Source organism: Nicotiana tabacum, chromosome 16 (genome assembly GCF_000715075.1).
Source record: "Nicotiana tabacum cultivar K326 chromosome 16, ASM71507v2, whole genome shotgun sequence".
Classification (NCBI taxonomy): domain Eukaryota; kingdom Viridiplantae; phylum Streptophyta; class Magnoliopsida; order Solanales; family Solanaceae; genus Nicotiana; species Nicotiana tabacum.
The window spans coordinates 118903791-119047969 of NC_134095.1; the positions used below are offsets into that span (position 1 = coordinate 118903791).

The following is a 144179-nucleotide window of genomic DNA, read 5'->3' on the forward strand; positions in this document are numbered from 1 at the left end:
GCGAGTCCGGGCATTATCGGGACTCAGACATTAATTCTGGTGCATAAATTTATAGCTGGGGTGGAGGTTTTACTGCTGGGGGCGGTGGTTTTACCCTTGGGGCGGAAAATGGTCCGCGGTGAGGAAGAAATTGCAGGTTCACTGGTCTGACTTCAAAAGCCTATATCTTTTTATCTACAAGAAATTTTGAGATGATTCGAAGTCGAAATTGTAGTCCTTCGTGTCTAGTTTACAGAAAGATAAAGAAATCACAATTTGGACATTTGTAGAGAAAGTTATGGCCAAAATACTAAAGCATGTCACTGCAGTCAACATTTTCTGCTGTAGCGGTGGATTTACCGCGGTTAGCAGTGATGGACCGCGGTCAGCGGTGGTTTTACCGCAGTCAGCAGTGGTTACCGCGGTCAGCGGTGATGGGGATTTGAAAGGTGCACTATAAATATGAGATTTGGGGTTTTATTTCATATTTTGACCTAGAGAGCTCGGGCTTTGGTGATTTTTCGAGGAATTTTCAAGAAAACCATCAAGGTAAGTGATTCTAACTCAATTTTGGCTAAAATACATGATTATAACGTTGGATTCATCATTTGAGTAGAGATTTGGGATGTAAATTTGGGGAAAATTTTGAAACTTCATAAAATGAATTTTTGGGATTTGAAAGCCGATTCGAAGTTGGAATTGAATAAAACTAGTATGGATAGTCTCGTAATTGAATGGGTTGTCGGATTTTGAGATGTGGGCCCGCAGGCCGAGTTTGAGCAATTTCGGGATTCTTGAGTTAATTTGATTACTTTCGCCTAGGCTTTGTTCCTTTAGCATATAATGATGATAATATACTAATTTTGGTTAGATTTAGAGCATTGGAGGCCGATTCGAGAGGCAAAGGCATCACGGGCTAGAGTTTGGACCAGTTTGAGGTAAGTAATGATTGTAAATGTTGTCTTGAGGGTATGAAACCCCATATTTCACATCGTTATGCTACTTTGAGGTGACGCACACGTTAGATGACGAGCGTGGAGTCGTGCACCGTTGGGGATTGTGACTTAGTCCGTCCGGTATGACTGTTAAGCCGCGTATTTGATTGAAAACTATTTGCTATCACTGTGTTTTGGAAAGTATTATCATGCTTTGGGCTGAATGCCATATTTGGACCTCGTGCCAACTGTTTTGGACCCTTAGGGGATTTTTACTACTATTCCTCACTGCTTTGACTTCATATTTTTACTCAGTCATGCTGTATTTTACTGTTTTCATAACTCAATCATATTTACTCCATTTTTTGACACTTTAAATGACATTTTGGGCCGAGTATCATGTTTTACTATTGCCCGAGTGGCTTGAGAGATTTCTAACTGAGTGAGGACCGAGGGCCTGTGTTGTGAGGATATTATGGGATCGGGCTGCACGCCGCAGTAGTGTGGTACTGATTTATGATTATGAGGTCGAGGGCCTGAGTTGTTAAGCCACAAGGTGGCTTGATATGAGGCAGAGAGCCTGTTTGATTATGCCACGAGATGGCTTGTTATTGCACTTGGGCTGTAAAGGGCCCCTCCCAAAGTCTGTACACCCCCAATGAGCACGGGTACCTAGTATGAGTGATATGATGTAGCCCGATGGGCTGTTGTTGTTTCATATTATTGCCCGAGGGGTTGTTCTTGATCCATGTCTTGCCCGAGGGGCAGTTCTTAATTTATGTTATGCCCGAGGGGCTAATTATGAGTGATTGTGAGGTAGCCGAAGGGCTGGTTCTGTTGATATTATGCCCGAAGGGCGGTTTATGGTACATGTTTTGCTCGAGGGGTTGTTTACGTTTCTATCATGTTTACTCACTATTTTATCACTCGTTTGAAACTATTAAAAATTGTTTTAAAAGTTTTTACCGAAACTGAGCATGATTTTTACAAAGTAAATAATTTCTGTACTGTGTTGGAAATGTCCTGGATTTGTTGTAGCGTTTTGATGTGGTTTACCTGTTTTCTTACTGCTCAGCTTTCATTTACTTTTATTACTTACTGAGTTGGCGTACTCACATTACTCCCTGCACCTTGTGTGCAGATTCAGGTATTTCTAAACCTGGTAGCGGGTGTTGATTGCTTAGTGGCAGAGTCATTGGAGTTAGTAAGGTAGCTGCTCGACGTTCGTAGCCCTGCTCTTCTCCCTTTTGTATCCCTTAGATTATTTTTAATATATTTTTAGACCTTAGTAGATGCTCATGACTTGTGACACCCCGATGTCGGGCTTGTGTATTTATTCCGCACTATTCATTTAGACTTACATTATGAGATATTTGATTGATTAAAGGCTTAAAAATGATTATTATTGATTAAATGGTTAATTCGGGAGTTGTGTCGGCTGGCCTAGTTTCACGATAGGAGCCATCACGACCGGGTCAGCTTTAGGGTTGTGACAACATAGGTCTCACAAGTCATGAGCAGGTTTAGTAGAGTCTCGCGGATCGGTACGGAGATGTCTACACTTATCCTCGTGAGGCTGTAGAACCTTTAGGAAAAACTTCACATTCTTGAATTCTTATCGTGCATCCTTGATTCAGCTTGAAATGTAACTCTTTTAATTCCTTCCACGTGTTCGTATGCGTGCATTAGCACTCAGTATAAGATGTGTATCGATGGCTTGTGATTCCCTGATCGAGGGGCAAGATGTGATCTCTGTGTGTTGATGTAGGGCCAGTCTGGAGGACTTGAGGCCGGATTTTGCCTATAGCTTGATCTCTGAGCCATTGATTGTGTAAGCATGTGCTTTTGGATTTATATGTCCGATAGTGTCCCTATTAGTGGGAGTGATGACTGGATAGCTACGTAATGAGTGTGATGTGACTGCAAGATGTGTTCATATGAATTGAATGAGATGAGAAAGGTTTGCTTGAGGACAGAAAGAACTATTTGGTGCTTGATTTCCATCTTGATTTGATGTATAGCCCCGAGTTATGGGAGTGTGAAGAATCTTTTCACGTTTTCTAGTTGGGGAATGGAGTAGATTTCATGTTACGATATGAGTTCAAACTCAGGAAAATTAAGTGATTGCGTAATGTTTATGATGGTGGAAGGGTATGAAGAGCTATTAGTTTGAGGCGAAGAAGGTGGGTTATCTCCTTCGGAGTGTTTTGAAGTTCATATGAGCCTTACGTTGTTTGCTGGAAGATATCTTTTACAAGTGAAATATATGTATGCAATTTGAATTTCGGGTCGCTTAAGAGAGTGGGCTTGACTGTTATGAGGGTGAATGCGATATTTGCAAAAGATTTAAAGTACTAGATGGTCTGTGTTGCACGAGCTTTATGAAGGTTTGAGTTTAATCTCACTATGGTATTATGGTAGAAATAGAGCATATGCATTATGAGTTATTGTGTGTTTTGGTCTATGGATTTGCGCTAAGTAGGGAAGTCTGCTATTGATTAGTTGATTGCACGGTTATGTGCTACGTTGGTTCTTGTTTGAGGCATACTGGTGAATCAGTTATGGCTTACGGAGGTTGAGATCGAGGATGGCTCGAGTAAAGAAAATTTCAATAAAGGTTATGTTATGCTTTATAGGTGTATGAGAATCACAGAATGACTTGAGTTGTTATTGGTAAAGGATGTACGATGCGTAGAACAGGAGGTTGCTTGGTTGCATTAAGGTGAGGTAACATTCTGCGGTGTTGGAGTGCTAATCGAGCATAGGACGTCCGGTCCGTTTGATCGGTCTAATTGTGGTTTGAGTAGAGTGGATGACTCTCGAGAATGGTTCTAATGGGTTCAAGATTTTACATGTAATAATTGAAGATTTTCAAGTTGTATATTTGGCTAGAAATTGAGGTTTGCATTGGAGGGTGTCAAGACACGTGGTATTTCTATATCATTATAGATTCTAAACATCAGTATCAGGACGGTGAAGGTAATGGCTTTAGATTCGCAGTAAGTCTCTTCAGGGTAAGTATTTCGAATGTGGTGCTTTTGGGGATATTTGAGAGAGTAGTCAGCGGCTTATGAACTATAGAACGATGTGGCTTTATGCTTGGGACTTGTGTAACGAGTCTGGGTTGAGGATTATGGTGTTATAACGAGAAGAAGTATCAAGTTGAAGGTAAATCAGAAGGAACTTGGATAGATGGGATAGCTTGGTAGTAGGCCAGATCGGCATGGTAAGGATATGATTAGTTCTTTGGATGCTTACGAGGTAATGAGTTCTACAGGTGTTTTGCGGCAATGCTCTTAGGTTTTAGTGGCCTGCGTAGCTTGGTTGAGTTAGACAGATTCAGTCCTAACGGTTTAGTTTTGTGAAAATAGAATTCAGAGAGTTCTTGATGGTTTCTACCATGGTTAGAGATGTATATTTTCTACGAGCGTGAGGAGCATGGAATGTATAGTGATTTCCTTCTAGATGGAATCAATGGAAAGTTCTTGGCTAGTTGAGTACGTAGTTGTTGTGGCTCGAAGTGGATTATGAAGTTCTCATATTTATCATAGGATGGCATGGTATATGTGGTATGTTGTGTAGGGTTGAAATTTGCATGTGTAAGGTCACGGTTCAGTTCTGAAAGAAAGGGGGCATAAATTCTTAGGTAGCATGGACAGTTTTTGATGACTAGGTAAATGATATTACTAACTGGTATGGCTTGATAAGAGTATACATTTTAGAAAGGGCGATGTTTTTGAGTTGAGGATACTTCATTAGTATTGTGGCACTCTCTTGTTTGATCGACTGCTGATATTCGAGTTTGCTTGGTGGTACAGAAGAATTATAGGAGTACCTCTCATGGGATGATTGGGTACTAGAGGTGTGTTGTATATTCAGACGGTGGAGTTGGGATCGGATATGGTGATTCGTGTGCTATATGGATTTGGAGGTTGGGAGTTCTCACAGATAGATTAGGTTATTGTTGTGGGCCGCGTATATCGGTCTTATGTAGTAACTATTGGAGGTTTGGAGACCCAAGTGGATCCTTGTTGCGTAGTATGCTAGATTTTGATGTGATATTGGGCATAGACTGGTTGTTTCCGTGTCATGTTATTCTGGGATGTTGCGCTAGGACGACGACGTTGGCTATGCTGGGAATGCCACGGATTGAGTGGCGAGGTTCGACGGATTATGTTCCCAGTATGGTGGTGTCATTTTTGAAGACCCAACAGATGGTTGGGAAGGGTTGTCTTTCTTATTTGGCCTTCGTGATGGATGTCAGTGTAGAGACTCCTACCATTAATTCAGTTTCGGTGGTGAGGGATTCTTCGGATGTGTTTCCTGCTGTTGGGCATGTCGCCGAACAGGATTGTTGATTCCAGTATTGATTTGGTGCCGGGAACAGTATCGTATGGCACCGACAGAGTTAAAGGAGTTGAAGGAGCAGTTTCAGGGACTCCTTGATAAGGGGTTCATTGGTAGGCCAATATGGATGTGTGTTCTAACTCGAGTCGGCTTGGTTGACTCCGAGTTGTATTGTTGAGGGATGTGTTGATTCGATTGTTATTGAGCTTATTAGTGATTTAGGGAGATCTGTGAGTTACCTTTCCGTGTTGTGAGGCGCTGGGATTTGTTGGTTATAGGCACATGTGGTGCAGTTTTTTGGGGTCTCTCAGTGGAATTGGAGCGGGAAAAGTATTGGGTATTGCTCGGCGGATGGCGTATCGGTTGTGTCCTTTCGGGTTTGTGTAATGTTATGTCAATTGCTTCACCGTGGTTATGATGATTTGCTTTTGGTTTTAGACATCAAATTGCATGTGGTTGTCGATTTGAGCATATTGACTTGAGTTGTTTCATGTGGACCAGTGTTTGGATGAGGTCGTGCATTGGAGCGAAGCTATGTGGAGGTATGATCTTGTGGGTTAGATTCGTGTGTTCTGGTTCTACGACGTGTGTCGAGTTCTCAGCATTGTGTGTGGTGGTAATGGCGAGATTACTGTACAACTCTCTCATTTAAGTCATTTTTTCATGATTTGAGTACGTTCGGATTGTTGCTTATTGGTGCGCGGATTGAACAAGTTGTGGCTTTAGATTGTATTGATGTGTCATGTCACCAGAGTAGTTGTGTTGGATTAGATGAGATCGTTGGGATCTAGAATGAATATAAACAGATTTAGTTTCAGCGTGTTGGAAGGATAATATCGATGTTCGGCTCATAAATTTGCTATGGTTCTTGTCAAAGGAGAAGTGACTTCATGAATGGTTGATCTGAGGAATGGTCATGAGTTTCTATGTGTTTCATTTATTAGTGGCAGTATACAGAAGTGTTGGAATGGGGCTTTATTTGATAAGGGGTTTATTATCGATATTCGGTTGTTTTGAGCAACTGCTGTGATTAGAAGTTATCGCTACAAGAGTTTGATCTATGTGGTATATCATGTATTTGTATCTGAGGTTGCAAGTATGATTTGTTACAACTTGTTCAGGCTTATTCAGAGTATAGATATGAAATTCTGATCTTGTCGATTTTGTAAATCGTCGGTTTTGATTTTCAGGTGGAACAGAACAGATATGGAAGAATGGTTCTCAACTTAAGGCTTAAAATTTGAGATGTTTGACTAAGTCTTTGACATTTAGTACTTGATCTCATATTTGAATTTTTATGATTGGATTAGCTCTGTTGAGTGATTTGGGACTTAGGAGCGTGTTCAGAACGTAATTTGGAGGCCCGTGGTAGATTTAGGCTTGAATTGGCTAAATTAGAATTTTGGCGCTTTTCAGTTGGTAGTGGAAATCTTGATATCGGGATCAGAATGGAATTCCGGAAATTTGATTAGGTCCATGATGTCATATGTGGTGTGTGTGCAAAATTTCAGGTCATTCGGAGTTGAATTGTTAAGTTTCGGCATCATTTTTGGAATTTGAAAGTTCCTAAGTTCTTAAGCTTGAATCTGAAGTTGATTTGGTATTTTGGTGTTGTTTTGAGTGATTCGAAGGCTCGACTAAGTTTTAATGATGTTATGGGAGGTATTGGTATGTTTGGGTTGAGGTCCCGAGGTCCTCGGGTGTGTTTCGGGTGAGTTTTGAGCAAGTCCGAGCATTACCGGGACTTGGGCATTGGTTATGGTGCTTAAATTTACAGCTGGGGTGGAAGTTTTACCGCTGGGGGCGGTGGTTTTACCGTTGGGACAGAAAATGGTCTGCGGTGAGGAAGAATCCGCAGGTTCACTGGTCTGACTTTGGAAGCCTATATCTTTTGATCTACAAGAAATTTTGAGATGATTCAAAAACAAAAGGTGTAGCTCTTCGTGTCTAGTTTTCAGAAGATAAAGAAATCACAATTTGGACATCTGTAGAGAAAGTTATGGCCAAAATACTAAAACATATCACTGCAGTCAACATTTACCGCTGTAGCAGTGGATTTACCGCGGTTAGCGGTTATGGACCGCGGTCAACGGTGATGGGGATCCGAAAGGTGCACTATAAATACGAGATTTGGGGTTTTATTTCATATTTTGACCTAGAGAGCTTTGGCAATTTTTTGAGGGATTTTCAAGAAAACCATCGGGGTAAGTGATTCTAACTCAACTTTGGCTAAAATACATGATTATAATGTTGGATTCATCATTTGAGTAGAGATTTGGGATGTAAATTTGGGGAAAATTGTGGAACTTCATAAAATGAATTTTTGGGATTTGAAAGCTGATTCGAAGTCGGAATTGAGTGAAACTAGTATGGATAGTCTCTAATTGAATGGTTTGTCAGATCTTGAGACTTTGGTCGGATTCTGAGACGTGGGTCCAGGGGCCGGGTTTGAGCAATTTCGGGATTCTTGAGTTAATTTGATTACCTTCGCTTGGGCTTTGTTCCTTTAGTGTATATTGATGATAATATACTGATTTTGGTTAGATTTGGAGCATTTGGAGGCCGATTCGAGAGGCAAAGACATCGCGGGCTAGAGTTTGGACCGTTTGAGGTAAGTAATGATTGTAAATGTTGTCCTCAGAGTATGAAACCCCGGATTTCACATCTTTATGCTACTTTGAGGTGACATACACGTTAGATGACGAGTGTGGAGTTTTGCACCATTGGGGATTGTGACTTAGTCCGTCCTGTATGACTGTTAAGTCACGTAATTGATTAAAACTTGTTTTATATCATTGTGTTTTGGAAAACATTATCATGTTTTGGGCTGAATGCCATATTTGGGCCTCGTGCCAATTGTTTTTGACCCTTAGGGTATTTTTACTACTATTCCTCACTGTTTTGACTTCATATTTATACTCAGTCATGCTGTATTCTACTATTCTTATAGCTCAGCCATATTTACTTCGTTTTGATATTTTTAAATAATATTTTGGGCTGCGCATCATGTTTTACTATTGACCAAGTAGCTTGAGAGATTTCTAACTGAGTGAGGCTGATGGCCTGTGTTGTGAGGATATTATAGGATCGGGTTGTGCGCCGCAGTATTGTGGTACTGATTTATGATTATGAGGCTGAGGGCTTGATTTGTTACTCCACGTGGTGGCTTGATATGAGACCGAGAGCCTATTTGATTATCCCACGAGATGGTTTGTTATTGCGCTTGAGCCATAAGGGGCCCCTCCCGGAGTCTGTACACCCCCATTGAGCCCGGGTACCCACTGTGAGTGATATGATGTAGCCCGAGGGGCTGTTGTTTCATATTGTTGCTCGAGGGGCTGTTCTTGATCCATGTCTTGCCTGAGGGGCAGTTCTTGATTTATGTTATGCCCGAGGGGTTGATTACGAGTGATTGTAAGGTAGCACGAGGGGCTGGTTCTGTTGATATTATGCCCGAGGGGCGGTTTATGGTATATGTTTTGCTCAAGGGGTTGTTTACGTTTCTATAATGTTTACTCACTGTTTTATCACTCGTTTAAAACTATTAAAAATTATTTTAAAAGGTTTTACCGAAACTGAGCATGATTTTTACAAAGTAAATGATTTATGTGCTGTGTTGGAAATGTCCTGCATTTGTTGTAGTGTTTTGACGTGGTTTATGTATTTTCTTACTGCTCAGCTTTCATTTACTTTTATTACTTACTGAGTTCGCGTACTCACATTACTCCCCGCATATTGTGTGCAGATTCAAGTTTTTCTGAACCCGGTAGCCGGTGTTGATTGCTCAGGGGCAGAGTCATTGGAGTTAGCAAGGTAGCTGTCCGACGTTCGCAGCCTTGATCTTCTCCCTCTTGTATCACTTAGATTGTTTTTAGTATATTTTCTGACCTTAGTAGATGCTCGTGACTTGTGACACCCCGATGCCGGACTTGTGTATTTATTCCGCACTATTCAGACTTATATTATGAGATATCTGATTGATTAAAGGCTTAAAAATGATTATTATTGATTAAATGGTTAATTCGGGAGTTGTGTCGGCTGGCTTAGTTTCACGATAGGCGCCATCACGACCGGGTCGGTTTTAGGGTCGTGACAATAATATTATTTATTTCTTCTATTTCACGTTATGTGGCAATATTACAATTTGAGAAATTTACGAAGTTGTTCTTTGATCATATTTTTCTTAAATGTTTTATAAATATTTTGAATTATAAATTATAATACTTTTATAGTACTTTTATGTTACTATTAAATATGTAATTACTATTTCCATAAACTTGAAGAATCTATACTAGAGTTTGGCCATAGATTTTCAAATTTATTTTTAAAAATTTGATTTGGGTCATGTTTGGTTTGAAGATGAAAATCTATTTGGACATATTTTCAAAATATATTTTACTTTTAAAAAAAACATATAAAATTTGACTTACACCCATTAATTCGAAAAAAACATCAAAAATACACAATAATACCAAACAATCAAACTTGATAATCCTGTATATAGAACCTTCATCGATGTCATTCATTATTATTATTATCACAAACTATAATCCTGAACATGGATAAGTTTGGCACAAAATTATCATTTCTATAATGAAATACATAATCTACTATTCTAAAACCATAACCTGATATTTTAAATCAACTGCTAATAACACAATAATTCGTCAAATTGCAATAATATTACAGGATCCATCAACCCAAAAGAAAAATATAGTAATTATCTAGTAGATTAGTTGGGTTATAATTTTTATAAAATACAAAAGTTTGAGGTAATTTTTGAAATTATTAAAAAATCTAACAGTTATATTTTGAGCCAAAAATAGGTCTAGAGCTAGTTTTGAGATTTGGAAATTTTGTTTTCAAAATCTACCAAAACGTGGATAAAATCTATAAACAAACATATTTTGCCCAAAAAAATTAAAAAAAAAATCGACAAAATTTATGACCAAACGGGGGCTATATCTAATTTTTACGGTCCAAGTTAAGAATTTTATCCTTGTACTCCGAGTTGTATGGATCAGAGGGAGTATTTCATTGAAAGGAAGGGGAAGAGATCATACTTTCCTCGGTCCTTTCGATATTTTGTTTTAGTGTGGTGTGATATGAAAATAAATGACATGTAGCCACTCTAAATATTGGCATTTACTAATTAGCTAATGCATTTTAAATTGTAATTTTTCGGTTCAATTTTTTGAGATACAAATATTATTAATTGTCCTGAAATTAAGGTTTTTAATTCAAAATTTTCGAATAATTAAAATTCCAAAATAGTAGCCTTAAGAATGATTGTTTGTGTACTTTGCCTTGGCGAAATACATAAAGCGCCCCTTTAAGTTGTCCTCAACGATCATTTGAACACCTTAACTTGCCATATGACCAGACATACATATCTGCTTGGTAGAAGTATATTCTCTTAAACCCCTTACGCTGACATTACAAATTGTGTGTGTTACACATAAATCTAAGCGCGTGAAGATCTTTAAAATTAGGTTTATCTTTTTTTTTTCCTAAAAATTGTGTGTGTTACACATAAATCTAAGCGCGTGAAGATCTTTAAAATTAGGTTTATCTTTTTTTTTCCTAAAATCAATGTGGAACCCACCACCTCCTCCAATTTTCTCCTCCATCTTCTGCCATTGCCCCAAATTGGGGAAAGACATTAGAGTTGATTTCTCTTGGGAAAATGCAGTTGCATGTTGGGTTTGGAGCTCTGCTCTTTATTTTCTTAGAATTCCCTTTCTACCACGACCCGAAATTCCCACCCTCGGGAGTCGTGATGGTGCCTATTCGTGAAAGCTAGGCAAGCCGAGCGTTATAGATCTTATTATCCTTTTTCCTCAACCTTTTAACAATTTCAAATTAACATGCGATCAACAGCAGAATAATAATAATAATAATAATAAAAATGCGGAAGATGAAATCTGATAACTTAACCAAATACTAGTGCGAAAACTCCAAAATACGACTCTACCCAGAACTGGTGTCACAATATCACGGACCATCTACGAACACTACAAACAGTGGTCTGAAAAGAAAGATACAAGTCTGTCTTTGAAGTAAATGAAAACATAATATAAAAGATAGAAGGGGGCGCCAAGGCCTGCGGACGTCTGCAGGACTACCTCGGGTCTCCGCTGGACTGAAGGCAGCAACCTCGCTATGGTCCAAAAGCTCTGGTACCGAGATATGCACACAGTGCAGAGTGTAATATCAGTACAACCGACCCCATGTGCTGGTAAGTGTCGAGCCTAACCTCGGCAAAGTAGTGATGAGGCTAGGACAAGACTACCAAATAAATCTGTGCAGTTAAAGCATATACGACAAGTAATAAAAACGGGAACTAGAAGTTAAAGATGGGAAGGGGAACATGATGCGGAGAATATCAAGTACCAACAGAATCTCAGGAGAAAAATATAAAGAATATCTTAAATTTCACATCAGTAAGAATAAGGAAAATAGTAACGAATCAATGTCCACTTTTATTCTTTATTGTTGCGGTGCGCAACCCGATCCAAATCATATAAAACTGTTGCGGCGTGCAACCCGATCCCAATCATAGAATACTGTTGCGGCGTGCAACCCGATCCCAATCATATATTATTGTTGTGGCGTGCAACCTGACCCCTGATGTTCCCCCTTATTACTCCTTGTTGCAGCGTGCAACCCGATCCCATATAATATTATTGCGGCGTGCAACCCAATCTCAATATACAAATCAACACCAATCACAAAAGAATCCCGGCAAGGGAACAATAAGGAAACAACAATATCCCGGCAAGGGAATCAACTATAATCAAACTTGTACCAACAATTAACTTCACCAATGAAACTTCAACTGGAGCCAATGCTCAACAATAAACAAATACCACGAAGATAATCGTAATTCTTGCCCAACACGGAGAATCAATAATTTAGGCATTTGTAGTACTTATTAAGAAACACAACGATTACAATTTAAGACTCACGGGCATGCTTGACAACGACATATAGATACTCGTCACCACACTTATACGTCGTACACTACACTAGCACATAGCAAATAAAGCACAATACCTATTCCCTTAAGTTAAGGTTAGACCAAACACTTACTTCGAACTTCCACGGCCAACTCAAGCCTCAAACACCGCTTTTCCTTTAGAATTCGCCTCCAAGCTACTTGTATCTAGCCCAAATTAATTTAACAACATCAATAAATGCTAAAGAATTTATACCCAATGCTTAATTATAGGTTTTCTATCATTTTTTCCAAAAAGTCGAAAATCGACCCCGAGCTCGCTTGGTCAAAACTCGAGGTTCAGATCAAAACCCGATCACCCATTCACCCAAGAGCTCGAATATGAAATTAGTTTCAAAATCCGATCCCAAAACGAGGTCTAAATTCCAAGTATTCAAAAAGCCCTAATTCTACCCAAAACCCCTAATTCTACCATGGAAGAACAATATTTAGGCTTAGAAATCTAATTGGTGTTGATGAAAAATGAAAGAGATGAGATTAAGAACACATACCTATGATTTGGTATTGGAACGTTTCTTCAAAAATCGCCTAAGGTCTGATTTTAGAGAAGGAGATATGAAAATATGGCTTATTCACATTTTTGGTTCTGTTTTTAATTCACTGGACAGGTCTTCTTCGCGTTCGCGATAAGCCTGTCGCAATCGCGAAGGGTTAACCCCCCCTGACCTTCGCGTTCGCGAGACCTACATCGCTTTCGCGTAGGGCAAAATCCCTTCCCCCAGTTCCCTGCTAAATGGCCTTCGCATTCGGGATAGCCAGGTCGTGTTCGCGAAGGGTAACACCCCCAATTCTTTGCGTTCGCGTAGAAGAAAATCTCCCTCACACTAACTTACTCTTCGTGTTCGCCAGAGTTCCTTCGCGAACGCGAAGAACAATACACCAGCACACCAGAAGCAACAAAATATCAGAAAATCCTATGTCCAAAACACCTCGAAACCTATCCGAAACTCACCTGAGCCCTCGGGGCTCCAAACCAAACATGCATACTAATTCAAAAACATCATATGGACTTACCCGTGCGATCAAATAGCTAAATTAACATCTCGAACTACAAGTTTAGCATCAAAATAAAGAAAAACTCCATAACTCTTAAGTTCAAATTTTAACAACCGAGGGTCCGATTCATATCATATCAAGTTCGTTTCTTACCAAATTTTGCAGGCTCAACTTAAATAACATATAAGACCTGTACCGGGCTCCAGAACCAAGACACGGGACCGATACCATAAAATTCAAACACATTTAAATTTCCAAAAACTCTTATAATTTCAATCAAACAATTTTCTTCAAAAATTCATTTCTCGAGCTTAGGATCTCAGAATATTCCGGGCATACGCCCGAGTCCCATATTTTTCTATGGACCCTCCGGGACCGTCAAATCATGGTCCGGGTCCGTTTACCTAAAATTTTGACTGAAGTCAACTTAAATTTAATTTTAAAGGCCAAATTAGCATTTTTATCAAATTTTCACATGGAAGCGTTTCGGATATACACCCGGACTGCACACACAAATCGAGGTGAGAGAAAAGGAGGCTTTTAAGGCCTTGGAACACAGAATTTACTTGTAAATCAAGTGATGAACTTTTGGGTCATCACATCCTCCACCTCCAAAACAATCGTTCGTCCTCGAACGGACATAGAAAAAAAGTACCTGAGTCGGGGAAAAGATGGGGATATCGGCTCCGCATATCGCACTCGGACTCCAAGGTAGCTACATCGGCAGGCCGACCTCTCCACTGAACATGAACAGAAGGGTAACTCCTCGATCTCAACTAACGAACTTGCTGGTCCAGAATGGCCACCGGCTCCTCCTCATAGGTCAGATCCTTGTCCAACTGGACAGTGCTAAAGTCTAACACGTGGGATAGATCATCGTGACACCTCCGAAGCATGGACACATGAAACACTGGGTTCACAGCTGATAAACTTGGCGGCAACGCAAGTCTGTAAGCCACCTCTCCCACTCGATCCGGAATCTCAAAAGGACCAATGAACCTAGGGCTTAGCTTGCCCTTCTTCCCAAATCTCATCACGCCCTTCATGGGCGACACCCGCTCTCCGACCATAAATGCCACATCACGAACCTTGCGATCGGCATAACTCTTCTGCCTAGACTGAGCGGTACGAAGCCTGTCCTGAATAATCTTTACCTTATCCAAGGCATCCTGAACTAAATCGGTACCCAACAACCGAGCCTCCCCCGGCTCAAACCACCCAACTGGCGACCGACACCGCTACCATATAATGCCTCATAGGGAGCCATCTGAATGCTCGACTGGTAGTTGTTGTAGGCAAACTCTGCTAATGGCAAGAACTGATCCCAAGAACCTCCAAAGTCCATAACACAAGCTCGGAGCATATCCTCCAAAATCTGGATAGTATGCTCGGAATGTCTGTCCATCTAGGGATGAAATGTTGTGCTCAACTCGACCCGTGTGCCCAACTCACGCTGAACTTCCCTCTAGAAATGTGAGGTAAACTGCGTACCTCGGTCAGAAATGATAGACACGGGCGCACCATGAAGACGAACAATCTCCCGGATATATATCTCAGCCAGCCGCTCCAAGGAATAGGAAACTGCCACAGGAATGAAATGCACTAACTTGGTCAGCCTATCAACAATAACCGATACTGCATCGAACTTCCTTTGAGTCCGTGGGAGTCCAACAATGAAGTCCATAGTGATACGCTCCCACTTCCACCGAGGAATTTCAATCTTCTAGAACAAACCACTAGGTCTCTAATGCTCGTACTTTACCTACTAACAATTCAAACACCGTGCTACATAGGCAACAATGTCCTTTTTCATTCTCCTCCACCAATAATGCTGCCGCAAGTCTTGATACATCTTAGCGGCGCCCGAATGAATAGAGTACCGGGAACTGTGGGCCTTCTCCAGAATCAACTCACGAAGCCCATCCACATTAGGCACACAAATACGACTCTGCATCTTTAAAACTCCATCATCTCCAACTGCAACCTGCTTGGCACCTCCATGTCGCACCGTGTTTCTAAAGACAAGCAAATGAGGATCATCATACTGCCGATCTCAGATACGCTCAAATAATAAAGAACGAGCAACAGTGCAAGCTAGCACACATCTGGGCTCAGAATCATCCAACCTCACGAGCTGATTGGCCAAAGCCTGAACATCCAAAGCAAGCGGTCTCTTACTGAATGGAATATATGCAAGGCTGCCCATACTGTATGACTTCCTACTCAATGCATCGGCCACTACATTGGCCTTTCCCGGATGATACAAGATGGTGATATCATAGTCTTTCAATAGCTCCAACCACCTTCTCTGCCTCAAATTTAGCTCCTTCTGCTTGAACAAGTATTGAAAACTCTTGTGATTCATGAACACCTCACACGACATGCCATATAAATAATGCCTCCACATCTTCAACGCGTTAACAAAGGCTGCTAACTCCAAATCATAAACTGGATATTCTTCTCATGGATCTTCAACTGTCACAAAGCATATGCAATAACCTTGCTATTCTGCATCAACATCGCACCAAGTCCAATACGCGATGCATCACAATATACTGTATATGGCCCTGAACCTATGGGCAAAACCAATACTGGCACCGTAGTCAAAGCTATCTTGAGCTTCTGAAAGCTCGCCTCACACTCATCCAACCACCTGAACTGGGCACCTTTCTGGGTCAACATGGTCATCTGGACTGCAATAGATGAAAACCCCTCCACAAACCAACGGTAATAACCCGCCAAACCCAAGAAACTCCGGATCTCTGTAGCTGATGTGGGTCTAGGCTAGTCCTTGACTGCCGCAATCTTCTTAAGATCCACCTGAATACCCTCTGCTGATACAAGATGACCCAAGAATGCAACCGAACTCAACCAAAACTCATACTTTGAAAACTTGGCATACAACTGACTATCCCTTAGAGTCTGAAGAACGACTTGAAGATGTAGCTCGTGCTCCTCCCGTCTGCGGGAATAGATCAAAATATCATCAATGAAGACAATTACGAAGGAATCTAAGTAAGGCTTGAACACTTGGTTCATCAAGTCCATGAAAGCTGCAGGGGCCTTTGTCAACCCAAATGACATCACTAAGAACTCATAATGCCCGTACTGAGTGCGAAAAGCTGTCTTAGGGACATCAGATGCCCTAATCCTCAACTGATGGTAGCCAGATCTCAAATCAATCTTCGAAAACACTTTGGCACCCTGAAGCTGATCAAACAAATCATCAATCCTCGGTAATGGGTACTTATTCTTGATTGTGACCTTGTTCAACTGCCGATAATCTATACACATCCTCATTGATCTGTCCTTCTTCTTAACAAACAACATCGGTTCACCCCAAGGCGAGACACTACATCTAATGAAGCCCTTGTCAAGCAAGTCTTGCAACTATTCTTTCAATTCTTTCAACTTTAGCAGGGCCATACAATACAGCGAAATAGAAATGGGCTGAGTGCCCAGAGCCAAATCGATGCAAAAGTCAATATCCCTGTCGGGAGGCATACCTGGCAGGTCTACAGGAAATACCTCTGGAAACTCACGAACAACAGGCACAGAATCGATAGAAGGAACATCGGCACTAGAATCACGAACATACGCCAAATAGGCCAAATATCCATTCTCAACCATACGCCGAGCCTTCATATATGAGATAACCCTACGGGTGGAATAACCAGGAGTCCCCCTCCACTCTAAACGAGGTAAACCCGGCAAAGCTAAGGTCACAGTCTTAGCAAGATAGTGATAACCAGTCCATCCCCAATATGATATCAAAATCCACCATATCCAAAAGTAACAGATCTACTCGGGTCTCAAGACCCCCAATCATAACTATACATGAACGATGGACATAATCCACTACAATAGAATCACCCACCGGTGTGGATGCATATACAGGAGCACTCAAAGAATCACTAGGCATGACTAGATACAGGGCAAAATAAGATGACACATAGGAGTATGTAGACCCTGGATCAAATATAACTGAAGCATCTCTACTATAGACCAGAACAGTACATGTGATAATTGCATCGGAGGCCTCAGCCTCGGGACTGGCTGGAAGAGCATAACATCGGGGCTAGGCCCTACCACTCTGAACTACATCTCTGGGATGGCCTCCTGCTGGCTGGCCTCCACCTCTAGTTGCCTGACCTCCACCTTTAATACTTCTACCTCCACCTCTAGCACCTCTACCCCCACCCCTAGCTAGCTGAGCGGGCGGTGGAACACTTGGTGCTTGGACCATGGCACGGGAACCCTGCTACTGCGACTGACCACCCACTAATCTCGGACAAGACCTCCGTATATAACCATACTTACCGCACTCAAAGCATCCACTTGAGTGCTGCGGCTGAGGAAACTGAGACTGACCCTGGCGAGCCGACTGACCATGAGAATAGCTTTGAAGAAGAGGTGCTCTGATAGGAGCTGATAGTGCATGGTAGGACTGTTGATCAGAATACTGCACATGAGAACCACGGCCACCTGGAGCACCATGAGAAGTGTAAGTGCTGAATGAAACGGCCTGAGAGGATAGCTCCAGATGAGGCACCGCTGAACCTGCCTGAATGACGGGGCCTCTTGTCAGACCATTGACCACTCCCCTGCGATAGAACCATCTCAACTCTCCTGGACACATTGACCGCATCTTGAAAAGAAATCTCGCTCCTAGTCTCTTTAGCCATCTGCAATCGAATCGGCTGAGCGAGCCCCTCAATGAACCTCCTTACCCTATCTCTCTCTCTCTATGGGAAGTATAATAAGAGCATGACGGGCCAAAGCAATGAATCTGGTCTCGTATAGAGTGACGGCCATAGAACCTTGTTGGAGACGCTCAAACTGCCTCTAATAGTCCTTCCTCTGAGTGATAGGAAGAAACTTATCCAGAAATAGCTGAGAGAACTGATCCCAAGTCAAGGCAGGCGACCCAGCTGGCCTAGCCAAATAATAATCCCTCCACCAAGTCTTGGCGGAACCTGACAGACGAAAAGCAGCAAAGTCGACCCCATTGGTCTCTACTATCCCCATGTTCCAAAGAACCTCATGACAGCTGTCTAAATAATCCTGGGGATCCTCTGAAGATGTACCACCATAAGTAGTAGTGAACAGCTTGGTAAACCTATCCAATCTCTACAAAGCATCGGCAGACATGGCTGCTCCATCACCGATTTGAGCTACTACACCTGGCTGAATTGCTCCAACTGGCTGAGCTACTGGAGTTTGAAACTGGGAAGCCATCTGCTCCAGAGTACGGGTAGAGGGAGTCTGTGCTCCTCTCCCAAATTGAGAGACGGCTGTGCTACAAGAAGTAAGCCTACCTGGGTGACACTCTCCATAAGGCCCACTAGATGGACCAGAGCATCTCGGAGTATTAGGGTAGCAATGAACCCTTCTAGGACCTGAGCTGGCCCACCGGAACTGTCTCAGCCGGAACGTCATCATCAAACTCTACCTGAGGCTCCGCCGCTGGTGCTTCTGCTCTGGGTTGAGCTCTTTCCCTGCCTCGACCCCTAGCACGACCTCGGCCTCATCCTCTACCCCTTGTGGGAACTGCTGCTGGGGGCTCGGGCTGCTAGTGAGTAGATGAAGAAGCACGTGCTCTCGCCATCTGCGAAAGAACAAAGTAGAAATTCAATTAGCATTGAGAAACCAAACCGCACGACAAAGATGAATAGAAGTGAAATTGTTCCTAACTCTGTAGCCTCTGGGGGATAAGTATAGACGTCTCTGTACCGATCCCTCAAACTCTACCAGGCTTGTCCGTGAATTGTGAGGCCTAAGCAACCTAGATCTTTGATATCAACTTGTCACGATCTGGACTTCCCACTCTCGGGAATCGTGATGGCGCCTACTTGTGAAAGCTAGGCAAGTCGAGCGTTATAGATCTTATTACCCTTTTTCCTTAACCTTTTAACAATTTCAAATTAGCACGCGATCAACAGCGGAATAACAAATAATAATAAAAGAAATGCGGAAAAAGAAATCTGATAACTTAACCAAATACTAGTGCGAAAATTGCAAAATATAACTCTACCCAGAACTGGTGTCACAATATCACGGACTATCTACGAATACTACAAACAGTGGTCTGAAAAGAAAGATACAAGTCTGTCTCTGAAGTAAATGAAAACAGAATATAAAAGATAGAAGGGGACACCAAGGCCTGTGGACGTCTGCAGGACTACCTCGGGTCTCTGCTAGACTGAAGGCAGCAACCTCGCTATGGTCCAAAAGCTCCGGTACCGAGATATGCACACAGTGCAGAGTGAAGTATCAGCACAACCGACCCCATGTGCTGGTAAGTGTCGAGCCTAACCTCGGCGAAGTAGTGACGAGGCTAGGACAAAACTACCAAATAAACTTGTGCAGTTAAAGCATATACGGCAAGTAATAATAACGGGAACTAGCAGTTAAAGATGGGAAGGGGAATATGCTGCAGGGAATATCAAGTACCAACAAAATCTCAGGAGAAAAACATAAAGAATATCTTAAATTTCACATCAGTAAGAAAAAGGAAAACAGTAACGAATCAATGTCCACTTTTATTCTTTATTGTTGCGGTGCGCAACCCGATCCAAATCATATAACACTGTTGCGGCGTGCAACCCGATCCAAATCATATATCGTTGTTGCGGCATGCAACCCGACCCCTCGTGTCCCCCCTTATTACTCTTTGTTGCGGCATGCAACTCGGTCCCATATAATATTGTTGCGACATGAAACCCATTCTCAATATACAAATCAACACCAATCAGAAAAGAATCCCGGCAAGGGAACAATAAGGAAACAACAATATCCCGCAAGAGAATCAACAACAAGAATAAACATATCCCGGTAAGGGAACCAACAGTAAGAATTAAATACGTCTAAATTTCAATTATTCAAAAAGCCCCAATTCTACCCAGAACCCCCAATTCTACCACGGAAGAACAATATTTAGGCCTAGAAATCTAATGGGTGTTGATGAAAAATGAAGGAAATGAGTTTAAGAACACATACCTATAATTTGGTGTTGGAACTTTTCTTCAAAAATTGCCTAAGGTCTGATTTTAGGGAAGGAGGTATGAAAATATGGCTTATTCCCATTTTTGGTTCTGTTTTTAATTCACTGGATAGGTCTTCTTCGCGTTCGCGAGAAGCCTATCGCATTTCGTGAAGGGTTAACCCCCTGACCTTTGCGTTCGCGAGACCTACGTCGCTTTCGCGTAGGGTAAAATCCCTTCCCCCAGTTCCCTGGCAACTGGCCTTCGCATTCGCGATAGCCAGGTCGCGTTCGCGAAGGGTAACACCCCTAATTCTTCGCATTCGCGTAGAAGAAAATCTCCCTCAGACTAACTTACTCTTCATGTTCGAGAGAGTTCCTTCGCGAACGTGAAGAACAATACACCAGCATACCAGAAGCAACAAAACAGCATAAAATCCTAAATCCAAAACACCTCGAAACCTATGAGAAACTCACCCGAGCCGTCGGGGCTCCAAACCAAACATGCATACTAACTCAAAAACATCATATGGACTTACTTGTGCGATCAAATCGCCAAATTAACATCTCGAACTACAAGTTTAGCATCAAAATCAAAGAAAATCTCCATAACTCTTAAGTTCAAATTTTAACAACCGAGGGTCCGATTCACATCATATCAAGTCCGTTTTTTACCAAATTTTGCAGGCTCAACTTAAATAACATATAAGACCTATACCGGGCTCCAAAACCACGATACGGGCCCGATACCATCAAATTCAAACACATTTAAATTTTCAAAAACTCTTAAAATTTTAGTTAAATAATTTTCTTCAAAAATTCATTTCTCGAGCTTGGGATCTCGGAATTCAATTCCGGGCATATGCCCAAGTCCCATATTTTTCTACGGACCCTCCGGAATTGTAAAATCACGGGTCCGGGTCTGTTTACCCAAAATATTGACCGAAGTCAACTTAAATTCAATTTTAAAGGCCAAGTTAGCATTTGTATCAAATTTTCACATAAAAGCGTTCTAGATATATGCTCGGACCGCGCACATAAATCGAGGTGAGATAAAATGAGGCTTTTAATGCCTTAGAACACAGAATTTACTTGTAAATCAAGTGATAATCTTTTGGGTCATCACACTTTCCCTTTCCCTTTCTTCTTCCCATTTCCTTTGCCTTTAGATGGCGGCATCTTAGCCGGGAAGTGGCCGGAGTGTTTGACCAAAAAGTGTTGAACTTTTTGCTAAACTAATTAAATAAGAAGACTTTAGGTAAATCTTAGCCAACGATAATTTATTCTAGATCTAAGATAGAAGATGAGAATAAGCAAGCATAACACACATAAGATTAAACTGTAATATTGATTAAACCATATTATATAAAAAGAAGATAAAGATTTCTATAATGTTTAACCATCAATAAGGAATACATGGATGGAAAGGGTCACCGATCTTTAATAAGGTAGAACTCTATGTATTGGGTGTGATGAGACTAACGATCTGTGCTGACGATCTGAGCTTCCTTGGCTCTTTCTCCTTCATGGAGAGAGAGTTGATGATCCCCCCTCTTTTTGGGGAATGTCTGTGCTTTTATATCTTCCCCCTCTTTTTTCTTATCCCTTAGTTTATATAGTAGATCTTCTTCCTTTCCCAATGGTCTTTACCCATAGTATTTAAGTCATTCGTCTATCTTATGGGTTGACCTCTTGAGATGCCATGATACTCAATTCGCCTCAGATATCCTAAATATACGACCTCGGTCATGGCCGAGGTGCGTATCATTACACTAGTACTTCTTCCCACACTAATAGACCCGACGAAACTCCGGTGCCGGAAAATGATAAGCCCGTTCTCGAAGAAGGAGCAAAGGCGGCGGAAGATGAGGGGATTCCAATCGTGGTTGAAATATTGCCCCGCTCGGGGAAAATATGGAATGATTTTAACAGCCCCACCGGAGAAGAGCCGGAGCCTACGCCATCCACATGGATGAACTGGCGATTGTGGCGCTAAAGACAAAGTGGGGAATTCCGAATCATATTGAAATAATACCGGTGACGGGAACGGACATCATGCGTCTGCACTGCCCAGGGTACTGCGCATTCTACGCGTACCCTTTTGTTGTTGGTTATACACTTCTTCTCCCCCCCTAGTGGTAGGCTTCTGCCGCTACTATGAGGTGTGCCCGGTTCAGCTTTCACCGTACATGTATAAACTCTTTCTGATGCTGCTCAAGTTCGCAGAGCTCGCCAGTTGAGAGGTAACTTTGGGGCATATGCTTAACATTTTCGTTCCCCAACTTATTCGAGGCTCGATGATCCACAAGCGTCATAATGGAACAAAGAGTTTGGTGGTGAAGATGGACGACAAGGCTAATCGTCATTTCTAGGAGAGTTATTTCTTCGTGCGGACCGAGCACCTTGTAGCGGACCTAGCAAGGCTTCCCGAGACGTGGAACTTTTCCCGTAAGTTTTCTTTTATTTGATTTACGATTTCCCTTGAGGTGGTGGCCAACCGTTCCTCTTTAGGTGGCGTTGGTAATTCATTTTCCGCGTTCGCGACTGAAAGATTGCCTCCCCCGCCCATTGGTGATATCCGCGAATGGGTTACTGCTATTCTTCCCCATACGATGGGGGTCCTGGAGTGGGCGTCCTTCTATGAGAGATACGGGCGTAAGCCTCTCACCGGTAAGTCGGCCCATTGCAATTTCCTTGTTCTTTGTCTTGCAATTTGATCTTGTTGCTTACATGATCATTTTTCTCCTTTAACAGGGAGAGTGCGAAAGGTGAGGGTTCCTCCACTCGCGTTTCGTCAACCGGTGCCTTCTACCCGACCCGCACCGAGGTCTGCTACCCAGCCTACATCCAGAGCTTCTTAATCCACTCCTACGGCCAGGGTCGTGTGCATGAAAGTTATTCCTCATATTGAGACTCCGGCTCCTACTGCTCACTCAACGGGTGAATCTTCCCGTGATGATAATGGAGAGGGTCCGTCAAAGAGGCAGCGAGTGGAGCCTGAAGTGGATCCTTCAGCCGCCGTGCCTTCGGGGGGCGACCTTCCCTTGATAGTGTCTGAAATTGGCGGTGATGCTAACCCAGCCGCAGAGGCAAACCAGGTGAACGAGGACAACCCAACGACGAAGGCTTCAGCTATTGTGATTGATCAACATGATACTGCAATGGGAAGTCGGGGTCCTGAGGCTGTTGTTGCCACTTCGGATAGGCCTTCGTCTTTCGGACCGAATCAAGCTTCTTCTTCAGCTGCAGAGAGAGGAAATGGGGTCGTGGTTGACGATTATGAGTCTGACCCCAACCTCGATCCTGATGATGTCAGGATAATTGAGGAGGGTTTTACCTATAATATGGTGAGAGCGGGAGGTCCCTCTCGTATACTTGAGATTTCGTCGGAGCTTAACCTTCTGCGTGACAATTAGGGCTTGGTACCGCAGTTACACCTTTTGTGCTCTGCCATAAAGTGTGAGGCTCTTCGGGACATCAGTGACGTTGAATTGATGCATGAAGTGGATGTCATGGGCTTGAGGGTAAGTTTCTCCTCTTTGTTTCCTTTTTTTGAGTTCTTTCTATCTTTGGCGGCCTTGGCCTTTACCGACTTCTTTTTTTGGGATTTCACTCTTATATGCTAGAGATTGAAAGTTCTCACAGGGCCGACACTCGGGCCAAAATTTTTCTAATGATGTTGGAAAAGTATCGGCGCTACCGTAACAAGTGTCGTGAGATGAATGAGCGGCTCAGGGCGAGCACCGGTAATCAATCTCTCGAAAAGGAGCTGGAGAAAAGGGATCAGGAACTGATGCACTCCATTCGCAGGAACAATGAGCTCGAGAAACTACTTCGTGTGAAGGACGAGGAGCTCGATTTAGGAAAGGGGGTTGCCGCAGAGTGCGGGCATCTTCAGGCGAAGGTGCAGTCATTGCAGTCCGAGCTTGATCAAAATGCCATCAGGGTTGAGGCTTGAGTGCGGAGTGGATGGGGAAATTGGCCGAACTGGAGAGAAAAGTGTCTGAGTTGGAGAGCGCTAAGAGTCTTCGGGCATCGGCTTTAGCAAGGGCAGTGGCATTAGAGGACACTATCTGCGTCCTTCAATCTGAGCAGGAGTCCGAGAGGGCAACGACCACGCTAAGAGAGGTGAGGCTTGAAGAGCGCATTGGCAAAATTGACAGGGAAACTTCAATCTAGGGAGATCGGGTCGCTGTACTTGAGGCCGAAAAGGAACAATTGTTGGCCCAAGTTGAATCTGCCTCTGCTGCTATTCCTCGCCACTTGCACAAGCTCTGGGTTCATGTCGAGGCCCAACGGGACATATACAATAGTTTGTGGGAGGCAAGCAATATTTCTGAGGCTGCTTAAGAAGGAGCTTGGATGAAGGCACGAGAGGCTCGTGTCAACTGCGACTACGATCTTGCGACACCGGAGGCCGGCGAGGATGCTGATGCTGAGGGGGAATTTCCTGGAGATAATGATAGGGAGAATGGCAGTGATGAAGCCGAGTGAAAAGTTGATGCCTTAGTCTATTTTTTTTGCTTTGCTTTGTTGTGTTTTTTGTATTGGGCCGGTTTTGGCCGTGTATAAAGTGCGAACGTTGCGCAAGTGTATTAATAAAAGGGTTGTTTCACATTGTACGTCCTTTGTATTTCTTTTCCCTCCCCTTACTTTACATTTTTTTCTTTAGCGTAGATCTTCGGATTTTTGTATGGCGAATCCCTGATTTCTCGTTTAGGGAAACCGATTTTAATCGGACCGAATTGGGTCTCGTCGTGTGAGTTCGAATGGAGTTTCTTCGGATTTGCATATTTGGGTGAGATTGACTTTTGATTTGTCGCCTTAGGAGGAATCACCTTTGATTCAAAAGAGGTTGAATTCGTAATCATCATTTAGGACGAAGTCAGTTTTGACTTGAATCATTCGAGGGGGATTGAACTCTATTGTTGATTTAGGCGAAGTCGAACTTTTCATATGTAGTCGAACGAGGTCGAATCTGGATTTGGAGCAAAATCAATTTCTAACTTATTTGTACAAGTTCAAGAAACAAAAAACAAAAAATTTTTGTTTGATGACGACCGATGGCCGCAAAGGCGCTAGTGCGAGTAAAACCGGAATGTTAATCTATATGATTCGAGCAAGGTCGAATTCTTAATTTGTGATGGCCCTTGCCCGTAGAGGTATTATTTCGATTTAAGGTCAAAATATTAACCCGTTGTGATTCGAGCGAGGCCGAATTCTTCTTTTGGCGATGGCCCTTGGCCGTAGGGGTATTATTTCGAGTTAAGGTCGAAATATTAACCCGTTGTGATTCGAGAGAGGTCGAATTCTTTTTTGGGCGATGGCCCTTGGCCGTATGGGTGTTACTTCGAGTTGATTTCAAAATATTAACCCATTGTGATTCGAGCGAGGTTGAATTCTTCTTTTGGCGATGGCCCTTGGCCGTAGGGGTGTTATTTCGAGTTAAGGTCAAAATATTAACCCGTTGTAATTCGAGCGAGGTCGAATTATTCTTTTGGCGATGGCCCTTGGCCTTATGGGTGTTATTTCGAGTTGAGGTCGAATTATTAACTCGTTGTGATTCGAGCAAGGTCGAATTCTTCTTTTGGCGATGGCCCTTGGCCGTAGGGGTATTATTTCGAGTTAAGGTCGAAATATTAACCAATTGTGATTCAAGCGAGGCTGAATTCTTCTTTTGAAGATGGCCCTCGGCCATAGGGGTATTATTTCGAGTTAAGGTCGAAATATTAACCCGTTGTGATTCGAGCGAGGTCGAATTCTTCTTTTGGCGATGGCCCTTGGCCGTAGGAGTGTTATTTCGAGTTAAGGTCGAAATATTAACTCGTTGTGATTCGTTGTCAGATTTTGGAGAATCACGGACTACCATATTGTCTGTGTATACATCGGAGTGAATCCTAGCGTACATGATTTTGTTTTTTCTGGAGAGTTTTGGGTGTTCCCTGGGGGAGTCCCAGTTTTGCTTGGCTTATGTGTTTTCTAGGTAATTTCCAGTTTGATTAATTTTGCTTACAGTGGAGAATAAGATGCGTTTCCTGGGTGAGTCCCAGTTTGTTTACTTTTTCTTGCGTTGGAGTTTACAATACGTTTCCTGGGTGAGTCCCAGTTTGTTTAATTTTGCTTTCATTGGGGAGTACTGTTCATTGGGGTGAGTCCCTGTTTGTTTAGTCCCTTCTTTGGCGGGATGGGCGATGAATTTTGTCGCTTGTGCTTCTGGACGCCCCGGGATTTGGTTAATTTCGAAAGCAGTTCAGGCATGATTCATAATGTCTAGTCGGATGAACCGTCATAGGATTGCCATAGTGAGCAGTCGTGCAAGTTTTTTGTGTTTACGTTCTTCCTGTTGGAGAGACTGTTCCATGGACTCACCGCCTAGTCCCAGGTCATGGAAATTTCTTAATCATACCGACTCGTTCTGGGCCATTTGTCTGTTAATTATAATATGGCGTGGCGTGGAGGGTCTCTCTCAACCGTCGCCTGCGAGGTGGTATGGTATGGAGTGTTATCCTGATGTGTCTGGCGGTGTTTGTTTCTTGTTCGCGCGCCTGTGAGAGTGCCCATGTTCCTATCCCGATCCAAAAAGGAAAACGATAAGTTAGGCTCAAACAAAATTGCATGTTACCTTGACCCGATGAGTCGGAGAAGGGGGGAAAACACTGTAGGATGAATTGTTTTATCTCGTACTCGGATGGCGGTTACAGATTCTGTAGCCTCGCATTTGGCTTCGCCGTTAACTACATCTAGGCCTCTTATGGGTTGAACATACTTTGCCCGTCGGGATCTCGAGCTCAGGCCCCGGTCCTACCCCGTCGGATGCACACAAAAATAGGAAAACATTAGTTATACTCCGTACATAAATTACCCAATGTACGCGCGAATACAAAAATAAGGCAGGATGAGCCGGTTGTTTCAAAGAATCACACAGTAGGCTATCGTCCTTTTCTAAGAGGTGGAAGTATAGATCGATATGTAACGTTAGCATGGAGAATAGGATTGCGGGCGTGCTAAATGCGTAGTGGCCGTAATCTCATCTTGGGTACCCGTACGATGCACCAAACCTATCGCTACAGCGAGATACAGATTTTGGATAGATATCAGACATAATTCCGATTTCATGCAAAGATCTGACCTTGATTGGTTTGGTTATTTCAAAAGCTTGTCCGCCACTTTTTTCAAGTTGGCGTTTATACTAAGGTGGTGGGGTTATGACACCCGGGAAATGACACTTTGGCTGGCTTTAGATCCAGAGGAAACTAAAAATTTGGCTAAGAAATCCCCACAGACGGCGCCAAATTGTTTGACAAAATGTATTGGACTTTTTGCTAAACTAATTAAATAAGAAGACTTTAGGTAAATCTTAGCCAATGATAATTTATTCTAAATCTAAGATAGAAGATGAGAATAAGCAAGCATAGCACATATAAGATAAACTGTAATATTGATTAAATCACATTATATAAGAAGAAGATAACGATTTCCATAATGTTTAACAATCAATGAGGAATACATGGATGGAAGGGTCAACGATATTTAACAAGGTAGAACTCTATGCATTGGGTGTGATGAGACTAACGATCTGTGCTGAAGATTTGAGCTTCCTCTTTCTCCTTCATGGAGAGAGGGTTGATGATCCCCCCTCTTTTTGGGGAATGTCTGTGTTTTTATCTCTTCCCCCCTCTTTTTTTCTTCTCTCCTAGTTTATGTACTAGATTTTCTTCCTTACCCAATGGTCTTTACCCATAGTATTTAAGTCATTCGACTATCTTATGGGCCGACCCCTTGAAATGCCATGATACCCAATTCGCCCCAGATATCCTAAATACACGACCTCGGCTGTGGCCGAGGTACGTATCATTACGGTGGTATGGATACGACAATTCCAAGTAACCTTTCACTGTCCCTTCCCACGTCGATTCTTGTCCGGTCAAATTTTGACCCATACACGGAGGTTGAAAACGATGAAGAAACCTAGCCCAATGGTTTTGTGAATCGACGTACGACCAACAACCTAGTCTTTACAAAGAAGAGGGAAAGGTAGGGTTTTGAGAGTTTAAAAAAATCAACAACACTTGTTTGGATTATATTGGGGAAGATACTTTTTTGGGAGAAAGAAGATGATGAAAGGTGGAGAGATATGAGGGAAGAAGACGGGGGTTTAGGATCTGATTTGGGAAAGTAGGGTCTTTTTCTTATTTTTTTTAATTAAAAATTACAACTATTTCTTAATATAGACTATAATTTATTTAAGAAATACACATGTCATTTAATAATTTGTCAGATTGACATGTCATCAGCGAGTGTAATTCATTCATGAGGTTTGTTGAACTCGAGTGTTCACGAGATACACCTATGTTAAATAGAAGTGTCTGTCTGGTCAAATGGCAAGTTAAGGTGTTCAAATAATCGTTTGGAATAACTTAAAGGGGTGCTTTATGTATTTTGCGTTTTTAATTCCTTGAAAACCCTCTTTAACCGAAGAAAGTAGTTGACTTGGTTACACGGATGACACACCGAGTCGTCTACTCGTTTAAGCTTACCACGACGTGTTGACTCGCGCTACACCAAATACGAAATTACCATGATATAGCCCCTTCCTTCCCTAAATCATTAAATATCTCTAAACCACACCCATATATTTCCATTAATCTGTTCCTTCACCAATTATCCAAAAGTTCACGGCACACAATCTTTCTTCAACTTATTTCCCAAATTTTCTCATAGTCCAAACAATTTCATGGATCCAACACAATCCAAAACTACCTCCGGAGCCAGTCATTCGTCGTCCCATAAGCCCAACAGCCACCCAAAACCATCCAAATCTGAGCTGATGTCCAGTGCTAAGCTAGTTGCCGACGCGGCCAAAGCAAAACTCCATCACGAGCCAAACAGTAAGGTCGACAAGTCTGAGCTCGCCGGAGCTGCCGCTGACCTCCTTAACGCCGCCTCACAGTACGGCAAACTAGAAGAGAAAGGCATCGGAAAATTCGTCGGAAAAGCAGAGACTTATCTCCACAAATATGAAACTTCTCATTCCACCACCACAACCACCACCACTACCGGAACAACCACCACCTCCACGACTGAACACACGCAGTCCTCGGCGCATACAGAGGGAAAACATGAACAATCCGGAAGTGGATATGGCGAGTATATTAAAATGGCTGAAGGAATTTTCAAGAAACATTCCGATGGCACCCACTCATCGGAATCCGGCGGAGGTAAAAAAGGAGAGTATCTTAAAATGGCTGGAGATTTCTTGAAGAAGCATTGACTTGTACTATGTGAATTCCTTTTTATCTTGTGTTTTAGAATTTCTTTGCTGCAGTTCTACTATTGTTATTTATCAGTGGATAGGTGTGATTTGTAATGTGTGGCCTAGGCTGCATTGCCGATGCTGCTAGCCAATGAAAATAATTTTGTTTTAATATGTTAAAACTGTCATGTCATTTACATAATTGTTTTGTTTACTAGAATTTGGTCCTATTAACATTCAACATTTCCTGCCATAATATGTCTCAAGGGAATGTAGTAATGCGATAATAACAATTGTGCCTCGATCAGAAAATATAGTTTGTTTATTTATTCGTTTCCAATAAAAGAAGTCAAGTGACTCAGTTTCCCTGAATCTTTTGCCTGCATAAAAGTTAGAGATATCTTCCAAATGTTAATGTTGTACATTATTTAAGGCTTTCTTGTAATTGAACTTTCTTAATAGCATAAACATGTTGGTGGCATTTTCCCAGTTGATCTGATTTTATTTGCTTTCTCTTTCACCTTAAGCTCTTCATTTTCTTGATTTTGCTCTGCTTGTGATTTGGCTCCTCCTGCTATTTGTTCAATCCTTCCAATATCACTATAGAAACTGTCCCTTGCTTTCGCCCTTCGCTTGTCTAATTGTGCCTGTCATTACATTTAGTATATAGTTAGCAAATGAATAAGATTCAGCAGATCATATAGAACAAATTGGAGACAAAATCAACCTCAGTTTGCTCTAAATGGCACTTCGCCTTTTTCTTCTTCTTAGTCTCCCAATCATGTATTACTTTCTTGAGCTTCTCATATCTGAAACTTCTCTTATTAGATATTCTGACAGCAATTTGGTCAAGTCTAACATAAAAACCACAACATAATTGTCAATAAGCACACATACCGTTCTTTGATCTTTTTCATCTCTTCTTTCTGCCAACTATCCGCTTTAGAATTTCCAGCTCCTGGCTTTGTTCTAATTGGTCCTTTTGCCATCTCTAGTTCAGACGTAGATTGTCTAGTTGGCGGTAACACAAGCTTGAGCGCCATAATCTCAGGCGTTTTAGGAGTTGTGATGTCAATGTTCTTATCTGCAAATGTGGAGTTGTTTTTGGTATCTGCAGAGTCTGTAATTGGTTCTTTATTGACTGTTGCTGTCCGTATTACAACATTTTTGTCTTGAACTTTTAGACTTGATTTTGATGCTTTGGCATCTGTTTGTGAATATGGAGGAAATGATATAACATGTTAGTATATATTAAAAGAAGAAAATCTAGAACTATTTCAAGCCTTGTTCTAATTACCTATGGATTTTTGAGGTCTCTCATCTGCTTTACTTTGTATCTTGCTTAAAGGTTTATCAGCTCCAATACTTGTCTTTCTTTGTTCTCTATTGCTCTTGTCTTCAATTGATTTTACAATAAATGCAGCTACAGCTACTGCAGTTGGGTAGTCAACACCATTATTGGAATCGTGATCCCGATTCGTCTGTCTTGTGAACCAGCTAACGGTTCTTTTTGTCTCTGCCAAAGGAAAAATACGAAGGGATTCAAATAATTATCTTTAGTTGTTATAAAATTCAGACTCGCAAAAGCCATACTAGTAAGAGCACATCAAGGATTTGAACTCTTGTGCGGACAAAAACTTGATATTTAAGTGGAGAACGGAAAAGGGATGGACCAATTATTCAACGAGTTTTGAGTCGTGCCTCACTGACTCTCAGAAATTTATGGGTCAGTAAAAAAGAACTACATTTTGAAGAGCCTATTTACTAGGACTGTGCATAATTTGGTAAGTAACGAATTACCATACCGAAACCGAAAATTTAGGTATTTGGTATATGGTATTTTGGTATTTGGTATGGTATTTGGTTTAAATTTTTTAAAATATTGGTATTAGGTAGGGGTGTCAATGGTTCGGTTCGGCCGGTTATTTTATAAAATTTGTACCATACCAATTTTTCGGTTATTCTATTATGTATAACCAAAATTAGACTTTTCGAAACCGTCCCAATCATGTCGGTTTCTCTTCGGTATCGGTACGGTTCGGTTAATTTTCGGTATTTTTTTAATATTATATAAAATTCACTAGTAGAAGTAGAATTGCAATAACATACGTTCTTTTATAGAACTTAGCAAAACTCTCTAGACATTTTAACTGTTTAAAGGGTGATGAATTAAAAAAAAGATGGCTAGAGTATAGATCCATCAACTATTCTACAACAGCGTAAAAGAAATCAAACAAAGGCAAAGAAAATATTAATCACATGAGTTGAAAGATATACCAAGCTAGGACTCAAGAATAAAGTCAATCGAAGATTAAATATTCAAAAAGATAAATCTAAATTATATGAAAGGAAACATATTCAATACATTGTAGTTTGCTACTTATAATCGCTAGAATACTTTGTATCTTGCTAATAAAGATACTTGAAATAACTTAGTTTAAGTAGAAGTAGCATAATAGGTTTTAGGAATTAGTATTTTGAGTTTAATTACTTGTTGGCTTGTAATAGTTTTCATAATTCCAAGGTTCAAGAAAAATTTAATGCATTATTATTTTTAAACTTATTAAATAAATATAATTTCTACATGTAAAATTTATTCGGTACGGTACGGTATTTTTTCGGTTTATTTTTATAAAATAAAAAACCTACTCTAATTATCGGTGTGGTTATATATTTATATAAAAACCTACGGTTTCTTAAAAAGAAACCTAAAAAATCGGTTCGGTTCGGTACGGTTCGGTCAGTTTAGTCGGTTTTCGAATATCCATTGACACCCCTAGTATTAGGTATGGTATTTGGCATTTTAAAATAAAATATCGAAATACCGATACCGTACCGAAATATATATTATATTACACAAAACATATATTATCAATTATAACATAAATATAAAAAATCTAAAATTTTACTTTCCTTTATTCTTTAAGTTCATCAATTAACTCTAAACAAGTAACAAGACATTTCTAATGACCAACTATTCTTTTATATATAATATTCTCTATTTGGGTCGATATTTTCTAGTTTTGGACAAAATTTTGTCAACAAACATTTTTCAATTTTGTATTTTTAAGTACTTTAATTAAAAATATTAGAGTCTATAACTCTATTCACTAGTTAGTATTCAACTCGAATAAACCGAAGTTACCGAACCGAATAAACCGAAACCGAAAGGAGAAAAATCGAACCATATCGAATTTAATTAGGTACGGTATTGGTATAAGATTTTAAGAAACCGAATACTGAAAATACCGAACCGAAATGTCTAAGTACCGTACCGACCGACGAACACCCCTACTATTTACTACCTTTTGACGTTTGTGTTTTCTGGTGCGGTATTCGTCTGCCTCTATTGCTGCTGGCCCCTTCTTTCTCTTCTTCCCCTTCAGCAGAGAAACTCACCCTAAAAGAAATTGTGAATCCTTATAGGGAAAAAAGGGAACACAAAATATTCTTGAAGACTATACTTTAAAAGGGGAAAAAAAAGTTTATGATTTCCCTTACCTCGTTGGCTTAAGCATATCCATCCTTTAGAATAGTACCTTAATTTGAAACTATTTCAACAGTGAATATCTGATTGGCGCCTATTTGAAGAAATATGATTTTGTTTGGAAGAGGGGATTGAAGGACCAAAATTAAGGTATCTAAAACCTAGGTGTTCAAGTATTCTTTCCTTCTAATTAATGGCTAATGCTTTTTCATGAAGAGGTTGTGATTCCTTTCCTGTGAACACTTTTTAGGTTTCCTTTCTACTTTGTACAGACTTCTAATTTCCAGAAAAACTTGAACAGAAGATTCTAAATATTCTAATTGGTCAATCTTTTTGTGGAAGCACATTTCTTATTCTTTCCATGAGGTCCATTTTCTTTCAAGCTTGGTTTTGTTGAATCTTTCATGGAAGAGGAAAAAGAGATACACTAATAGAGAAAATTCCCCTGCCCTGAAGTAAGTATATTCGAAGAAATTTCCCTAATGTATGAGAAGACACTTTTATTCAAATTGTACAAAATGGCCCCAAGAGCTTTGGATCCTTGGTAAGAATGCAACGCATAATGTGTAGGTACTTAAGAACGCACGCTACAAGTTGGAACCTGCGGCAGACAAAAGTTTAATATCTAAGTGGAATTAGGCTATTATTCATTGAGCTTCATACCGCGCGTCAGATGATTTTTGGAATTTCTCGGTTCTCAAAAAATAAATAGAAATTGTAAAAAATGCATCGAGAAACAAATAATATAATTCAGAAAACCAACAAATATATCAATTATCAGAAACATGTATTACATCTGCACTATAATCGAATTGATTGTTAATAGTCTCCAAAAGTTCATGGATTCGAATCAATTGAGGGTGAGTTTTCTCTGCTGCAATGAACTCATGAACAACACCATTGATCTCAAGGGAGCTGCAACCTGGTACCTTGTCTATATATTGGCTTTTCATCTTCTTCCTTATCCTTCTTGCATTATCATGTTTACCTGCTGCAACATAAATATTTGAGAGTAGAACGTATGCTCCGCTATGCCTTTCTAATTGCACAATCCTCTCAGCAGCGGATTCAGCCAAATCGACTAGTCCATGATTCCCAAAGGCACTTAATAATGCTCTCCAAGCTATGGCTTCTTCAGAAGGAACACTCGAATTAGGCATGTTTTGGACTATGTTCTTTGCTTCCTTTAGCAGCCCGGCTTTGCTGAGGACGTCGATAATGCATCCATAATGTTCACCTTTGGGCTCAATATGATACACATTACACATAAGATTCAACATATTTAGACCTTCATTTGCCATGCCTGCATAACTGCAAGCAGTAAACATTGAAACAAATGTAACACAATCCGGCTTAATCCCGGTACTTTGCATCTCATTGAATAACTTTAGGGCCTTAAAACCATTTCCATTCATAGCAATTCCTGATATCATAGCATTCCAACAAATAAGGTCTCTTTGAGGCATTTCATCGAACAGTTCCTCTGCTATATCCACGCAACCACATTTCGCATACATATCAATAAGAGCAGTACCTAATTTAAGACTCATTGACATTCTTAACTTCTCCACATATTTATGAATCCAAATTCCAATATCAAGAGAACCCAAATGAGCACAAGCAGAAAGTACACTAACAAAAATGGCTTCATCAGGACCAATCCCAGCCATTTGCATTTGCCTAAACAATTTTAGCCCTTCTTTAAAATTATTATTTAGTACATAACCAGATATCATAGAGCCCCAAACTCCTCTATCTTTCACTGGACATTCCTCAAAAGTTAATCTTGCTTCATAAACATTCCCTCTTTTTGCATACCCAGAAATTAGAACAGTCCAAGACACCACACAATTGCAAGGAATCTCATAAAAAACCAATCTTGCAGCTTCCACATTGTCAAAAGCAGTGTACATAGCTATTAGAGAATTGCCCACAAAAATATCGATCAAGAAACCCAATTTCAAGATTTGCACATGAACCAACTCACCAAGATTACAATTCTTCATTCTGGCACAAGCTTTCAAGACATAAGGGAGTGTATAATTATCAGGGTACATTTCAATTTTCACCATATATTTGTATACCTCTATGGTTTTATTGAGCTCGCCCTTGAGCAAGAAAGCTTTGATCATTGTATTAAAAATGCAAATTGTGGGTTCTTGTATTTGTTCAAAGATTTTCCATCCATAAGTTGGACTACCAAGATTAGGGTGTGAACAAAAAGCCAACAGCCTGCTCAAGGCAAAGCTATTTTGCCCAAGTCCACATGTGATTACTTGGGCGTGTGATTGCTTGAGTTGCTTCATATTCCTGCAACTCTCTAGTAGAAAAAGGCATCTTTTTGTGCATATTGACATTAGCCTTTGCTAACTTTTCATTACAGAAGAGGAAAGGCGTTTTATTGTAGCAGAATATTCACTCTAATACTACTGCAATTGCTGCTAGAGTGAGAGATTAACGTACATATTTTAATTAGTTTTTAAAATATGTAGATACGATTTGACTTTTATATAATCAAATAAAAAATATTTTACACTATCAACTCTCATACCATGGCTTCATCATACTTTTGATAGTCATGGCTACTGTAGACAATAAATTTACGTCAATAAAATAATCGAGAACGAAAAATATTGTAATAATTGTAGTTTATTTTAAATAATTTGAGTGTTATAATCTCTATGAATCCTCTAATTCTTCTTTCTAATAATAAATAAATTCAAGTGCCTTTGAGCTTGATCTTAAATCTATATTTGTTGCCAAGAACGATGATCTTGAATTCAACTAGCACGATTTGATTTGAACTCATACTCCTTGAATGTTGATTTGTTCTTGAGTTTGAACTTGAACTTGATCGCTTGAAGCTTGAAACTTATAGAGAAATTTGCGGCATTTGAGTAACGAGCTCTCTCTTGCTTCTTGTTATAACTTTTCGTGTCTTTTCTGAGTTATGAAGACCCCTATTTATAGTTGTGGAAGAGAAGAGTTGTGATGAGAACAAACTCTTTCCGACCAATCAGATTGAAGCGTGACAAAACCACATTTGATTGGCCAGAACATGTCACTTGCACATATGGTGCAATTTCAACGGCCTTTTAATTTGACTTGGCATACCTTGTCATTTTGACATGTGGCACGATCCTATTGGCTCTTTCATTTGACTTGGCGTGCCACATCATTTGACACGTGACACCAAATTGGGCTTCTAGGAATACCACATCTTGTGCCTAATAAAGTGAGTTCATCACATACTTAATCCAATTAGCACAATAAATTTAATTGGACCAAAATATCTAGAATTTAAGATATAATTCATATTATTTTATCAATTTAAATTTGATAAAACTTAAATGCTATAAGCTTTAAAGACTAGACTTGAAGTATTAAGGAAGACAATTTGTATCTTCCTTCTTACCCGTACTTTCATGGATTAATTCATGCACCCCCTTTCCACTTGTAGCATAAAATGACTAATTATGTCAAATTAAGGAATAAAGTAATAGCTTTACTTGCTATTACTTTAGAAGTAGTATATCAAATAGATGGCTCAATTTAAATGAAATGATCAGCTGTGCTAATTGATTTCACAAGGTTTGTACGTGACCTCTTTGCATTTGAAATTCTATTGAAGAATTTCTTTTGTTTTTTCATTCACATGAAGTAGTAAGACAACTATGCTTTCATTTTTAGTTTCCAACAAAATAATGTTCTTTCCATCCACGTAGATAATGGAAATTTGCAGAGGCCTCAACTTGATCTTCGGACAACCATAAGAATAGAGTACTTTTAAAATATGTCAACCTTACCCACGTAATCGAACTGTAGTTGTCGAAGGATTTGACTTCTTGCATGCCGATAGTAACACTCCTGTTAGGATATTTTCCTTAATTTACTAGAACTAGAACTAGAACTATGAATATCCTTTCTCCAATTTGCATGTAACTAGGAAACATCATCGACTTGAGAGTCAAGTCCTTTTAACAGACAAACTAATTGGATCCCACATCGGCCAAATTATTTTCCGCTACCCTCCAATACATGCATATATAGACGTATGTTATTTCCTTCCAAACACTAATTTGCAGTATTTGCAAGCTTGTTCAATGTTCCTTGACAGGTAAACGTTTTTCTTTTTCCACTTTTATTTTTTGTGTTTTCTCTTTGAACACTTGGCGAACTTTGAAGACTTGGGTGGACATTTTAAACTTCAACTTAAAAATTAGTAGACTTACAGACTTGGAGGGATTAAATATTTCAACTTGAAGACAGGAAAATTTGAGGACTTCAACTTGAAGGTAGTTGGACTTAAAGATTTGGCAAACATGAAGACATAGTAAATCCATGTACTTCAATGCAAATACTTGGTAAGCCTCCTAAAAGACTATAAGTGTCCCATTAAAGACACTGGTTTACCATGGAGGCTTGCCCCTCTCTAAATCATATGAGATCCAAAGTGCTTGCCCCTCTCTAAATCATATGAGATCCAAAGTTTAACAGAAGAATGATATTTCAGCCCGATTTTTCAAGTGTTGGTTGAACGAGTTACTTCCGTCATATTTCATTTGGACAACAATTGGGGCAATATGTATCTTTTAAAATTATACGACTGAACTTAGAATGAAACACTAAGCTGCTTACGTACCTCGGTGAAAAGGATCAAGTTGTACCGTAGTTTAAAATGGTGATTTTTTTTAGTGTCTTAACTTTTTTCTAGGCCGCTCTTTCGAGGTTTTCAACTTATCAAACTTTTCTTTTTGGACTGTACACAGTTCATACTCTTGCTGGCTAGGAGTAACATGCAGTTTATGCTCTTGCGTTAAGGAGCGTAGCAACTTGCAATTTAAGCACATATTTTGAGAAGCTTTATAACTTGAAGATTTTGCTCAAATTTAAAGAGCTTCTTGACATAAACTTTAGGCTCGTACGTCCAGGAGCTTAGCGACTTGAATTTATAAGCTCGTATTTTGAAGAGTTTTGCAACTTAAAGATTTTGCTCAAATTTGAAGAGCTTTATGACATGCAATTTAGGCTCGTGCGTCCAGGAGCTCAGTTATTTGAAGATTTAGCTTACGTTTCGACATGCTTCGCAACTTGAAGACTTGCTTAATTTTGAAGAGCTTTGCAACTTGAAGTTCGACTGGAATTTGAAGAGCTTCGTGTCTTGAATATTTAGCTCAAAGTTGAAGAGCTATGCAACTTGAAGTTTGGCTCAAATTTAAAGAGCTTTGTGACTTGAAGTCTTTGCTTGACTTTGAAGAGCTTTCGACTTGAGTCTTTTGATCGAATTTGAAGAGATTTGAGACTTCAACACTTTGCTCGAATTTAAAGAGCTTGACAACTTGAAAACTTTGCTCGAATTTGAGGAGTTTTACGTCTTGAAGATTTAGTTCAAATTTAGGGAGCTTCGTGACAAATAGTATAGACTCATGTGGAAAGAAGCATTACAACTTGCAGTTTACGCTCGTGCATTGAGGAGCATAACAACTTGCAGTTTAGGCTCGTGCACTGAGGAACATCATAACTTGTAGTTTAGACTCATGCATTGAGGAGCATTATAACTTGTAGTTTATGCTTGTGCATTGAGGAGCATAGTGACATGCACAGACTTTTCGGTTTCATTCTCATATGAAAACTTCATCGTAAGACTTAAAGACATATAGCCCTTGGTCTCTACTTTTGACCATACTTAGTTCCATGTTATGAGCACAAGTTGCTAGTTCTTTAAATATTTTGGACTTTATGCCTTGTAAAATATAGCAAAGACCCCAATGCATGTCTTGAATGCATATTTCGATGCCAGAAGTTTCGCTAAGGAGATATTTGAAGTTGAGGCTTAAGCTCCTCTAGCGGTTGATGAAGTCAATAACTGGCTCATCCTTTCGTTGATAAGCATTTGTAAGTTTGATCATGCTTACGATGCATCTTGTTCCATAGAAACGGTTGAGAAACTCATGCTCTAACTGCTCCCAACTATCCATGGAACTAGATTCGTGATTTGTGTACCAACCGAACACATTACCTTTGAGAGATCGAACAAACTGTTTGATTAATCATCGTACATACCTGCATTATTGCAAGTTTTAACAAAGCGCGCTACATGTTGTTTTGTATTTCCCTTGCCATCGAGTTGTTGCAACTTAGGAGGTTGATAACCAACATACATCTTCAAGTTATCAATTCTTTGCGTATACAGCTTTGCATATGTGAGAGATATTTTGGACGAAGACCCTGGATTATCTTTGATAGCCTCCATGATGAAGTCCTTCAATTTCTCAACGGGAATAAGACCTTCAGCAGAGACTTGGATCTCCTTGGTTGTTGTTGCTTGCTTTTCGGAGGGGTCTTCTTTCTCTTGTGACCTTTGAAAATTTAAAGGTGCTTCTGTTGATTCTCCTTCTACTATGATATCCAACTTATTTGTTAACTTGAAAGGCTTAGCATCTTGATCTTGCACGCGCTCTGACAAGCCTTCAACTGTTTTTGTCAAATTTTCAAGTGTTTCTTCTATAGTAGAAGCTTCAATAATCATTTCTTGCATGATCACTGTAGATGATGAAGAATATCTATTGGACTACTACTACTCCCTTCGAGTCTCCTCGCTGTGGTGGTTGATGAAAAAGAAGAAGAAGTAGTATGGGGTTGGGGAGAGGGACAAGAAAGGGATCCAATTTGGTGAAAAAGTAGTTGGTGGTGACGAAGAAAAGATGTTTGGGGGAGGGGGAGGACGGTCTGATTTGGTTTTTGCTTTTTTATTAGTATTATCTTTTTTAAAGAAAATTAACTATAGGTAAAAAGATTCAAAAATTACCTGTGTCATTTTTTATTTGTTAATTTACCACATCGGCAAGTGTAATTCACCCACAAGATCTGTGGAGCATAAGTGTGCATAAGACACGCTACAAACAATTTGAGGTGCTTACTAGGCAAATGGATCTGTTGGGGTGTCTATTTGGTCATAATTCAGAAGGAATAATTTAAGGGGACCATTTATATATGTTGTTTTGTATAAATAAATTATTACTTACATGTTTGGATTAGTGGCGGAGCCACCTTATCCAAAGGGGTGTCAACTGACACCCCTTCGTCCGGAAAATTACACTGTGTAGTTTGATAATTTTTATTTTAAATGTATATATTATTATATGTTGACTCCCCTTGACTTCTTCGTGTATTTACTTCTTTATATTTTGACGCCCTTTAATAAAAATTCTGGCTACACTACTGGTTTGGATAAAGTACTAAAACTGATAATATAATTAATGTGTTTGGATAAAAAAGTGTGGATAAACTATTTTTGAAAAGAAAAGGAGGAAAACTAATATAGAATGTAAAAGGAAGTTAGGAATCTTATTTTGGTAAAGATATTCTTATAGTTGGAAAAAATTATTAAGAATGAAATACTTAAAAATTTAGTAAAATTAAAAGAGCTGATAAGCTGAAAAGTCATAAGTTGGGAGTAACATACTTAGAGAGGGTATTTGGATTGGCTTTTAAGCTGGTCAAATCAACTTTTAAGTTCTTTTTTAATTTTTTCAGTGTTTGGCAAAGTCAAAAAATGCTTAAAATAAGTTAAAAACTACTTAAAACAAGCCAAAAGCAATAAATTGGGCAACCCCAACTTATTATTTTTTGGCTTAAAAGCTATTTCTGCTAAAAAACTACTTTTTTGAAGTTAATCCAAATGGAGTTTTATAGATTTTAGCTGATTTTGGCTTATAAGCTTTAAGATATTTATCAGATGCATAGGTAAGTCAAAAAATGCTTATAAGTCAGTTTGACCTGCTCATAAACTTAGTTAATCACCCTCTTAAAAAAAATAAAAGTACTCTCTTTACCTTTTTTATGTGATGGTTTTTGACTAGACAAGTATTCACCCTCTAAAATAAGAAAATAGAAGTATTTTCTTCACCTTTTTATATGATGTACTAGACGGATGTAGCCCGTGCCAGCACGGGCCTAATGAAACTTTTATTTGGGAGGTACTCCGAGAAGCACTTTGTCCTCTACATTTTTTGATTGCCTGCATCATAAGAGCACAGGAAGAGATATGTGTACCAGCAGGTTGACCCTAGAGATAAATCCTAGGTAAATATAAGAAAATATCTAGTCATTGATAAGTACATAAAGGTTTCCTAGGAAATTTCATATTTTTCTGCCTTAGATCTGAGTCCATAAGAACTATTTCCCCTGATCCCCCTAATCCATAAATAAGAATGATGAAGTCTAGTATACATTCTAACATTGAAAATAATCTCAAACATTCTTATCCTAGATAATGATATGGACATACTGTGTATAGTTAATTAAGATTACGTCGTTAATTTGTCAAATAAATGTGCTTCAGTCAGGTGCTCACTTTAATATTTTGGCACCATTTTGGTGAATAACTAATGAAATAATATAGGAAATCGGTATTGAAGTGAGCATTCACTTCAAAAGTGGTTTAAGTCATCAAATGACAGTACTCTCCTTCGAGACATACATTATTAACCTAGTCTTACTCGCTCTAACCTCCTTGCCTGTTTTCGTTTCTTTCTTTTTTGAGATACCTGCCCTGCTGTCTCTGCTCTCGTTTGGGCCCCAGGAATCCCTTGCTTTTGGCTAAGGTCTTTATTTACCTTTTTTCATTCCGCCCCTCAAAACTACAAATTAACAAAAAGGACCAACCCATAATTAATGGTCATTGAGCAGTTCGTAAAGATATATAAATGATGTGTGTCGTCATATTGATGCATACCTCATGCTATCTTCAGAGTCATTTGAAGAACAATCAAACTCTGCTTTGTTATCAGTGAGCAGATCTTATACAAACAATCAAGACGCATCCAACCTCCAGGAAAAATCCAAAACATAGCGCAAGAAAGAAACAAACATGGTAGAAAACTTACCAGACTTAACAAGCACAACAGAGGTAGAACATTATAGCAACAAAAATATAAAAAAATCATGAAAAATCAAAGAAGCCCAGAAAAATTGAAAAAATCACCCAGTGAAAGATGACACCTTTGATCTCTTGAAGTCGCAAAGCAAGAAGAAAATAACAGAGAGCAGTGAAGGAGAGAGAAATAGATGAACTGGACAACAATAAAGAGTCATATCTTAAACAACGAATCTACACGTGTTTTAATAAAATAAAAGTGTAGTACGGGTGTTAATTCCCCAATGAAAAGTAAAATTCAAAAAGCAAAATATAAAGTATTTTGTATAGCCTAGGAGTCATCATTTTCTGGTCCAAGATATATTTTTTTTATATGAAGTATAATGTTGAGAGTAGCGTGACAGAAGAAATATTGAGGTTTAACATTGAAGAGGTTGACATACTTGCTAGAAGTATCTTCCTTTCACTCGAGAATTTCATCAAATACATTGACCGCATCAATGTTCTTCTGTTGTTTCTACTACCTTTTTTATCCTGGCAGATACTTGCTGAGGCAAGAATCTACAAAATCACAAAATCACAAAACCTGTGAATCAACAATCTCTGAGGAAAATAGAATAAGACAATTACATGCTCAGCAAGAACATAACTCGACAACATACAATAAAAATTGAACCATTGGCACCATCAACAGAAAGACACCTAAAAAGCTTCGCCAAATCAACATAATAAATGTTGTTGAGAATATGAATACTCATTGTGAATGTACAGACCTTTAGTTGGTCCAAATACGTTAAGCAGGATGCTAACCACAACCAATGAAAGTTATTATTTATGTTCTAATTGTTCAAATCCCCACAACTTTGGAGCGAAGTGAGTTCAAATGTCAATGCAATTCCTAATTAATAAAAGAGACAAAAGAAAGTAGAAGTTAGTCACAGTAAAGGTGAAGTTGGTAAGAATTTTGATACATATACATATAGTCAGTGATCTTACTTTTAAGAGATAGTAAATGCTCCTCATTTGTCCGGAGTTGAGATTGACTGTGTTGTAGCATACCTCCAATTCTTTCTGATTTTTCACAAAAGAATCAGTATGTAGAGTATTCTACAACAGTTAGGTGACAATGAATCTGATAGAAAAAGAAAGTTTAAAACAACCACCAAGTTTTTTAAGTACATCACCAAGCAAGTGTCTAAATGATATGAATACATGAGCTATAACACCGGTTTTTATTTTCTGTTAGTAATAGTTATTTTTTTTCATCATGCAGTACTTATAATATTCTAAAATATTGGCATGAAAGAACCTAATATTGTTGATGCAAGAAATGCATTTGGATTATCAAATTATATTGAAGCAAGAAAAAGAATGCAAGATAGATGAACAAAATGAGACAGAGATGGAATACACTATACATACCATAGAAACAGTAAAATCAAATAGATACAACATTGATCTATTTGTTGCATATCAGAAAACTTTTCCATTTTTAGAACATTCAAAATTTAGCAAGAATTTGCAAGCAAATAAGTTAACTGCGCAAAAAAGTTGTTTCAACAAGAATCATTAAATGAACAATAAGCACACAGGGAAAGATAAAAATACCTCTGTAACAATATTAGAGTAACTTCTAGGATTATGCAAAACCTGAAGCCAACTTGCCATGAATTATGTGAGCATAGTACAGAACAGAAGTTGGGGCCATCCTCGGGAACTATTTATGCAAAAGCTTTTTGAATGATTTCATCATATACTATATTGTAAGTTGAATGATCATCATCACTATCTGTTGCAGGTGGTCGAATTAATAGCTTTACACAATTAGAACTTTTTTCTCTTGATAGCACTACGTAGAGCTGACCGTGTGAAAAAACAGGTTCGTATAAATAAACTCCCACGAAGTCCAACGTTTGACCTTGAGCTTTATTTATTGTCATAGAAAAACATAATCTCAAAGGAAATTGTGTTCTTTTGAAAGGAATAGGCAATTTTTCATCTACTGATGATAATAATGGTATTCCAGGAATAAATACATGTGTATTCTTAAAGTCCCCAGTGACAATTTTAGCACTTATAACATGTTTGCGAAGATCACAAGATATAAGTCGTGTACCGTTGCATAAACCTTCACATGGATTTAAATTTCGTAACAACATAACAGGACAATTCTTTTTCAAGGTTAATTTATGGGGAGGTAAACCAACAGGATGTAAAGTATGCAAAAAATCTTCATATTGACTTTGATCGTTTGCTTCAATAGTCTCATCAAATGCAACGTATGTTTTAAGATTACCAGGAAATTGAGCTATGAGCAAATCATTTATTTCATCGACAAAGTCATTTTTGGTTGTCAGAATTACACGAGAAGTCATAGAAAATGCATCAGAAAAACATGTATGTAGATTTGGATAAGTAACTCTAAATAACAGATCTAATGATTGATTTTCATAAACGAAAAGGATAACAAAACAATCAGGGATTTCAATTTTGTCATGGCTATTTGTTTTTTCTTGTCTATTTCCTATTCTCATCAAATATTCACAAAACGTAGGATCTGTTTTTGCATGCATATTCTCTGATAATTGTAGTTTTTCGAGTCGATTCCAAATTTCAAAATATAATAAGCTTTGTTGAATAAAATCTTCTTTTTTTCCACTCCTAACAACTGGGAGAGTTTGTCTAAAATCTCCATCGAAAACGATCACTTTTCCTCCAAATAGAGCATTTGTATCCATTAAATCCTTCATCAGAATATCAAAAGTTTCTATCACTTTCTTTTTCGCCATAGATACTTCATCCCAGAAAATTAGTTTTGCATCACGTATTAAAGTTGCAAGTGCGCTTTGCTTACTAATATTGCAAGAATATTGTTCATCGATATCAATAGGAATTTTAAAACGAGAGTGAGCAGTTCGTCCTCCTGGGAGGATCGAAGCTGCAACACCTGAACTTGCTGTTGCTAAAACGACAAAATCTTTTGATCGTACATCAACTAATAAAGCACGGTATAGAAAAGTTTTTCCAGGTCCATCAATGAAAAATGCTCTTGATTTGTTAGAAAATATTCTATTAAGAATTGTGTCATATGCTTTTCGTTGTTCGATATTTAATTCTCTCTAGAAGCAAATCTTCTTCTCTAACAATGATGTTTCTTTCAAAATGACACATTGGTTTCTCTCACAGCAGCTGAAGGTTTAATTTTCTCAGGAATCAGATTATATTCATTAATATCATGTCCCATCAAATGTAAAATATCATTGATATGATTTAAAGCCATAAAACAAATATCTTTAGCATTCATGTTAGGTAGAATCTTAAAATCTTCGGACATTGAATCTTCAAATTGTTTCCAAAGTTCTGTTGGATTAGCAGGATTACAGTACACCAATAATGTTGCAAACAAAGGCCTTAAACTATATGGCATTTGATAATTTGTAGCTTCAAACATACATTCAACTAAGTTGTTATCACAGTGTAATAATCCTCTTTTTTCTGCGGCCTCTCTAAATGTACTACAACATTTGCCGTCAACTTTACATAAGTCCTGATATGATTTTGGTCCTCTAACGTTCATCAATAATAATATAAGAAAATATCTTTCTCCTTCTGTTGGATGACATGTTACAACACGTCCAATTACAATACGTTGTTTTTGACGTGTCCACATTTTTTCCTTAGGTGACCATACAAAGTACTCAGGAAATTCTTTATATAATAATAACAGTTGCATAACATCTTTATCTGTTCTGTTCATAACAAAAAATTCAGTTAACATTGTTTTTCGAATCATTGGATTACTCAGTATTCTATCAACATTTTTAATACTTTTAAAAGAGACAAATTGTTGTCCTTCCAAATGTAATTGAAGGTGAAAAACACTTGGAGTCATTTCACTTATGGGAAAACCAAATAATCGCCATGCAGCTTCCGGAGGAGAAACCCATCTAACAGATTGATATTCTTTTATTTCATCCATGTTTGTATCTGTATCATTATCATGTATATGAAATGCAATTTTATCGTGTCCTTCGCAAATATATTTGTAAATATATTTCACTATTTTAATATCAGAACAAACTTCAATATTCATATGACAATTATACTTTCATAGCAAAAATGGATTATATGGAACAACCCAAGAATTATCCAGAAACTCACCTCTTACTTCTACAGCTTCTCCGGTTCTTCTCCTTTTGTATATTGGATATGAATTCTTCCCTTTTAATGTTTGTTTAGCAAACTTTTGGATACTTGAATTTGCAGTTATTATTTTTTATGCAAATATTTGTAGGATTTAACTTTTCACAAGGACCATGCATCATATGTTTAATAACAAGTGAATAAAAATCGCGATCTTTTTTAGAATCAGGCAATTCTGCACAAATAAATTTATCATAGGATTCAGGAGTCAATAATTTGTGTTCATCAGCAAGTATAATAAGAAAATGAGCATGTGGAAGACCACGTTTTTGAAATTCTATAGTATACATGAATGCTGCAACGCTTCCAAAGATTTGTCTTTTTAATATATCCGTCTTTAATTCTTCTACCTTTGCTCTGAAAACTCTACTAACTAAATCAGGTTTGTTCTGTACTTCATCAGCCAGTGATAAATGTTCTTTTATTTTTGGCCAAGAAGGATTACATGTCATTGTTATAAAGAAATCAGGCTTTCCAAAATATTGTACCAATGCGATAGCATCCATGTATCGCCGGCGCATGTCCCTTGGTCCCCCTATAAATGTAACAGGGAGGAATGTTTTCTTTCCAATTTTAGAGGCTTCCCTTTCACCACATCTTAAAACATCAAGGAGTCCTTGCAATACTTCAATTCTAAATAAATCTGGATTAAATGAAAAGAAGTCTAATCTTTGCGTTTCAAGCTTTATATATACATCTACTATAAATTGTTGGAATATTCTCCCACAGTGTAGCACTTCATTTGTTTCATTATCTCTTAGTTGAAATTTGTAACAATAATACTCTCGACAAGACACTGTATCTCTTTTTCGATTTCCTTTTTGTAGTGATTTATCTTCCATATCAAGAAATCCATCAACTGAACACATATTTGATATACTGGGCAATTGTTCATGTTCACAGTAAGCTCTACGTTTCGTCACATTTTTTGTCTGAACAATTTTTTTGATACCACAATGCCATCCATTTTCACCGAAGGGAAATAATAATGGATACTGCAACGGATCATAACATCCATAATAATAATGAACTAACCGAACTCTATTACTGTGGGTATAAATTCGAATATGTGGTGCAAATGTATCTCTAGGATTTTCTTCAAGCAATAATGCCACAATCTCTGATGTACTGGGTAAGTTATATGTTCATTGATCTAAGGTTGAGTGACATTTAAGAGCAATATAGAAATCAGATAATTGAGGAACATTTAAGAGAGATCTTAGGAAAATAGTATACGGATTTACCTTCAATATGTCCATCAACTTTTTCACTATTGATTTATTAATTCTTGTCGAACATGCCATCCTATTGGCTAGCTCATTATCATGATCGTAGAAGTACAACTGTAAATTCCTAGGATTTTCATTGGAAGGAACTAAATCTTCTATAAAATGATACATTTGCCCTTGGACTCTAAATGTGTAGATACCACAATTTCTTCTGGCTAGCTCTTTATCATACTTGACACCAAGTGAAGTAAATGCAAACATGTTATTGTATGTTCTAATATAAGTTCGAAAATTTTCAGATTCTTCAGTATTTCTAAAGTATAACTCCGATAATTCAGTTGGCATTTTATGAGATGTCAACCTTCTTGAACCACTGTTACAACAAAATCTTGGAGGTTCATATTCAAATTTCTTTGCATGACAAAATTGACAATTTGGGATCCTTTTAAGAGCAACATACTCACTTTGTTGCTCTTTACTGACCAGGCACATCTTTTTGGCCCGCCTATGAGCTGAATATGTAAGAAGTATCATTAGAAAAAAAGGAGCACCAAGGCATACGTATGGTGGACATTATTGTAACATTAAGTTTGTGCAAACCTTTGATTGGTACGGTGTTCAAGGTAACATGGCGCACGTTAGATGTACCCGATGTGGACCCTATTGTACAAATAGTCACAATTTACAGTAATATATAAACAATATGTCATTCTGAAAAGAGTATGATCTGAATGTAGGTTTACCTGTTTCACGAATGATAGGGGGGGGGGTCCAATGTACCCTTTCCTTTGTCTAAATTAGCTAGTCATACAAGCTTGATAGCTACCGACTGGTAAACAAAATAGCCAAAATGTTTAAAAGCGTACAACAAACCCTCAATAGATGCAAAATAGTGTGTAAAAGAGCACGTAGTATTTATGTCTTTTAGTTTATAGATACATATAAGATAAGCTATGATATTCAATCTCCAAGCAAAATAAGCATCGTTATATTAATAATATTCTTCGTATAAATATGAGTACAACAATATATAACCAAAAAAGTAGCGAAAAAGGTTCTCGTATGGTTACCTGTTTCACAAATGATAGGGGGATCCAATATATCTTTGCCTTTTTCTAAATTATCATGCGATGTAGCCGTGCAAGCTTGATAGCTGACAAGTGGTAAACAGAATAGCGAAGACGTTTAAAAGCGTACAGTGAAGCCTCTGTAGGTGCAAAATAGAGTGCAACAGACCACATAGTACTTAAGTATTTTAGTTTATAGGCACATATAAGATAAATAAAGTATGCCGGCAGCTGGTAAATAGAATAGCCAAGACGTATAAAAGCGTACAACGAAGCCTCAGTAGATGCAAAATAGAATGTAAAATAGCAGGTTGTATTTTTGTATTTTACTTTTCTCCGAGCAAAATAAATAAGTATCCTTGTATTATAACACTAATTGGATCAACTTTGCTGATAGGTATCATGCCATTGAATGGATGTTTAGATGCACCTTTTATGAGCCAAACATATCAAACATTTCCTATTGAATGCAGGATTGAAAACCGCTATAATTCATAGGCAAGCGAAAAATAATTGCGATCTTCAACAGGGAGATTCCCCAATTTATATCATTTCAAACTCAACAGAATATGAAAATATCCAAAATAATCACTGAGGTAACACTTTTAGAATTGCTATTGGACTTGCTCACCAGCTTTTGTCGTATTTGGATCTAACAAGTGACAAACACCTCATCAAGTTTGGGCTAACAATCAGGACTCTAGCACAGGCACATAGAATTGACGCACAAGTTTTATGGGACTTCATTCATGGTAAAACCATGTAGTTGATAAATATTGTTTACATCATCTTGAATCTGGTTATGTAAACTTGGGGAACATGGATTGCTGATCATTTAATTTGATGGCCATTGCCTCAACAAATATGCAGCTATCTAAGCCAAGATATTAAAATTCGAAATAGCGCCACTTTTAGCTATTGAAGACTCAAAAGGCATCTAACCAAGTGCTACAATAATGGCACTGCAAGTATTTCATAACAGACATCTTTAGCCATTAATGTTGGACACAACGTCTGACTTGTAAAGTGGCTTATCTATCTTGCCATTGAACAGAATTAAGCACTTCTATAAAGCACTAAAACATGATGGATGTAGAGCACTCAAGTTGATCCAGAAACATCATATCCAATACTACCGAAAGATAAGACATCTAACCTGAGAGATCTAATATAATCTTTCCTTTTTCTAAATTACCCCGCGATGTAGTCGCGCAAACTTGATGGGTGGTAGCTGCTAAACAAAATAATGAAGAATTTTAAAAGCGTACAGTGAAGCCTTAATAGGTGAAAAATAGACTGCGACACATATAAGATAAATAAGATATCATACTAAGTCTCCAAACAAAATACATAAGCATCGTTGTATTAATAATATATATGGTTTATAAATATGATTGCAATAATATAACCTTTTTCCGGAAGGGAAGGAGGTTCTTGTATGGTAAGAGCAGTTTGTTTCAGAAATCGTGCTTTGTTCCAATACTCTGAGACAACAACAATCGGACTTTGAAGAAGGTTGTGCTTTGCAGAATCTTGTCTTCTTATACGTCGCGATAGCAACAGTGCTTCCCTTCTATGAGCAGATATTTGGCTTTGCCTATCACGCCATTTGAGTTGCATTGCACCCTTCATTTTTTCTGCGTGTGAGCACTTGTTTGGTTCTTTGAAATCCATCAGTTATGCAAGTTCAACTTTCCTTTTTACATGTAAATATTTCCATCTGAACTTGTCAATGGGATGTCTAAAAAAGGATAAATTATATTTTTAATATCGTGGAACATTCTATATATTACAGATTCTATCTATTATCCACCAAGTTAAGTTTTGTCATCGCACATAGGTTACTCAAATCAAAAGGATCAGCATCTTGTCCTCCCAAGTGGAGCAAGAAATTAAATTGAAAGACAAATGGTAAGCGTTTAGTAAAAACTCTGACTGATTCAAGAATTTCCTCAGTAAGAGCAAACACAACTCGACAATTAAACTTCCTGTGTAGCAAAGGCCTAGAATCCCATGATAGCGGAGAGAAACACAAGATAAGAAAATCCAAACGATAAATTCACCAAAGTAAAGCTAACAACATGAAGAGCAAGGAGAGATGGGGTTGCAGTCGCAGAGGAGTTTGAAGATTGCGAAACTTTTCATATGTTCCTAGATGAGCAAAAAAGAATTAAAATAGGATGTGTCTCTGTGCTGACCTCTTAACCATATTCTTCTAGGAAAAAATAATTTACTTCCAAGGCTGTAGAATTGAATTTTTAATAGCAAAAATCCAGTATATCATAAAACGAAAAATTAAACAGAAAGACGGAGGAAAAGGCAACGTGAATCGAATACCACACGGAATAATCTAAAAATGTGTAACCACCAAATTGATTCATTCAAGAATTTGGTCAAACACATAAAGAACAAAGTCTTAGTGTGCAGTAAAAGATGAAATAAAGAAATACAAGATAAGAAGAAGATAGCTTACAGGAAAACAAAGATCCGGCCAGGAAAATTCACTAAAGTATAAAGATAAGAACAGGAAAAGTGAAGAGAGAGAAGGTGAAAATGGAAATTTGCAGACGGTGGAGCTTTTCCTTTCTCATATAACTCGGCTGTTAACCTTTTGATCAGTGAACCTCCATCTGCCAGGTTTCTGAAAGACCTGTCTGTGTGGTACCGATAAGAACAAGAAGAGTGAGACGAGAGAAGCCAAAGAAGAGTCGAGATAATCCAAGTGAAGCCAAAAGACAGTTGAATGGAAAGACAATTTTGCCCTCAAAGTGCTAGCAAACATGTCGTCCAGGTACCTGCTAATTCCCTCTTATAAGATAGGAGAATTTGACATGTAAACCAAATAACAGGTACAAAGTACCAAAAGTATCTTTTAAACGATAATGGTAAGCGATCCATATGTCTTTTTATTTTCATTCTTCTTTAAAAAATATAAACTTTCATATTAAGTGAGTACTAACAAAAAATGCCATTAAGAGAAGAATGATATTGCTAAAATTAAGTAATTTAAAAAATAAAAATATGTCATTTTAGTAGGAATAGACTAAAAGAAGGCGGAAAATAAAATGAGACACAATACTATTACACGATCAATGATTATCTAATAATATGACCAACATTTGTGGGTGAGAGATGAATTTCAAAGAGAATATGCGTCGTTTATACCTTAATTCTCAAGTACTGTAAAAAAAGAAAAGAAAAGTTGTATTGACACGTAACTCAATTGGTCAAAAAATCCCATAACTAAACACCCTTTCTATTTCTAAAAATGCTGCAAATTTAACAGAAAAAACACCAAACACCAATGAATATGATCCCTTCACTCACCTTCTTCTTTCTCCTCTTCAACTTCTTTTCATTATCATTTTCTTCTTCACAAATCTCCATTTCTGTAACCCCAAAAACCTTATCGAAATCCGGCGGTTTTATCACAATCCAATGGGCCGGTATTCAGTCACCTTCTAAGCTTGATTGGTTAGGAATTTACTCACCACCCACCTCATCCCACGACGAATTTATTGGCTACCTTTTCCTTTCTTCCTCACCTGAATGGGAATCGGGGTCGGGATCCATTTCCATCCCTTTAGTCAACCTTCGATCCGGGTACCAGTTCCGGATCTTCAGATGGACCGAATCCGAGGTTCTCCCCGAGCTAGTGGATCATGACCACAACCCATTGCCTCAGACGAACCATCTTCTTGCGGAGTCAGAGGAGATTGGGTTTGAGTCGGGTCGGGGCCCTGAACAGGTGCATTTGGCTCTCACTGGTCGTGAGGATGAGATGCGAGTCATGTTTGTGACGCCTGATGGGAAAGAGAGCTACGTGAGATATGGGCTGACCCGGAATGCGTTGGATCGGGTTGTGGGAACCCGGGTCGTGAGGTATGAGAGGGAAGATATGTGTGATGCTCCAGCTAATAGTAGCATTGGTTGGAGGGATCCTGGGTATATACATGATGGAGTTATGGTTAATTTGGAAAAGGGAAAGAAGTATTATTATCAGGTAATTTTCTTCAGCCTTTTGTTTTTTGAAAAAGAATATTTTTTATGTTCAGATCGGCATAAGTTTCTGCTCGGTGTAAAAGTTATTTACGCAATCAGATAATTGCATGTATCAAATGGTAAGTTATAACATGTTAAACTACACTAATAGTGTAAAAAAAATTCATTAACATTTCAGTGTACATAACTTAAATCCAAGTTATATCAACTAGTTGAGATAAAATCTTATTACACCTAGTTGTAGATGCAGTAATTTACTTTTTTTAAGTGAGATAGATGGTTGAGTGAACTAAAGCACTGGAATGCTAATCCAGTAATCCGTTTTACCAGTTAATCGTACTGAGGGTTCGTATCCGCCTCTTTGCTTTGATGACTTGTTAATTTTTCTCAAGATTTTAAAAAACCCTTCATTTCCATAAATTATTTACTAGTATTGGAATGATATTGTTCTGAATAGAGCAAAACTCATATATATGATTCATACAGCTAGTTTGGGATTGATGTGGTGTCGATGCTATGTTCATATAGGTTATTTAGATTCATAGATTGTGGAGCTCTCTTCTGACCCTAAGGGCTAACTGGACTCACTTGAGGGGGGGGGGGGAAGATACAAAAGTTTGTTAATTTAATTTCTCAAAATCCAAATTTTCCATGTTTGTACTATTGGTTCTATTTGGTTCTTGGGTAGGTCCAGAGGGTGTTTGGGGGGTATTGGCTTTACCTTATCCTAGATGCTAATGGTTCTGAAAGCTTAGAATTTGATCCTTGCTCTATCTGGTCAGATGATCAATTTCTGGGCCAGAAACCTCAAGTCTCATCGACCCTCCACCCCCATCTTAAAAACCTTAAAGCTTGTCATTTTAGTACCCTGTCTCTCTTTTTCTCTGAAAGCTTCATTAGTAAATGTTTGGGTTACTACAACACATAAAACAACCTCTCTGCTTTTGTCTATTGCTAATCCTCTTTCAATATGATCACTTAATTTCAACACTCGTAAAAGAGGTCTCTCCAGGTCCTTAATGAAAGAATGAAAGTTGAAATTGACTTTATCATGCGCTGTCTTTACGCATGGATATTTGTTATGAGAGAACTTCTTTGCTCTAGCTTCAAACTTATTTCTTTTACCTTTTCTTACGAAGCAATGGCTGTTTAAACATTTCTCTAAACCTCTTAACTGTCTTTGCTTTAGAGTTCAGTTCACACTCAGAGAATTACATTGTCGGAGAGCAAGCTAATTTTCTTCTTACATGTACCTATATATTCTGTATTTCTTTAATTCAATAGCAAATTTACTTTCTTGGTAAGAGTTATGCTTTTACATGTAGTGGGAGGTTTGAGCAGTACACAGGCCGGTGAAGTTTTGGTTTGTTATACTGATTGTACTGACATGATAGAAAGGTTCAGGGGCTTTTAGTGACTGTATAATAGGGTGAGGCATGGTGGAATCATTTCATTTGGTCATGAGCTAATTCATGCATGTAATCTTTGTAGTGGAAATACATAGAGCCCCCAGAATTAAAATTTTCATCGACTTCACAACTATCCGCTATAGTTGAAACATCCTCTATTTAAGATTGTTTCGAAAGTTCTACTAATCTAAACTCCATCTATACAAAATCAGCTTTTTGATCCTTAATCACTATTAAAGGTAATTACAATAATTTAAAAAATTGGAAATCTTCCATTTCTTGAAGGATGTTACAGCTGCCACTGTTTATATCTCTAATGATGTATTACCATGCAGGTTGGCAGTGATTCGGGGGGTTGGAGCACCATTTACAGTTTTGTTTCACAAAATGGAGACTCTGGTGAAACATTTGCTTTCTTGTTTGGAGACATGGGGACTGCTACACCATACTTGACATTTCTTCGTACACAGGATGAAAGTTCATCAACCATTAAGTGGATTAGCCGTGATATTGAAGCTCTTGGTGATAAGCCTGCTCTTATCTCACATATTGGAGACATCAGCTATGCAAGAGGATACTCTTGGTTGTGGGATAACTTTTTTTCTCAGGTAGAACCTCTTGCATCCAGAGTTCCGTACCATGTATGCATTGGCAACCATGAATATGATTGGCCACTTCAACCTTGGAAGCCCGACTGGTCAAGCCATCTATATGGGACAGATGGGGGAGGTGAATGTGGTGTACCATACAGTCTTAAGTTCCATATGCCTGGAAACTCTTCAGAGCCGACTGGAATGCGTGCTCCCGCAACTCGGAATCTTTATTTTTCATTTGATTCGGGCCCAGTTCACTTTGTTTATATGTCAACTGAAACCAATTTCCTTCCAGGTAGTAACCAATATGACTTTTTAAAGCATGACTTGGAATCAGTTGATCGAGTAAAGACTCCTTTTGTCATCTTTCAAGGGCACCGACCAATGTACACTACAAGCAATGAAAAAAAAGATGCCCCTATAAGGGAGAGAATGCTCGTGCATTTGGAACCTCTTCTTGTGAAGAACCATGTGAATCTTGTATTGTGGGGGCATGTACATAGGTACGAAAGGTTTTGCCCTTTGAATAACTTCACCTGTGGAAGCTTGGGCTTGGATGGGGAGGAAGCAAAGGCTTTTCCGATGCACGTTGTGATTGGGATGGCTGGACAGGACTGGCAGCCTATCTGGGAGCCAAGGGTGGACCACCCTACTGATCCTATTTACCCACAGCCCGTGCAATCTCTGTACCGTGGGGGTGAATTTGGATACATGAGGCTACATGCCACAAAGGAAAAACTTACACTTTCTTATGTAGGCAACCATGACGGTGAGGTGCATGACACGGTGGAGATCCTAGCTTCAGGTCAAGTTCTGAATGGTGGTAGCCATGATGGTCGTGTGACAATGGAAGAGATGGAGTCTAATTTTTCATGGTTTGTAAAGGTTGGAAGTGTACTGGTGCTTGGAGCTTTTATGGGTTACATAGTTGGGTTCATATCTCATGCTCGGAAAAATGCTGCTGGTGAAGGCTGGAGACCAGTAAAAACTGAGGAAATATGATTACATTGTGAAATTTGGCAATACTCAAGTCTTTACAGCCATCTGCCTTGTGATAGTCTGCCTATTGCCACATAAATGAACTATAGTCAAGATGATGCTTCAGCTGGTCACTGTTAGTTAGAGAGAGAATGCATGGTCTAATAAATTCTGCATTCTGCACACCTATTGTAAATAGATAATGGGAAATTCTCTTCTTGGTCTGTTGGCTACTCCCTGCTGTTTTAGTAACTTGTTGCAACTTGTCTACCATCCTCACCTTTCTGATGAGGATTAATTAGAAATTTAAAGCCTTGTGTTTCACGATTTTAGATGTAATTGAAGGATCTTGTAGATGATCAGTGCTTGATAGAGTTGGTCTTTAGCAATTATCAAGAAATTAAAGAATACATTATTTAAGACACTATAACAAGGAAAATTCAGACAGTGACTAATCATTGGGTTTATTTGGCCATAGATTTTGCTAAAATTTATTGGGAAAACTACCCTGTATAGCCCTTCAAAATTTTAATAGCCCAAAGTTTTCCCCTTGGACCCGAAATGTCCCTCCGGCCCAATCTTATTACATCTACTAGCCCATAATCCATAAACCACCCACGCTTTTGAATTCACTCGTTTAACTCGGCTCTCTCAAACCACCTTTCTCCTCAAACACAACTTCTGCATTTTTACTCTTGGTTTCAATGTAAGTCAAAATTTCAGTAGGTTTTCCAATTTTTCTTCATAGTCGACTCTAGGTTTTTCGATTTTTGTTCATAGTCATCTTTATAATGGGGGAAAAGAAGTCTTTGAAGAAAAAAAGGAAGGTGAAGGCATCTCCAAATTCTCTGAAATTAGCTGGTAAATTAGTGAAATATAACCCTAATTTCATTAGCAATGACGATGACGATTTTGAAGATTTACCAGAATTTGGGTGCGATTTGGGGCATGCAACCCATAAATCTGTTGAAGCAATGCAAAATATCCCTAGTGAAGGAAAGCAAAATACTCCTATTGATAGAAGGACTCGTTCTCATAGCGGGACTCCCAGCGATAGAGTAACGAGGTCACACACTGCTCAGCATGTAGTTGTTGAAAAAGGCACAAGTTCCAAAAGAAAGATTAAAATAGCGAAAAAGGATGTTGTGAAGGATAAGGGTAAAGGTTCTAAAAGGAAGGCTAAAAGTGATGGGGATGATGTTCCATCAAAAAAGAGAAAAGTTCATATTGATCAAAAATGTTCTAGCTCATCTGATTTGAAGGTATTTTCTAATGATATAACTTTGACTTGTATGCGCCTAGTTTATTTTAATATGTAGAAATTTAACCAATATGGCAGTTATGTTCCAGATTTGTATATAAAATGTATCATTCTTTTTCATATTGTATATAATGTGTATCAAGTCAATAAGTAATGTGCAACTTTTGTATATAAAGTGTATCATCTATCCACATATTGTATAAGTAATGTTTAAAGTGTGTATTTGTGATTGTTATGAAGCTTATATATATTTATATTTTTGTGTTGTTTGCAGCTTTGGGATTACTATGTTCCTTTGGCTGATCATTATAGTACCCGTATGAGTGTGCATACAAACTGCAGTATAGTGGAACATTTGAAAAATAATTTGGATGATCAGCAGATTGAGATGTTTAGAAGAACATGTTTTGGTTATTTTGTGGACTTGCCCGAATTTTTTATACAGAACCAACTTATCCATTCACTATTGCTTAGGGAAGTAGTGTCACCTAAAGATAATGAGTTATGGATTAAAGTGAATAGCACCAAGTTGCGCTTTGGACTTGCAGAGTTTTGTATTATTACAGGTTTAAAGTGTAATGGTGATCCCAATAAGGATTATGAATCTATCCAGTCAAGTCGGTTGATGGAATTGTACTTTCCAAGCATGTCGAAAGTGTCTAAGAAATCGTTAACCGACTGTTTCTTAAAAAAGATGTGGAAATCTGATGAGGATGCATTAAAGGTTGCAGTATTATGTTTCATTCACAGTTTCCTGTTTTCTACTACGAACGATGATTTGATAATAAAGAATGATTTTCTGTTGGTTGAATCTGGTGATTTTGAGACTTTTGCTTGGGGAAAAGTGGGTTTTAATGCTACGTTGGGTTCAATGAAGGATAAGGTTCGTAGTAGGAGAGAGATGTACCGATATGGTGGTTTGCCTTTGGCATTCCAGTGTTAGTTTTATGAATGCTGCCCCTATACTCGCAAAAACCTTGCTTGCCGGATTGGAAATCTTGTGCCACGCATACTTAACTGGAAAGTAAAGAAGAAGGTGACGTTTAAGAGGTTGAGGAAAGAGTTTTTTCTTTTAAGTCAGGAGCAGGCAAAAGATATATATTTCTGATACATAAATTATACATTTCTGATACATGCATTATACATTTCTGATACATGAATTATGCATTTCTGATACATTTGGTGATTGCTAACTTTTATTTATTTATTTGTAGTTGGTGTTTGGTAACATTTCCCCAACAAATGATAAACAAACAAGGCTTCAATTGGATGACTTTGTCCCGGTTTGTGAAGATAAAAATGAGATTCATATTGAATCTGGAGTCGTGGCTAAAGTTAAAACAAATGCTAAGAAGCACTGCAAAAATAAGCCAGAATCACAATCTATCAACAATGAGAATCCGGATCCACAGTCCAGTAACTTGAATTCAAGCGAGAAAGAGCTGAAACTTCTGAGAAGTGAAATCAAGAAGGTACAATTCTATTTTGTCTTTGAGCAGTTTTGACAACTTAATTGATATTCGGTTTCACTTTTCCTTTTATAGGTAAACGACAAGGTTTCATCTTTGGAGAACTTAATGATTTCCTCATTTAAAAAGGTTTTTAAAGCTCTAGGTGTACGCAATGCTTCAAAGGTATTCTCATGACTACACTTATTTGTTACCTTTTACTACAATTTTACAACTTGTTGTATATTTTTTCTGAACAGGGTAATCAAAAAGATGACAACCATCATGATAAGGAATTTTCAGACAATAATTTTGGTAGTGAGGAAGCTATGGAGAAAAATATTGGCATTGAAGAAGTTGTAAAGAAAAATGTTGACAATGAGGTAAGTCTAGAGCAAACTGTTAATGTTATAGAGGGTGTGGTGAAGGATTCTATACAAGATGGTAAAAGTAGTGAAGGAGTTGGTGATGACGAAGCCTGGATTGAGGATGTCGAGCCTGAAATCACTGCAATCACCCAACAGTTTTGTGACAAAAATACTTCTAATATGGGGAGTTTGGTGGATGATTCTGTACAACTTGGTAAAAATAGTTGTGAGGAAGGTGGTGAGGACAATAGCTGGAGTAGTGATGCTGAGGCTCAAATAACTGCAATCACCCAAAAGTATTTCAATCAAAATATTGTACATGGTGATTGTTTAGGAGTGGAGAAAAATATTGCTACTATGCAGGAAGATCATATAGTTGTTGTTGATCATGACACACCTGAAATGAACCCTAGAGAAAGGAAACCAACATGGGTCATGAAGTCACCATTCATAAACACATTTGACTCTGGTGGCACCATCCAAGTTGTTGAAAACAAGCCAACTAAGTCAAAGAAGCCCATATTGACTATAAAGTATCCTTTTGAGGGAAATGTTGACAATCCTATTGATTTCAAAGTATTGTGTAAGTGAAACACTTTCATCAATAGAGGCTTAAGGACTAATGCGCCGTAAGTTTTATGTTTCAATTTTTTCTTATTTCTTTTTTTTTTCTTATTTATTTCGTGTTATGAACCATATCTTTTTATCATGATTCATCAGGGACGGTGTTTATACAGAGGCTGGCAATAAGCTAAATAAAATCTTTGAATTTGGAGTTGATGATATTGGAGAAAAAAATGGTTCTTCACATTTGCATATCCCGGCCTACCCTTGTGTGATTCAGTACGTCAACACTTTAACTGTAAAATATAAACTGGTGATATACATTTTTAGTTTTCTCATACTGTAATTTTCTGACTGTGTATATTCTTCACATTTTAGCATATTGATGTAATTTTTTACTATTTGAGAAAGAACGAGAAGTATGGTGTTGATGTTCACAACGAAGATTCACAATGACTGACTGTTGGTTTAACTGCTTGATTTCGAATTTGTACAAGGAGTTTTTGGAGAAAAATAGAGGCATGAATTTGATTACTGAAACAGATCCAATTGCTGAGTACATACTTGGGTATTTTTTAAGATGTAATGTTCCTTGGTCTACTGTTGATAAAATCCTTTTCCCTATAAATCTGTCTGATAAGTGGCACTGGATATTGGAGAGATTGTCATTCAAAGATCTGCGCATTTATGTATATGATTCCATGAGTGGCGCACGACATAATAGTTCAGTTCATAGATAAGTTGAGCCATACTCAGTGTTGCTCCCACATTTCCTTCATCGTATTAGTTTTTGGGACACAAAGGAGAATCATATGGGAATCCCCGCCAATGATCCTTTTGAGATTCATGTCGTTGATAGGTTGCCAACGCAAGATAACACGTAAATTATTATTGAATATTTCTGATTCTTATTCATTTTTTGTATATGAATTCCTATTTGGATATTATCCTAACTTTTATTCAATGTTTATGTGCTACCTTGTATGTAGTGATTGTGGTATTTATGTTGTTGCATTTGCTGAGTACATCATTCAAGGCAGCAGTATTCCTAAAGCTATTGATATTGACGGGATACGAAATCGATATGGTATATTGCTATGGGATTATGAAGTGAAGAAACAAAGAGGACATACAGCTAGTGATGATGAGTCTACTGGTAGATTGAAGGATCAGATAAAAAAGGATAACAAAAAAAAGAGCAAGTCGCATTCCGTTGTTGATGACAAGTCTTTGAAGGATAACAAGAAAAAGGGCAAGACACATGTTGGTGATGACGAGACTATGAAGGATATCAAGAAAAAGGGCAAGTTGAAGGGCAAGATGAAGTAATTTGGGATAGTTTAACAGAAATTTCACATGTAGTTTTAAGATGGAAGTAGTTTGGTTCTTATATTGTCTATGATAGGATAGAGTTGCATACCTATATCACATTTTATGCTTTTCTGTTTGGGATGTCTTTGAACAATATGTTTGAAATGCTAATGTTGAAACATGTTTTGCATTTTTGACAGCTTTTGCAAATTGGAAAGGCATACAAGAAATATATGTTGCTTGTAATGTTAAAGCTTTGTGTATTGCCAGGATCTCTATTTGTTTTCCCCTCTTAAGAGCACTCATGGCACACACATGGCCTTTTGCCTTAGAAAAAGTTCTACCCACTTCGAAGAAGTAATTGGAGTGGGTGGGGTACTGGAATGTACAGGTTTAGTGATGGCAGATGCTCAAATCTTTATATAGTTTCTTCTTGACCAGTGAATGTAACGATGTCAGTTACCATTATGATAGAGTTGAAGGTTTGAATAAATCAAAATATAATACTAGACCTCATGGATGTGTTATGGTCAAGTTTCATTTTCTTTGAGATATTACGGTTTTGCTGTTTTCATATTATGCCAGTGAATATGTGATAAGAAAGTGTTTAAAACATGTCCTGTTGCATTGGGCCAGTTAACTTTACAATCTTAAGCACCGTGACATCATTAACTGTAGCGTAAGTGTAAGATACTGTTAACTGCAGTTTTGTATATCTATCTGTATATTTTTTGGACAGTCAGAGTCTATTGTATGTAATTGTATATATATACAATTTCTATTTTGTATATTTAATTGGTAATCCCTCTTTTTTGTATAGTTTTTATATAGTGACATCTATTTTGTATATTTTTTGTATAGCTATAGTTTATTTTCTATTTTTTTTTTTGTATAGGAACAAAATATTACATATAAATTGTATAGTGACAACCTATTTTGTATATTTTTGTATAGTAACAGTCTTTTTTGTAGATTGTCATCTATTTTGTATATTATTTTGTATAGTGACATCCATAATAGTATTTGAAATAAAACTTCTACCAATACTTTCATTATGACAAAAAGTAGCATCTTAATTCATACATCAGAGAGAATCTGATTGAAAATCTCATTATTTTTCCAATATTCTAATTGCAATATTCAGAAGAATTTTTTTTACAAAATACTAAATCACTGTAGCAGCATCTACTAGTTGTCTTGAGCATTCCTGCATGTTCTTCTGTTATGTCCTTATTTTCCACACAGTCCACATGTAACAGTTTCAGTATACAGATATTCATAAAGTCTCTTGCGTCGCGACTTCGTCGGTCTTGTAAGCATGTGATTTTTGCTTCACCGACAATCACTCCAAAAGAAAATAAAAATAAGTGACAAATGGTTTCAATTGTTCAAGTTTTCGTGACATGTGTTATTAGTCGTTTGTAGGACTGTCCATTTTGCATCTAGTCATTATCAAACAAAAATACAAAAATGCCTGTCGTTAAAAGAAAATTCAAAAAATATATGTATGTGTGCATCGTTCGTTCTAAGCTGTGATCTAACCATTTTTATTTTATTTTATTTTTTATTTATGTGTGTTTATCGTTGTGGGTGTCGCTCAATATGTGTGTAGGTTTATTTTAATTTTTTACATTGTTTTAGGAATTTTTGTTTAATTTGAAAAAAAAAAGGAGAGGGGAAAAGGAAAATCTGATTTGGGCCCCGAAACAAGGCCCAAAACCAAAATACTAATCCAGTCCAAGACGAGCCTGCCCAAACACGGACTCAAACGACGCCGTATTGGCGTCCCTACCAAAGTTGTTGATCTGATTCAAACGAACAGTCTAGATCAGGCTGTTCAACTCGCCTCAACGACGTCGTTTCAGGCAAGATGATCTAAGCCGTCCAACCCCATTGATCCAACGGATCCAGGCCCTCCTCTAAACCCGTCAACATGACCCGATCCAATCCCCTAACCGGTCCTAACCCACTATCAGCTCCCGAACGACGTCGTCTCTCCTCAATGAGTAGATCCTGGCCCTTGATCTCAATTGATCCAATGGCCAGGATCTAAACCCTCAATCCATATATAAACCTTCCCTTACACCCCACGCCCCCTATCCGAACCCCCCCTTCAGTCATCTCCTTCCCCAAGCTGAAACCCCCAAACCCTAGCAAGCCGCCCTAGTTTCCCTTCCACCAAAACCCGGCGGCATGAACGCCGGTGGCCACCTCCCGAACACCCTAAGACCCCCTCACTCCCCTGAACACGAATCCACTAACCACGAACCTCGAATCATCTCCTATCGTCTCGAATCTGGATTTGAAGATTCGAGACAAAACTCGATCTACACCAAACCTCACCATCTTTGTATCAGACACTCCCCTGACCTTCCTCGTGACCAAACCAAGCTTGGTTTGGTCCAAATCTACCCACAACTCCCTAAAAATCAGATCTGGAAATCCAGACCTTAGAACACATGCACCTGGGGAATCCGGCCGGTCTGGACAAGGGTTTGAGGTCTAATAGACCTTAATCAAGGTGTTCTCATGTGAGAACACCCTGATTAAAGTTTGTTCGGCCTCAAGAGTTCGAAGTTGAATCAGAATTTGGGTCATTTTTGATTTCAAACCTTTTTTGGTAAGTTTTCCTTTCTTTTGTTTTAGTTCTAATTAAGTTGTCAGCATGTTCCGTTGTGTTTGTTTGTTATGTTGTTATTTTTCATTCAGATTTCTTCCATCTCTGTTAAAGGCCTTTTATTTGGTCGATTGTCTTCTGTTTGTGTTCTGAATACACTCTGTGATAAACATGATCGTCAGTTAGATTAGTCGTCAAATGAATTAATTCATATAGGCCCAGTAATTTAACAAAAGTTGTCTGATACCCTTTAGGTCCCTGAACGTATTGTTTATATGAGCGACTGGTTATTACCTGTTATAATTAGTATAGTCGACTCGATAAATGTCGTTGATTAGTCTCCTACGACTGAATGTTCGAATATTCTGAATGGGCCTGTATTGTGATTTGAATGTTGGGCATTACCTATGAATGTTAGTTTGTAACTACATTGTAAACAATTAAAAAGCCAGGCTGGGGCAGTTCTGAAATCGAATGTTCAAAGCCCAAAGTGCCCTGATGCTGCAATAGGCGGGGCAGTAATAATCAAGGTTGACAGGGGTAGTCTGGGGTTTGAAAAGGGCAGAAAAAGTTAGTTTAAATGAAGCTGACAAGTAGGGTACTAATTAAGATTAAACTAATACCAATGGGGAACAAGACACAAGAGTATGGGGTTTAAAATGAATAATAAAATGATGCCCATAACTCTTGATTAAACAAAAGCCAAGCGTGGGGAACAAAGGGGCTGGCACCAAAGATGCTTAGGCATGGGCTTAAAGGGTATGGGCATTCTGCCAATTGGCAGGGGAGGCAGCTTAACTGCACTAGGTCATTTTGGCTTATAAATAGGCCATTGGAAAACAAAAACAGGGCTGGACTTTTTAGTCTTCAGAAAAAGAGAAAAAAGGCTGGAATTGTTAGTCTTAAAGCTGAAACTTTTAGTCTGAAGAAAGGTTTACTGAGTTTAAAGAAAGCTGAAAAACATAAGTTAGTTTCCAAATAGATTGTAACCAAACACCATCTGAAAGTTGAATAAGAATTCATATTGGTCAAGCTGCCTTGGCCAAGTTCTGTCGTCTGCATTGACTGAGCTGTTTGTTGGTTGCTGAACTGTTGGTATTTGCTGCATTGAACACTCTTTTACTTCTGGTGTTTCATTACTCTTCGTCTGGAATTACTGGTTTGGCACTCGACTATTTGCTGGTTTCTTTTGTTCTGGGAATTATTGTTGGTTGTTCGTGGATTGTGGAAAACATTTGGTTGTTGGTTTGTTGCTGTGCTGTTGCTGTGTACCTGTTGTTGCTGTGTTTACTGCATACTGCCCAGCTGATCATTCCTTTCTTCTTTGTCCTCCATACCAGGTACACAATTACACTACCAATGTAACTCGAAAGTTTGAGCAATGAGTATAAAAGAGAAGATCTGCAGATGTTGTTTATATATATGTACTGTTGTGTTGAATGTCATGTAATGTCTAATAGCTCATATTTTGGGATACTGAAGTTAGCTTGCAAGCCTAGTTGATGTCAATGTAGGGTATCGAATGATAATTGTATATGTATGTTGTTAGATAAAAGTGGTCTCAATGAAGTAGTTTGCATCTCAGATTTAGTTTACTTTGCCATATATGCTGTAACGTATGCCAAACATGAAAACTGTACACAAGGGGGTTAAGTTCTTCCTTTTCTGATTAATGGTCTCATATAACTAATAAACTACCTGTTAAGACAAAGAACATAAAATTTGTAATATAAACCCCGTGAAGGTCGAGTTCAGGTCAAAACAGGCCAAGCAGGCCTGCTTCGAGCAAGCAGTGGCCCAGGTTTGGCCCATCACGCATGGGTTGGATTTGGGCCCATGATTATTTATTCGACTGACTGTGCACGCAGCCTCGTCCCTGATTTTAAGCATTTCCGAATTCTGTTATAAATAACTTGCAAGCATTAATTAATTAGGACTATCTACAGCTTTCGATTGATAGAGACAAACACGACAAGAAACATAGTTGCTATAGGATATCCTTTTTAAAAATAAGAACGAGATGAGCCTCGATGAAAACAAATAAAACGCGCAGATGCGGGGCCCTTGTTAAATGTATATTATTGAAGCATTTAGTTTCCAAGACGGGTTGCTTAGCAAATCTCACAACCCTCCTAAAATAACAACACGTTAGTCTCTTTAGGATACGCTTTAATAAACCTTACCTTCTTAAACTCGGGTGCACATTTATGTGACCCAAATCCAAATCTCGACGGATTCGAAATGTATTTCTAATCACGGGTACATTGATTGTGACGTGATCCGAGAGGCATATCCATGACGTCGCGAATTCCTTTTAAAAGTAGAACGAGACAAGCCTCGTCAAATAAAAATATACACAGCTGCGGGGCCCTCTAACTGTATATACATTAAAACACTTAGAATTCGGGACAAGCCATTTAGCGAATTTTTCGGCCTTACCCAAAACAACAATACGCTAGTTGCTTTAGGCACGTCTTAATAATTTATTCTCCTTAATTCGGGTGCACATTTATGTGACCCAAATCCAAATCTCAACCGAGTCGAAATATGTCAACAACCATGGGTGCATTGATGTAACGTGGTTCGAGATATGTTTTCACGACGTTGCAATTCCTGATAAAAACAGTGAAATGATAAAAGCGGTTAAAAGTTAAATTTTGCACATAAGTTCACACTTGTATAAAATCAGATAATCAAGCCGAATATAACAGTTGAGAGACCGTGCTAGACCCACGGAACTCGGGAATGCCTAACACCTTCTCCCGGGTTAATAGAATTCCTTATCCGGATTTCTGGTACGCAGACTGTAATATGGAGTCATTATTTTCCTCGATTCGGGATTAAAAATTGGTGACTTGGGACACCCTAAATCTCCCAAGTGGCGACTCTGAAATAATTAAACCAATCCCGTTTCGATTGTCCTTTAATTAGAAAAACTCCCCTGCGCCCTCGCGGGTGCGTAAAAAGGAGGTGTGACAGGTCTTCCTGGTTTGCCCTTCACTATCGATGGTAGGACCACATTATCTAACACCTATGTTGGAAGGTCCCATGTAGTTTCATCAGGAAGTGGATTAACTGGCACTTCATATGTCTTCTTAAAGTATTCCTTGGTGTAATAGGCAGAACAATATTTGGGTGCTTCCATGTGTGTGTAGTCCAATACTGCCATAGCATGTGGACAAGGAATCTCATCCACTTGAAATCGTTTGCACGAGCATTCTCTTTTTTGCATGCAGACTATGTTCCGCCTTTGTTCAACATCCATTACTATATATACATAATCGGTTGAAGGCTTCACCTAAATTTAAATAGATATTATTAGTAAAACTAAAACAGGGATATGACAAGTATTAATGCATTTTTGTCAAAGTATGTTACTCCGGCGTATGAAGTAAGACATGATAAAAGAATATTTACCGTCATCTTCTGCGACAAATAGCTATTTTCCTTCAGTACTTCATGATATTTTTGTCATATGCCAATAAATGTACTCATTGCAGTCATTCTATTTGTATTATTCCATTCCATAACCAAATTCATCATAGCAAACTCATGATTGATAGCTCTCTTGCCTCTCTGTTCCTTGCATTGAGTGACTCGGCAATATTTGAAGTCATCACCATGGATCTATTAACAGTGGAATGCACTATAGACCACTTTTCATAACCAACTTGGAATAGGTAACTCCTTACCCTCTTATCAATGTTGTCCATATCTTCCATGAGGCGATTAAAATCTTCAATTTTGTATGCTCTGGCCATTGCAAAAAATACTTTCCTCAGCCGGTCATGGTTCTTCTTGAACTGCTTCTTTATGTTATTCCAAAGATGAAAGATGCATACACAGTGAGATACCTATGAATACCCAATCGAACCACCCCTCAATATGCTTGCATGACGATCCGATATGATGCACATCCTTTCCCTTTCCCCAAAAGCCTGTGTAAACATTTCAAAAAACCATTCCCAGGAAGCATCATTTTCAGAATCTACAACAGCGTATGCTAGTGAATTTTTTTTACCTTCTTAAGCAAATAAGAAAGTATCCACATGTTATTTTTGTTATACACAAAAAAGAACTATCTATACCATATATAATTATTATACGAGTCTGCAACATATTCACATGCTGCATCTTGTGCGCTAGCTGTTAACATTGTTCCTCTGTGTGATAATTTGAGGAATGTCCCATCAACCACTACGATAGGGTAATAGTATTTCCATCCTATGATTGATGCATTTAGTGTGATAAAAACATACATGAAGCGCCCGTCCTCTGATTTATGTAACCTTGTGACAGAACCAGGATTTGTCATATTTATCATATACAACTGATCCGGCAGTTTTCTATAAGATTCACGTGGTATCCCTCTTAGTAGTTCAAGCGCCTTTTCTTTTGTTCTATAAGCTTTTATGTAACTCATATTAATCCCATACTGTTGTTTCATGTCGCTCATGATGTCTGTCGGAGTGTATATTGCTTTTGGGTTGGTATATTTGTTGCAAATCATTTTTGCAATGACGAAGTAGCATGACGTTGTGAAAATAGTCTACTCATCTATGGGCAAGTGTGAACATCATTGAACCGTCTAACCTTGAAGACATTTGATTTGTGTAGACTTGAAGATCTAAGACTCCATTTGCAACTTTCATCCACGCATGTAAGACAATACCTATTTAAAATATAGTGTTATGATAATGCATTTCTTCAGATTTTAACTCTTGTGTCTCAAATAAACAAGCAATATACATATGCATCTCACTATCCAATAATTATGCATTTCTTATACAGATCTGTATACAAAAAATTACAGAGAAGTGCAATCTTATTATACAATAATTATACATTTTTTATACAGATCTGTATATAAAAAATTACAGAGAAGTGCAATCTTATTATACAATAATTATACATTTTTTATACAGATTTGTATACAAAAAATTACAGAGAAGTGCAATCTCACTATACAATAATTATACATTTTTATACAGATCTGTATACAAAAAATTACAGAGAAGTGCAATCTTATTATACAAAAATTATACATTTTTTATACAGATCTATATACAAAAAATTACAGAGAAGTGCAATCTCACTATACAATAATTATACATTTTTTTTACAGATCTGTATACAAAAAATTACAGAGAAGTGCAATCTCACTATACAATAATTATACATTTTTTATACAGATCTGTATACAAAAAATTACAGAGAAGTGCAATCTCACTATATAATAATTATACATTTTTTATACAGGTCTGTATCAAAAAATTACAGAGAAGTGCAATCTTATCATACAATAATTATACATTTTTTATACAGATCTGTATACAAAAAATTACAGAGAAGTGCAATTTTAATATACAATAATTATACATTTTTTATACAGATATGTATACAAAAAATTACAGAGAAGTGCAATTTTATTATACAATAATTATACATTTTTTATACAGATCTGTATACAAAAAATTACAGAGAAGTACAATCTCACTATACAATAATTGTACATTTTTTATATAGATCTGTATACAAAAAATTACAGAGAAGTGCAAATTCATAAGTAGAAATCATACCTTGTTGTAGATGATCTATCCACTATAAATTGACATGTTTTCCGTATTGCGTAGTGCTTTATTACACTAATGAGTGTATCTTTGTCCCAATACAACTGACCTTCTGCAATTTCTTCATGTTGTGGATTGTCTATTATACAATTTCCCTTCAATATCTCAATTTTGTCTTCCTTTACATGATTATCCATCATTTCAACAATATTAGTTCCATGTACTTCTTCTACGTTCTGACATTGTAAACCAACTGAAGTTGTTGCGAGTAAGTTTCCAGCTGAAGTTGTTGCAAGTAAGTGGCCACCCAAGTATGAACTTGAATATGAGCATTCAACACTTGAATATACAGTTTTCAATGTTATGCATAATGGATATTCAGTGATATCCAGGTTTTTCTTTTTCATCTCCATATACAAGCACACACTCATATTATTGTATATTGGAATTGCTACATAGCCATCCTTCACTGTATATTTTATCTCCATTGCACTCGTAATTGAATCTCTACCCAATTGCTTGTATATCTCATCAACAAAATAATTATAGCTACAGTCCGAATTGATCAACACGCCATTAACAAGGAAATTAACAAATTTACTCTCACTTATCTATTCACCACAGTGTTGAAGTAAAATCGAAATCAAAGTTGGAACTGTAGTTCCAACATTCACAATCTCCATAGACATTTGTTGATTTTGTCGATTTTGTATCAATTTCACAATTTAAGAACGAAATCTCAACTCTATTAAGCTGATTGTAGGCAACAATTGTGCAAAAAATTTGAATTTCAGCGTGAATTTTAGGGAGCTCTTCTCTGGGTTTAATCTTCAGAAACCCTAGAATTTCTTTCACAATGTGAATAATTGGGCGACTTTTATAGTGTTTGGAGGTTGAAGATCCCATACTGAATGCGTGAATTTAGGATACAAAATCGATTAGGACTGCTTTCCTTTTCGTTTGCGTTGAGCGTATAGTTTCAGCTTTTTCAGTTGCTAGCCTTTGTTATTGTTTTGAGGCTATTACTTGTAAGGGGTTATTTTGTGGCTATCAGGTGATATAAGTTTGGCCCTAGTGGCTACAAATGAAGTTTGCTCAAATTTATTTGGGTTTTTTTGGCAAATATGTTCATAAATTTTATCCATATTTTGGTAGATTCCCAAAACCCAAATTCCAAATTTCAAGAGCTGATTTTGGCCCAAAATATTACTATTATATTTTTTAAAAATTGCCCCAAACTTTTGTATTTTATAAAAGAGCCCACCATTTATTATTTTGTAACAATGTTGCTTCGTCTTCTTGGTCATCTGATAGTGTATTATGTAGTTTATTATAAAAATGATAATTTTGTACCAAATTTATTTATGTTCAGGACTATGGTTTGCGATAATAGAATGAATATTATTGATGAAGGTACTATTAGGTATTTGTGATAATTTTTTAGAACTTGTAGGTATAAGTCATGTTTCATGTTTTTTTTTTTTTAAAAAAAAGGTGAAATATGTTTTGAAAACTTATGTCCAAATACATTTTCATCTTCAAACCAAATTTTACCCAAATCAATTTTTCAAAATAAATTTGGAAATTTATGATCAAACGTTAGCTTAATTTTAATGGTTGTTCTAACTTTACATTTAAAATATGACACTCAAGAATAAATGTCTTCGAAGTTTATACTTTTGATGACCAACAGACTTCTTCTTCTCCAACATAAAATAGATTTATAAGTTGGTAAAAGTGGAATACACAATCGGTGAAAACCATGCTAATATCTCCAGAAAATTGTTGTAATTTGCTCCCCATGTGTGGCAATTCCTAATTAGTTGCTTCGATGTCAGTGTACTCTTTTACAGCCACTCTTTTCTTAACCTGTGTCTGTTACCTTATCAATTGTATCGTATCGTATTGTTACTTTAAATACAATGTTTGTTTTGATTGTTACTTAAATTTTATTGTATCGTATCGTTAAATCTGTCGTTACGTAACGATGAAATGTGCCACTTTATGTAACGACCAATTTGGTGTGGTCACATCGTTTTCTTGTGTTTTTCTCTCAATCTCACCATTCATTATTATTAAATAATTTTATTTTATCATTTACCCTACCTTTTTATATACCATCTCATAATTTTTCTTTATAATATTGTAAGTTTATTCATCATATTACTGGTGCATGATACCATGAAACGACGGCAAAACGACATAATCCATCCAAACATTGTATTCATCAAACGATACAGTACAATACAATACAATACGATACGATACATTATGAAACGATATGTAACAGCCATCCAAACAAGCTGTTAGTCGACTCTTTACAGTACCAAATAAAATTTACAGTATTGCAGTTAAATCTATATCTATTCTATATCTATCTATCTATCTATCTAGAATAACAAAAGTAAAACTGATAGAATGCCAAGTGGAATAACCACAATTCAACATATGTCAAAATTTAGGACAAATCCAAAATAGTTGGAGTTTAAAATTAATTTAAACTACAATTCAGGAAATTAAACAAAAGATTTTTATACATCCTCCAACGTTTTTGGCAGTTATTTTATTTATTTATTACACAGCTTTACTAAAAAAAAATCCTCCCACTTTTTTTTGGCCATTTTTTAATAAAAAAATACACACTCAAATTTGCAATTATTTTTATAAATAAAAGTGGAAAAAAAAAGAAACCCGTCAGAGGATGAACATGAAATTGACTACACGTTCAGTTTACATCAACTTCTGAGTCCCATGTTTGTTGTGCTATCTTTTTTTATTTGTTAAAAGAAGTTCAAATGGTTTAAATCTACATGAAGTCAGACGTTAGTTGGATTTTTTTTTTTAATTTGTTAAACCTGCAAATTCAATAAATAAAATTACTTTGATCCACGTCTAGAATTGACTCCCACGTTTGGAGTTGACCGTTTTTAAACAGTTCACAAAGAAACACGAAGAATGATTAAAAAAAAACCCACGATTATCTTCCCAAACGTGGCATCCTAACCTAACTCCATAACTTATCCACTTTCTACATAACTATAAATAACGTTTGTAGCCGCTCCTCCTTAACTTTGCAAATATGGCTACAAAACTTCATGAGATCAGCCAAATTTCAAACAACTGGATGCAATGGAATTTGAAAGTTAGAGTAGTTTGAATGCGAAAAATTCCGGATTGCTTCAAACCTGAAATACCATATCCTATAGAGTTGATTTTACAAGATACAAAGGTAACATATTTATAATTACTTTTATTTTTATACTTCTTTCTTCTCTGCTGCTATTGTTCATAAATTTTCAGAACTATTCAAATAGATGAACCACGTGAAACTCTTTGCGTAATACACTAATGTATAATTCTGTTCTAACGTTACTTTAGCATTTGTTTCTCAATTTTCAGCAATCCTCAAACAGATTAAACTATCTATTTGAAGTGATTATGTATTGTAGTCTTATTTCTATTTCTGTTTGATCACGTTTGATTGATAATTATTTACTAATTTCCAGCAATATCATGTTCCTCCTTTATGTCTCTGAAACTGATGCAAATTCTAAAAATATCATATTCTGCAAAAATATTTATAATGTTTGTTGATAATTGTTTCGTCTGTGAAACTACTGCAAATTCTGAAAATATACATATTCTGCCTAAAAGTTTTACACTGTTTGTTGATGATTTTTATTAATTTCCAGCACTAACAATTTATTACCAATATAATACATTCTAGTATTAATTAATCCGATTTTCTAGGGTGATCATATACATACCTCAATCGAGAAGTAAGTTATTAAGTTCTTTACAGGAACTCGGCTTATGTATTAGTTATTCAACCAGTAGGTTGAAAGACTACTATATTAAAATTTGAGGTTGCTTATGTATTAGTTAATAAAAGAATAAAAATGCTTTAGATGCACTATCCAACACTCTTAAAAATGTCAACGAGCATCTATATCCAGTGGTGGTTAGATGCCAAATCTATTGCACTTGTTGAAAAAACAGGTTTGGTTAAATGCCAAAGGAATTTTCGAGTTGACTGTAGCATTTGCAAAGAGAAATAACAAAAAACTTAATAATATTTGGAACCAAGGAACTTGATTTGCAATACATTTTGGTGAACAGGATGTGTAGATATGCCTAAAAGAGAAAAAATGGTCCCAACATCATCTTTTACGTTTCACTTCTGCTTTTCCCTGTTGAGAAAGTGAGTGGTTTATCATATGTATCACAATATTGTGATTAAATTGCATGTTTCCTTTGCAATAGGATAGGATGGTTCAGTTTTATACTGTTGCCTGTATCTCAACCCCATTGTGGACTTGTAGAAAATAATTAAGTTCTCAATGAATGTAGAGAAGTTGGCGTCAAAGGTCGTAAGCACGGTTTAAGTAGAAATCCACAGGTTATATTTTAGTGGATTATCTATAATGTTTTTGAGCATGTGGTTTAGATGAATTTATTTCCTTCTCATTTATAAATAAGAGTATCTTTAAATCACAAAACATGTGGTCAAGTTGCTTCTTTGTTACCTCACATGAAAATTCCAAAGAATGTGTCAAATCTCTGTTCATCCTCCAAAGCACATCTTAGCTTTGTTTAGTCCACATTACATATCATAGATTTTGTGCTGTAATCCATGCAATATTTACGGTCAGACCTCTCTATAACAACATCCCTATATAACAACACTTCACTATAAAAGCCAAGCTTTTTCGGAAACAATTTTCATGTTATGTTATATATAACAACAATTCGCTATAACATCCAAAAATATTCTGAACAAACGAGGTTGTTATAGATAGGGTTGATTGTATGTGGTTTAAGTTCTATTACGCAGTTCTCATTGTACAAAACATCTTATCAAACAATCAAACCATCAGTCGTTGCATCTTTACCTTATTATCATTCCTCTCTGTTCTCACTTTTTGGCTTGTCTTTTAATATTATAGACCTTGAATCTATTACAATGACTAGAGATCTATTAGCTACGTTATTGTAAAGGATTTTTCAAATGTCAGATGATGTTTTTAGCTCAATGTGATGATTTTAGTTTTGAGCATCAGAATGTATTTGGAGTGTTATTTTGCTTCAACAAATCAAAAAATAACTACTCTTTTTTTCTTTTCTTTACGAGTATAAATCCGTGTCTGAAAAAATGCACACTAATAGAAGTTTGTCTACGCTGTATTATAGTCATTATATTAGCAACCTAAACTTTGTACTTTTTATGTGTTTCTCAATGTCAAATTCGTGAAGGGAAAACGCATTGAGAACATTGATAAGTAGCATGTCATCTTTGGCACCAATTCTTCAAATGGATCTTAAACCAGCATGGACAATACATGTGATGGAAGTACATAAGATTTATCTCACAGCAACGCCTTCTTCATCGTCGCGTTCAAAGCAGCCCACAAAGAGAAGGTGCAATGATAACACTTTAGTCGATATGATGAGTGTATTGCTACAAATATCGGGAGGATTGCAAATGCTTTGATAGAGAGCAGCCAACGCGTGTGCTTGGACGAGGTGTTTGGCATGATAAAATATTGTCGGCATTCAATGATGATTTAGTGATCGACGCGTGTGAGTTCCTTTCTTTCGACGAGAAAAGAGCAAGATATTCCTCAAATTGGGTGAGATATTAAGAAGACTTTGGTCATTGAAACGTTTACGCAACACTCACTGGTCATTTAATATTTAGACTATACTCTTATTGATTGAAAATATAGGCTTTAGGTAAAATGTGAGTTGTCATAAAAAGTAAATGTATTCGTTTTGGAAAAAAATGTAAATAGCCAAAATTAAATAAAAATATAATCCAACTTATCTCTTTAGTATTGGTATTTTTATTTTTGCGTTAAACCATTGATTAGAGATGCAATATTTTTATTGATTATTACTTGATTTCTTTAGAAAATTGTAGTGTCCTATTCTGGACTTGAGTATATCTCGAGGGATGATTTTTTTAGGTCATTTTTATCCATTTTATTTTCTATTGTACATGTTCTATTTGCTACGTGTAGGTGTACTTTGAAGGATGAGAAGTGATCAAGATTAAAATTACTATGTGGTTTCTGTTGGAATTACTTAAAATAGAATTTTGTGCAAGTTGATGCACCCATATTAACCTTTGTTTGTGACTGAAGCTGAAGCTGGAATAAGATTTGAACCAAATGTGATGTCTTTTATGTTTGAACTTGAGTAAAATATTTATGCATTTTCATGTAGACTAATCCTTTTAAAGCCAAGTATTGATGTTTCATTTCTCAAGTATGTTGTAACACCTCTTGGGGATTGGTGGTCCCTAGCAATAAATTTATACAAAGATCTCGATAGAATTCACTTATTTGTCTTTTGGTTTAATTTATAATGCGGTCAATAAATTTAGTATGCAATATACGTCTGTTTCTAATATCTTTCTCTGACTATTTTTTGTTTGAAACGATCCGCGCATCGCGCGGGTAAGTATACTAGTTATTAATAAAAGGAGAGGCAAAAGCATATTATTAAGACATGTGACATAACCACAAAAAGCCAAGTGGCATTGTTAAGACAAAATAAACTACCTTTTAACTAAAAAAATCTTTTAAAATTTTGAATTAATTAGTTATTCTATTTGGATTAATAAATATAGATATCTTATAATTAGCTATATTAAATAAAAAAATAAGTACCCATTCAAATTGGGGAGTAGTTTCAAATTGGAGTTTTAAAGTTATTTTAAAATAAAAAAATGAAAAATAAGAAAAAATAAATTAGTTACATTTTTAATTAATTAAAAAAATAAAAGATAAATAAATAACACTCAAGAAAAGTATCAATAGTACAAGTACTTGCTAATTCAATAATAAAAATAAAAAAGAACAAATAATTTATTTGATTACTATATGATGTGTAACCTTTAATTTTGTATAGATTATATTATATTTCTAAATAGTTATTGGTTATTATTTTTAAATTTAAATCTATATCTATATATTATTAAAAGGAGAGGACAAAGCCATCTCCTTAAGCCAAGTGGCAGCCTTAAAAAAAGCCACATGACATAATTAGTTAGTAATTAGTTATTTAGTTAATAATTAGTTATTGGTTATTATTTTTAAATTTAAATATCTATAAATAAAAGTGTAACGACCTAGCCGGGTGTTTTGAGCATTTGCATTCCGTTCAGCTATTTGAAGTGTTGAGTAGCTCTGTATGATGTATTATGACTTGTGTGAATCATTGATTTAATAAAAAAAATTACCATTCAAATTGGGTGGGAGTAATTTCAAGTTGGAGTTTTAAAATTATTTAAAATAATTATACAAAATATTGGATAATATAATAAATAATAATACATAACAAAAAAGTTATTTAATGACTATATAAGTCTCATGAATTTAATGGAGATTTTATCATTAAAATTCAGACAACATCTATTCTATTTATATAGAATAGGAGAAGCAAATCATTGTGATAATTTCAAATGTAACATCAAAAAATTAACAAAGTGACAAATATTTTTTTAATATTGATTGTGCATCGCATGAGTATGACTACTAGTCTATTATAAAAGGTGATTATTCTATTCTCTATTTTAACGTGTTAGACTTGAAGAATTATTATTGTTATTGCAAGACAATTTAATCGAATAATTTAAATCTATTTGTGAACGTTAACTCATACTATCAGACAAGAATGCTGTGGCGTGAAGTTCGGTCGCCTTACTGATTTATTTAACCATTGTTCTCATGCTACATTAAATAAAAAAGGTTCTGTTTCGCAGCACATGTGGTAGGAAATTGGAGGGACATATGATTTACCTAGGTTTTTTAGCGTTGGTCAGTAAAAATGACCCCTCTAAGGTCTCCACATCCATAGTAGTATACATTTTTCTGAAAACATTCCAACTTTTAACGATGCACTTTGACTAACTGGTCCATATCACAGGGTACTTATGATGTTTCCTTCTTCTTCTTTTTCTCTTTTCTAATTAAGGATGCATAAGATAGTTGAAATTGCGCTGGATGGTTTACAGCCATAGTTCAAATTTGTTACTTCGTTTAGAAAACTTTTACAAAAATAGCCCAGCATTAGAATTTTGAAGCTTTATAGCATGCTTCAAATTATAATTCCGGCAGCGTGTTTTAAAAGTTCTGACAGTGTGCTTCAAAATTTTGCCAGCGTACATTGAAAGTCTGGTAGCATGCTTTAAACTTTTGACGTGAGTGAATTTTTCTTATCCCGAGTGAGTGTCTATCGACTCAACATAGGCTCTTAGTGTTGGACTTGGAGAAGAGAAAGGAAAAGAGGTGTACGGCCAACCTAAGATCAAGTGGGGATTCTTGACTATGACAAAGCTTATGAGTTGGGGGAGAAGTTGGGGGAGAAGTTGGTGGCTATGGGGGCCTAGAAGAGTAGTGGGAACGGGGGTAATATGTGGACCACGACGGCGAACTACATCAAGGAAGCTGCTAGAGAGGTGTTAAGGGCCATGAGTGGTTACTACAAAGGGGACCGGTGGTGGAATGTAGAGGTCCAAGGAAAAGTGGAAGCCAAGAAAGCAGCATACTTGAAGCTAGTGGAGAGCAAAGTCGATGAGGAGAAGAGGATGAATTTGGAGTGTTATAAGAAGGCTAAGAAAGAGGCAAAGTTAGCGGTCACGACGATTAAGACTACGACATTTGGACGCTTGTATGAGGAACTTGGGGGCAAAGGCGGTGACAAGAGACTATACATGTTAGCTTAGGTAAGAGAGAGGAAGGCTCGGGACATGAATCAAGTGAGGTGAATCAAAGACGAGGAAGGCAAAATATTGGTGGAAGAAGCGTGTATTAGTCGTAGGTGGCAGACTTACTTCCATAAACTCTTGAACGAGGATGGGGACAGGAACATCGGTCTTGGTGAGTTAGAGAACTCGGTTGTAACATCACAGCCCGCTAGTGATATTATCCGCTCTAGGCCTAGGTCCTCACGGGTTTAAAACGTGTCACTAGGGTCTAAGGCTTGTTAACTTATATACCAAGTACCCCTCACGTGTTTTATTGATGTGGGACTCTGTCTAAAGTCTGTGGTGTTACATACACCCCCTCTTAAAACCCAGCATTAGAATTTTGAAGCTTTAGCATGCTTCAAATTAAAATTCTGGCGGCGTTTTTTACAAATTCTAACAGTGTGCTTCAAAATTTAGCCAGCGTACAATTAAAGTCGGGTAGAATGCTTTCAAATTTTGACGTGAGCTATTTTTTTTGAATTTTTCTTATCTCGAGTGTGTGCGACTCAACATAGGCTCCTAGTGTTGGAAGGAAGAAGAGAGAGGTGTACGACCAATCTAAGATCAAGTAAGGATCCTTGACTAAAGACAAAGCTCATGAGTTGGGGGAAAAGTTGGTGGCTATGGGGGCCTGGAAGAGTAGTGGGAACGAGGGTAATATGTGGACCACGACATCGAACTACATCAAGAAAGCTGCTAGAGAGGTGTTAAGGGCCACGAGTGATTACTACAAAGGGGACTGGTGGTGGAATGTAGAGGTCCAAGGAAAAGTGGAAGCCAAGAAAGCAACATATTTGAAGCTAGTGGAGAGCAAAGTCGATGAGGAGAAGAGGATGAATTTGGAGTGTTATAAGAAGGCTAAGAAAGAGGCAAAGTTAGCGGTCACGATGATTAAGGTTGCGACATTTGGACGCTTGTATGAGGAACTTGGGGGCAAAGGCGGTGACAAAAGACTGTACAGGTTAGCCAAGGTAAGAGAGAGGAAGGCTCGGGACATGGATCAAGTGAGGTGCATCAAAGACGAGGAAGGGAAAATATTGGTGGAAGAAGTGTGTATTAGTCGTAGGTGGCAGACTTACTTCCATAAACTCTTAAACGAGGATGGGGACAGGAACATCGGTCTTGGTGAGGTAGAGAACTCGGTTGTAACATCCCAGCCCGCTAGTGATATTATCCACTCTAGGCCTAGGTCCTCACGGGTTTAAAACGCGTCACTAGGGTCTAAGGCTTGTTAACTTATATACCAAGTACTCCTCATGTGTTTTATTGATGTGGGACTCTGTCTAAAGTCTGGGGTGTTACATACACCCCTCTTATGGACCCAACATTAGAATTTTGAAGCTTTAGCATGCTTCAAATTAAAATTCTGGCAGCGTGTTTTAAAAATTCTAACAGTGTGCTTCAAAATTTAGCCAGCGTACAATGAAAATCTGGTAGCATGCTTTCAAATTTTGAGTTGAGCTATTTTTTCTGAATTTTTGTTATCTCGAGTGAGTGTCTATCGACTCAACATAGGCTCTTAGTGTTGGAAGGAAGAAGAGAGAGGTGTACGACCAATCTAAGATCAAGTGGGAGATCCTTGACTAAAGACAAAGCTCATGAGTTGGGGGAGAAGTTGGTGGCTCCGGGGGCCTAAAAGAGTAGTGGGAACGAGGGTAATATGTGGACCACGACAACGAACTACATCAAGAAAGCTGCTAGAGAGGTGTTAAGGGCCACGAGTGATTACTACAAAGGGGACTGGTGGTGGAATGTAGAGGTCCAAGGAAAAGTGGAAGCCAAGAAATCAACATATTTGAAGCTAGTGGAGAGCAAAGTCGATGAGGAGAAGAGGATGAATTTGGAGTGTTATAAGAAGGCTAAGAAAGAGGCAAAGTTAGCGGTCACGACGATTAAGATTGCGACATTTGGATGCTTGTATGAGGAACTTGGGGGTAAAGGCGGTGACAAAAGACTGTACAGGTTAGCCAAGGTAAGAGAGAGGAAGGCTCGTGACCTGGATCAAGTGAGGTGCATCAAAGACGAGGAAGGCAAAGTATTGGTGGAAGAAACGTGTATTAGGCGAAGGTGACATACTTACTTTCATAAACTCTTGAACGAGGATGGAGATAGGAACATCGGGCTTGGTGAGTTGGAGAACTCGGTTGTAACATCCCAGCCCGCTAGTGATATTGTCCGCTCTAGGCCTAGGACCTTACAGGTTTAAAACGCGTCACTAGGGTCTAAGTCTTGTTAACTTATATACCAAGTACCCTCTTGTGTTTTGCCAATTTGGGACCCTGTCTATAGTCTGGGGTGTTACATATACCCCCTCTTATGGACTCAACGTCCTTGCTGAGGTTTGCCCCACTGCATGGGATTCTCCTAGACTCGGCATTGAGGTTTGCCCCGCCTAACTGAGATTTGCCTAAACTCAATTGAACTCTAACCCACCATCGGCAAGGCTGACATAAGAGTGGCTCTGATACCATCTATAACAGCCCAGTGTGCTAGTGATATTGTCCGCTCTGGTCTTAGGCCCTCATGGGTTTAAAACGCGTCACTAAGATCTAAGGCTTGTTAACTTATATACCCAGTACCCCTCTTGTATTTTTTCGATGTGGGACTCTGTCTAAAGTCTGGGGTGTTACATCGGTGAGCCAACGGAATTTTGCATTTTACAGACATATTAAAGTTGAGGAAGTTGAGGAAGTTGAGGGGGTGATGCAGAAGATGAGCAGGGGAAAAACAACCGGACCAAACGAGATCCCGGTGGAATTTGAGAAAGACGTGAGTTGGAGTGGCTTTCTGGATTGTTTAATGTCATTTTTAGGACGAAGAAGATGCCTATTGAATGAAGATGAGTCCGATGGTGCTGTTGTACAAGAATAAAGGTTATGTCCAGAATTGCAACAACTATAGGTGTATCAAGTTTCTGAGTCACACTATGAAAGTTTGAGAGAGGGTGGTGGAGAGGAGGGTGAGGAGAAGTGTGTCAATTTCTGTGAGTTAGTTTGGATTCATATCGGGGCATTCAACGATGAGAAGCCATCCATCTTGTGGGGAGATTGGTGGAGCAATATCGGAAAAAGAGGAAGGACTTGCATATGGTGTTCATTGATCTAGAAAAAGTCTATGATAAAGTCTCGCGGGAGGTTATGTGGAGATGTTTGGAGGTTAGCAGTAATCCAGTAGTGTATATTAGGGTGATTAGGGATATGTACGATGGTGCTAAAACTTGGGCAAGGAATATGAGAGGAGACTCATAACATTTTTCAGTGATGATGGGGTTACATCAAGGTTCAACTCTTAGCCCATTTTAATTTGCTCTAGAGATGGATGTGCTGATGCGACACATCCAAGGGGAAGTGCCATGGTTTATGTTATTTGTAGATGACATAAAGCTAATTGACGAGACGCGTTGCAGTTTCAACGCTAGGATGGAGGTTTGGAGACTGACTCTGGATTCTAAAGATTTTAAGTTGAGTAGAATGAAAACTGAATATTTAGAGTGAAAGTTCAGTGATGGGACGCATGAAGCAGAAGTAGAGTAAAGCTTGATACACAAATCATCCCCTAGAGTAATAGTTTCAAATATCTTTGGGTCTGTTATCCAAGGTAATGGGAAGATTGATGAGGACGTGTGGGGTGGATGAAATGGATGCTCGCATCTAGTGTTTTGTGTGATAAAATATACTACAAAGACTTAAAGGCAAGTTCTATAAAGCAGTAGTTAGACCTTCTATATTATATTGTGCGGAGTGCTGGCCAGTCAAGAAATCCCATGTCCAAAAGATAAGAGTTAAAGAAATGAGGTGTTGAGATGGATGTGTGGGCAATACTAGGAAAGATAAGATTAGGAATGAAGTTATTAAGGACAAGATGGGAGTGGCCCTTATGCAAGACAAACTGCGGGAATCGAGGCTGAGATGGTTTGGGAACATGATGAGGAGAGATATAGACACGCCGATTAAGAGGTGTGAGAAGTTGACCATGGCGAGTCTGAGGAAGGGTAGAGGTAGGCCTAGGAAGTACTGGAGATAGGTGATTAGGCAGTATAAGGCATTACTTCAGCTTACCGAGGACATGACCCTAGGTGAGAAGGTGTGGAGGTCGAGAATTAGGGTCGAAGGTTGATAGGTAGTTGAAGGTGTCTCCTAGTATTACCGATAGTATTAGTGATATTTTTATTTACTGTTCCTAGATTTTTTATTATATGTTGTGTCTTTTTTACCGATATTATTAGTAATATTCTTGTATTTCGTATCTTTAGATATTTGTTAGTACACGTGGGTCTTTGTTTTTTCTCTTCTTTTCTTGTTATTGTTATCATTTGTTGCTTCCTTGTCACTGTTCCATGAGCCGATGGTCTATCGGAAACAACCTCTTTACCTTCACAAGGTAGGAGCAATTGTAAGGTCTGTGTACACACTACCCTCCCCAGACACTACTTGTGGGGTTATACTAGGTTTTTGTTATTGTTGTTGTTGTTGTTGTTCTTAACTGGGTCAAAATTTAAACATGGCACTAAATGCAAAAAATTATAAGTATATGATACTTTTGGGGTGATTTTTTTACTTTTGATTGTCCCATGGGCAGAATTTCAAGTCAAAAGTTAAAAGTTTTGCATGTGGGACAAACAAGGGGAAATACTTGTTAAACTTGAATTTTTATTTATGAGACAAGCGAAAATAAAAATTCAAGACCATCTTCTTTGAAAATTATTTCTCTATTTCACCCTACTGAATGATCCTATGTGCAAATCGCCCCATATGTATTGACATGATAGACTTGAGGGTCTTCATGAGCACAACAATACGTCAATACCTGATCTATCAGTACTTCGGAGAATTTAGTAGGGCCTACGATGCTCTTTTCAAGTACAACGCCCCCAAGGCCCCAACTAATTTTGCAGAAGAACATGCGCCATGGAACTGAAATAGCCCGACACCCTAACTAAGGTTGCATTTACTTCAAAATAAAAAAAAAGTTTCAACAAAAGATATTCTTTTTTTTAGAAACTATTTTTCAACTAACACTCTTTACCCTCAAAATTGGATAATAATTGAATTTGTAAATGGTTTTAAGGATATGTGGATTAATTTTGATACAAAGTGATAAGTTGAGTTAAATTGAATAAATAAAGATATAGTAAATTCAAACCACACGAGAAAGATGATTCCAGCCTTATTGAAATATTCACCCTCGATCCGGGCTTACAACGGCCAATACTGATGAGCAAGAAAAAGTTCTTTCAATAACAGTAAAAATAGTAATATATTGCTTTGGAATGCGTGTTACCCCCCGCCCCTAATAAATTAGCAGACCTCCCTTTATATAGTAGGGGAATCCTACTCTAAGTACAATTCTATAAAAGGTTAAAAATATATTCTGTTTAACTGATTGTCGGTTCTTCATCGATACATGCCGAGATACATACCGTGATATCCGGCCGATCGCGGATATTACGGCCTTCTATTCGTCGTGCTCGATTGCCCGACAATGTTCCCCGAAGTCTTTTAGGATTTGGATAGATCTCGGATCATAACCCCGATAATCCTGAGGGCAGGCTTCATTCCCCCGAATTGTGACTCGATAAGACCTTTGCTTCGATTCCGATCCTTCGCAAACATATATCTAGCTTGTTTTATCCTATTGGAAATTGGAGTGTACCATGAGCTCGTTTTTTACCCGTATACATGTAGTCCCTTCGTTTCTCGGAGACCAAGCTGACGAGAAATGACATGAGCACCCCGATTTCTTCTTCAATACGCCGTGACAGAAATGACAAAAACTAGAAGCGTCTCGTCAGTCATGTCATAATGTCCTTAAATGCACATCATCCGTCGGTTGGTTTTCCTTGGACGCAAAACGTCGTAAACCCTTATAAATAACCCCTACTTTGTTCATTTTTTACTTTACATCAAACCTTCTACCCTCATACCCTCATACCCTCAGGATTTCATTACTCTTTTCATATTCTAGCATTTTTACCTCCATTACTCGAGATTCCCTTGCAAAATTTTTCCTCGTCATCCACTCAAACCAACACATCTGAGCCTCCAGCTTTCAACCTATCTCTATCTCCTTCAAATTTTCCCCTATAACAATGGCAAAAACCTCAAAATCTGTTCCCCAAATGGTCGCTGCTACCTCCCAATCGATTGCCGAAATCAACAAAACCACTCCTGATGTGGTCTACCTCGAGGGGTCCACTGCTAACATGGTCACCGGTGAACCTCCCTTGAAGATGTTCATTCTCGGGGGTTGTTCAGTCGCCAATGACTTCAAGATTGAAAAGCCTTCTTAGGTACAGGGTCGGCGTGAGGATGCCTCGAGATACATTTTCTCATTCACCGAAGAGGACCTCCCCACGGTCCGAAATGACTGCAACTAGGCCAACAAGGACATCATGGTCCCCGACTCAGAGGAGGCCATTACCACCTATGTTGAGGAATATCTGTTGATACCCAATTTTTCCTTATATATTTTTAATATGCATAAATACTTTCAAAATAGCATATATATGCATACATAAGCATGCATAAGGTTTTTATAATTTTCCTATAATTTTAAAGATTTTAAATTGATTTATTTCCTTCCCTTTTACTCATAAAGTCCACAATAATTATCCCTCAAATTATTTTTGTGATGATTTAATCATTTAATTTCTATATTTATGCCAAAATATGGTAAAAATATTTTTTATACATTTTTATAATTATATTTTGTATTTTTAAAGCTAAATTGCATATAATTGCAATATTAGCCTTATTAATGCATAATTATATTTATATGCATAAAATTGGTCTTCTATATTTTTAAAATGTTAAATATCTATTTTAAATCATTTTAGTACACAAAATTATTTTTCAGAAATTATTTATTATTTAGTATAAATTATATAGGAAAAATTGGCTATTTAAAACATAGACAGATTTGCATTTCAATTTTAGCCTTAATTTAAACCCAACCCCAACCTAATTCCTAATTGAAATACCCGACCCAAACCCTAAACCCGCCTACCCGATCTAGAAATAATTAAATCATGGTCGTTGATCTGAGAGATCAACAACCCGTATTAGCGCTTACAATTTTTAATTCCAAACGACCCCTAACCCTAGCTCATTATTCAGAGACCGCCGCCTCTGTATTCTCTCATCTCCTCTCCTCTCTCAACCACTCAACCTAAATCTAGCTCCTTCAGGCACCGACCTTCTTCTCCGGTCTTCTCCGGTGATCTCCCTTCAACTCCTAAGCCTCCAATGGCTCCTCTATTGCCATGCTTGACTTCTCTAAGGTCTTCAAGGGCCCAGGGCCATGCCAACTTGCACCTAAGGTTCGTCACTGGTCTGTTCTTGGCTACTTCAGTATGATTTCGAGCAAAATCATGTTGTACTTGTTACGATCCTTGGATTCTAGACAGGTTCTTTCATCTTTATTTGGGTTTCTTCTGAAACCCTAATTTTTGCCTACATCTCCTAGATCTGTAAAAATTTAAAACAATTTAAGTTTGTTTCTTAGATGTTTTACACTGTCCTTGGAACTCTTTACGAGAATCATGTGATTTCAAGAGTTTTCATCTTCTTCTCAAATTAGGGTTTTCGGAACTTCTTCTAAAACTTTATTTAAACTGATTTTTTATGTTTAAACTTCTATTTTCTCGCATACTTCGACTGATTCTGTGAGTTTACTACCTCTTCAACTTGCCTATGTTGAAAGCCCTAATTTTTCTAGGTTTCTTCATTTGATTTTGTGACTAGCCTGTTCTTGTTTGAGTTTCTGTGACTATTTCACTTCGAATGTGTTTCTACTGAGTTTCTTATGCCTAACTTCTATCACTTCGGTATGTTTATGTTCATCTTGATTGTTCAGACTTGCCTCTTTCTATCGATACTGTTTAACCTGCATGTTTGCTATGACTGGTTATTCTTAACTTACTCTATTTATATGCTGAATACTGAATCATGACTTTCTCTTTGATTGGTTCTGGATTCCTATTTTATGGTTTGAATGAAAGACCTTCCTTTAAACCCTCAATTTCTGCCTCTTCTATTCAAATTAACTGATTCGCCTACCTTATCTGCTGTGGTACTTACTGACTATATCCTTAACTAGAGTTTTCTGAACTTAGCCCTAATTGTTTACCCTATACTTACTGAATTTGATTCTTTCCTTATTAGTCATACACTTATTTCTTTCCTTATATGCTACTTGTTCTTAGCGTTTGAATTGATTTCCTTAACTTAAGGGAGTACTTGTCCTGATTTTGCTTTAATTGGTTCTGAGTTCCATATATGATTCTTGCCTTATTTTGCCTAATTTTCGAACTACTATATATACACACTCTCTCATTAACACAAACACACGAACACTTTGGTCCAAAAAGCTCTCTCTCACACTTAAACTTTCTGCTCTCTCTTTTGTGCTACTTGCTATTATTCTAAGTTAGCTGGCTGCAAGCCAAGGCTAATTACTATGCTCTCCTGCTCCTTCACTTTGTTTACTGTCTTCTTTACCGGTATGTCCTAATTTCAATTCAAGTTCCAAAAACAATATGGTTCTCTTATTGTTTCAGTTCCTCCTATTTCTAGTTTGCTTTTACTTATGGTTTTGCTGTGAAACTTGCAGTTAATATGATTGCATGATTAGCATGTCATGTACTCCCCTTCCTTAGGATTAGTATAAACATGTTACTCCCCCTCCTAAGACCTTTTCCTGTTATATGTTTACAATCATGTGTTTTATGTATCCCCAATCCCCATCACCCCTGTGTGTAGTTTTGTTCCTTTTGTTTTGGTCCTGTGAGTATTGTTGATGTGGTTTTGGACTCCATATTTGATTTACTATTGTCTAATCATGCAACTCTCTCTTTTCAAAATTGTTTTACTGCATGACTCCCGCTTTTACTCTACAAACTATTTCAAACAAACCACCTTTTTATACTGTTTTCCTGCTGAAACCTTTCAAACTGTGCCAAGCACTCTCACTCTACTTCTAAGTCAATAGGTTCTGCCCCTCTAGTATGTGTACTGCCTTGGGATCCTCTTGAAAACCCTCTAAACTCTAGCATACTGAGGCTGGCCCTTCCACACTGCACTTATTCAATTTTGGTTACCAAGTCTAGTTGTAAGCACTGCCCGGGATCCTTGAGATCCTTAGGGAACTTTGATGCACCTAAACTATGACATTGTCTATGGAATTTGGGCATTTGAGGCTATTGGAGGCTTTGGAAATCTGGGCCTATCTGTAGGCTCTCTATAGAATAACTTCTTATTTTCTTATCTACTTATGTAATTCATTCATATGGTCTGTAACAACTTGTAAATGAATATTGGGGTAATTAGTGAAAAGGGTAGGTAGCTACATGTTTGTAGGGTAATACGGATAGAAACCATGCCTATAGGACTTTACATTTTGATATGATTGCCTTACCAAGTAGAAAACAAGCCTATAGGACTTTTACATCTTGTTATGTTTATCTCACCATGTTAGAAATCATGCCTATAGGTTTCAAGTGATTTCATAATAGAAATCATGTTTATAAGTCTTAAAATCAGCTTCATAAGTAGATGTCATGCCTATAGGATATAATCCAATCCAACTTCTGTTATAACAAGTGTTTACATGTGTTTTTCATTTGTCATCATGCATCTAAACTTTCTAAAATCAGTATTAAACAACTAGATATCATGCCTATAGGGGACAATACCAGAAATTCTGCCTACAGATCAAAACTAGTTTGGTTTTAAATAAATCAATCCGGTTAACTATTAACTCACTTCTAAACTGGTTTAATTAAGTGGTTTATATTTCCCTGAAACGAGTTCTTTTAAAAATTGCCTTAATCTATCATTAGACAGCATGCCTATAGGGATTCAAAAGTCTGTTTTAAAATCTTCCTTGTTTTACTATATAAAACATAGTCATCAGTATTCAGCGTATAGGCAAGCCTATAGGGCATTTTCAAAGCTCACAACTCTGAAACTATTTTTGTGATTTAATGTTGTTCTGGTTTAACAAGCTATTAAAATCAGTAGGCAACTGATAGGGTCATCACTTCTGAGTTTATAAAATAAACTGCATGTCTTCTGTATATTCACTTAGACATCATGCCTTAGGATACTGTTTAACAAAAGGCCCTTATTAGTGCTTGAGTCGTGCTGTTTATGTGTATTGTTTGAGGAGGTAATTTTGAGCCTCTAATTGCTCCCTTTTATCTTATGTGCTAAAGTCCTAATTGTTCTTGCCTATCGCCTTAGTATTTTTACCTTTAAAACCTTAGGGTCTGTCTAGAACCACCTATAGGTAGATGTCCTAAATTCCTCCAGGACCATTAAGAAGGGACGGGTAATAGCACACAATAGAGATCGCTGACCAAACGCTCGCTTTAAATGACCACTAAGGGGATGGGAAGGGTAGTGTGACGACATGTCCAATCATCTTATGCGTTACCGCTATGTTTCCCCCATTTTTGCTTCTAATAGATTTGTATAATGGTTCTATTTATGATCGGGTTGATTGGTTAGGGTTCAGAAAGGATTTGGTAAGGTTTGAGACACTTAGTTCTTTTAAGGAAGGTTAAGTTGGAAAAGTCAATTGGATGTTGACTTATGTGTTTGAGGTCTCAGATGTGAGTCTCGATGATTTGGTTAGCTTCGGGAGGTGATTTGGGACTTAGGAGCGTGATCGAAATGACTTTTGGAAGTTCAGAGTAGATTTAGGCTTGAATTGGCGAAAGTGGATTTTTGGCGATTTCCGGTTGGTAGGTGAGATTTTGATCTAGGGGTCGGAATGGAATTCATAGAGTTGAAATAGTTCCATTGTGTCATTTGGGATGTGTGTGCAAAATTTCAGGTCATTCGGGCGTGATGTGGTTGGGTTTTGGATCAAAAGCGGAATTCAGAAGATTTTTAGAAACTTAGGCTTGAATCCGACGTGTTTTAGTTGATTTGATGTTGTTTGAGGTGTTTTGAAGATTGGAACAAGTTTGAATAAGAGTTTGGGATGTGTTGGTGCCTTTGGTTGAGGTCCCTGGGGCCTCGGGTGAGTTTCAGGTGGTCAATCAGATCATTTTGAAGTTAAGAAAGTTGCAAAAATTGCAGGTTCAGCAGTTACAGGTATTTATTCTTCGCGTTCGCAAAGAGTCAGCTGAGGGAGGTGGAAATTTAGCCTTCATGTTCGTGAGGCAGGTTAGGCATTTGCGAAGGTCTACAAGATTGTTCATCGCGTTCGCATAAAAGGAATTGAGAGGCTGAGCTTCAGTGGAATTAACCCATCGCGTTCGCGATGGATGGAACGCGTTTGCGATGGTTCGTCTGGGTAAAGCATCGCGTTCGCGAGGGTCTTGTCGCGTTTGCGTAAGAAGATTTTTGTCAATGTTATTTTGTGCTACGCGAACGCGAGGCTTTGACCGCGTTCGCGAAGAAGGATTTTCAGGCCTGGGCAGAAGTTTAAAAGGTCGTCTTGTCCGCGAATGTGGGGTTTATTTCCTCCATAGTTGGTCGTTTTTTGAGCTTTTGAAGGAGATTGAAGAGGGATTCAAGTAGAATCGCTTGGAGGTAAGATTCTTGGACTTAAAACGCGGTTATTATGTGAATTTCACCTAGAAAAGCATGGAAATTAAGCCAAAAATTGAAGTACTAGGGCTTGGAAATTTAGACCTTTAATTGAGGATTTGAAGGACCATTTGGGGTCAAATTTGAGAACTTTTTATATGTATGAACTCGTGGGGAGATAACAAATCTATTGATGCAAAAATTATTGAATTCTGAGACGTGGGCCCGGGGGTCGGGTTTTGGTAATTTCGGGATTCTTGGTATTAATTGATTGTTTTCGCTTGGGCTTTATTCCCTTAGCATATTTTGATGCCGTGTTTCTGATTTTGGGTAGATTCAATGCGAGTGGAGGCTAATTCGAGGGGCAAAGGTGTCCCGGAGTAGTATTTTCACCGATTTGAGGTAAGTAACCATTGTAAATCTGGAACTGAGGGTTCAAACCCCGGTATTTGACTTGTTTTGATAAATGCGGTGACGCACATGATAGGTGACGAGCGTGTGGGCGTGCACCGGTAGGGATTGTGACTTGGTCCGTCCCATAGCGACTATTAAGCCGCGTATTTCGTTTGGAATCTTATATCATTCCGTACTTTAGTCATTTATACTATATTATGGGATGTATGCCATGTTTGGGACCTTGTGACGACCTGTTGATACCCTTAGGGGAATGTTTACTATTTTTTCTCACTTTACTTGTTGGAAGCATAACGTCAGTCATGTTTTACCTGTTTAAATGTTTAAAATGGTTTTATCACTCCACTTCTAAATGTGAGGACTGTTTGGGCTGAGTTCCCTAATTTCTATTGTTGTGCCCGAGAGGCTATGAGATTGATGACTGAGAGAGGTTGGGAATCTAATGGTGAGGATATTATATGTGTTTATTATGGATCGGGTTGTACGCCACAACAATACTTATATGGATCGGGCTGCACACCACAGCGATATATATACTGGATTGGGTTGCACGCCACAGCGATATGACACTTGGGTTGTAGGAGCCCTTCCGGAGTCTGTACACCCACAATGAGCGTAGTCGACTACAAATTACAGATCGGGCTGCACGCCGCAACGGCTACTATGATTTCTATTACTATGAGATATTAATGAGCCTGAGTGCTGAGAGTGCATATTAAGTGACGAGAGTTGAGTCATGAGTGACTGAGAGGCTGCCCGAGAGGCCATATTCTGAGTGATACCTTGCCTGAGGGGCCCAGTTATGATATTTTCACTGATTTCACTCTTCTTTTAAAAATAGCTTCTGTTGGAAAAATTGCTAAGTATATGATTTCAAGTTTTTAAACTGAAGTTGATAAATTTATGACGAAACTGGTTTTAAACTGTGAAATGGATTTGTTATCCTGTTGTTTATTCAGTTATATGAGTTTTAACTGCTCGTCACTTATTTCAGACCTTATTTACTTTAGTTACTTACTGATTTGGCATACTCATGTTACTCCCTGCACTTTGTGTGCAGATCCAGGTGCCTGAGTGGCAGAGTGAGGGTCCTCAGCTGATTCAGAGGTTGCCGGAGATTTCAAGGTAGCTGCATGGCGTCCGCAGCCCTGCTATCTCCTTCTTATCTTGTTCATTTTCCGCATTTTGCTAGACTTTTGTTGTATCAGACAGTCAATTATGTAGTAGAGGCTCTAGACTCGTGACACCAGATATTTTAGGTTGTGTTGTCTTATGTTTTTATTGGATTCCGCATTAATTTAGCTCTTTTAAACGCTTCTTATGAAAAGTGGTATTTAATCCTATGTTGGAAAAATGGTTTTATAGAAGAAATTGATATGATTGATGGTTTGGGTTGGCTTGCCTAGTAGTGTGATAGGCGCCATCATGACCGGGTATTTGGGGTCGTGACAAGTTAGTATCAGAGCCTAGGTTACATAGGTCTCGCGAGTCATGAGCCGGTTTATTAGAGTCTCTCGGATCAGTATAGAGACATCTGTATTTATCCTCGAGAGGCTGCTGAACCTTTAGGAAAATTCTTCATATTCTTGAAATTCTTGTTGTGCGAACTTGTTGATCCGAATACTAAACTTCTATTATTCCATTCTCTCACAGATGGTGAGGACACGTGCTACTGGGCAGGGTGGACGACCACCAGTTCCACCAGTTGGGGCCACTAGAGGCTAAGGACAAAGTCGAGGCTGTGGTAGGGGCAGGGCAGCTAGGGCAGCACCTGCAGATCCACCAGCTACCCCAGTTCAGGATCAGGTCCCAGTTGTGGATGCTACAACAGTACCAGCTCAGGCACCAGTGGTGCCCATTGCAATTCCAGGCCTTCAGGAGGCTTTAGCTCAGATCTTATTAGTCTGTACCGGTTTGGCTCAGGTGGTTGCAGTTACTACGACCACAGCTACTTCTCAGGCCAGGGGAGGCACCCAGACTCCCGTTGCTCGCACACCTGAGCAGGTTGTCTAGGGACTCCAAACACCGAGGGCACCTCCAGCCCAGCCGGTTGCACCAGCTCAGGAGTTTGTGGTACCAGTTATGCCGGAAGACGAGCAGCGTCGACTAGAGAGGTTTGGTAGACTCAAGCCTCTAACTTTTAGTGGTGCAGAGGGCGAGGATGCCAAGCATTTCTTAGATAAGTGCCAGAGGATGCTTCGTACAACTGGGATTCTAGAGACCAGTGGTTTAGCTTTTACCACCTTTCAGTTTTCTGGGGCTACCTTCACTTGGTGGGAGGCGTATGAGAGGCGTAGGCCTATTGGTGCAGCACCCCTTACCTGGCAGCAGGTCTCTGTTCTCAATCTGGAGAAGTATGTGCCACAGTCTCGCCGAGAGGAGCTGTGCAAGTAGTTTGAGCAGTTGCAACAGGGGGAGATGACTGTGACGCAGTATGAGATGCGATTCTCCTAGTTAGTCCGTTATGCGGTTTGGTTGGTTCCCACAGATCGAGAGAGGATTATGAGGTTTGTTGATGGTCTCATATATCAGCTTCGAATTCTCATGACTAGGGAGAGGGTGACATGTACTACTTTCGATGAAGTTGTTGACATTGCCCATGAGATTGAGACGGTTCACCACCAGGAGCAAGAGGAGAGGGAAGCCAAGAGGCCTCGGGGACCCGGTAGCTTTAGTGGTGCTCCTTTGAGGGGTCAGTTCCAGCAGGTCAGAGGTCGTCCCTTCAGACAGACTCATTCAGCTCGCATAGGGTATCGTGGGGCATCATTAGGTCATAGTTCTCATAGTTCTCATTAGGGCCACTCATTACTCAATGCCCTCCCAGCCTAGAGTTCGTCCCGTGCTCCATCAGTGCAGGGTTCTTCCATGCTAGGTCCTTCTAGTGGTCACTCCGATGTCAGGGGTTCCCTTCAGTCCCTATCTCTAGCACCGGGGAGTTGTTATGAGTGTGGAGAGTTTGGGCATATGAGGAGGCAGTGTCCTCATCTTCATGATGGTTAGTCTCAGCAGAGGGATCAGCCCTCGACTTCTGCTCCAGTTACTTCACCACCCGCCCAGCAAGCTAGGGGTGTAGGTCAGTCAGCCAGGGGTCGCCCTAGAGGTGGAAGTCGATCAGGTGGTGGACATGCCCATTTCTATGCTCTTCTGGGTAGATCAGATGTTGTTGCTTTAGATGCAGTAATGTCAGGTATTGTTTTAGTCTGCCACAGAGATGCCTCTGTATTATTTGATCTCGATTCCACCTTTTCTTATGTGTCATCATACTTTTCCCGTTATTTGGATACGCCCCGTAAGTCTCTTGTTTTGCTTGTTCATGTATCTACCCTAGTGGGCGATACTGTTATTGTAGACCGTGTGTACCAGTCGCGTGTGGTGACTATTGGGGGTCTGGAGACCCGAGTGGATCTATTATTACTGTGTATGGTAGATTTCGATATAATTTTAGGCATGGACTGGTTATCTCTGTGTTGTGCTATTCTGGACTGTCATGCCAAGGCGGTCACATTGGCTATATCAGGTGTGCCACAGATTGAGTGGAGAGGTTTGACTGACGATATTCCCAGTAGAGTGATCTTATTCTTGAAGTCTTAGTGTATGGTTGGGAAGGGATATCTTTCGTATCTAGCCTTCGTGAGGGATGTCGGCGTTGAGACTCCCAGTATTGATTTTATTCCAGTTGTGAGGGATTTTTCCGATATGTTTCCTGCAAACCTACCGGACATACCACCAGACAAGGACATTGATTTTGGTATTGACCTGGTGCCGGGTACTTAGCCTATTTCTATTCCACAATATCGTATGGTACCAGCGGAGTTGAAAGAATTAAAATAACAGCTTCAGGAACTCCTTGATAAAGGGTTCATTCGACCTAGTGTGTCACCTTGGGGTGCGCCAGTTCTATTTGTGAAGAAGAAGGATGGCACTATGAGAATGTGCATTGATTATAGGCAATTGAACAAAGTAACAATTAAGAACAAGTATCCTTTGCCTCGCATTGATGGTTTATTCGACCAGCTTTAGGGAGCGAGCGTGTTCTCCAAGATTGACCTCCATTCAGGTTATCACCAGTTGAAGATCAGGGACTCGGATATTCTTAAGACAACTTTCAGGACCCAATATGGTCATTATGAGTTCTTGGTAATGTCTTTTGGGCTAACCAATGCCCCAGTAGCGTTCATGCATTTGATGAATAGTGTGTTCCATCCTTATCTTGACGCATTTGTCATAGTCTTCATTGATGATATTCTGGTGTGTTTGCGTAGTCAGGAGGAATACGCAGAGCATTTGAGAGTTGTGTTGCAGAGATTGAGGGAGGAGAAGCTTTATGCAAAATTCTCCAAGTGTGAGTTTTGGTTCAGTTCAGTGGCTTTCTTGGGGCACGTGGTGTCCAGCGAGGGTATTCAAGTTGATCTGAAGAAGATAGAGGCGGTTCAGAGTAGGCCCAGACTGTCCTCAGCCACAGAGATTCGCAGCTTTCTTGGCTTGGCAGGATATTATTGCTAGTTTGTTCAGGGATTCTCATCAATCGCATCGCCCTTGACCAAGTTCACTCAGAAGGGTGCTTTATTTGTATGGTCGGACGAGTGTGAGGAGAGCTTTTAGAAGCTCAAGACAGCTTTGACCATAACTCCAGTGTTAGTTTTTCCATCATCTTCAGGTTCATATACCGTGTATTGTGATGCTTCGAGAGTTGGCATTGGTTGTGTTTTGATGTAGGAGGGTAGAGTTATTGCTTATGCTTCTCATCAGTTGAAGCCCCATGAGAAAAACTACCTTGTTCATGATTTTGGGTTGGCTGCCATAGTTCATGCGTTAAAAAAATTTGGAGGTATTACTTGTATGGTGTGTCTTGTGAGGTGTTTACTCATCGTCGTAGCCTCTAGCACTTGTTCAAGCAGAAGGATCTCAATTTGAGGCAGCGGAGTTGGTTGGAGTTGCTTAAGGATTATGATATCACTATATTGTACCATCCAGGGAAGGCCAATGTGGTGGCCGATGCTTTGAGCCGAAAGGCGGTGAGTATGGGGAGTTTGGCATATATTCCAGTTGGGGAGAGGCCTCTTGCAGTTGATGTGCAGGACTTGGCCAATCGGTTTGTGAGATTAGATATTTCGGAGCCTAGTCGGGTATTGGCTTGTGTGGTTTCTCGGTCTTCCTTATATGATCGCATCAAAGAGCGCCAGTATGATGATCCGCATTTGCTTGTCCTTAAGGACAGAGTTCAGCACGATGATGCCAAATATGTGACCATTGGTGATGATAGGGTGTTGAGGATGCAGGGCCGGATAAGTGTGCCCAATGTAGATGGGCTTCGGGAGTTGATTTTGGAGGAGGCCCATAGCTCGCGGTATTCCATTCATCCGGGTGCCATGAAGATGTATCAGAATATGAGACAACATTATTGGTGGAGAAGAATGAAGAAAGACATTATGGGATTTGTAGCTCGGTGTCTCAATTGTCAGCAGGTGAAATATGCGCATCAGAGACCGGGTGACTTGTTACAGCAGATGGATATTCTCGAGTGGAAGTTGGAGAGGATCATTATGGACTTTGTTGTTGGACTTCCACGGACTTTGAGGAAGTTCGATGCTATTTGGGTGATTGTGGACCAGCTGACCAAGTTCGCGCACTTCATTCCTGTGTGTACTACTTATTCTTCAGAGCGGTTGGCAGAGATCTATATTCAGGAGATCGTTCGATTGCATGGTGTCCCAGTTTCCATCATTTCGGATAGGGGCACTCAGTTTACATCGCAGTTTTGGAGGTCTGTGCAGCGAGAGTTGGGTAATCTGGTTGAGTTGAGCACAACTTTTCACCCTCGGACGGACGGACAGTCCGAGCACACTATTCAGATATTGGAGGACATGTTGCATGCTTGTGTCATTGATTTCGGAGGGTCATGGGATTAGTTTCTACCTCTTGCATAGTTTGCTTATAACAACAACTACCAGTCGAGTATTCAGATGGCTTCGTATGAGGCTTTGTATGGGAGGCGGTGTAGATCTCCAGTTGGTTAGTTTGAGCTTGGTGAGGCTAGGCTATTGGGGACGGACCTGGTGCAGGATGCTTTAGAAAAGGTAAAGGTGATACAAGAGAGGCTTCGTACAGCGCAGTCGAGGCAGAAAAGTTATGCTGATAGGAAGGTTCAGGATGTGTCCTATATGGTCGGCGAGAAGGTTCTGTTGAAAGTTTCGCCCATGAAGGGTGTTATGAGATTCAGGAAGAAAGGGAAATTGAGTCCGCAGTTCATTGGACCTTTTGAGGTGCTTCGGAGGATTGGGGAGGTAGCTTATGAGCTTGCTTTGCCACCCAGCTTGTCGAGTGTGCATCCGGTATTTCATATTTCCATGCTCCGGAAATACATTGGGGATCCGTCTCATGTTTTGGATTTCAGCACAGTTCAGTTGGATGATGATTTGACTTATGATATGGAGCCAGTAACTATTTTGGGTCATCAGGTTCGAAAGTTGAGGTCAAAGGATATAGCTTCATTGAAAGTGCAGTGGAGAGGTCGGCCTGTGGAGGAGGCTACCTGGGAGACCGAGCGGGAGATGCAGAGCAGATATCCTCACCTGTTCGAGGCTTCAAGTATGTTTCTTGACTCATTCGAGGACGAACGTTTGTTTAAGTTGGGGAGGATGTGATGATCCTGCCAGTCGTCTCATGAGTTACCGCTCCGTTTCCCCCATTTCTGCTTTTAATTGCTTTGTACAATGGTTCCATATGTGATAGGGTTGATTGGTTAGGGTTCGGAAAGGATTTGGTAAGGTTTGAGACACTTAGTCTCTTTTAAGGAAGGTTAAGTTGAAAAAGTTAACCGGATGTTAACTTATGTGTTAGAGGTCTTGGATGTAAGTTCCGATGATTCGGTTAGCTTCGGGAGGTGATTTGGGACTTAGGAGCACGATGGGAATGAGTTTTGGGAGTCCGGAGTAGATTTAGGCTTGAATTGACGAAAGTGGATTTTTGGCGATTTCCGGTTGGTAGGTGAGATTTTGATCTAGGGGTCGGAATGAAATTCTGAGAGTTGCAGAAGTTCCGTTGTGTCATTTGGGATGTGTGTGCAAAATTTTAGGTCATTCGGACGTGGTTTGGTCGGGTTTTTGATCAAAAGTGAAATTCGGAAGATTTTTAGAAACTTAGGCTTGAATCCAACGTGTTTTAGTTGATTTGATGTTGTTTGAGGTGTTTTGAAGATTGGAACAAGTTTGAATAAGGTTTTGGGATGTGTTGGTGCCTTTGGTTGAGGTCCCGGGGGCCTCGGTGAGTTTCAGGTGGTCAATCGGATCATTTTGAAGTTAAGAAAGTTGCAGAAATTGCAGGTTCAGCAGTTGCAGGTATTTACTCTTCACGTTCGCGAGTGGACTCTCGCATTCGCGAAGAGTCAGCTGAGGGAGGTGGAAATTTAACCTTCCCATTTGTGAGGCAGTTACGCATTTGCAAAGGTCTACGAGATTGTTCATCGCGTTCACGGGCGTGTATTCGCGTTCACATAGAAGGAATTGAGAGGCTGAGCTTCAGTGGAATTAACCCATCTAGTTCGCGATGGATGGAACACGTTCGCGAAGGTTCGTCTGGGTAAAACATCGCATTCGTGAGGGTCTTGTCGCATTCGCGTTAGAGGATTTTGGTTAAAGTTATTTTTGTGCTTCGCGAATGCGAGGTTTTGACCGCGTTCGCGAAGAAGGATTTTCAGGCCTGGGTAGAAGTTTAAAAGGTAGTCTTATCCGCGAATGTGGGGTTTATTTCCTCCATAGTTGGTCATTTTTGGAGATTTTTGAAGGAGATTTAAGAGGGATTCAAGGGTAATCACTTTGAGGTAAGATTCTTGGACTTAAAACTCGGTTATTATGTGAATTCCACCTAGAAAATTATGGAAATTAAGCCAAAAATTGAAGAACTAGGGCTTGGAAATTTAGACCTTTAATTGAGGTTTTGAAGGACCATTTGGGGTCGGATTTGAGAAATTTTGACATGTTATTAATTGCTGCATAAATCATGCTCTGCATCATATTCCACTCGTGCATATCAAATCCTATAGCAACGCTTTAATGAGTGGTTGCGCTCTTAGTATTTACTACCCTTAAATTTGAAAAGACTTATTTGCGATAAAACCAATCGATCAGCGGTGCAGTCGACAGTTCCGTGCCTTCCACCTCGAGTCGTCCACTTGAGGGTACCAGTCTAAAACCCCATAGAAACCTTACTCTGGTTAAAATTATGCATGCATCATGGTCAAACCTAGTCGGATCAGTTATGTTGTCCACATAATGATCCTTAAGATAAGCCCTATCCAAAGTCCATCGGGTTTTCCATAACCCCAACGGACACAACCACGTTCTGTGCATTAATTTGGAGAACTAAATACCGATATGTTGATCATAAATGTATAAATAGTCGAGTCAGGTGGGGGTAAGGTCTAACCTTTTTGTTTTGCAGAAAATGAGGCACGAGGTCCCTAGATTCCGTATGGTTAGCAACATTCCACCATTGCTGCTAGATTGGTGGGAGGACCTTTCCTCAAGCGATAAGAAGCATGTGAGAAAATACCTGTGTAACCTGCCTTCCTTGCTAGATATTGAGCCAAACAACAAACTGATCGAGGCTGCCACTTTATTCTGGGATAGTGAAAGAGCTGTGTTTCATTTCGGTGACATAGAAATGACACCACTTCGAGAGGAAATTGGAGGGCTTGCGGGATTAACTTGGGACAACCTCGGGCTATTGGTACCAGAAAACCGTACGGGTAGGGGATTTTTGAAGATTATGGGGCTGAAGAAGAATGTCGACCTAGTGTGCTTGAAAAAATCTTACATACCTTTCGAATACCTGTACGAGTGGTATGGCCATAGCAAGTTTTTCCGCACTTACCATGATGAGATCTCTCTCACTTCTCTGGGTTACATCCACCACAGAGTATTTGTATTCATTATGTGCTTTCTAGGCCTGATAGTGTTCCCAATGAAAAGGGAAGAATCCATACTAGGTTGGCCATGGTCGCTAAGACTATGATGGAAGGGATTAATGGACAGACATATACCATAGTCCCCATGATCAGAGCCAACATCTACAGGGCTCTGGAGCGCTGTCAAAAAGGGATCAAGTATTTCGAGGGTTGTAATTTGTTGCTGCAGTTATGGTTGCTGGAGCATTTCCAAAAGGGTCGCTATCGTCAAGAATTTCCCCGAAGGGCTTGGAACGACCATATTGCCGTCCATCACCCTAAGTAGATGACTTACATTCCAGACAGATTTGCTCAGCCAAAATGTGCCAAAGAATGGGTAGAATTCTTTGATAGCTGGACGAGGAACAGGTGCAGTAGATGTTTGAATGGTTCCCAACAGACGAATTTATTATCAGATCCAGGGATGCTCCGCACTTGGTGCTGATTGGGTTAAGAGGGATATACCCATATGTCCCTATGCAAGTTATGAGGCAGGCAGGCAAAAAACAGGTTGTACCAAGGGTTGTCAAGATGAGTCATTTCAGGGCAGACTTTCAAGATGACGATGTCCCTTACAAGTGCCAAGCTCAGCACATGTGGCACTGCAAAATCATTGTGGAGAAAAGCACCGTTGAGCCAGATAGGTATCATGCAGGGTGCGAGCCTCTCTATTTGGTATGGTGAAGACAATCTAAAAGGAATGGTGACACCAGGGACCGGTCGAGGGAACAGAATCATAGATGAGGAAGTTGAAGCTCAAGTCAAATACAACAGGCTGCACAAGAGGGTCCACGACTCTGAGAATGAGCACCGGGAAATACATGAGAGGAATGTGAGGTTGATCGAGGAGTGGAAAGAGATGACAATCACTTCCAACATGAAACTGGAATATTTGGAGTGAGGAATAGTGGAGCTAGAAGGCAAAGTCATAAAGAGAATTGAAAATTGCCAGAACACTGAAGGAGCTGAAAGAGGACATCTAGCCAGAGCCTACTTGATGCTGGGACTGCGCAAACTGGGGGGATCTATATGATGGAATCCGGAAGATCGAATCTGGGGAAGGTCCTTCTGGGACCAAATAGGCTAGATTTACTTGCTTTTCCTAAAATGCAATAAGGCCAAGTGCCAATAGTGACTTAGTTTATTATTATCTTACTGTCGTTTTGGGATTCGTCTATTTTTATATTATGAAATGAAGCATTTTTTGGCATTAAAAGTTCTACAAGTTTATTTGTCGCTAGGCCTACCTCGGGCACAATGAGGTTCCCAAAATAGGACCCGAATTTATATTTCCTCAATATGTGTTTAAATACTGCAAACGTTTTAGAATCCTCACTGACTTGTTACCTTTTTGTTTTTTTTGTTTTTTTGATTATTCCCATCCTCTTAGGTTGGTTCACTCATACTGGCCTCGTCAGTATATCATACCAGATCTAGAGGCCCTCCACCTCCTCCTCCTCCTCCAAGCAACACAAAAGGCAGAGGAAAATCAAAGATGGACGACTTAAGTGGATGTCACGACCCAAATCATTGGGTCGCGACGGGCACCCGGTACCTTACTCAACCAAGTACCAACAATTTGGGTCGTGACAAAAGTGGTATCAGAGCAGTTCTATCCTAGGGAGTCTACAAGCTGTGTCTAGTAGAGTCTTGTTTATGGGTGTATCGTGCACCACACTTATAAGCAGGAGACTACAGGGAATTTAGGAAAGTCACTCTTTCTTCCTACTCTAGATCGTGTGGTAGATCTCACTTATAAGAATTCAAGTCCCGAACTTTCATCCGTAATAAGACGATGGCTACATTCAAAAAAACGATCGATAAGAGATATAGCTGTGGAATTATTGGTTTAGAGGAACTCGATTTTGCATCTTGCTTATGATAAGTAAATGTGAGGTCTTTAGCAAATCATGGGTGTATTGAAAAGTGTAATCTCCCTGATAAGAAACCTTAAGGAAAGAATTCCTATCCACATTTATGGTGAAAGACAACGAGAGATTAAGAAGATAAATACAAGTTTCACCAAGCAAAAGAAGCAAAATGAAGAAGGGTACGAGGCGTCTAGTTAATGAAGGTTAACAGTGTTTATAATTCAGGCAGGGGAACATAAGATTTTTGAGTTATATTCAATGGTAACAAAGGTATTACAATTGGTCACACCCATTTCAGTTATGCCTTGTGGGGGCTAACAAGTATAGTTAAGAGAGGGACAGAATATCAAGATCCGACTGGGGTTAGAGTAACCCAAATTGGTAAATGGATTACTTTCATTTGTTGGCATTTCCGAAGGGTATTACAAATGTGCCAATAGATCTTCTTGTGAGACACCCAGATGGTGCACCCTAGAATATTACGATTAGATGTGAATACTAGCATTCAAAAGATAGGCAGTGAAAGCCTGGATAGGATAAATATTACCTTAAGTATGGCTCTCATCTATAGTAGAGCGAGGATGTTGAGCAACCCAAAGAGCCATTGGATGGAGCAAAGGGAAGCTAAAAGCGAAAGAATGTCATATTGAAGTTTTCAATAGAAAAGGGATATGCAGAAATATTAGCAGAGTAACGAGAAGAGAGATAAGGAAGCATTATGAATAAGGTGTGATACATGTATGAAAATGGTAGAGTATTACAGAACCTATTATCAAATAAAAGAAGAGACAAAAGGTGATGGGCCTTAAGACAACGAAAGAGTATAGGCCATAAGGTTATATCCTCATTTCGAGAAATAAGTTCGTGACTCCAACGTGACTACCAGAGGGGAGAGTTAATCCCCAGAGTAACAGAAATCAGTATGGACTGGTAAACAAGATAAACTAAGCATGAATTAGGAACTGAGTGATTTGATAATAGTCAATATCATGAGAATTTCATATCGCGTTCCGGCAATGATAAGATGGACAACAGAAGAAGATTCATGAGAAATTCAGAGAATGGTCATTCAGGAAGGCGCTTCCCTAAAGCAAGTAATGTTAGAAAAGTTAAGCTTACGGGACTGTATGTACCGATTACATTATGTGTCACCCTCGCGAGTAAGGGAATTTGTCATCCTTGGTACAGAAGGATTACCGCAAGGCGAGTAAGGATCATTGATGTTGAGAAACAACGCCAAAGATGAAGAGGTAAAACATCTATAGGTATATCCTTGTGGCTTCAACTCTTAGTACACCCCTAAAGGGGGGAATATGGAGCGATGTGGCATTAAGTCAAAATTAAGTGGTTCTAGTGACTATAGAATGGTAAAGGAAGAATGCGATAAATGAAAGAGGAGTGAGATGAAACTTATCCAAATCTTACAGATACACTACGATTCAAGAATGTTGTGCAAGCATGACGTCAAGGAGAGGAAGTAAAGGTTCCTACCCGAGCTGTTATTAATAAATAAGGAGCAAGTGTGAGACGTAAGTTAAGACAAAGGAAATAACCCAAGAAAGATTAAGAGGAATATTGATATGAGAATGGGCCAACGAGTAGTTAGTAATTGGTCAGTAATATCCCAGTTATGGTTAAATAGGAGGTTACTGACGAGTCATCAAATCATGTAAGATAAACGTAGTAGAACCCATCGTGAAGAATTCAGCCTCAAAGAATATCATTATAATGCTTGAGATATATTCAAACAAGAGTCGGGGTAGTTAAAGGTACCGTATGAGTGTTACGGGGATAAAAGAAAGTGCCACTAGGAAGGCAAAGCAACCATACAAGAAGGGCATGGAAGTAAGAAACTACGGATGATTATAGGCAAGTAATGACATCAAAAAGGTCCGTAATAAGCTCACAACTTTATGAGAGTCAAGGGTTCTGCCTAAGTACTACAACTAAAGACTAGCTGAGGAGATAAGAAAGAAGGCTTCAACCTAAGCACAACGACCTAAAGAGGAAATGGTCGTGTAACAACAATCTCGCAACAACATTGTAAGCATTCCAAAGGAAAGTGGCACCTACCGTGGCTAATAAAAGGGAAGTAAGAATTAAAACTAATATTCGAGATCATATGAGTTGTATGAAAACTCTGGCAAGTGTGGGCACTAAGATAAGCTAAGTATGGATGCAACAAGGGGAAGAAAGACCAGGAAAAGTAATTGCACACTTTTAAAGAAAGCTGAGATGGAACGAAAGGAATTATTCGATCAATGATCTTGAGTTACTACATTATGGATACACTCAAGAATTTGGAGCATTATCCAGGCAGCATATTTGTTGATAATCATATAGCCATAGAAGACTCCGATATAAGTTAAAAGAAAGAATTGAACCCAGGGCATAGACAAAGGATTGAATTGTTAGAAGATTGCACCATGGATATTCCATAACGCCCATGAAAGGCTAAGGTAATAACTGATACCACGAGCCACATGTCAGAAGATAGCCTAAGCCTACATAAAGGTTGATCAAAAGGAAGAGAAAACTAAAGAAATCACATCACCCAAGTAAATCAGGAGTCTGATTATTGGACCTAGAAAAATTATAGAAGTTGTGCTTTTGAACATGGCAGAATCACTCTTACTATCAGATGTTCAAGAGAAATAGAATAACAATCATAATCTATAATGGCTCCACAAGAAAGCCAGTTAGAAGAAGTACTAGCCTCATAAGAAGTCAGTACGAAGCTCCCATCGAATAGTGTATGTAGCAGAGGTGCGAGTATTATAATAGAGCTTCAAGTTATGGACGTGAATTATACCTATGTGGAACGGAGGTCATGAAAGAGATAGAAGATACGATACGAGATTTTAAGGTAAGAAAGGTAGAGGTGAACAACATACGAGATATTCAAAGGCAGGATATGTGAATAGTCTATACTTCGGATAGAAGGCTAAAAGTACGGGGATCCAATAACCGGGAATGATAGCGGCATCGTCGGCGACATGTCTTCCAGCCTATGGTTTCTAAGTATTGAGAGATCCAGTTAAGAGAACAGAGAAAAGTTGGAGACGATGTGATATCTCACTTGACGTTCCAGAATAACATAAGGAAATATATGGTGCAAGCAAGTTGAAGGAAAGTTTATAAATGGATATGTATGGTTCGCAAGTTAAAGTATGGTAGAGCGACAAAGTTTTAAGGAAACATGAGTAAGGATGAGGAAAGGCAAGTGAAAAGGTGACGAGAATGGATAAGTCTTTAGGATTAAGCCCATGAAAACAAGAAGAGCAGACAGTTTCTCTATGTTATACAAAGCTCACTATAGCCTTAATGAACTCAAAGGAGTCTAAGATTAATAGCATTTAGAAGGAATGAAATGCTGACCTGGTAATAAAATGAGGGTATAATTGTGACAGATATAAGATGATGTTTGGGGCATTTGATTGAATAAAGATTTTAAAAAAAGAAAGAGAAGGAGATAAGATTTCGTTGGCGGCACGAAATTAGGATACCCCCCATAAGGTGAATCACATTGAGGCACTATGAAATACGATTATGGGAATCACTTCGAATATTCCTTGAGGTAACGTAAGCCCTAGGGGCAAAGTATTACGTAAGAAGTTTCAAGTTATCAGTGGTATATTGTAGATCAATATTGAGGTGAATCAACAATGGATGGACAAAAGTCACAAAGTATGAGATGAGATTAGGCTATCATTCTAAAGATGAGCAGTAATGAGGAAGCATTATAAGACTTAAATTTGTACATATGGGATGAGCAACGAGGGTAACCTGGAGTTGAAAGCAGATCTCAGTAACGATAAATCAAAGTAAGGGTTATGGTACAGTATGACCTATCTAGATGCAGTAAAATCATGAGGATGTATAACCAGGTCTATGAAATAAGATATGGAAATATTTGTATGTTCGACAGAGTGCCAAGTAAAGAACTTCAGTAATAGCTAAAAATCGGAGGAAAAACGAAAGAAGAGTCGCATAGGTGCACTTACAAGGTCAGAGTCGTACAGGATGCATGATAGAAGGTAGCAATAGTTACAAGATTGAGAGGTTTCCGACCACAAGTTGTGGTATGAGGAAGAGGCCTAAATGGGGGAATGCCGTGGACTTTGGACTCATTCATAGAACAGTCGCCTAGATGGCAAAGGAAGTTCTAAAGTATTCAGAAGATATAAGTTATAAAAATGATAAGTGCATCAGTCATCATTCGAGGACGAATGTTCCAAAGGGGGGAATAATGTTACGACCCGCAGTAGTACGTCGATGTTATGCTCTGCAGTAATATATTACGATGATGTTACACCATCATCACGCCTTGCAGTATTAAGTTACGATGATGTTGCACCCTGAAGTATTGTACGTTGAATTTGTCGTAAGGTAATTGACATCAGTCCGGATAAAAGATTATTTGGAGATTATAAGGATTATGCTATTTCACAAGTGATTAGTAAATTCGTGAAGGTGAAAGGGTGAGCAAGTCAAATAAAATGAATTTTTGTCCAAGTTTGGCATTTTGGGGTAAAATACGGTCCAAGCTATAATACCCCGATATTTATGGACTAGTACCATACAAGGTACCATATACCCATGATAGTAGGATGTATAAAGTGTATTAAAATAAGTAGAATTTTAAGTAATTTGAGGCAATTCTTAATTATGCGGGTAATTGATTAATTACCGGATAATGGGATATTACCTAATTAAATTAATTAAAAAATTTTAGATAAGTATTAAGGTGATAACATGGCAGCAAGCCACTAATGTGGCCTATAACTCTTAGTCATAGTAAGCTTGGTGTCCATTTTAGGATTTTAAGACACTTACGTGTAAGTGTAAGGCATAAAGACTAGTTTTATAACCTTACCAATTTAGTTCTTCCTAAAATCCTATGGAAAATATTTTCAAACAAGAAATGGGTTCATACGACCTTACGGATTCATCCTTCATCCAACAAAATTCCAACAAAATTCTTGCAATAAAATAATTCCAACGACAATTGGTAGAACCATAGCAACTTAAAAATTTTGCGGTTCTAAAGGAGTACGGTGCAATCTTTTCCAAGAAATATTATACGAATTTTTCCCTACTCCAGGTATGTTAAGGTTATCCCTTCTTTCTTTTGGCATGATCCATACGATACAAACGAAACGTGCAAATGCACAAATTCCATATATGACCCTATTAATAGAAGTATTAGAAGTGCCTATGTTCTTGAATTTCCATATGTCTTATTATTCCATCGTCTGTTCATGGGTCTCAGAAGATACGTAAAATGATTTTATGATATTAATCAGAGGTATAATGGTCTTATGACGTACCGAGAGATTTTGTTATCGTATTTCATATGCATTTCATGCATTTATACATGTACATTGACTCATGACCAGATGACGTTATATACACGTATATATGTAAATATATGTATATGGGATATGGGAAAAGGTTACGACATTATATATGCACCACCACCTGATCAGCTGGTATATGATGATGATGTTGCCCACAGTGGCTGAAATATGATTCAAACGGCATTATATACGCGTATATATGTATGTATTCAAATGGCGTTATATACGCATATATATATTTATGTATTCAAATAGCATTATATACACATATATATGTATGTATATATATGTACATGGGATATGGGAAAGGTTATGGCGTTATATACGCACCACCACCTGATCAGCTGGTATACGATGATGATTTTGCCCACAGTGGCCGGTATGATATAATGGAATGCCCTCAGAGGCTGATGATGTTATGAAACATGTACCTATGCACGACATGACATTCATACGCACATGCATGATGCTAAAAGTAATTTATGATTTACAAAGTTATTCAGACTTGCAGGTTGAGTCATGTACTCTATATTTCTTCCATGTCTCTGATGTACTTACTTATGTGCCTTACATACTCGGTACATTATTCATACTGACATCCCTTTTGCCTGGGGACACTGCGTTTCATGCCCGCAGGTCCCGATAGACAGGTGGAGAGCCCTCCAAGTAGGCTATCAGTTTAGCGGAAGATGTTGGTGCGCTCCATTTGCTTCGGAGTTGCTTGTTTGGTTAGTATGATTTAGACGTGTATTGTTTGGTATGTCGGGACTCTATCCCGACCTCTATGATATTTATGTATTCTTAGAGGCTTGTAGACATATGTCAAATATGTGAAAGATTATACAGCCTTGTCGGCCTATGTTTGAGTTTATAAATGATTATATTGGCCTACTAGGCCCGTATGTCACGTGTATATAATGATGTAATAAGAGAGATACACTACATTGGTACTCGGTTGAGTAAGGTACCGGGTGCCCGTTGCGGCCCATCGGTTTGGGTCGTGACAGTGGAATCCAAAAGGAGAATATTGAGAATGCAGAGACTTCAGATGGCCGTAGTACTCCGGCCCCAAATGATCTGGTTTTGAGACTGGAACAAAAGATACTGGAATTGCAAGGAGAACTTGATCAGGTTTGCAACTTGGCAAATTTGTCACTTACCCTCAATGTCCCCGATATCAATCAACAAAATACAAAGAACCCGACACCTCCTCAAAACACACAAAACCAGCAGCCACAAAATCCTACCGCACCAAATCAATACGTAACTCCACCCCAAATTATCAATCTGCTGTCAATAGCAACTCCACCATAATATCATCATCAACCAATTCAGTACCCACCAACCACCACTTACCACACTCCCCAAAACACACAACCCATTCCCGATCCACAAAACTCCACCAATGACCATCACTACACCTAAGTTTCTGGGGGCCATCAAATCAACCCCATATATGTGGAAACTATACCTCATTCTACCCAACTAATCTCCTGTGCACCGGAATTCCCCGAGAAGGACCTGCTCATTAAGAACATGGCTGAAGAACTCAAGAAGTTGATAAGCCGAGTTCAAGGTGTTGAAGGCGACAGAGAAATAGAGGGTTTGAACTATGAAGATCTGTGCATACAGCCGGATGTCGAACTGCCAAAGGAGTACAAACCCCCCAAGTTTGAAATGTTCGATGGTACAGGTGATCCTAGGGTTCATCTAAGGACCTATTGTGACAAGCTTGTCGGGGTCGGGAAAGATGAAAGGATCTGGATGAAGCTCTTTATGAGGAGCCTTACTGGGGATGCTTTGTCTTGGTATATCAGCCAAAATCCCAAGAAATGGTCAAATTAGGTAAGCATTGCGTCGAATTTCATGGACCGGTTCAGGTTCAACACAGAGAATGCACTAGATGTCTTCTACATTCAGAATCTTAAGAAGAAACCTACTGAGACTTTCCATGAGTACACTACTCGTTGGAGGTCGGAAGAAGCCAAGATCAGGCCCGCTTTGGACGAAGAAAAGATGAATAAATTCTTCGTCAAGGCACATGATCCACAATATTATGAGAGGTTGATGGTTATCGAAAATCACAAGTTCTCTAACATCATCAAACTCGGAGAAAGAATCGAAGAAGAAATCAAGAGCGGGATGGTAACAAACTTCGAGGCACTGCAAGCCACGAATAAGGCACTACAATCAGGTGGCATATCGAGAAGAGAGATGTTGGGGCAGTAATGGTGGCCCAGGGCCCAAAATTTCCACTTACCTATCAAACACCTCCATATCAAACACCTCCACATCCATATAAAACACCTCCACCCACATATCAAACACCTTCACCCACATATCAAGCATCACCGTCTACATATCAACCTTCATCTCCCAGATATTCCCAACCAGCCAATGTTCATCACACATATAACTCCCAACCATCCCACTTCCAATTGGACCATGCTAGTATGCTTTCTATTTTGTTACTCCACCACTTATCCTTCTCGATGGCATTGACTCGCTCGATGTGATGATAGGTTTCCCCTCCTAGCCTTCTTCTATGTCCAATGGCCGGGATGGTTTGACTAGTGTAGATGGGTTACTTCCATCTCCGTAAATGATTACTATCGGGAGTTCTCAGGGTGGTTGAGTACCCAACCCGGTTAGCTAACATTGTGCCTGTTCCAAAGAAGGATGGGAAGGTCCGAGTATGTGTTGACTATCGGGATTTAAACAGAGCAAGTCCCAAGGATGACTTCCTACTGCCAAAACACATCATGATCGATAATTGCGCCAAGCATGAAATCCAATCCTTTGTAGATTGCTTCGCGGGTTATCACCAGATTTGGATGGATGAAGAAGATGCAGAGAATAAAGCTTTCATTACACCATGAGGTGTATATTGTTACAAGATGATGCCATTCGGTTTGAAGAATGCTGGAGCCACCTACATGAGAGACATGACAACCATCTTCCATGATATAATACACAAGGAAATAGAGGTGTATGTGGATGACATCATTATCAAATCGAAGAGGGCCGCAGATCACATAGCAGACTTGAGGAGGTTCTTCGACAGGCTAAGGAGGTACAATTTGAAATTAAACCCTGCAAAGTGTGCATTCGGGGTTCCCGCAAGAAAATTACTGGGATTCATCGTCAGTCGTCGAGGGATCGAACTGGATCCGTCCAAAGTCAAAGTTGTGTAGGAGTTACCACCACCTAAGAGCAAAAAGGATGTAATGAGCTTCTTAGGGCGTCTCAACTATATCAGTCGATTTATTGCACAGTACATAGTATTATGTGAACCCATATTCAAGATGCTAAGAAAGGATGCAGAAACAAGCTGGACCGAGGAATTTGAAAATGCTTTTGACAAGATCAAGGAGTACTTGTCCACACCGCCAGTTTTGGTCCCGCTAGAACCAGGACGACCTTTGCTACTTTATCTATCCGTATTAAATGTAGCCTTTGGATGTGTTTTGGGACAATATGATGAGACATGAAGAAAGGAGCAGGCCATATATTACTTGAGCAAGAAGTTCACACCTTATGAAGCATGATATTCGCTGCTTGAACGCACTTATTGTGCTTTGACTTGGACATCCCAGAAATTGAGGCATTACTTTTGTGCCTACACTACCTACCTCATATCTAGGATGGATCCCCTGAAGTATATATTCCAGAAACCCATGCCGACTGGGAAGTTGGCTAAGTTGCAGATACTACTAAGTGAGTTCGATCTCGTCTATGTAAATCAAAAGGCGGTCAAGGGACAAGCATTGACAGATCACCTTGCTGAAAATCCGGTGGGAGGAGGATACGAGCCCTTGAAAACATATTTTCCTGATGAAGAAGTATCATTTGTAGTTGAAGACATTACCGAAACATATGATGGTTAGAGGATGTTCTTTGACAAAGCCGCAAATTTCAAAGGAGTGGGCATTGGAGCAGTTTTGGTATCAGAAATGGGCCAACACTATCCGGTATCTTCTAAACTCAGATTTCCTTGCACCAACAACATGGCGGAATATGAAGCCTGCATACTAGGGCTCAACATGGCAGTCGACATAAACGTTCAGGAGTTGTTGGTGATCGGTGATTCAGATTTGCTTATGCACCAGGTACAAGGAGAGTGGGCCACCAAGAAATCCAAGATATTGCCATATCTGCACCATGTGCAGGAATTGAGAAAGAGGTTTACAAAGGTATAATTCCGGCATGTGCCCAGAATTCAGAATGAGTTTGCCGATGCATTGGCCACTTTGTCATCCATGATACAACATCCGGATAAGAACTACATTGATCCCATTCCCGTGAGGATCCATAATCAGCTGGCATATTATGCTCATGTCGAGGAAGAAGCAGATGGAAAGCCTTGGTTCCATGACATCTAGGAGTATTTGTCAAGAGGAGAAATCTAGAGCATACAAATCACACTCAGAAATGCATGCTCCAGAGATTGTCAAATCACTTCTTCCACAGCGGAGGAAACTTGTACAGAAGAACTCATGATCTAGGTTTACTAAGATGTATCGACGCAAAGGAAGCTTCTAAGCTACTTGAGGATGTGCATGCTGGGACATATGGTCTGCACATGAGTGGTTTTGTCTTGGCTAAGAAGATACTCAGTGCAGGTTACTTTTGGATGACCATGGAGACGGATTGCATTCAGTATGTCCGCAAATGCTTTCAATGTCAAGTACATGCCGATATGATAAAAGTGCCACCAAATGAGCTCAATGCAACAAGCTCACCTTGGCCATTCGCCGCTGGGGAATGGATGTTATTGGTCCGATTGAGCCCACTGCTTCAAAGAGACACAGGTTTGTTCTGGTAGCCATTTATTACTTTACAAAATGGGTAGAAGCTGCATCTTACAAAGCTGTAACCAAGAAATTCATCGCAGGTTTTGTCAAGGATCGTATTGTCTGCCGATTAGAAGTTCCCGAGTCCATTATTACCGAAAACGCCGCCAATATCAACAGTGATCTGATGAAAGCTATATGTGAAGCTTTGAAAATGAAGCACAAGAATTCCACATCCTACAGACCTTAGATGAATGGAGTCGTATAAGCCGCCAACAAAAACATTAAGAAGATACTAAGGAAAATGGTAGAGAACCACAAATATTGGCATAAGAAGTTACCCTTTTCTCTGTTAGGGTACTGCACCATGGTTCGTACATCAATCGGGTCAACTCCCTACACATTGGTTTATGGTAACGAGGTTGTCATCCCAGCCGACGTGGAGATTCCTTCTTTAAGAGTCATATAGGAAGCTGAACTCAGCGATGTAGAGTGGATAAGGAGTCGCTATGAACAATTGTCCCTTATCGATGGAAAGAGGATGAACACAGTATGTCACGGCCAACTTTACCAGAACAGAATGTCTATAGCTTTCAACAAAAGAGTCAAACCAAGATAGTTCGCACCAGGGCAGCTGGTACTAATGAAAATCTTCCCGCATCAAGATGAAGCCAAGGGGAAATTCTCTCCCAACTGGCAAGGTCTGTATATGGTCCATAGGGTGCTAAAAGGAGGAGCACTCATACTTGTAGAATGGATGGAGAAGTCAGGCCAAAACCAATCAATTCAGACGCAGTCAAGAGATACTATGCCTAGATTATTTCACATTTCTTTTCTGATGTAACTGAACTATGCTTGACCTAATTCCCATTTAAGAGGAGATACGTAGGCAGCCTTATAGGTTCGGTCATATCATAATAAATTTTTCATTCCCCCCCCCCCCAAGAGCAGAAACTGGGGCAAAATTTTGAGGAGGAGCCTCAAAATTTCGGAGGAAGTCCAGCCAACCCCATCACATGCCAGAAAGTCAATAATCAGTTAAGAAACTAGGGTAGAATTTTGAGAAGGATTCTCAAAATTCCGAAAGACCAGCAAGATCTGTCATCCTCAAATAGTCAAAAATCACCTAACAAACTGGGGCAAAATTTTGAGGAGGACCCTCAAAATTCCATAAGAGCATTGCAATGCCTTTGAGACGTGTTACAGTCACTAGTCATCAAAATAATTACTTGATATATCAATACGTTTCCAAAACAACTCTATTTTTATCAATAATTGCATATTTTCAAAAATTCAATTTCCATAACAATCAGGTGTCACCTAAGGGAACTCGAAAGGCTTTCAGAACGGAACAAAAGCAAAGCCAACCAACAGGAGCACGAACCAACCTTCGCCCCACAAAACTTATAATTTTTCTTTGAATGCATGCACATTTGACGTAACGATAGCACTCGCAAAACATGTATACACAAAGATAATTCACTATCAATCAGGCCATCAAACATCGAATACATCTCTATCTAAGACATATACTACTCTTATTGGTCACTCGTTCTTTGCATGGGACCAATCTCTGTACCCAACTTGTATGAGTCTAATCCTTTAATCCATACTTGCATGAGGCTAATCCCTGCCTCCCCATTTGCATGAGGCTAATCCCTGCCTCCCTATCTATATGAGTCTAATCCTTGACTCCCTATTTGCATGAGGCTAATCCTTGACTCCATGAGGCTAATCCTTGCCTCCCCATTTGCATGAGGCTAATCCTTGCCTCCATATCTGCATGAGTCTAATCCTTGACTCCCTATTTGCATGAGTCTAATCCTTGACTCCATGAGGCTAATCCTTTCCTCTCCATTTGCATGAGGCTAATCCTTGCCTCAATACCTGCATGAGTCTAATCCTTAACTCCCCACTTGCATGAGTCTAATCCTTAACTCCCTATCTGCATGTGTCTAATCCTTGACTCCCCACTTGCATCAGTCTAATCCTTGACTCCCTATCTACATGAGGCTAATCTTTAGCCTTCATACCTGCATGAGGCTAATCCCTGCCTCCATATTTGCATGAGTCTAATCCTTGACTCCATATTTGCATGAGGCTAATCCTTGCCTCCACATTTGCATGAGGCTAATCCCTGCATCCATACTTGCATGAGGCTAATCCTTGACTCCCTATTTGCATGAGGCTAATCTTTGCCTCCCTATTTGCATGAGTGTAATCCTTGACTCCATACTTGCATGAGGCTAATCCCTGTCTTCTAATTTGCATGAGGCTAATCCCTGTCTCCCTACTTGTATGAGTCTAATCCTTGACTCCCCACTAGCATGAGTCTAATCCTTGAATCTATACTTGCATGAGGTTAATCCCTGCCTCCCATTTGCATAAGGCTAATCCTTGCCTCCCTACTTGCACGGGACTAAGCATTGTCCCTCTTTGCACAGATCTTGCTCTATTTTACTATCTATTTGTTTTAATCAGGCTAAGCCCTGCACACCATTTCACAAGACTAATCAATTGTCTTGATAACATCATATTATTGTATATCGTGGAATGAAATATCGTCAATCTATCCAAAGGCATCATAGTCTAAAGGCACCATCCTCATAGCCGGAAGACACCATGTCATGGCCTGAGGATCTCTCAAACTTGCATATCCTTATTCAGAGGTGTCATGGTTTGGAGGCACCATCTTCATGGCCTGATAACATCATTTCATGGCCTACGAATCCCTCACTAAACAATTCATGGCCCAGGACGTCATGGCCTGCATCATGTTTAAATTTTCGCAAACACATGTTTGTAGCATCTTTTATCTGCAGGTAACCGGCAAGCAACCGTTGTCCTAGCAGGAGTGATCTCGCTCCGGTCCCCTCCAACCGTCCCAAGCTTTAACCGCTCACCGTAGCCGCTTCCGCATCGCGTGTCCATTCTTGCAGTAATTCCATCGGCATATTCCGCAGATGAACCCAGAACTACACATGGCCTGATTCCTGCAAAACCAGGGATATGTAGGCAGCTCGAAGACCAAAGCCTAGCCTCTATCTTTCAAAACATCCCGCCCGGTCAAAATTGGCCATCATTTTCTTTATCGGAAAACTCTTTCATCCTTCCCGGGTAAAGAGGGGCAGTTGTTGATACTCAATTTTTTTCTATATATTTTAATATATATAAATACTTTCCAAATAGCATATATATGTATATATAAGCATGCATAAGGTTTTTATAATTTTCCTATAATTTTAAAGATTTTAAATTGATTTATTTCCTTCCTTTTACTTATAAAATCCCCAATAATTATCCCTCAAATTATTGTTGTGATGATTTAGTTATTTAATTTCTATATTTATTCCAAATTATGGTTAAAATATTTTTATGAATTTTTATAATTATATTTTATATTTTTAAAGCTAAATTGCATATAATTGCAATATTAGCCTTATTAATGCATAATTACATTTATATGCATAAAATTGGTCTTCTATACTTTTAAAATGTTAAATATCTATTTTAAATAATTTTAGTACATAAAATTATTTTCCAAAAATTATTTATTATTTAGTATAAATTACATAGGAAATATTGGCTATTTAAAACATAGCCAGATTTGCATTTCAATTTTAGCCTTAATTTAAACACAACCCCAGCCCAATTCCTAATTGAAATACCCGACCCAGACCCTAAACGCGCCTACCCGACCCAGAAATAATTAAATCATGGCCATTATTCTGAGAGATCAACGGCCCGTATTAGCCCTTACCATTTTTAATTCCAAACGACCCCTAACCCTAGCTCATTATTCAGAGACCGCCGCCTCTGTATTCTCTCATATCCTCTCCTCTCTCAACCACTCAACCTAACCCTAGCTCCTTCAGCCGGCGACCTTCTTCTCCGGTGTTCTCCGGTGATCTCCCTTCAACTCATAAGCCTCAGTTGTGTCTGAGCATGTCTATATCAATTCCTAAGACCTTTGCTTGTTATGTGTTTACAATCATGTGTTCTATGTATCTCCAATCCTCATCACCCCTGTGTGTAGGTTTGTTCCTTCTATTTTGGTCCTGTGAGTATTGTTGATGTGGTTTTGGACTCCATGTTTGATTTACTATTGTCTAATCATGCAACTCTCACTTTTCAAAATTGTTTTACTGCATGACTCCCTCTTTTACTCCACAAACTATTTCAAACAAACCTCCTTTTTATACTGTTTTCCTGTTGAAACCTTTCAAACTGTGTCAAGCACTCTCACTCTACTCCTAAGTCAATAGGTTTTGCCCCCTCCAGTGTGTGTACTGCCTTGGGATATTCTTGAGAACCCTCTAAACTCTGGCATACTGAGGTCCACACTGCACTTATTCAATTTTGGTTACCAAGTCTAGCTGTAAGCACTGCCCGGGATCCTTGAGATCCTTAGGGAATTTTGATGCACCTAGACTATGACATTGTCTATGGAATTTGGGAATTTGAGGCTATTGGAGGCTTTGGAAATCTGGGCCTATCTGTAGGCTCCCTATAGAATAACTTCTTATTTTTTTATCTACTTATGTAATTCATTCATATGGTCTGTAATAACTTGTAAACGAATATTGGGGTAATTAGTGAAAAGGGTGGGTAGCTACATGTTTGTGGGGTAATACAGGTAGAAACCATGCCTATAGGACTTTACATTTTGATATGATTGCCTTACCAAGTATAAAACATGCCTATATGACTTTTACATCTTGTTATGTTTGTCTCACCATGTTAGAAATCATGCCTATAGGTTTCAAGTGATTCCATAATAGAAATCATGTTTATAAGTCTTAAAATCAGCTTCACAAGTAGATGACATGCCAATAGGATATAATCCAATCCAACTTCTGTTATAACAAGTGTTTACATATGTTTTTCATTTGTCATCATGCCTGTAAAATTTCTAAAATCAGTATTAAACAACTAGATATCATGCCTATAGGGGACAACACCAGAAATTCTGCCTATAGATCTAAACTAGTTTGGTTTTAAATAAATCAATCTGGTTAACGATTAGCTCACTTCTAAACTGGTTTAATTAAGTGGTTTATATTTCCCTGAAATGAGTTCTTTTAAAAATTGCCTTAATCTATCATTAGACAGCATGTCTATAGGGATTCAAGAGTCTGTTTTAAAATCTTCCTTGTTTGATTATATAAAACATAGTCATCAGTATTCCGCGTATAGGTAAGCCTATAGAGCGTTTTCAAATCTCGCAACTCTGAAACTGTTTCTGTGACTTAATGTTGTTCTGGTCTAACAGGCTTTAAAAATAAGTAGGCAACTGATAGGGTCATCACTTCTGAGTTTATAAAATAAACTGCATGTCTTTTGTATATTCACTTAGACATCATGCCTTAGGATATTGTTTAACAAAATGCCTTTATTTGTGCTTGAGTCGTGCTGTTTATGTGTATTGTTTGAGGAGGTAACTTTGAGCCTTTAATTGCTCCCTTTTATCTTATGTGCTAAAGTCCTAATTGTTCTTGTATGTCGCCTTAGTATTTTCACCTTTAAAACCTTAGGGTCTGTCTAGAACCACCTATAGGTAGAGGTCCTAAATCCCTCTAGGACCATGAAGAAGTGACAGGTAACAACACGCAATAGAAATTGCTGACCAAACGCTTGCTTTAAATGACCACTAAGGGGATGTGAAGGGTAGATATGGGATATAATGACTACGTGCTAATGTCACGTGTAGCCCCTCATTGAGGAGTGTTTACCGGACATTGTGTGGGGTGATCCTATAGGCTAGTCAACCTAGGACTCCCCTCTTTCCCGAAATTCCTTTTTGTTTAAAACTTTGTTTTATACAACTTGTCCAAAAACTTCTGTCTTATAATTATTTGAGTTATACAAACATGCCTTATTTGTAATTATTTGTTTCGAATATTTATTTGGACTAATTCGTGACTATAAGTTTGGTCGGGACCCACAGTTGTGGACCAAGAGGGGTGCCTAACACCTTCCCCTCAAGGTCATTTCGAGCCCTTACCCTAATCTCTGGTTATGCAAACCAATCCAGGAGGTAATCGCTCTAGGTGACCTAACGCACCATAATCCGTTAGGTGGTGACTCTTCAAATACCCAATTCCTAAAAGGAAAGGAGTTATCACACCACATGAATATCGAAACCCGGACCTCTCTCCGCAGAGGGAAAAAAGGGGGATGTGACAATATCTGAGTATTTACACTTATCCCTTTACATTGGGCCTGGTGGACTCGGTCATCTTAGACTTCTGCAAAAGGTATAACGTATGCCTTCGCCATATTCACCCTTCACCGTAGAAGATCGTGATCCTCCTCCAATTTTTTGTGAATAAGATCACCTCGTGAACCCTCACCATCGATCATCTGCTCTGCTTATATAGTCCCCGAATCTTTCGGGGGGGGGGGACTGATAAAGCTTGTATGATGGGCTAGTAAAGCCCCATTTTAGAGCATCTACAAGGACTGAGATCAAGGCTGGCAGGGTTATTTTGTTCGAGTGAGGACTTCAGACTTGATTCCGGCCGAATTCAGGCCATTCTCTGAGAAATAGAATGCATCACATAAGCAATACTTTCCCTTAAATGTTGATTCGTGTTCATCTCTCTCTTTCTCATTGGTATTCGCAGTGGTGTAGCTGTTGCTCGAGCCCCAAATGCTATCCCTCGACTCAAGGAGTGGGTCGAAGGTATTGTCTCACAGATGCCCTACTCCAAGCGCTCGTGGCACAAACTCTCGAAAGGTCGTTGGGAGGCCCGGTCCCAAGGTATGATTTCTTTCCCGAGTAGGTTTTGTTAGGCTTATTGTTTTAGCATCACGTTTTTATTTCTTTTTCTTCCTTTTTGCAGGTTTTCTTAAGACCGTCAAGCTTAGGCCCCCGGTTGGGGATGAGGACTTGCCTGTTGAGTCTCCTACCCTGGGACAGGTCGGAGAGAAGAAAAGGAGAAGGGCCCCGAGTTCCCAGAGCTTAAAAAGAAAGAAACCAAGGAGAAGGCTGGTGCATAAGCCAAAGGAAAACACCAGCTCTCGAGCACCAGATTCAGACTTGCTCTACCGGCTTAGGGACGTGTTCGAGGAGGAAGAGCCTTTCGTGGCCCGCGAGTAGTCTCCCCTCGAAGAGCAGGGGGTCGTCTAACAATAGACCCATGAGGTCGATCTTCATCAGGCTAGGGAGGTCGATGAAGAGGCCGGAACTGAGACTTCCTAGGATGCTGGTAGTGCCCCGAAGGAGGCACTCAACATGATAGATATTATTAGGTCGCCCTCGTATACCGAGTCCATGTACAATGAGGCCCTGAAAGAATGACCCAACGAAGGGGCTCAAGGAGCGGACGATCCCCTCCGATGCTTTTATGATGGCATGGACTCTTCCGCCATGGAAGACGTCACCGGGTTGGGTGACTTAGAGGTACCGAGAAAAAGTTCATCCTTGGAGGCAAGTGGGCCTAACTCAAGCCCGATACTGGTCAACCGGTTCCCTGCCCCGAGTGCGGATCCTGGTCGAAAAATGATCAATTATCATCACTATTCTGGAGGATGCCCGGGTTCTCTCCACCCCCGTCGGGATAGCTAGTTACCTCCGGTGCCTGGTAACAGAAGAAGACCAGGAAAAAATGAAAGAGGTGCATGGGCCATGCTTGTTCAATGAAGCACAACAGGCGCTGAACCGGGTAAGGTGTTGTTATCCCCTTTTATCTTCAGACTCAATTTCTGAGGGTTCTAATGCTTTTTCCTTCCCTCATTTTATAGGCCTCGGTGCTTCACCACGAGACCTTCCTCCGGTATCAGGATGAGATAAGCCAACTCAAGACCGAAGTCAAAGAGCCTGCTGAGAAGAGAGACATGTATAAGCTTTTTAGCGAGCAATGTAAAGGAGAAGTCAAGAGCCTTTGAGGTGAGTTGGATGCGGCTCAGAAAGAACTAGCCAACCTGGTGGAATAGGTAAAAATATTTGAAGTTAGTGACGATGATCTAGACACGGGGACTAACGGTCGGAACCCGCAGGTCCACCAGAAGCTTGATCGGCTCGACCAACTCTGAGCTGAGATGGATGTGATCAAGGTCAAGACTGCCCAGGTGCAACTAGCCTCGGCAAAGGCTCAACTTTGAGCAGCGAAAGAGAAATCTGAGGCCCGGTCCTAAAAAATCGAGGACATCGTATCTCAACTGTGCTCGGTTGTTACCGATCGGGATACCCTCGCCAAGGAGATTGAAGCAACCATATTAGTGGCTTAAATAACTAGGGTCAATGCCGAGGAGATGATGGCCTAGTACAAACCCGATGTTGAGGTAGGCCAGGACCGCCTAAAAGACATCGTTGAATATGCGAAGTTGCAGTCCCGAAAGGAGGCCCTCGAGAAGGTTCATTCCGGGGGTTTCGATTTATCGACCGGGATCGAAAATGCTAAGAGGCTCGAGGCCGAGGACAAGAAGTTGTCATATCCGAAGGACAAAGAAGACTCTGAGGGTTTTGGTGGATCCGGGGGCAGAGAAGACTCCGATGGTCCTAGTGACAAAGCGGGCTCAGACGAAGACTAGGCTGCTTAGGTGCTTTGTAGATTTTTCTCTTTTTTCGTACTTTTGTATTTTTTATTGAGGCCATTTGGCCTTTGTAAATATATTTTTTATATATATACAAGGATTTTTTTCCTTCGACAAATTTCAAGCTTTTTTGTTTACGATTGCAAAGATTTCGAATGCCTTAGCACATAATAATTCGGTCTTGTTCGGAGGTTCGAACAAGGCTCGTCCTCGATATTTTTTTTCTTAAGACATGTGGGTGCTTTATATGACTGGAAGCTTTCCCCGAAGTGTTTACTTAGAATTTTTTAGATTATAATTTTTTTGAAAATAGCCTTTGAACCGATTTAGAAATTTTGAAGGCCTTATGTTTTGGTTATGGATCTCGGACGTCTCCAAGCCTTCCTAAGATGGCCATAGCCTTTTAAGTTCGGGTTTTTTCCCAATCGGCTTATTACCCCGAGTCATCCAGGATTTCCCAAAACAATAGTCTCCGAATGGGGATGGTCGTAGCCTTTAAAGTTCAGGCACTGCCTAATAGGTTTTGAACCCCCGGGCTTCGATAGCCCAAGCCATCCGAACTTGCCTTGGACGACATTCCCCGAGTGAGGGTGATCTTTTGGATACGGATAGAGGTGGCCCTTGGGCCCGATGTCTTTAGGGAATAGAATGTAGTAATTTTTTAGAGACAAAAATATTTATCTGCAAGGTAGAAACTTTCTTTCATTTCTGTGCGCAATATACAAGGTTGCAAATGTGTACAAACTTCATGTTATGGCTTGTGTGGTCTATGTGGGAATGGTTTATTTGAACGTTTAGCCCTTATAGTAAATCCTATCCACCGAGCCTAGACTATTCGAGCACGAAATTTCTTTCCTTGCTAAAATCACAATCTGAGGGTGATACCCCCAAGTATTCGAGGCCGATAATAGAGAGGCCTTAGATACTGTTGATATGATCCTTGACACCAGTTCATAGACGGTCTTCAATTCTAAGTTAGCACAATCCATTGTTGCCTCATTAACAACCTTGCCGGAAAACCCATTTAGGACAAAACTGATTCAAGAGAAAAAGAGTGCAACGCGTGCTTTCAGCCCTAAAAGTCACATCATTCCTTGACTGTTACCTGTAAATGTTAGTCCAATGTGTAAAAAAAAGAAATGAATGGGGTCATACCTCAAAAGTAGTATTGTTTTAAGGGGGTTATGTTCCAGTTGTTCGGTAGTCGCTCACCATTCATTGCTTTGAGTTTGTATGATCCTTTGCCGATGATCTCGATAATTCGATATGAACCTTCCCAATTCGGCCCTAGCTTCCCTTCGTTCGGGTTTCGGGTGTTCAATATAACCTTTCTTAGCACCAAGTCCCCTACATTGAAGTGTTGAAGTTTGGATCTTCGATTGTAAAACCTTTTGATCCGTTGCTTTTGGGCGGCCAACCGGACGAGAGAGGCCTCGAGCCTTTTGTCTAACAGTTCCAGGCTCGTATTCATGGCCTTGTCATTTGACTCTTCGGTCGCATATCGGAACCTGAGACTCGGTTCTCCTACTTTGACCAGTATTAGAGCTTCGGCACCATAGACCAATTGAGAATAGGGTAGCCTCGGTACTGGATTTTGAGGTTGTGCGATATGCCCATAAGACTTCGGGCAATATTTCTTTCCATTTTCCTTTAGCATCGGTCAACCTCTTTTTGAAGTTTTGGAGTATGGTTTTGTTCGTGGACTCTGCTTGCCCATTACCACTAGGGTGATAGGGCGTTGATAGGATCCTTTTGATATTATGATCCTCGAAAAACTTGCTCACTTTGCTACCGATGAACTGTTTCCCATTGTCGCACACGATCTCAGCCGGCATCCCGAATCGGCATATTATGTGGTCCCAAATGAAATCAAAAACTTCCTTCTCCCTGACTTTCTCAAATGCCTGGGCTTCCACCCACTTAGAAAAATAGTCAATCATAAATAAGATAAATTAAGCCTTACCGGGCGCCCAGGGTAGGGGACCAATGATGTCCATTCCTCATTTCATGAACGCCCAGGGTGACAAGACCGAATGCAGCAGTTCCCCGGGCTGATGGATCATTGGAGCATGCCTCTGACATCCGTCGCATTTTCGCACGAACTCCTTTGTGTCCTTTTCCATGTTGATCCAGTAGTAGTGGGCTTTGATTATCTTCCGAACCCATGACTCGGCACCCGAATGATTTTCACAGGTGCCCTCGTGGACTTCCCTCAAAACATACGCGGTGTCTTTAGGTCCTAGACATATGGTGAGTGGGCCATCAAATATTCTTCTAAATATGGTACCGTCTTTGGACAAGCTAAACTGGGACATCTTCGCATGTAGAGTTCTCGATTTTTTAGAATCCGAGGGTAGTTTTCTGGTCTTCAAGTAATCTATGTATTTGTTTCTCCAGTCCCAGGTTATGTTTGTCGAGTTTATCTTGACATGGACTTCTTCCACTACCGACTTTAGAGTTGTACGACCGTTCCCGAGTTGAATTCATTGTCGTCAATCTACGATCCCAAGTTAACAAGAGCATTTGTTTTGCTATTTTGATCCTAAGGTACATGTTGCAAAGTCCATTCCTTGAACAGATGTAGCATTACATGCAGTTTATCCAGGTGTTCTTGCATTCGTTCCTCTCTGACTTCGAACATCCCATTGACTTGGTTCACCACAAGGAGGGAGTCGCACTTAGCTTCGATCACCTCTACCCCAAGCTTCTCGCCAGTTCGAGACCTGCAATCATGGCCTCATACTAGGCCTCGTTGTTAGCCAATTTTACGGTCCTAATAGATTGTCTAACTACATTACCTGTCGGTGGCTTTAAAATAATGCCAAGTCCGGACCCCTTTGAGTTCGAGGCACCTTCCATAAAGAGGGTTTAGATTCCCGAGGAAGTCTTCGAGTTCAACAATAATTCTCTTTCGACCTCAGGTATTAGGGCCTGCGTAAAGTCGGCCACAAAGTCTGCCAAAATTTGATATTTGATGGCGATCCGAGGTCGATATTCGATATCATACTCGATGATCTCCACGACCTATTTGGACAATCGTCCTGAGAGCTCAAGTTTATGCATTATGTTTATTAATGGGTAAGTAGTCACAACACATATAGGATGGCATTGAAAGTACGCTTTTAGCTTTCTAGAGGTTCTTAGCAAAGCGGGCGCCAATTTTTCTAGGTGAGGATACCTAGTTTCGGCCTCGCCTAGAGTTCTGCTGACATAATAGATAGGAAATTGCGTACATTCCTCTTGAACCAGGACTCCACTTACTGCTACCTCGTATACCGCTAAGTACAGGTATAAATGTTCATCTTCCTTCAGAGTATGAAGCAAAAGTGGGCTCGAGAGGTACCGCTTGAGTTCCTCCAAGGCTTGTTGGCACTCCGGGGTCCATGAGAATTTATTCTTCTTCTTCAATAGTGAGAAGAACCGATGGCTTTTGTCGGAGGACCTCGAGATTAATTGACCCAAGGCGGCTATGCACCCGATTAACCTTTGAATGGTCTTAACGTTATCCACAACGGTGATGTCTTCGATGGCTTTGATCTTATCGGGATTAATCTTGTCCCCGATTGGACACCATGAATTTGAGGAATTTCCTGAACCCGACTCTGAATGCGCATTTCTCCGGGTTCAGCTTCATATTGTATTTCTTCAATATGTTGAAGGTTTCTTTCAGATGTTTCAAATGGTCCTCTGCTCATAGGGACTTAACTAACATATTGTCAATGTGAACCTCCATTGATTTTCCTATTTGTTCTTCGAACATCCGATTTACTAGGCGTTGTTAAGTGGCACCGATGTTTTTTGGTCTGAATGGAATTATGTTCTAGCAGTAGGTGCCGTAATTAGTGATGAAGGACATTTTTTCCTGATCGCCCGGGTCCATCCAAATTTGGTTGTACCCATAATAAGCATCTAGAAAACTGAGGATCTCATAGCCGGCCATCACATCGATCATGCGATCATTGTTGCGCAAAGGGAAAGAGTCTGTGGGACATGCCTTATACAAGTCCTTATAGTCTAAACATATTTTTAATTTATTCCCCTTTTTAAGGACTACTAATACATTTACTAACCAATCCGGGTACTTAACCTCCCGAATGGACACTATTTTAAGGAGTTTAGATTCCTCGTCCTTGATGAATGCATGCTTGACTTTGGACTGAGGCATCTTTTTCTGCTTGACCGGGTGGAACTTCGGGTCCAATATCAGCTTCTGAGTGGTTATTTCCGGCGGGATCCCTGTCATATCAAGGTGGGACCAAGAAAAGCAATCTGTGTTAGCTATAAGAAATTTAATGAGTTTTTCTGAGCTCGGGACTTAACCCTGTGCCTAGGTATACCTTACGATTGAGCAACTTCTCGATCAGTATGACTTGCTCTAGTTCTTCGACCGTTGATTTGGTAGCGTCGGAATCATCGGGGCCTATGAAAGACCTGGGAACTCCGTAGTTGTCGTCCTCACCCATCTCTTGCTTCTTCGGTTGGGGCGGGGCCATCGTCGGTAATTGCTATATGGTTTCTTCCTTGGTGACCGAACCTAGATCCTTTGTTTTTAAAAGTGCGAATATAGGGACCACCTCATCGATTGCAAACATATCCTTTGCGGCCGGTTGTTCTCCGTAAATTGTTTTAATCCCTCCTGGCATTGGGAATTTCAATACTTGGTGCAGCGTCGGGCACTGCCCTCATGTTGTGAATCCACGACCTCCCGAATAGAGCATTGTACCTCATATCTCATTCGATCACGTAGAACTTGTTTCCTGAGTGGTTCCGGCGGTGTTCACCGGTAATGTTATCTCCCCTTTAGTGGTCTCGCATGCTATGTTGAATCCGTTTAGAACTCAGACTGCAAGCACGATTTGGTCTTGTAACCTAGTTGCTCTACGACCCTCGATCTGATGATATTAACATAGCTACCTGGATCAATTATCACACGCTTAATTCGAGATTTATTTATGAGTATAGATATTACCAGTGCATCGTTGTGGGGCTGCAAGATGCTTTCAGCGTCCTCGTCATTGAAAGACAAGTTTCTTTCCGGCATGTAATCTCGAGTCCATTTTCCCCTTGTGATGGATACTTTGGTGCGCTTCAACATTGGCCCCTAGGGGAGACCCCATCGATGATCATGTTAATGACGTGCTGAGGTTCCTCCTTCTCGATCTGCTTACAAGAGTCCCTATTCCTGACATGGTTTTTGGCTCGATGGCTCAGGAACTCTCAGATATGTCCGTTGTCTAATAATCGGGCCACCTCCTCTCTCAATTGTCGGCAATCTTCTGTTCTATGACCGTGAGTACCATGATATTTACACATTAGATTAGGATCCATTTGGGCTGGATCGGACTGTAGAGTCGAGGCCACTTGGTATCTTTGATACATCCGATGGCATATACGATGGCAACAACATCAATGTTGAAGTTGTACTCTGATGACCTTGGTGCTTCCCTAGGCCCGACGGGCTTATCGAAACTATTTTTTCTCATGAGTCCTCGGTTATTTTGACCTCGATCGTTTCTCCTCTCACTTCTCATAGGGTTTTGCCCAGACCTATTACCTCTTCGGTCTCCATTGTATGGTTGATATCGATCCCTGTTTGATCTTGGTTCATGATCAATGTCTCTCTTAACTGTGTTGATAGTCCTGACAGGATAAACGGACCCGGAAAGAGCCCCATGCTGATCATCTTCGACCCTAATTTTTGATTTATACTGGTTATGTACATCGGCCCAAGTCACAGCGGGATATTCTATCAAATTTTCCTTCAATATTTGTGAAGACAATGAGCTTCGAACATTGAGTCCTTGGGTGAAGTCCTAAATGGCCCAATCGTCCGCGACACGAGGCAGGTCATCCGTTCCATTTGAAACCGGGATACGAACTCTATGAGCATCTCACTATCTCTCTTTTTCACTTTGAAAAGGTCTAACTTCGTAGTCTCGACCTTGATGTCCCCGACGTGTGCTTTCAGGAAGGAGTCTGCAAGCATAGCAAATAAGTCAATAGAACTAGGGGTAAGTTGTGATACCATATCATATCTCCTTTCAAAAAGGTTTCCCTAGACTTTTTCAACAGGACAGACTTAATCTCATCATCCTCCAAGTCGTTCCCTTTGATGGCGCACGTAGAGGAGGCAACATGCTCATTTGGGTCAGTTATTCCGTTGTACTTAGGAATTTGGGCATGCGGAACTTCTTAGGGATTGGCTTCGGAGCTGCGCTCAGAGGAAAAGATTTTTGAATAAACTTCTTGGAATCCAGGCCCTTTAATATCGGTGGTGCTCCTGGGATCTGATCGACCCTGAAATTGTAGGTTTACACCTTTTTGTCATTGACTTCGATTTTCTTTACTCCCCATTCTACCCGTTTTATCAGCTCCTCAAGCATCTTTACGATCTCGAGGTTAGTCCCGATTTTAGCTTCATTCGGCCTCTCTGTGACCCGTCGTTCTGTAGATTGCTTCCCTGGACACCTCGGGCTCAACTCTGCTCGGGGTGCGATTTTGGTTCTGCATCTGGGTTATCGCTGCCTGTTGAGCCTGTAGCATTTCGAAGATCACCCGCAAGTTGATCCCATCACTTCACCGTCGTGTGTGTTTCGGGCAATGGATCAGACTTCTCCACGGACGCTGTTCGCAGGATTGGGGGCAAATTAGCATTGATGGCCACATGCGAGCTAGCATCGATCGGGTCTGTGACTGAAATTCCGCTGAGATCGACAGGGGGCACCTCATTATCGGGTGCTATATTTTTGTTCTCGCCATGGTGACCGCACTTAGTTCCACGTTTAGAGGGGCTGACTGGGAGTTCGACATTTTAAACTTTGACCTGAAATTAAAGATACTTAAAAGAACATGTAAAATAGGGTGTGTTATGGAAGTTTGTATTAAATATCCACTATTATCCTTAGCCCACGGTGGGCACTAAACTGTTTACCCTCAAAATCGGATAATAATTATATTTGCAAGTAGTTTTAAGGATACGTGGATTAATTTGATACAAAGCGATAAATTGAGTTAAATTGAATAAATAAAGATATAGTAAATTCAAGCCACGCGAGGAAGATGATTATAGCCTTAGTGAAGTATTCACCCTCGATCCGGGATTACAACAGCTAATACTGATGAGTAAGAAAAAGAGCTTTCAATAACAGTGAAAATAGTAATATATTATTTTGGAATGCGTGTTACCCCCGCCCCTAATGAATTATCAGATCCCCCTTTATATAGTAGGGGAATCCTACTCTAAGTACAATTCCATAAAAGGTAAAAAAATCTTCTGTTTAACTGATTATCGGTTCGTCATCGATACGTGCCGAAATCTACGCCGTGATATCCAGCCGGTTGCGGATATTACGGCCTTTTGTTGGTCGTGCTCGATTGCCCAGCAATGTTCTCCGAAGTCTTTCAGGATTTGGATCAATCTCGATCATAACCCCGATATTTTCGAGGGCAGGCAGCATGCCCCTCGATTCTGACTCGATGAGACCTTTGCTTCGATTCCGATCCTTTGCAACCATATCTCGAGCTCGTTTTATCCTATTGGAAACTATGGTATACCATGAGCTTGATTTTTACCCGTATACAAACATGAAGAAAGAAAAGCTTTCAAAAATTTACAATAGCTACACAAAACATTGAAAAACTACTTTTAAAAAACTGATAAAAAAATTCTTCTTGTGGGGTTGTAAAAAAAAACAGAGAAGAATTTCTAACCTACGCATAGTCAAATATGTCTATATATATAGTCACCTGCATTTTTAATTCTTTTCTTTATGGATATTTTTTCTGTTTTGAAAATTTATTGCAACATATATCCCACATGTTTTGAGTTCTATTGCAAATATCTCCCCATACTTAATTTCCATCAAAGTAGATAAGAAATTGATAACGTATTCAAAACTTTTGATTTGTTACCGAAATTCTTCTTTAAATTTTATAATTATATTGGTAATATTACAGTATCCTTACTTTTGATATAACATAATGTATATAATACGTAAAGTCGTAAAGTATCTTGGAAAATAATTATTTTGTTATTTTTTGCAGTAAAGAATATTAAAATCAAATAAATAATAAAGAATGTTAAATTTTTTCAAAACTACTGCACATGAAATAGAGAGGAGGTAGCTATAATATCCCCTATATTATTTCACATTAATATAATGCTGAACTTTCCCTTTTACCTTCTTTCTTCACATCAAAACTGGAAGTTCAAATAAAAAATGGAAGTTCAAAAATCTACTTCTGTTCAAAAGAACTACACCTAGATTAGTGCATTCTATTTGTCAGGATTTACACTATAAATGTGTATACAAGTGTATAATAGTGTATAAGAGGTGTTTATACACCCACATACACTATTATACAATATTATACACACTTCTACACCTAGATTAGTGCATTCTCTCAGCTCTCTTCTCTCTCCTCCCCACTCTCTCTCTCTTCGATAACGGTAATATCTAGCTGGAAACGGCTATCTCCCTCGGAACTCAGTCATGAGTTTCTACGTTCCTCCGCTAGGAACGAGCTCACACAAGCCCCCAGATCCACCAGATGTTACAAATTTCTCACCCCTTACCATAAATTCCCAAAGAAACCACAACATTAACACTCAAGCTGTGAATTTAGGGCAAAATCTCAACCCAGAAAATCAGGCTACATACAAAGTAGCCCTAAGGCTGAAGGCGCAATCCACAAATAAGGGCAGAATCAAACTCCAACACTGGAAGCATGAAATCATCAACGGGAAACTAGCAGTCACATTCACAAAGTAAGAACATGAATTACTAGCTGAGACTTGCAAATGGATTCTAATAGGTAACTTCAATCGAAATCGCCCCCAAATTGACAAAATTAGGGCAGATTTTGCGAGAATTGTGCCTACTAAGGGCATGTGAAAATGGGGGCCAAAGATGATGTCTTCATTGATGTTGAGAATGAAGAAGACTACAATTTAATAGCTTTCATATACCTTTATACAGCTTGGCGAAGATCATTCCATGAAGATACATAGGTGGACCACTAATTTCAAACCGAATAAGGCGACGTCTCCGGCACCTGTGTGGATCAATTTACTGGATCTTCCATGGCATTACTACGAGTGGGAAGCCCTCTGTAGGATTGTTGGGCCTATTGGAACACCAATTGTCATGGATAAAGCCACTCATACAAAAACCAGACCAACGACGTCAAAAATGAGAATTGATATAGATTTATTGAAACCTCTGATCAAGAAATTTAGGTGGCCATTCAGAATCCAGAAGGTATCTTGGAGACATTCAATCAAAAAATTAAATACAAAACAGTGCCCCTCTTTTGCTCTCATTATAGAATCCAAGGTCACACAAAGGAAGTCTGTCAATATGCCCTCAAAACTTATTATGTGGATACCCAAAATAAGGAGCTAGCAGAAGAAGAAAAGAGGAACCAACAATCCGAGAGAAACAACAACAGCTAGATCAACAAAGGCAGCATATATAGTTCCAATAAGGCCACTTCTAGCACTGTTAGTACAAAGCATGGAACATAACAAATGGAAGTCAATATAAATATGAGCGACAAACAAGGCACCAAGGCTTCTACATCTACCTTGGAGGAAGGATGGCAACGGGTGGATAAAAGAAAAGGAAAAAGCAAAAACAACATCAATGGGAGTTTTCTTCAAAGAACCCACAAACCAGTGAGGAGAATCAAGTCATAAGTCAAGGCAACAACTTTCAGCTTGATAGCAATATGTTCAATCAACTAGCTGCTGAGCAGGAAATAATGGAGCAAGCGATGAAGACTAGCACAGATAAGGAGAACTTAGTGCAAGGCAAAGTTGAGGAAGACTTTAACTTTATCTTTGGCATGAACTCCAGATAGGACAGAGAACACAACAACAAAACAAAGGAAAGAAATCAGAACAAGAATGAAATGCACCACCATAATATTTGAGTCAGGAAGAATAGAAATGAACCCTCGACCTATATGGAGAACACTGATCAACAAGGATTCCTCAAACAGTCATGAAGCTAATAATAGCAAAAGGATGCCTTCCAAGAAACAAGATTCAAAGACAAAGTTAGTATCACTAAAGGGGAGGATCAAGTACCCAAAACTGTACCCCAATGGCCCCCCATAAACTTCCCTCTAATGCATAAAATCTCTTACATCAATGAGAAGATGTCTCGTCTGACCAGCAAGGACCAGGATCTGGATATACTGAAGGAGCAAGAGGAAAATAAACATATATATCCTAGGGACGAACCCCCAGACTTTATGGAAGAGCTTTTTTATGTTACAATGGACCAAGTGCAAGAGTTATATGGTATCTTTTGACAAGCTCAACCAGAAAATATTTATGGAATGTATCGAAGAGGATATTGAAAAATCTCTATCACATGATGAAGTGATCAGGGGGGATATCAGAAAGTCCTACTTTGAGGAGTCACTCTGCTTGCGAGACAAATAGCAGACTAATGTCTCCAATATTAATAACTTGTCTCCAAGGAATCAACACAACATTGGAGGGAGTCAATTTTTCAGAGACAACTCTATTGACTCCTCAGTGGCAAATCAAAGCCTCCCAATACTAATACTTCCCATGATTAATACAATATCGTGAAATATCAGGGGTATAGGGTCCAAAAGATCTCTTGAGAGACTCCAAACTTTAAAAATTCAATATCAACTTCCTCTTATCTGCCTATAAGAACCTATGGTGGATAATGGCAAGATTGACAAATTCAAAAGAAAGCTGGGAATGCAACATGCCTTCTTTAATTTCTCTAACAAGGTATGGCTTTTCTATACTAACTATATATCAACATTACTATCCTGCAAGACAAAGAACAACATGTTCACATTAAGGCATAACTGTCCCTCCTTCCTTTTAACGATTGTTTATGCTAAATGCTCTAAAGAATTGAGAAGGGAGTTATGACCAGATCTAAGGAACTTAGCTACTACCATCCAAGAATCATGGGGGGTCATTGGTGACTTTAATGTGATTACTAATAGAGAAAAAAACTGGGTGATAGACCTCACAGGCTAGAGAAAATCCTGGACTTCGTAGAATGTCTCAACGAGTGTGGACTACAATATGGTGGTTTTACTGGTGCTAAAGTTATTTGGTGTGATAACAGGGATCTGACCCTTACTATATGATAAAGACTCGGCATATTAGTATACGATTTTGATTAGTTTGATAATCTCAATAGCACAGCTGTCACACACTTATCCAGATCCTGCTCAGATCATGCTCCACTTCTAGTGAAGCTACATCATGAAAATACACAAGGAACTAGGTGCTTCAAGTTTCTCAACTTCTAGACTGAACACCCTGATTTCATACAGACAGTGCAGAACAATTGGAGTATTTACATCCAAGGCAATCCCTTATACATCCTGCATCAGAAGATCAAGAACACTACTAAAGCACTTAGTACATGGTCCAGGGCAACCTTTGGAGATATCTTTAAGGAACCTAAAAGATTGGAAAACCTCATCAGGGACCTAGAAGAGATGTGCATGACCAATAATACTCCAGAAAATAGAAGTGAACTATCTAAGAGTAAAGCAAAGTTTACAAGATACCTAAAGATTCATGACTCTATTTTGAGCCAAAAATCTAGAGTTAAATGGTTCAATGAGGGTGATGCCAATACTGCCTACTTCTATGCGACTATCAAAGAGAAAAGAAGAAAGTTGACAATTAGAAGGATTCAAGATGGAAAAGGTAACTGGCTTGGAGATTATGAGTCTATTGTTGAGGGAGCTCTGAACTTTTACAAGAACCCCTTTTCTGAAGACTCCAGCAACACTGATTTTAAAGCGCTGGACTATATTGAAAGATAAGATATATTACTGATGATGATAACATTAGAACCAGTGCCATTCCTACTCTCTAAGAAGTTACTGACATTGTGTTATCCATTGATGCCAATAGCTCCCCAGGTCTTGATAGCCTTAGTGGTATATTCTACCACAAGTGTTGGGATATTATATCTGTGGATGTGCATAATGCTGGGAAAGCTATATTCGGAGGCTCAACACTTACCCAATTCTACACTCACACATGTATTGTTATGATTACTAAAGTTGATCACCCCTAAAGTTTCTCATACCTCAGGCCAATTAGCTTTTGTAATGTGTCTTCCAAAATCATTTCTAAAATTCTCAATGCCAGGCTCTCTAGTATATTATCCAGGGTCATCTCCAGGAACCAATCTGGCTTCATTAAGGGGAGATCAATCTCAGAAAACATACTTTTTACACAGGAGATCATCAATGACATCAACAAACCAAATAGGGGAGTCAATGTTGTTCTGAAACTTGATATGACCAAAGCGTATGATAGAGTCTCGTGGCTTCAGTGAGCAGTGGATTGAGATTATTCACAAGTACATCTCCAATAATTGGTATTCTGTGCTGGTTAATAGAAAAATAAAATGGTTTCTTCCATTCTGAGAGGGGCTTAAGGAAGGGAGACCCTCTCTCCCCTTCTCTCTTTATTTTAAATGCTAAAATTCTTTCTCAAATAATGAACAATCTTCATAATAAAGTGGGCTACAAATGTTTTCATATGAATAATAATTGTCCTAAAGTTAACGATCTTTCTGTTGCAGATGACACAATTCTATTCTGTAATGGAAACAAGAGGTCCATGAGATTGGTATTGAGTATCTTAGCTGACTATGCGAAGATCTCTGTGCAACTCATCAATAAGAACAAGAGTTGTTTTGCAATGAGAACCAAGACCAATTTGGTCACTATCCACAGAATGAAGGCTATCAATGGCATTGAATATCAAAAGTTCCCCATCAAATATCTAGGATGCCCTCTCACAACAGGGAGAAAGAAGATTGAATTTTATTAAAATATTGTGAATTGAATTTTATTCAGATATTGTGAACAAAGTCATCGGTAGAATCAGAGATGGCATCCCAAACTCCTCTCCACTGGGGTAAGAGACATCCTCATCTGACATGTTCTTCTGGCTCTCCCTGTACATCTACTAGCTGCAGTGAATCCACCCAAAGGAACCCTAGAGCTCATAGAGAAATTTGTAGCTAGATTCTTCTGGTCATGGCAAGATAGTGAAGGAAAGTATCACTGGGCCGCATGGAAAAACTTGTGTTATCCTTATGGTGAAGGTGGTGCTAATTTTAGGAGGCTCACTGATACCTGCAAAGATTTTAGAGCTAAACAGTGGTGGAACCTTAGAACAACAAACTCTCTCTAGGGGTCCTTCATGATTGCTAAATATTGTGGCTTGAAGCACCCTATTACTATTAACTAGAATAAGGGGAACTCGCAAAACTGGAAAGACATTTGTGACATCAAAGAAAAAATGGAGCTCAATATTGTTTGGAACATTAGAAAAGAAGATGTCTCCTTTTAGTTTGATAACTGGTGCCCATTAGGACTCCTATACAAGATTACTCCCTCAGAGGTTGTGATGACCCAAAATGTCATCTTTAAATTAAATAATCATCTCGGTGTTTTAAGAACTTGAAAAGAGCTATCAATAATTTCTCAACTTGCGTGCGCAGTTCGTATAATTTTCTAGAAGGTTTTTGTATGAAAAATGGATTAAATTATGAATTAGAGCTTTAAAACTCAACTAAGTTGACTTCGGTCAATATTTTGAGCAAACAAACCTGGATCCAAGATTTGACGGTCCCAGGAGGTCCGTAGGAAAATATGGGACTTGGGCGTATGCCCGGAATCGAATTCCGAGGTCTCAGGCCCGAGAAATGAATTTTTGAGTAAAATTGTTTTTTTAAAATATTTAAGGAAAATGGAAATGAAATTTGATTAGAAAGTGATGGTATAAGGCCCGTATTTTGGTTCCGGTGTCCGGTACAGGTCTTATATATGGTTTAAGCACTTTCTGTAAAGTTTGGTTGAAAACAGACGTCGTTTGACGTGTTTCGGACTCAAAATGGAAAATTTGATGTTTTATGAAATTTGAAAGAATTCTTGGATTTTAAAGCTTAATTCGTGGTATATGATGTTAGTTTGGCGATTTGATCGCACGGTTAAGTTTGTAGGATGTTGAGTTAGTGCATGTGTTTGGTTAGGAGCCCCGAGGGCTCAGGAGTGTTTCAGAGGTGTCTCGGAGTGATTTCGGACTTGGAAAAAATAGCAAAAAATTTGCAGAAATAGTACCCCGTGAACAGTACCCCGTGAACAATAAAAACGCATAAATAGTGCCCCCGAAAATTCTGGGCAGTTAAAGGACGAACAACACGTCTTTTTTTCATTTTTTTGAGTTTCAAACTCGGATTTTGGGCGATTTTGAGGTGTTCTTCACGATTTCAACTCAAGTAAGTGTCCTATACTCGAAAGTGTTTATATTACATAAATTCATGGTTATTTTCATCGTTTAATTCGGATTTAAATGGAAGAAATCAAGTTTTTTTGCAAAATCTTCCAAAAATAAAAATTTTAGATTTGGAGGTCGAGTTGTTATTGGAATTTGATAAAATTTATATGGGTGAACTCATGGTTGAATGGGTTATCGGATTTTGTAAGTTTCGTCGGAATTTGAGACGTGGGCCCCACGAGCGATTTTGAGTTAAATTTCGGATTTTGTTGGAAAATTAGTATTTTCATATGGAATTAATTCGTATGATTTATATTGAGTATATTGAATTATTATGACCAGATTTGAAGCTTCGAACGAATTCGCGAGGCAAAGGCTTGTTGGAATTTTGAATTGGTTGCAAAGCGAGGTAAGTGTTTGGTCTAACCTTAGCTTGAGGGATTAGGAGTTGTGTCTTAATTGCTACATGTTAATTGTAGAGTACGACGTATAGGCATGGTGACGAGTATCTATACGTTGGTGTCAAGCATGTCCGTGAGTCTTGTATTATAATTGTTATGACTCTCGTTGTGGTTTATTGCGCTTCATATGTTATTATCACCATTGTTCCCTTGCCAGGATGTTTGTTTGATATTATTGTTGCCTTGCCAGGATGTTTGTTTGATATTATTGCTGCCTTTCCAGGATGTTTGTTTTGATAGTATTGTTCCCTTGCCGGGATGTTGTTGAAATATTATTGTTCCCTTGCCGGAAAGTTGTTATATTGCTCTTGTTCCCTTGTCGGAATTCCTTGTGATTATTGTTGGCTTGTAACTGGGAGCGGATGGTACGCCTACCACAAGATATATAATGAAATGGGAGCGGGTGGTACGCCTACCACAAGATATATAATGAAATGGGAGCGGGTGGTACGCCTACCACAAGATATATAATGAAATGGGAGCGGGTGGTACGCCTACCACAAGATATATAATGAAATGGGAGCGGGTGGTACGCCTACCACAAGATATATAATGAAATGGGAGCGGGTGGTACGCCTACCACAAGATATAATGAAATGGGAGCGGGTGGTACGCCTACCACAAGATACATGAAATGGGAGCGGGTGGCACGCCTTGGCGCGAGATACATGAAATGAGATCGGGTTGCACGCATGCAACAAGATGTGAAAATAAAGTGAAATATGCTTTTGTTTCCCTTATTCTTGTTAGTGATTGGATTTTGATTCCTTTATAATTCTCTTGATATTCTATTTTTACTTTTTTTATATATGTTCAATACTCCAAATTTCAACAATTGTTACATTTTTTTTTAACTCAATTGATTTCTCAACTAAATTTTCCTTAAACCGTTTGAGGTTGTACTTTACAAAAAAAAAGGAATTTCTACTATGTTTTGATTTATTGATTTCTCGTATTAAAGGTGAAGGATTCATTCGATATTGTACTTTAATTGAAAGGAGTATCTTCTTTATCAAATAATTTCTAAAAATAACTTCATATTTTCTTGTTGATTTCCTAATTGGGTTGGAAGTTGTACTCTACTTTATGTTAAAGTGAATGAAGCGTCACAAGGTGACATTTACTCGAAAGAATACAAAAAATGCATTTTTGCATTTAGAATACAAAATAGCTCACTTCCACATTTTAATTGTTTTAATCGTAAATTTGGCGTAAAATAGGTTTTAAATAGTTTTAGAATTTAATTAGTCTAGTTTTGAAATATATTAGGACTTTATTTTAATTGTTACAATTTTATAAAATCAGAAAAAATAAATACAAAATACAAATTGGATAAAAGAAATAAAAGAAAAAGAAAAAATAGAGTTTAAAAGGGGTGGCCTTTCAAAAGACCAATCTGGGCCATTTCTGATCCAATTCCCTTAGACCAATATCCATTTCCACCGGCCAAACAACCCAGTCCCAATCCCTTACCCGGTCCTCCTCCCAGTCGATGAAACGATGTCGTTTCCCCAGCCCTCAATCACGACCGTTGGATCTCATCAATCCAACGGTCCGAATCTAACTAGGATGTTTGGTATATAAGTGTCCGAAATTCCCCCCCTCACCCCATTTGCATCGTCTCCCTCACCCTCACAAACCCTAATCCACGCCGCCCCCAAATCCCTCGCCGGCGGTGAACGTCAACTACACCAACGGTCACCCAATTAACACCATCAACTCCCCTCTTCCACCTCTTTCCAGTCCTGTATTTGCTTTTCCTCGAATCCGACCAGAACTCGTCGAATATCGATTTTAATTTTAATCCGGCCAGAACTCGTCCAAAATCATACCACACAATCCCCAGACTTCCCTCAACCCAAATCCATGACTATTTTCTTTTGAATTCTGGTGAAGTAGCTCGGATTTTAAATCTGAAAATTTTAGGTCAAAACCCTAACACAAAATCTTGTAATTTTGGAATGTACTATCCTTAACCATGTGTTTATTGTGAAAACACATGGTTAGGGATGTTACGAGTCAAAAATCTGGAAAGATTCGGATGATAGCAATCGGCCTGGATTTCTCGTGCTTCAGTGAGCTTTCTTGTTTCCTTTTTACTTGCATAGTTACAGTTTTAGTTATAAGTTTTGATTTCATTAAGGTGTTCTGTTAATTTTACAATTTTGTTTTGTGTGTATTAGTATAGTTTAAATCTTCTTTGTTCCGTGCTCTTTGATCAGTAAAGTATCTTCGCATTTGTAATTTAGATTGAGGCATGTGTCGTTTATTAGTTAATCACAATTTCAATTGTAGAATCGGCATAATTAATTAGTTTGGATTCAGTACCATTTTTTTTAATATTGACTGATCCTGTTTTTAAGTTGTCTGGGTTCGGGTGTTTGAACAATTGGGATTGGTTAGTTCAATTGGTTAATGTCTGACTTCTAATTAAGCAGTCCTAGTTAGTTTTGAATTAATTGAGGGGATTGGTTATAGTTGTTGAGAATATAGGTAGAATCAGTGATTTGGAGAAGCTTTCAGGGGTAGTTTAGGCATGGAAAAGGGCAGTTTCTTTGGGAATAGTAAATTCAAAATAGGGGTAAGGGTAGTATATGTAGTTTAGGGGTAGAAGAGCATCCTAGGAAGGGGGAGATTTTTTCAGCCCTAAAGAATTCCACTAAACATGTTCTTCAGTTCCCAGATCTGAAATTCTATTAGCTGAATTACAACACTTTTCTTGGTTTAATTTCGAGTAGTTTCTAAAATCAAACAAGTCAAATTTGGAATCATTTATCTAGGATTTTAATGGTTGGTATGCCTGAGTGTGTTTTGGGTTGATTATTTGAGTTTGCTCTGCATTTCAACTCATTTCTGCTAAACTGTTGAACCTGGGTGGACTGAAATGTTCCTTCACTGACTGTGACTGGATTATTACCTTAGTTTCTGGGCTGCTGAGTTGTTACTGCTGCTAACATCCCCTTCTCTATTTACATTCCAATTTCCAGGTACACTTTCAAAATCACTTTGATGTAATCACAATTTGGGATGAAATGCAATCACCTTGGTCAACCTGTGCTCGTTAGATGTATATAGCTGTAATCAGTTGATTGATAAATGATTATATATATTTGATTCGTTTGGATTGAACTGTATTAAGGATGGTTAATTCAAACCATTTCTAGACTGTTCAGACTGTTGCATTCCATGTTTATGTAGTAGTAGCTTTCAGTTTTGTTTAAGCTTAGCAGTCTGTTGAAGTTAAATTTGCAAAGTTACAATTGATTTCGAGTTCAATACACGTGATTGGTTTCAATTTTGGTTTTAATCTGAATTGCATATTCAATAGCTTCATACTGGGCCAGTTTTCATTTGGGCATGGGCGTGTTAATAGGCAGCCCAGATCTGTCTTGGTTAGGTGATGATTTAAATTGGGCCTAGGTGCATTAAAAGCCTGAAGCAATTAGTTAACCCAAAGTGTGCCCCCAAGGGCTCGATCCCTGGGCTTTACAGATGCCTATCATTGGGTTTAAAATTTTGGCCTGCGTTAGGCCTAATGCCCGGAGCTGTAGGCGTTTGAGCTCACAGCATGTGCAATTACCTGATTTGGGCCTTATGGGATCATGACCCATTTTCTCTGTTTTTTTTCTGGATATTTGAACTCAGATTTGAAAAGTATGGCCTTAACCAATCAGGATTTTTAGGGACAAATTAAGTAGATAACAGTAGAATTATTTAAATGACTAAGTTTGGAAAGGATGTTTAGTACATTCCACCGCCTTTCCCAAAATAATACGTTAGAATCTTTAGGCACGATTTAATTAAATCACTTTTTTAAAATTCGGGTGCGCATTGATGTGGCCCAAATCCCAATCTCAATGAAGTTGAAGTGTGTTGACAACCACGGGCGCATTGATTGCGGCGCGGTTCGAAACGTATTTTCACGACGTTGCAATTCTTTTAAAAAATAATTATAAAAAGCACATAAGCTAGCATGTATTAAGATTAGATAAAATTAAATACAACAGTTAAGCGACCGTGCTAGAACCACGGAACTCGGGAATGCCTAACCCCTTCTCCCGGGTTAACAAAATTCCTTACTCGGATTTCTGGTTCGCAGACTGTAACAAAGTCATATTTTTCCTCGGTTCGGGATTCAACCGGTGACTTGGGACACTATTAATCTCCCAAGTGGCGACTCTGAATAATTAATAATTAAATCCCGTTCCGATTGTCCTTTAAATGGAAAAACTCCTTCATGCCCCTTTATGAGGTGTAGTGAAAAGGGAGGTGTGACAGCTCTGGCGACTCTGCTGGGGACCGAACCCAGAATCTCTGGTTCAGGGTTCAGAATTCGAGCTTAGATAAATTGTTGTATTTGATTGTATCTGATTTTCCTACATGTTTTTATGCTGAATGTGCTAAATGTTACCGCTTTGATATTATCTGAACTGTATATAAATTGTGCCGACACCATTCTCTCTTCACCTCCGGGGATGTGCTTACTGGTTGAGACTCCCTATTATGTTAGTGTCATATCTTGAAATGAAAGAGGCCGGACAAGTTACGAAGCCGGATGGCCTTTTGGTTCCCGGTAAGTTGCCCCCTCCTTGACTCGAGTTGTCTGCTCGGGTACACAGTCTAGAACACCGACCCAGGTTTTGAACATAGAATAACATGACTTCATGCCGGATCCCTAGTAGGAACGCTTATTTGCATCACGTTGCATTTGACTTAGGGGACTCAACACAGGGGTTGGGTCCGTCTAGGACTAGCAACCTGAAATGAAAAGACCATCCTGATGCATTCTCTTGTGCTGTGCATTTATTTGTTCCGAACCTCCATGTTGACCGGTTTCTGCATCTCGAAAATGTTGGAATATTGAAAAAAAAAGAACAAAAAAAAAATAACAGTTAGGGAGTTAATTGATTATCCTAGAAAAACTCAATGCCCAAATACTGTCGAAACTCTATCGAAATTTTGAGAAAATGAAAAAAGGAAAATGCTTTATTTCTAATAGTCTGTTTTACTAAAAGCAAAAGAAAAATAGGAAAAAAAAAGTCTGTTATTTTTGGAAAGTGTTTGTTGAAAAAAAAAGTCTTTTATTCTTAGTTTGGAAAAATAAGTTATTTATTGAAAAGAAAAAATGAAAATGAAAAGAGTATTGTTTCAAAATAGTTCGGTTGATTTGCCCGAACTATGCCGGTTTGATTCTCACAGGGTGTGGGATACGTAGGCAACCCTCATCGGGTCCAACCTTTACTTTGCAAAAATAGCCAAAAAAATTGTCAAAATTTTTATTTTTCGTCATAACAAAGTTGGGTGATGTTGTTTTGTCAAAATAGCCAAATGTTCCCAAACGGAACGTCGGAAGGCTGACCTTGCATAAATAGCCACCTTTTGTCATGTTTTCATTTTTTGACCCTTACAACCTTAAGTTTTCGTCCTCGAGGCGTTGAAAGGCCGTGTTGCAATACCGGGTCTTTTTTTTTTTTTTTTAAAAAACAAGTAAAGAGTTGTAAATAAGTCAAGTAGAGCTGTCTTGTCATAAATAGCCGAACGTCCCCAAAAGGGATGCTGGAAGGCTGACTTTGTAAAAACGACCATCTTGGTCAATTTTTGATTTGTGACCGGTTGACTTTCGTAGCCTTAAAATCTTGGTTCCCGAAGTACTGAAAGGCCGCGTTTGAGAGTCGAGTTCTTCATTTGTAAAATTTGAAAATATATAGGTAATTTTGAGTCAAGCTATAGATCGTTTTTTTTTGAATAAAAGTTTTTTTTTGCTTAAATGCTTTAATAAATGTGCAGGATGAGCACGATGATAAATGAGCCATTTTCAATAATGACCAAAATCCCTTTTGAGTTGCAATTATGGTGGAATGAATTTAGGCAAAAAGGGGCAAGACGAAGTGAAAAAATATTTGAAAGATCTTCCGGATTTATTAAACATTCAGCCTCGGGGGGATATTATCAGGGCATTGGTCGCCTATTGGGATTCGGCACATAATGTATTTCATTTCTCAGACTTTGAGCTCACCCCGACATTGGAAGAAATAGCGGGGTACATCGGAAGTGATCAAGCTCCGTTGAGGTTCAAATACTTAATTGCTCCCAGGGCCATTACCATACACCGGTTTTTGGATTCCTTGAAAATACCCCGAACGGTTCATCATCCAGACTTTGCAAAGGGTTTCTGCAGTTTCCGCTTCATATATGATAGATATGGTCACGTGGGCGGGTTTAATAATCCAGACTTTAAGTTATGCAGTAGAAGTAACCGACAAAAATGAGAGGAACACAGACGGCTGGCTTTTATGATAGCCTTTTTGGGCCTCATAATATTCCCAAGGAAAGATGGTAATATTGATTTGAAAGTAGCGGGGGTCGTCAGTACCTTGTAAACCATGGGGAAAAGCACTTTAGCACCTATGATCGTGGCTGATATCTTCCGGGCTCTCATTGCGTGCAAAGCTGGGGGCAAATTTTTTGAGGGATGTAACCTGTTGTTACAAATGTGGATGACTGAGCATTTGTGCCCTCGCTCTCAGCTATTGAGTTATGGTTCGTTCGAGAAAACTTGTATAGGAGAATTTTACACAAGAATCAAAGGGACTAGTCTACCTGAAGGAGTCACGGCCTGGACATCATTATTTCGGAACCTCACTGCCAGCCAGATACAGTGGGTGCTTGGATGGTTGCCTGTCAAAGAAGTCATATATATGCCAGCAGCCCGGCCGCATTTTCTGTTGATGGGACTCAAAAACATCCAGCCCTATGCACCATATCGGGTTCTGAGGCAACTCGGGAGGTATCAAGTAGTATCGAGAGATGAAGATCTGAGTACCCAAGTGGTCGAAATTAGTCCCGACGGTCGGTTCCCCGAGGAAGAGGTTCGCCAAATCTGGAGTGAGTGTCAACATTTGATGGCGAACACTTGTGTGTCAGATAGGGTTAAAGGTGAAGTTTCCCCAGGGTATCATGATTGGTTCAGAGGTGACATGGCATGTGGGAGACCGGCTAAAAGACCTCATCTCGAAGACTTCGCCAAGTCGTCCCAAGAGCAGTGGGACTGGTTAGCAAAGGAAGAAGGCTATCGAGTTGAGATTGGTAAACTGAAGCAGCAAGTTGAGAGTCTGAAATTCGAGAACAGTGTACAGGTTACCGCAGATCAAGGTGAAAAGAACAGACTGGCTCGAGAAAACGAAGCACTTAGGGCCCAAATCAGGCAATTGAAGATAACCATTGATAAGCAACCGAGGAGCCGATCCGATGAGCAATTGATAAAAAGATTCGAAAATGAAGTCAGGGAATGGCGGGATGAATTAGATAAATCCGAAAATATCATGGCAGAGCTTAAAGCACAGTGGGCTACCAGAACAGAGGAGCGTCGCCAGTACTTGAATCAGTTGAAAAGGGACCATGAGAAAATTGTTGCCGATTTAAAGAGAAAAATGGTCGCTCTTGAGGGTAAAATGGTCGGGCAGGCTAGAGATTTTGGAATTGAAAGTGGACATTGTTACGATTTGTTGGCCCAAATGGAGGTAGAAGTGCAGCAGTTGCAAGATCAACACCTGCAGGACTCGCGATCTTTGTAGACATGCAGTGATCAGATAAGACGATTGCTTATAGAAAAGAAGCAAACAAAAGACAGAATTAGAGCCATTGCTCATGCCATTTTCAGGAGATGCCGGGTTTGTGAAGACATGACCCCTACTACTTTTGTCTCCACAGTGATGATCTATGTGAAACAAACCATGAATGAATTAGAGCAGCTTGAAAGGGATTTGGATCCTAGGCCCGCGGCGAGGCCGAACGACGCCCCGCGGACACCTAAGTTTGAAGCGCTAGAGTATGCATAGGCCATGTCTGTAATTTTCTACCATTTTGACTCTGTCTTCCGTCTGTCCGTTATCTTTTCAGGTCAAGTATGTTTGCAGTCTTAGAGTCTGTGTTTGCTTTTATTTTTGCGTCTGTTAGTTTCATTCCGGAAAATGTTTAGTTTGTAATAGTTTGTTTTAGTAATGAAAAATGAAATTTTCAAAAAAAAAAAAAAATTATTTCCACCCATTATTTTTGTATTTATTTTTCACGAACTACGCTTGGTCTGATTCGTTCGGGGTCACGATACGTAGGCAATCTCCATAGGATTTGACCGTAGTCATAACAACAAAACGTAAGAAAGAGAGAGAGATAAAAAGAAGGGAGCGAAAAAAAAAAGAGAGCGGAAAAACAAAAAGAGAAAAAGAAATAAAGAAATGAGCGAAAACACAAAAGAGAAGGAAACAGGAAAAAAGAAAAGAGCACAAAAATGTGAAAACAAGGTAAAAAGAAACCAGGAACGAAGTGCCGGGATGACGCATGCAATCGAGCAAACGCATAATAGAAATGATTAACTGTATAGGTGCATTTATGTCAACGTGCGGTTGTCAAATCTGTTAAGACTTAATCGTTAACAAAGTGGTTGTCTAAATGTGTGAGTCCAGGCAGGTGGTTAGTTGATTGGCAATTCTGGCCACTCACCCTTACAATACCCAGTCGAAAGATAAAGTAAAAATGACAGGGCAGGACTCAGAAATCAGCATCATAGACCCTTCAAATGAAGTTGAGGTAACAGATGTGGGTGCTATGAAAGAAGAGATGAGGAAACTAAAAGCATAAATGGCTGAAATGCATCGGGCATGGTCTCAGGGACATCCGGCACCACAATATCCCGCTAATCCATCTTACATCCCACCCCTGGCTCAAGCTCAGGATCCCACCACTCCCCATGCATCTTCAGCCTTCCCCTATCACGCCCATGGCTATGGTACCACTTCATACGATCCCCCAGCTGCACCCCCCAAACAGAACCCTCCCCTACCCATGGTTCCAGTCTTTGTGGCACCTCCCCCAGCCCCATTACATAGATCGTCCAGTGAGCCGCTATTCCAAGCTCACGACACCCAATATTACCCTCCCGAACCCACTTTCAAAGCGCCTGAGCTATATACCTATTCTCCCCATTTTGAAATCCCGGGAGAGGTTGAGAAACCGGTTAAGAATACAGAACAGGAGGAAGTGATTCGTAAAGTCAAAAGCCTGGAGCAATCCTTCAGGAACATGTATGGTTTAGGTAACCAAGTCAGCGTTGCATACAAAGATTTGTGCCCTTTCCCTGATGTTCAGTTGCCTGCGGGGTTTAAAATGCCGAAGTTTGACTTGTATGAGGGGCACGATGACCCAGTAGCCCTTCTGCGTGGTTTTTGTAGCAAAATGAGAGGTGATGGGGGGAAGGATGAATTGTTGATAGCATATTTCGGTCAAAGCCTGAGCGGATCCGCACTAGAATGGTACACGAGACAGGACCCCGGCCGATGGTATACATGGGATGATTTGGCACAGGCATTCATTGGCCATTTTCAGTATAACCTTGAGATAGTCCCCGACCGTCTGTCATTGTTGAAGCTGGAAAAGAAGCCTGGGAAAAGTTTTAGAGAGTTTGGTTTCCGCTGGAGGGAACAAGCAGCAAGGGTTGATCCTCCGATAAGGGAGAGTGAGATGGTAGATTACTTCTTGCAAACATTGGAGCTTACCTATTTTGGTCATCTGGTGACATCTGTCGGAAAGTCGTTTAATGAAGTGGTAAAGATGGGAGCCATGATTGAAGAGGGATTGAAATCTAACAAGATCTTGAGCTACTCGATATTGAAAGAAACCACCTAGGCCATCCAAAGTGGTACTGGTGGTGTGCTTGGAAAGAAGAAGAAGGAAGAAGTTGCTACGGTTGAAGCTAGTGCTTGGTGCAAGCCCAATAACCCTCCACTCTACTACAACCAACCCAGACCCCACCACCAGAACTACCAATATACCCCATATGGCCCACCGCAACACTACTATCCACCATCAGAACCACACTTTTCTATCCACCACGCCCAGACCTACACTCAGCCTCCGGTGCACCCGCAATGGCGTGCACCGAATCCCCAGAACACACATCCACCCCCACAAAACACCTATCCACCTCCCAGGGCAAATAGACCAGGAACCAGCTTCCGCCCAAACCAAGCTTTTAGAAGTGAGAAGGCCCCAAACAGAAAAACATTTACTCCGCTGGGGGAATCTTACACCGCTCTCTTCCATAGATTGAAACAGTTGGGAATGTTGACCCCAATTGAGTCCAAAGCACCAAACCCCCTTCCCAGAAACCTGGACCATTCTGTTAGCTGTGAGTATTGCTCTGGGATGCCGGGGCATGATACTGAAAAATGTTGGAAGTTGAAAAACGCGATACAAGAACTCATTAATAATCGCCGTATTGAAGTACAAGCTTCAGAGGCCCCAAACATCAATCAAAATCTGTTACCAGCGCATTATGAAGCCAATATGATCGAACTGATACATAAGGGGACAGAGCCTAAAAACCCTAGCAGACGGTTATGGTGATCCGTTCTACGGAAGCCAAGGTCAAAGAAAAGACAGTGAGCGCAAGGCCAGTGGTTCAGCCAAAAGAAATAAAAGATAATCCAGTGTTGGTAATGGGAAAAGGACCATTTGTTACTGCAAAAAAGCCAGAGCCAGTCAAGTTAGTGGTACCAGGGTCATCATCTGCACTCGTGGTTGTTGTGAAAGGGGCCTACATAGAACCAGTTATCATAAAACCGGTAGTCCAATTACCCGTGGTTGATAGCAAAGCCGTACCGTGGAAATATGACAAGGTAGTGGTGACATACAAAGGAAAGGAAATTGAG

At 39.2% G+C, this 144179-nt stretch overlaps 8 protein-coding genes across 25 annotated transcripts; 4 read left to right on the forward strand and 4 right to left on the reverse strand.

The window, feature by feature from the left end:
• The first annotated feature begins 28871 nt into the window (after positions 1-28871).
• On the forward strand, positions 28872-29684 carry LOC107827754 (nodulin-related protein 1-like). Its single transcript, XM_016654941.2, has one exon. The coding sequence runs from the start codon at positions 28992-28994 to the stop codon at positions 29526-29528; it is 537 nt and encodes a 178-aa protein (XP_016510427.1). The 5' UTR covers positions 28872-28991; the 3' UTR covers positions 29529-29684.
• LOC107827753 (uncharacterized) lies at positions 29489-33585 on the reverse strand. Its single transcript, XM_016654940.2, has 6 exons — positions 33012-33585; positions 32816-32910; positions 30808-31026; positions 30408-30717; positions 30238-30319; positions 29489-30157 (listed from the first exon to the last, which is right to left on the reverse strand). The coding sequence occupies exons 1-6, from the start codon at positions 33032-33034 to the stop codon at positions 29966-29968; spliced, it is 921 nt and encodes a 306-aa protein (XP_016510426.1). The 5' UTR covers positions 33035-33585; the 3' UTR covers positions 29489-29965.
• Positions 33586-33724: 139 nt separating this feature from the next.
• Positions 33725-51280, reverse strand: LOC107827756 (pentatricopeptide repeat-containing protein At5g66520). 18 transcript variants are annotated; one of them, XM_075233289.1, is made up of 9 exons: positions 50848-51260; positions 49784-50115; positions 49531-49605; positions 48378-48460; positions 48051-48136; positions 47908-47967; positions 42872-47819; positions 41735-42773; positions 33725-41639 (listed from the first exon to the last, which is right to left on the reverse strand). In XM_075233289.1, exon 9 carries the CDS (start codon positions 35352-35354, stop codon positions 33768-33770), a length of 1587 nt encoding a protein of 528 aa, XP_075089390.1. In that variant the 5' UTR covers positions 35355-41639; positions 41735-42773; positions 42872-47819; positions 47908-47967; positions 48051-48136; positions 48378-48460; positions 49531-49605; positions 49784-50115; positions 50848-51260; the 3' UTR covers positions 33725-33767. The 18 variants fall into 18 exon arrangements, with proteins under 18 accessions (XP_075089390.1, XP_075089386.1, XP_075089394.1 ...); XM_075233285.1 differs by having other exon boundaries at positions 41735-42436; positions 42649-42773; positions 42872-47967; positions 50848-51259; XM_075233293.1 differs by lacking the exon at positions 47908-47967 and having other exon boundaries at positions 42872-42946; positions 50848-51269.
• LOC107827751 (uncharacterized) lies at positions 43597-45854 on the reverse strand. The gene is made up of 2 exons (XM_016654937.2): positions 45043-45854; positions 43597-44923 (listed from the first exon to the last, which is right to left on the reverse strand). The coding sequence occupies exons 1-2, from the start codon at positions 45852-45854 to the stop codon at positions 43597-43599; spliced, it is 2139 nt and encodes a 712-aa protein (XP_016510423.2).
• Positions 51281-51502: 222 nt separating the features above from the next.
• On the forward strand, positions 51503-55779 carry LOC107827758 (putative inactive purple acid phosphatase 2). Its single transcript, XM_016654955.2, has 2 exons — positions 51503-52377; positions 54121-55779. Exons 1-2 carry the CDS (start codon positions 51679-51681, stop codon positions 55378-55380), a joined length of 1959 nt encoding a protein of 652 aa, XP_016510441.1. The 5' UTR covers positions 51503-51678; the 3' UTR covers positions 55381-55779.
• A 10177-nt stretch (positions 55780-65956) lies between these two features.
• LOC142170380 (uncharacterized) lies at positions 65957-66686 on the reverse strand. The gene is made up of 2 exons (XM_075232278.1): positions 66498-66686; positions 65957-66223 (listed from the first exon to the last, which is right to left on the reverse strand). The coding sequence occupies exons 1-2, from the start codon at positions 66684-66686 to the stop codon at positions 65957-65959; spliced, it is 456 nt and encodes a 151-aa protein (XP_075088379.1).
• A 10225-nt stretch (positions 66687-76911) lies between these two features.
• LOC142170381 (uncharacterized) lies at positions 76912-77223 on the forward strand. Its single transcript, XM_075232279.1, has one exon. It carries the CDS (start codon positions 76912-76914, stop codon positions 77221-77223), a length of 312 nt encoding a protein of 103 aa, XP_075088380.1.
• Positions 77224-77870: 647 nt separating this feature from the next.
• On the forward strand, positions 77871-78834 carry LOC142170382 (uncharacterized). Its single transcript, XM_075232280.1, has 2 exons — positions 77871-78218; positions 78763-78834. The coding sequence occupies exons 1-2, from the start codon at positions 77871-77873 to the stop codon at positions 78832-78834; spliced, it is 420 nt and encodes a 139-aa protein (XP_075088381.1).
• Positions 78835-144179: the final 65345 nt, after the last annotated feature.

Bases quoted from the DNA above. Each gene is read 5' to 3' on its own strand.
- LOC107827758 (XM_016654955.2), top strand. From the start codon at position 51,679: ATGAATATGATCCCTTCACTCACCTTCTTCTTTCTCCTCTTCAACTTC. The intron at 52,378-54,120 runs GTAATTTTCTTC...ATTACCATGCAG, and splicing joins GAAAGAAGTATTATTATCAG to GTTGGCAGTGATTCGGGGGG.
- LOC107827751 (XM_016654937.2), bottom strand. From the start codon at position 45,854: ATGGATGAAATAAAAGAATATCAATCTGTTAGATGGGTTTCTCCTCCG. The intron at 44,924-45,042 runs GTCATTTTGAAA...TAACAAATCAAG, and splicing joins GCTGTGAGAGAAACCAATGT to AGCATTTTTCATTGATGGAC.
- LOC107827756 (XM_075233296.1), bottom strand. From the start codon at position 35,354: ATGTCAATATGCACAAAAAGATGCCTTTTTCTACTAGAGAGTTGCAGG.
- LOC107827753 (XM_016654940.2), bottom strand. From the start codon at position 33,034: ATGGATATGCTTAAGCCAACGAG. The intron at 31,027-32,815 runs GTAGTAAATAGT...TTCCTTTGGCAG, and splicing joins GAAAACACAAACGTCAAAAG to AGACAAAAAGAACCGTTAGC. The intron at 30,718-30,807 runs GTAATTAGAACA...ATTCACAAACAG, and splicing joins GAGACCTCAAAAATCCATAG to ATGCCAAAGCATCAAAATCA.
- LOC142170380 (XM_075232278.1), bottom strand. From the start codon at position 66,686: ATGGCCAGAGCATACAAAATTGAAGATTTTAATCGCCTCATGGAAGAT. The intron at 66,224-66,497 runs GCAAGAGAGCTA...ATTTAAATTTAG, and splicing joins TCAATGCAAGGAACAGAGAG to GTGAAGCCTTCAACCGATTA.
- LOC142170381 (XM_075232279.1), top strand. From the start codon at position 76,912: ATGTGGACCACGACGGCGAACTACATCAAGGAAGCTGCTAGAGAGGTG.
- LOC107827754 (XM_016654941.2), top strand. From the start codon at position 28,992: ATGGATCCAACACAATCCAAAACTACCTCCGGAGCCAGTCATTCGTCG.
- LOC142170382 (XM_075232280.1), top strand. From the start codon at position 77,871: ATGGGGGCCTGGAAGAGTAGTGGGAACGAGGGTAATATGTGGACCACG. The intron at 78,219-78,762 runs GTAAGAGAGAGG...GACTCAACATAG, and splicing joins GACTGTACAGGTTAGCCAAG to GCTCTTAGTGTTGGAAGGAA.